Source organism: Equus quagga, chromosome 10 (assembly GCF_021613505.1).
Source record: "Equus quagga isolate Etosha38 chromosome 10, UCLA_HA_Equagga_1.0, whole genome shotgun sequence".
In the NCBI taxonomy this organism is placed as follows: domain Eukaryota; kingdom Metazoa; phylum Chordata; class Mammalia; order Perissodactyla; family Equidae; genus Equus; species Equus quagga.
In genome coordinates this window covers 28,279,481-28,423,659 of record NC_060276.1, presented here as the reverse complement: position 1 = coordinate 28,423,659, position 144,179 = coordinate 28,279,481, and the positions used below count along the sequence as shown (strand labels likewise).

At 41.2% G+C, this 144,179-nt stretch overlaps 3 protein-coding genes across 3 annotated transcripts; 2 read left to right on the top strand and 1 right to left on the bottom strand.

Annotated features, from left to right (window-relative positions):
* Positions 1-59,912: 59,912 nt before the first annotated feature.
* Positions 59,913-68,111, top strand: PGRMC1 (progesterone receptor membrane component 1). Its single transcript, XM_046673516.1, has 3 exons — positions 59,913-60,315; positions 63,657-63,812; positions 66,790-68,111. Exons 1-3 carry the CDS (start codon positions 59,988-59,990, stop codon positions 66,891-66,893), a joined length of 588 nt encoding a protein of 195 aa, XP_046529472.1. The 5' UTR covers positions 59,913-59,987; the 3' UTR covers positions 66,894-68,111.
* A 1,959-nt stretch (positions 68,112-70,070) lies between these two features.
* On the bottom strand, positions 70,071-95,135 carry LOC124245404 (A-kinase anchor protein 17B-like). Its single transcript, XM_046672791.1, has 7 exons — positions 94,823-95,135; positions 91,033-91,098; positions 88,845-88,948; positions 80,020-80,788; positions 78,451-78,581; positions 76,142-76,376; positions 70,071-74,497 (listed from the first exon to the last, which is right to left on the bottom strand). The coding sequence occupies exons 3-7, from the start codon at positions 88,895-88,897 to the stop codon at positions 72,854-72,856; spliced, it is 2,832 nt and encodes a 943-aa protein (XP_046528747.1). The 5' UTR covers positions 88,898-88,948; positions 91,033-91,098; positions 94,823-95,135; the 3' UTR covers positions 70,071-72,853.
* LOC124245948 (tetratricopeptide repeat protein 27-like) lies at positions 93,496-138,937 on the top strand. The gene is made up of 4 exons (XM_046673779.1): positions 93,496-93,544; positions 94,749-95,337; positions 136,432-136,475; positions 137,338-138,937. Exons 1-4 carry the CDS (start codon positions 93,496-93,498, stop codon positions 138,828-138,830), a joined length of 2,175 nt encoding a protein of 724 aa, XP_046529735.1. The 3' UTR covers positions 138,831-138,937.
* The last annotated feature ends 5,242 nt before the right edge of the window (positions 138,938-144,179 follow it).

The following is a 144,179-nucleotide window of genomic DNA, read 5'->3' as shown; positions in this document are numbered from 1 at the left end:
AAGGTAAGCCTCAATAAATTTAAGAAGATTGAAATCATATCAAGCACCTTTTCTGACCATAATGCTATGAAACTAGAAATCAACTACAAGAAAAAAGCTGGGAAAGTGACAAATACGTGGAGACCAAACAACATGCTACTGAACTACTGAACAACCAATGGATCATGGAAGAAATTAAAGGAAAATTCAAAATATATCTGGAGACAAATGAGAATGAAAATACACCACACCAACTCATATGGGATGCAGCAAATTGGTCCTAGGAGAGAAATTCATAGGAATACAGGCCCACCTTAACAAATAAGAAAAATCTCAAATAAGCAATCTTAAACTATACCTAACAGAACTAGAAAAAGAAGAACAAACAAATCCCAAAGTCAGCAGAAGCAGGGAAATAATAAAAATTAGAGCAGAAATAAATGAAATTAAAACAAAAACAGTAGAAAGGATCAAAGAAACAAACAGTGGGTTCTTCGAGAAGATAAACAAAATTGACAAACTCTTAGCCAGACTTGCTAAGAAGAAAAGACAGAAGGCTCAAATAAATAAAATTAGAAATGAAAGAGGAGACATTATAGTGGATACCACAGAAATACAAAGGATTATCAGAGAATACTATGCCAACAAATTGGGCAATCTAAAAGAAATGGATAAATTCTTAGACTCAGACAACCTCCCAAAACTCAACCAAGAAGAAACAAAGAATCTCAATAGACCAATCACAAGTAAAGAGATTGAAACAGTAATCAAAAACCTCCCCAAAAATAAAAGGCCAGGACCATATGGCATCTCTGGAGAATTCTACCAAACATTTTCATAAGACCTAATACCTATCCTTCTCAAACTATTCCAAAATATTGAGGAAGACAGAATACTTCCTAACACGTTCTACAAGGCAAATATCACCCTGATACCAAAGACAGACAAGGACAATGAAAAGAAGGAAAATTACAGGCCAATATTGCTGATGAAAATAGTTGCAAAAATCCTCAACAAAATATTGGCAAACGGAATACAGCAATACATTAGAAGGATCATACACCATAATCAAGTGGGATTTATACCAGGGACACAGGGATGGTTCAACATCCACAAATCAATCAATGTGATACACCACCTTAACAAAACGAGGAATAAAAAAGACATGATCATCTCAATAGACACAGAGAAAGCATTTGACAAGATCCAAGATCCATTTAGGATAAAAACTCTGAATAAAATGGGTACAGAAATAAAGTACCTCAACATAATAAAGGCCATATATGACAAACCAACAGCCAATATCATACTCAATAGGGAAAAACTGAAAGCTATCCCTCTGAGGATAGAAACAAGATAAGGGTGCCCACTCTTGCTACTCTTATTCAACATAGTACTGGAGGTTTTGGCCAGAGCAATTAGTTAAGAGAAAGGAATAAAAGGAATCCAAATAGGCAATGAAGAAGTGAAACTCTTACTATTTGCAGATGACATGATTTTATATAGAGAAAACCCTAAAGAATCCATCAGAAAACTATCAGAAATAATTAAGAACTACAGCAAAGTTGCAGGGTACATAATCAACTTACAAAAATCAGTGGCATTTCTATATTCTAATAATGAACTAACAGGAAGAGAACTCAAGAATACAATCTCATTTACAATCGCAACAAAAAGAATAAAATATCTAGGAATAAATTTAACCAAGGAAGTGAAAGAGCTATACAATGAAAACTTTAGGACGTTATTGAGAGAAATTGATGATGACATAAAGAAATGGAAAGGTATTCTATGCACATGGATTGGAAGAATAAATATAGTTAAAATGTTCATACTACCTAAAGCAATCTAAAGATTCAATGCAATCTGAATCAGAATCCCAATAACATTCTTCATAGAAATAAAACAAAGAATCCTAAAATTCATGTGGGGCAACTAAAGGCCTCAAATAGCTAAAGCAATCCTGAGAAAAAAGAACAAAGCTGGAGGCATCACAATCCCTGACATAAATATATACTACAAAGCTATAATAATCAAAACAGTATGGTACTGATACCAAAACAGACACACAGACCAATAGAACAGAATTGAAAGCCCAGAAAGAAAACCACACATCTACAGACAGCTAATCTTCAACAAAGGAGCTAAGAACATACAATGGAGAAAGGAAAGTCTCTTCAATAAATGGCGTTGGGAAAACTGGACTGCCACGTGCAAAAGAATGAAAGTAGACCAATACATTTTTCCATACACAAAAATTAACTCAAAATGGATCAAACACTTGAAGATAATACCTGAAACTATAAATCTCCTAGAAGAAAATATAGACAGTACACTCTTTGACATCAGTCTTAGAAGGATCTTTTTGAATACCATGTCTACTCAGACAAGGGAAACAAAAGAAAAAATAAACAAGTGGGACTTCATCAGACAAAAGAGCTTCTGCAAGGCAAAGAAAACCAAGAACAAATGAAAAGACAACCCACCAACTAGGAGAAAATATTTACAAATCATATGTCTGACAAGGGGTTAATCTCCAAAACATATAAAGAACTCACACAACTGATTAACAAAAAAACAAACAACCCAATCAAAAAATGGGCACAAGATAAGAACAGATATTTTTCCAAAGAAGATATACAGATGGCAAACAGGCACATGAAAAGATGTTCAACATCACTAATCATCAGGGAAATGCAAATCAACACTACACTGAGATATCACCTTATACCTGTTAGAATGGCTATAACTAACAAGACGAAAAATAACAAATGTTGGAGAGGGTGTGGAGAAAAGGAAATGCTCTTACACTGCTGGTGGGAATGCAAACTGGTACAGCCACTACGGAAAATGGCATGGAGATTTCTCAAAAAATTAAAAATATAACTACCGTATGACCCAGCTGTGCCACTACTGAGTATTTATCCAAAGAACTTGAAATCAACAGTTCAAAGAGAGTTATGCACCCCTTTGTTCATTTCAGCATTATTCACTATAGCCAAGAAGTAGAAGCAACCCAAGTGCCCATCAACTGATGAATGGATAAAGAAGATGTGGTGTATATATATATATAATGGAATACTACTCAGCCGTAAAAGAGACAAAATCTTCCCATTTGCAACAACATGGATGGACCTTGAGAGTATTACGTTATGTGAATAAACCAGAGAGAGACAAACACCGAATGATTTCACTCATATGTGGAAGATAGTTTAAACTAACACATGGACAAAGAGAACAGTTCAGTGGTTACCAGAATGGAAGGGGGTTGGGAGTTGGGCACAAGGGGTGAAAGGGCACATTTACATGGTGACCAACAAATAATCATGTACAACTGAAATTTCACAGTGTTATAAACTATTATGACCTCAATAAAATAATAATAATAATAATAATAATATTGAAACCTAAAAACAAAAAAAAACCCACAACAATTCCAGATTGGCTTTGCTCTGACTCCCAAATCTCTATTGCTAACTGCAGGGCACACAAGGAGATCACACTGGTTTTTGTTATGCCTGTCAGTCAAGAATGGTTTGAAAAGGCATAGATGTGCTGTAATAAACTCTCAGGCTGAAATATAAAAGTATTTCAACTTCCTTGGACCTAGACCTGAACCTTGCTGAATAAAACTGTCTTGACCAGTGACTTCAAACAGCCAGCAATTTTCTCCTGGCTTGCCCCAGCTCTTTATAGGGAAATGAGCCAAATCACAAGATAGAGGGGAAAATTTTGAAGAGGGGGACATTTTGAGCACATCCACATTCAGCCCACCCAGTCTCCTACTTTTTTATTTCTGGGTCTTGGCCATCGGTTGTCAAAGTTTAGTGGGCACCAGAATCACCTGGGGCAATTAACAGGTAACGTCCCAAGCTCACCTCCAGTCACCAAACTGGATAGTCAATTCATATTTAGGGAACATCTATTATGTGCCAGGCACTGTTGTAGGCACTGGCGATCCAATAGTGAACAAGCCAGAGTCCCTATCCATAAGAAGCTTACAATTTAGTGGATGAGATAGGCAAGAAAGGAAGAGGTCATTGTTATCCATGAGTGCTATAAAGCAGATATAAGATGGAAGTGGTATGGAGAGACTAGGGTGGGGTTGTGATTTTAGAGAGGGTAATCAGGCCAGGGCTTTCTGAGAAGGTGACATTTGACTGAGGCCTGAGTGAACAGAAGAAGCCAGCCATGGGAAGGGCGTTGTATCAGAAGGAAGAGCAAGTACAGAGACCCTGACCAGATAGAAAAATGCTTGGTTCATTCAAGGGCAGGAGAACAGACAGACAGAAGGCCCAGAGTCATTATTAGTAGATCTTAGATAAGGGCCAGGAAACTTCATTTTTAGCAAGAGCCCCCACCCCAGCTGCTTCTGAGGTGCAGGCCAAGCAGAGAACCCCCAGAATAGACTGTCATGCAGAACTCTGACCCCAAGGCCTGCATCACCCTAGTCAGCAGACCTGTACTAGCATTGTTCACTGAGAAGGGAAAGATTTCCAAAACTAATCCGCTAGAAAGCTCCTTGAGAGAAGGGATTTTGTCTGTTTCATATCCATAGTACCTACAATCGTGCCTGGTACATAATGATATCTGATGAATAAATAAATGGTAAATGGCATCAAAAAGCTCCTGGTGCTCCATGAGCTCATTTTCAGTGCACTAGACTTTTTCTCAAAGAAACCTTTGTAAAAACTGAAATAAAAAGCTGTTTCTTCCTGCCCACTAGTTGCCCGGGAATGCTTCATGACAACTTCCCACTTTCTGAGCAGCCATGTCCAGGGCAGCCTCTGCATTTTGGGGCAGGAGCTCAGTTTCACTGCAGGGCCTCGAGGGCTTAGAGGAATGAGGGCTGAGCTCACACTTGAGACCAACCAGCCATGGCCACGGCCACTGGGCTCCCTGGAAGGCCCACATCTGAATTCCTTGATGCCAGGTGCCACCTACAGGCTGCTGGGAGTCTGGCTGACTCACTCAGGAATCCTGGCCAAGGCTGCTATAGGGCCTGTGTAAGCCTTCTGAAGCCTCAGCACACTCCAATTGGATAACTAGGGTCTGGGCCATGTTTTGGGGCCTCTTATCTGCCCCTTTATGCATCCCTCTCAATATCTCTTACTTCAGGCGACCAGGACTATTGGGATGACTTTAACCTGGACCCATGATGGTACCCAGTCCAGAGGCAGACCCATCATGCCTAGGCAAGGTTGTAAAATCTGAATTCCAAATCTCTTCCTCTCCTTCTTGCCTCCTTTACCAAACAAAACCTTCCTGTGTAGACTTCCACTTCTGGAGAGATGGAATAGATGTACTTTTCCCCATTCCTCCTGCTAAGTATAAATAAGAACGCTGGACATTATATACTAAAAGAAGAAGAAGAAGATGATGAAGACTCAAAGGCGGAGAGGAGAAAGCGGACCAGAGACTTTAGGATGTGAGAATCAACAAAGGTGGGGGATTCCCTGGGTTTTCTTTTTGCCTCACACATCTCAGACTTTGAGCTGAAGAAGCCAACAACCAAGAAAGGATGACAGACGCAGTAAAACAAAAAGCCCCAAGCAAAGCTGCTCTCCCTACCCAAAAGACCAGGAAAGGGGGAGCCTATAAGGTAGAAAAAAGTTAAAAATAACTGCTCTACTTCAGCCAGACACCACAGAAAAACTGTGGCCCAACCCCCACTAAAGCCAGCAAAGGCCTACGGGGAGCCCACACTTCCACCCCCGTGAGGCTGTAAGAGGTACTCCTACCTCCTGCCAGGGTGGTATCAGAGGAGACCTAGCTGAAAATGACGAATTTCACTGCTGCCCAACAGTAATGAGGCTCTGCCAAATGGGAAGGCACACAGATATAAAAGAAAGAAACAAAATTATCCCTATTTGCAGGTGCATATAAAATCTCAAGTGAGCTACAAATAATCTCCTAGAACTAATAAGTGAGTTCAGCAAGTGACAGGATACAAGCTCAACATAGAAAAATCAATTATATTTTGTATATTAGCAATGCACGCATGGAAGCAAAAATTTAAAATACAATACCATTTATAATCGCTCAAAAAATTGAAAACTACAAAATGCTGGTGAAAGAGATGGAAGATCTAAATAAATGGAGAGACATATGGGTGTTCATGGATTAGAAGATTCAACATAGTAAAGATGTCAATTCTCCCCAAAATTATGTATAGGTTTAATGTAAAATCCAGCAAGCTTATTGTAAAATTTATATGGAAAGTCAGAGGAACTACCATAGATGAGAGAATTTTGAAAAAGAACAAATGGCCAGAATCAGTCTGTCTGATTTCAGAACTTACTATATAGCTACAGTAATAAAGCCAGTGTGCTATTGGCAGAGGGTTAGACACATAGATTAATGAACAAAATAGAGGACTCAGAACTAGCCCCACACAAATATGCCCAATTGATTATTGACAAAGGTGCAAACGGTGCTGGAGAGAGTAGGCACCCATGGGGGGAAAAAAAGGACTCAAAATGGATGATGGATTTAAATATAAAATGTAAAACTAAAAACCTTTTACAAAAAACTGTAGGAGAAAATCTCCGGGATGTAGGGCTGGGCAAAAGTTATTAGACATGACACAAGAAGCATGATCCATAAAAGGAAAAATTGATAAAAGGGACTTCATCAAAACAAAAACTTTTGCTCTGTGAAAGGCCCTGTTAAGAAGATGAAAAGACAAGTTATAGACTAGGAGAAAATATTTGCAAACCACATGTCCAACAAAGGACTAGTATCTAGAATATATAAAGAACTCTCAAAATCAACTACAGAAAAACAAACAGTCCAGTTAGAAGATGGCCAGCAGCCAGCCCCGTGGCTGAGTGCTTAAGTGCGTGCGCTGTGCTGCGCTGCGGTGGCCCAGGGTTTTGCTGGTTGGGATCCTGGGCGCGGACATGGCACAGCTCGTTAGGCCATGTTGAGGCGGCATCCCACATGCCACAACTAGAAAGACCCACAACTAAGTTACACAACTATGTACTGAGGGGATTTGGGGAGAAAAAGCAGGAAAAAAAAAGGAGATGGCCAAATGACGCGAACAGACATTTCACCAAAGTGTTGCAGGCTTTTAACATCAGCCCTGATATCAGTTCCCCCGCATTGAACCCAGCGTATATGGGGTTAAAACTAAAACCCACCACCCCCTTTCCTGCTTCTCTAGCTCCACTCATATGTAAATACCTGTTTCTTTAAACTTGGACTCCTTGAGCTTTACAACTAAATGGGAGTTACAAATTGTTAAAAGCCCAGGTGGCCTGGAGTTGGAGGCACACTAAAGTTTAGCTAATCATGTGTCCTTGAGTTTGCCAGGAAAGCCGCTGTCTCAAGAGTATCAAGGAGCGGAGGCTTCCCAGACCTCAACTCCTCGACTCCCGGTGCTGGAACCCGCCTCAAACAAGAAGAGGAGACAACGGCGAAGGACGCCCACCTGCCATCCTCCTATCTCACCCTCCCCCCTGCCTTGCTGCAAGCAGCCTTTCAAGGCCAAATGCAGGCTGGTGGGAAAAAGCACCGAGCTGCACAAGCTACGTGTTCCCCCCTCCCCTACCCAAACCCCAAATAAAAATCCCTACCCATTCCTCATCGGGGAGCTAGCAATTTTTGAGGCATGAGCTCCCTGTGCCTGGCATAGTAAAAACCTTTCCTCTTCCACTCAAGACTCTGTTCTCATTATTTGGATTGGCATCGGGTTCAGCGACCGAACTTTCGGTTACAAATTAGAATAAACAGATGACCAAGAAGTACATGAAAACATGTTCAATATCATTAGCCTGTAGGGAAATGAAAATTAAAACCATGATGAGCTACCTATCAGAAAGGTTAAAATGAAAACCATAGTGGCAGCACCAAACGCTGCTGAGGATTTAGAGAAACTGAATCGTTCACATGTTGCTGGTGGGGATGTAAAATGATACGGCTGCTGCAGAAAGAAGGTTGGCAGTTTCTTAAAAAGGTAAACATGCAGCTACCACATGACCCAGCAAGTACTCTCTTGGGCATCGATCCTAGAGAAAGGAAAACTTATGCTCACAAAAACGCCTGTACACAAATGTCCACAGCAGCTTTATTCACAATAGCTGAAAACTGGAATCAGCCCAGATGTCCTCCAAAAGCTGAATGGTTAAGCAAACTGTGATACCTCCATACCATGGACTACTACTCAGCAACAACAGGAATCAAGTCTTGACACATGCAACAACCTAGATGAATCTCCAGAGAATCACGTGGAGTTAAAAAAGCCAATCCCTAAAAATTGCACACTAGATGATTTTATTCAGATAACATTCTTGAAATGACAGAATCATAGAAATGGAGAACAGATTAGTGGTTGCCAGGGGTTGAGGAGGGGACTAGCAGGGAGGGAAGTGGGTGTGGCTATAAAAGGGCCACATGAGGGATGATTGTGGTCATGGAAACCTTCTGTATCTTGATTGTACTGATGTCAATACCCTGGTTGTGATAGTGTGCTGTAGTTTCGCAAGATGTTACCACTGAGAAAAACTTGGTCAAGGGTACATGGGATGTCTCTGTATTATTTCTTATGACCGCATGTGAACCTATCTCAAAATAAAAAGTTTAATTAAAAAGAAAAGACTTTTCTGTTCCTCTGTTTATTTACTCCTCTTAGGCCCTGTTGTAGCAATCCACGCTAAGGTGTTAGTGGCTATAAAGGCACTGACATGATCCCCACTTCCCACTTATATCTCAACATGGGTTTCCTGGCCATCATAGAAGGGCAGCTTTTCGTAGAAGAAACTGCCTTGAATTGAAAATCAGGATAACTCGAGGCCTGGTCTTAATACACTTTGTGACCTTGGATAAATTGCTTAGCCTCTCTGAGATTCCATTTCATCACCTGTAAAAAAATGTTGACGATTAAATGAAAATGAGAAAACACTTGGTAAATTGTAAAGCAATACACAAAAGGAAGATCTTCTTCCTCTCTTCCTCCTTTCCTGTCCTCATTACTCCAGTTGGAGGAAGGGACTTTGTCCTAGGACTTCTCGTATCCCCATGGCTTAGCCCAAGTCTCTGTCCCATGAGGTGCTTAGGAAGTGCTTGTTAATGCTGATAATGGCGGAATGCTTAAAACCCGGGGTTGGCTTTACTGGGAGAGAAGGAAGGTCCCACCCTCAGTGGGACAGAGGTCTTTGCTCAGTGAGACTTTGAAGAGCCCTTTGTAGCATCCCACGCAGACAGCTCCCTGCCTTGGGCATAACTCCACTTGGAGACATCATGGGATGGAAGCCAGGGCCTATGGAACAGGCCAGTTGCCAGTTTGGGGGACCAGAGAGGACTGGAGAGAAGAAAAGCTTCTCACTTTGATGGAGAATTTTCCTATCGAGCCAGCACTGATGACCTAGTGGTTAAAGTTCAGCGCTCTCACGGCTACAGCAGCCCAAGTTCATTTCTTGATCGTGGAACCACACCACTCATCTGTCAGTTTGCCATGCTGTGGTGGCGGCTCACATAGAAGAACTAGAAGGACCTACAACTAGGATATACAAGCATGCACTGGGGCTTTGGGGAGGGGGAAAAAATGAACTTCCCTATCCATTATCACCTTTGCTCCTCACCCCACTCCTGAGGCAGTCATAGCAGGGAGCATGTTTGTTCTACATTTGCAAAGCCTGAAGCTAGACAGGGCTGAGACCTGTCCAAGCTTCACACAGTGAATGAGTCAGCAAACAGCACTGCTTGCGCCAGACTCATGAGCCAGACGTCTTCCACAGCGTGGATGGTGTCCAAATGGAAAAGCTAAGGCAAAGAAAATGCAGCTCTTCCCTGCCCTGACCTGGAGCCTCTCCTGAGGGAATTGTGACCAGGCCTCACCATGCCTTTCCACACAATTCTTATCTGAAGGAGCTGCTGTCACAGCAGGTCTGGCGGTCTCTGCGGGGGTGCTGCCCCGGGAGACAGCCTCCCTCCCTTCCAGCTCTGAGCTTTCAGTGACCTATTTAAAGGCAGAGAAACCAGTTTGGGGTTTGGGTCTCCCAATGCCTCTCAGAGGTGACTTTCCAGGGCCTTCCCAGATACCTCTTCCAGCCTCTCCTCAGTGGCAACAACTGGGGGTGGGGTGGGGAGGGCTCTTTTTTTCTTACCTGTCCCCAAAGGCCCAGCATGTCCTTGGAGGCTCGCTCAGAGATTGAAGGGAACCAAGTCAGCACCTCTCTAGAAGGCAGGCTGAGGAGAGGGTAGCAGCACCCCCAGCCCAGGGTCTGGATGCTTTCCCCAAGGTCCCCATCTCTCCACTGCTGCCCCCACTAGGTCCCTGATAAGACTGAAATGTGAAAATGCACAAGCTGCTTGAGAGGAGGAGTTCCGGAAGCCATTTGCTTGGATTAGTTCTTCCATTTGCAGGTTGCCAACTTGGAAAGCAGAGAACAGCTCTGAGGCCAGGAAGGTTTAAAGGAGGGGGAGAGGAGGGGAGTGAGGTTGCAGCGAGAACTCTTGAGCAGTCAGCAAGTCATTCAGCAAGCCCTTACTGAGTACCTCCTCTGTGTCTGGCCCCATGCTGTGTCCCGGGGGCCACTGCTTCTGCTGTTTCGTTGCTCCCAGTCTAGATGAGGGGACAGAGCCCCCAGGGAAGATATGAGGCAAGAGGTATGAGAACAAGAGCATATGCTCAGGCTAGTCAGTTTGGGCTCCCAGCCAATTTGTGGGAGCTTCAGCAACTTGTCCAACCATTCATTTCTTCATTCATTCATTCACTCATTAACCATTCCTTCACTTAACAAATATTTATGAAGTGCCTATTGGGTACTGGGCACTGGAGATACAGTGGCGCACAGGGCAGGCTCTCTGCCCCTCTGGAGCTTACAGCCTAACAGGGGAGAAGGGGTAGGGGGGCTCCTTTAGATAGGGTTTAGACAGGGTAGTTGAAAAAGGCCTCTCATTACTGTAAGGCCACACCCAACCTCTTAAAGATCCACAGATGCTTCCCAGTTAGTGCTGCCAAACCTAAAATCTAAGTGTCCCGAAGAAACTGCCAATATTTTGCAGACATATAAGACTCAAAAATGGGTCCCTAGCACCTCATAAAAACCTTCTCCCTTCACAGGGCCTCTCACCCGTAAAGGAAAGTTTGAAGAGGGAAGAAAGAGGGGAGCGAGCTTGCAGCGAGGCCTCATGAACATACAGCTGTTTGGTCAGCGTGTTGTTCAGTAATCCCTTCCTCCCAGTGGCTCCAGAAATTTCCTCCCTATCTTTTAAAGTCACAGTAACTTATGATCAGTTGGTTCTACTTTCCTTCATTTGTGCACTCAAGAAGAATCTACTGAGCAGCCACAAAGAGCTGACACTTCTCTGGGAGCTGGAGATTCAAGGGTGAACTAGATAGTCATGGCCTCTTAGGGAGCTTATAGTCTAATGAAATGGAAGTGACAGAGATTAATTAATTTCATGAATAACTAATTAATTACAATTTTGCTTTGAAAGAGACTATAATAGGGAGGCCCTCATTCAATGGAGGGATCAGGGAAGGCTTTCCTGAGGAGGTGACATTTAAAGCTGAAAGCTGAAGGATGAGCAGGATTTGGCTAAGTGTGGAGGTGGGAGAGGGAGAAGTGTTAACTTACAGAGGATACAGCATGCGGAAGTCCAGAGGCCAGATGGTGTGCTACTTTCAAAGAACAGAAAGTAGGCCAGGGCTTGGGGCGGAGTGAAGTAAGAAGAGAGAGGCTCAATATGAGTTCTGGGAGATATGCAAGGAGGTACGAGACAGGTGGGGCCTCACAGGCCATGAGAAGGATTTAGGTTGCAGCCTGAGAACTTTGGGGAGCCATCAAAGGGCTTTTGGCAGGAGACAGAATCAGGTTTGCATTGGCTTTGGGGGGGCAGCCAAGAGTGGAAATGGGGAGACAGTCAGAAAGCTGCTGCAGTGGTTCAGGTGAGAGATGATGACAGAAGCCTTGACTTAGTGTGGCACAGTGAAGATGGAGAGCAGTGGACAGTGTTTAGACGTGTTTAGGAAGTGGAATCAACAGGACATTGTGATGAATTGGCTATGGAACTTCCAGGAAGGGAGGATTTGTTCCTATTCTCTAGAGTGGAGGGTGAGAACACAGGAGAAAATCTGCAGAACCAAGGGCTTGATAGTGTTCTTAAACGTATTACCAAAAGCACTATCCATAAAAAAAAAGAATCAAACTGTTGATACACACAATGACCTGGACGGATATCAAGGGTGTTATGCTAAGTGAAAAAAGCCAACCTCTAAAGGTTACATACCGCATGATTCCATTTATATAACATTCTCAAAGTGACAAAATTATAGAGATGGAGAACAGATTACAGTCATGTGCCACATAATGACATTTCAGTCAAAGACGGACCACATATATGACAGTGGTTCCATAAAATTAGCACCATCTAGCTTAGGGGTGTAGTAGGCTATACCATCTAGGTTTGTGTAAGTATATTCCAGGATGTTCGCACAATGACAAAATCGCTTAACGACACATTTCTCAGAATGCATCCCCAACATTAAGCAACGCATGACTGTAATTGCATTGGGGAATGTTGGGGAAGCTAGGGGAGTGAGTGGATGTGACTGTTTAGGGGTAGCTCAAGGAAGATGTTTGTGGTGGTGGAATAGTTCAATATCTTGCTTGTGGTGGTGGCTACACATGTGATAAAATGACAGAACTGCACACACACACATTGTACCAGTGTCAATTTCCTGGTTTGATATTGTACTATGGTAACATAAGATTTAACCATTGGGGCAAACTGGGTGAAGAATCCATGAGAACTCTCTGTACAGTCTTTACAACTTCCAGGGAATCTATACTAATTACAAAATTTTTTAAAATTTGGAAAAAAAAGAAACAAAACATAGCTCCTATCGTGGAAAGTATTTGACGAAACGTAGCTACTATTAAAACCAGATGTTGCCCCTGTTTTCAGGGAGCCTCTAGCATAGCCCTCTGGCAGGGAAATAAAAGGACCTGTGGCTAGGGTGTCATTCTGAGTCGGAGAGACTTAAGTTGTAAGGGAATCCAAGCTTTTCTTTTTAGGTTAAAAGTACAAGTTAGGCAAGTTAGAAGTTGAGATTACAGAAGGAGTACCCTTAAAGATCTTTAAAAGACCAACCTGCATTTATGAATTTGTTTACAGATCACTAACTCTTTAACTAAAAACTTGAGGTGTGAAAGCCAGGGAAATCTTAGGTTTGGAAGACATGGTGGCGTGTCATTGGAAATGACTGTGTCCCACTAGGGCCATGTAACTTCTTTAATACCTCCTCCTGACCAAAACACACTTTTTTCTTGTGTGTGGAGTGGGCGGGGATTTGGAGGCACTGAAGCGAATCTTTCCCATCCTGTTCTTTCCCATCCACTGGTTAGTGCTTATTTCCCCCTTAGAGTTTCAGTCCTTCAGCTTAAGGCCAGACTCCTTGTTACAACCCTAATCTTACCAAAGAGTAGATTTTGTTGGGGGGAGACTATGCCAGCTCTCAGCTGAGGGATAAGGAGACAGAGGATATGGGAAGAAGGGAAAAAAGTCTTCCTTTCATGGCCTTTGTGGACAACTCGTCTTGTCAGGGCACATGCCTCACTTTTTTTTATTCATTGCTGAGAGCTGAATTCAGCAGGGCAGAGCAAGCAGGCTGCTGTTGCTGCTGCTGATGATAATGATGATATGAGCTATCATGTTTTAAGTACATACTATGTCCCAGGAACTATGCATGCATTTTCTCTAATTTTCACAATAAATCTTACAAAGAGGGTACTATTTTCAGCACCTCTTTAAAGGTATAGAAACAGCTTCAGAGAGGCCAAGAAGCTTGGTATAGCCAGGTTAGGAACCCAGGTCTAGTCTGGCCCCAAAGAACTGGTTTGAAAGACTATAATAGGGAGGACCTCATCCAGTGGAGGGGTCAGGCAAGGCTTTCCAAAGGTGGAGTCCAAAAGACTTCTCTGGACACCCCTCCCGTTCTCAGGAGTCAGCCAGCACTTGCTCACCCGCAGCTTTTAAACTCCCATGTCCCTATTGACAGGCTGTAAGATAGGGATTAGATAAGGAGTCAAGGTATGATCAGGACCCCAATTTGATCACATAGTTTGTTTCAAACCTCCTGCTCCTTCAGTTTAGTGTAGGGGAGGAAGAAATTTTCCTCTATGCTCGTAGGTTCTTCTGGCTGGCCTACGAATTAAGTTGACATGAGACAGAATAACAGAAGACAATCAAACAAGTTTAATAACATGTATATATGGGAGAAACCCAGGAAAACCGAGAAACTCACCAAAATGGCCAAAGCCACCACTTCAAATATCATCTTCAGCTAAAGACAAAAGAGGATGTTGGGGGTAGTAGTTTGGGATTTCAAAGGGAAGGAAGGCAGTTCACATGGAGATGGAAAAGCAAATGTTTGGTAAACAAATGTTTGCCATGCCTTGCAAAGACAATGTGACATGGAAAGGACTTCGATCAAACGGGCCTTGCTATTTCTATCACACCTAGTTCACACTATACTATAGTTATCTATAGTGATAGCTCCTTCATGGAATAGGCCTTCTATCGTAAATTCTTTTAGGCAGTTAAGAGGAAGGTCAAAGTTTCTTCCTGAGTCTTTTGTTCTTAAAAATAATCAAGCCAAAGAGATACATTTTAGGGTGGCAAATTCTGCTCCCCTGCGTTGCACATCCCTCAACCCTCATCCAGAAACCCAGGTGGCCTAAAATCCAAGTGGTATAATTTCATGGTGCCTACCCCTCCCCTCATTTACTAAGCCTGAACTTTCACCCTTCCTTTAGCCTAGGGCCCCCTTTTCTCTGTGTGAGGTAGAAATCAACTAGGTCCCTTCAGCTGCCAAAACGCATGCCCTGCCCCCAGCAGCTGCCAAATGCCACACACTATGGTGTTCTCACAGTGACTCTCAAGTAAATCTCAAATTGGAAAAAACTTTTGATAGATGTGGAGACAAAGAGAGGTGGGCAAGTAGAAAGGGAGAAAGAGCATACTGGGATGAGGGCAGGGCTGGAGACTGGTGGTGATGGTGTGTTCAACGAATGTACTAATTTTGTGGAGGTGTCAGACGGGAAAATCAGTGTCTCCTAAAGTAGTCAAATAGCAGGCTTAAAGTCTTTATGCAAAGAACACCAACAAATGAAAACCTGGGCACAGAAGAAACGATTGGAAAGAAGAACACTAAGTTAATAGTAGTTGACTCTGGGTTATGGGAGTATGGATATATATACATATGTAAGATAATATGATAATGTAATATAATGTAATGTAATATAATTTAATATATTGAAAAAGAGAGAAGCATCCTCTGCCATCCAGGAACTGGCCCGGCACTATCAGTTAGGCCCTGGTGTGACTGGCAGCTGGCCCTGCACTCACTGCTAGGCCTTGGTGTTCTCCTGTTGAGCGTAAACAATTTCATGAACAGCAACATCAGACAAGGCCACTCTGTAACAGCGATGGACCAAGGCAAAAACAAGCCCACTCCTTAATCATGTCTGAACACAGACAAAACACCAACATTGTCCAAACCACAGAAATGACCAAACATCCCCCTCTCCTGGCTAATATGACTGGCTGCTGCTTCTTTACCAGTTATAGCTTTAGCCTTGCTCTAGTCTGTCCTCCTTCAATGAGATAAGATTTACTGAAATATCCAGTTGCAGAAGCGGCCCTGCTTCCTGATAGCATCCAATCTAGAGCAAACCCTGGCTTCCTTAAACCCTCCCCAAATCGCAGAACACAAGCCCAAATCCTATAAGTACTTTTTAGCACCCTCTTCTTGTGATGGCCGTGGTTCCCTACAGTATGCATTGTTCCTTGCTGCTGGGGAGTATTGAGTGTGCATATGTGTGTGTGTGAGTGTGTGATAAATAGAAATATCGAAATACACATATAGATGTATCTCACACATATAGTTTTTTCCTATGTGATTTGATTTTAGTTTTAGAGTCTTTACTTAACATTAAAATGGAACCTTGGTTGGACCTCTGGAAACACAAAATCTCATTAATTGACATAATTTACAGCACATGAGGAGTACAGGCAGCTGAAGTTTACCTTTGCTCCAACTATGAAAAAAGAGTAAGCTATGAAAATTAATCATCTGAATAAAAATGGCTGGAGACTGTTCAACTAGTTTAGAAGCAGCACCATCTGCATGCTAATTATGTGCTAACTGCTTTACCTTATCTGTTCATTAACAAAGATCAAGGGAACCTCTACTTAGTTACATCCTGTTAGGCATTAGTTGAGGTTACTGTTTTAGTTGAAAACTTATTTTTAAACAGTCTCTGAAGTGAACTTCTTACTATCATAGGGGACTTTCACTTACTAATTATTCAGAAACAATGACACCAACTACCCATCATATACCTTCAGGGTTCTCCAGTTGATTCACGGGGCAAAGGCACATGAGTCAATTCAGTTATTTAGGTTATTTTGGCAGACAAGTAATGTGATATCTCTTCACCATTCAGGGCAGTTCTGAGCCCCATCTCTCACTCCTGACTAATCTAGGGTTTCTCAGTCTCACATCATTAATATTTGGGGCTGCATCACTGTTTGGGAGTGGGGGGAATCTGTCCTGTGTATTATGGCATCCCTGCCCTCTACCAACTAGAGGCCGGTGGCACCTCTCCTCCCCACCCTATCCCCAAGTAACAATCAAAATTGTTTCCAGACATTGGCAAATGTCCCTGGGGGGCAAAATCTTCCAGCTGAGAATCACTGTTCTAAGCCCACAGTTTGTCAAGTGGCGTGTACTTCTAATCTCTTTTACCTCCCTTCCCCACTCACTTAAAACAGATAGTGCAGAGTCATCCAGAGTCTTAACCCTAGGCCTATTGCTGCCTCCACACAGGTGAAAACGCTGCACAAAACCAAGGCACAGTTGGAGGAATCAGGCTCAGAGCAAACCCCTAATCAGCCTCCTGCAGTGGAAGAAGCTTTCTGGATGTCTGTCATTGGCTCCTTGGCCTTTCAGGGATTTCCAGAGGGGCCCATTGTTTAACTCCCTTCACCCTACAATCGTAGGAAAGATCCCTTGCCTCCCAGATGTCTAGGTGCTCCCTACTGGACACCTACTCTGTCTTGGCCCTGAGTTAAAGAGATGGCTAAGATAGACAAGTAACAGACAATCCCAATGCAGTTTGACCAGAAATCTGAGAGGGGAAAGCCCAGGGAGACTGTAGGATCCCCAAGAAGAGTACCTGGCCCAGCCTGGGAGGTCAGGGAAGGAGCCCTAAATAAGGTGACATTTGAACTAAGTTATGAGAAAAGAATGGGAATTAGCAAGGCAAATACTGGGCTAGGCTGGGCTAAGGCCAGAGAGGCATTAGAACAGATGGATGAGATAGTATGGTCTGTGTGTGGAGGATAGTGGTAACCCCAAGTGGGTGAGTATTTTCCCAGCTTCAGGAGGGGAGAGATAAAAGATGGGGGAAGAGTGGTAGGCAGGGGCCTGCTCACAAAGGGCCTTGTAAGTCAATCTAAGAAGGGAATTCTTTATCCTGAAGGGTTGTGGGTCTTGAAACACCCCCAGAAACACCTGGGAGACTTGCTAACATGCAGATGTCCTGCTCCCGCTCCCAAAGATACTGATTTACCTGGTCTGAACTTGAGGCCTAGGCATCTACACTTTCTTCTTTAGACTTCTTTAGATGGTGGACTACACCGATTGATTTTCAAATACAGAATCTGACTTGCATTACATTATTGGATAACCCCACTTGGTCGCGGCGTATTGTTCTTTTTATATGTTACTGAATTCTATTTGCTAATACATTTTTGAGGATTTTTGAGTCTATATTCATGAGGGATATTGGTCTGTAGTTTGAGTGATTGATTTTTGGAACATCTTTGACTGGTTTGGTATCAGGATGATGCTGTCCTCCTAAAATGAGTTGAAAAGTGCTCCTTCCTCCTCTATTTTCTGAAAGAAATTATGTAGAACTGGTGTTACTTCTTCTTTAAATGTTTGGTAGAATTCACCAATGAAGCCATCTGGGCCTGGGCTTCTCTTTTTGGAGTGTTCTAAATTACTAATTCAGTTTCTTTAATAATTATAGAACTATTCAGATTATCTAATTCTTCTTGGGTGAGTTTTATTAGTTTGTGATTTTCAGGGAGTTAGAACATTTTATCTGAATTGTCAAATTTATGGGTAGAGTTGTTGGAAGTATTTCCTTATTATTCCATTGATGTCTTCAGTGTCTGTCCTGATGTCCCCTGTTTCATTCCTGATATTGATAATCCGTGTCTTCTTTCTTTTTTTTTTTGTCAGTCTTGCTAGAGGTCTGTCGTTTTCACTGATCTTTTCAAAGAACGTGTTTTTGGTTTCATTGTTTTTTTAATATTATTTTTCTGTTTTCAATTTCATTGATTTCTGCTCTTTATTATTTTCTTGTTTCTGCTTTCTTTGGGTTTATTTTGCTCTTCTTTTTGTATTTTCTTGAGGTAGAAGATTAGATTATTGATTTAAGACATTTCTTCTTTTCTTTTCTTTTTTTTTTGAAGATTGGCACCTGAGCTAACAACTGTTGCCAATCTTTTTTTAAATTTTTTTCTGCTTTTTTTCCTCCCCAAATCCCCCCAGTACATAGTTGTATATTTTAGTTGTGGGTCCTTCTAGTTGTGGCATGTGGGATGCTGACTCAGGGTAGCCTGATGAGTGGTGCCATTCTGCACCCAGAATCTGAACCAGTGAAACTCTGGGCCACCAAAGTGGAGCACGTGAACTTAACCACTCGGCCATGGGGCTGGCCCCCTTCTTTTCTTATATAAGCCTTTAATGCTCTAAGTTTCCCTCTCAGCATTGCTTTAGAAGCATCCCACAAATTTTGATACTTTCATTTTCATTCAGTTCAAAATATTTTCTAGTTTCCCTTGAATCTTCTTCTTTCACCCAGGGATTACTTGGAAATCTGTTGTTTAGTTTCCAAGTAGTTAGAGATTTTCCTCTTATCTTTCTGTTTTTGATTTCTAGTTTGATTCCCTTGTAGTCAGAGAACATACTATGGATGATTTCAATTCTTTTAAATTTATTGAGGTGTGTTTTATAAACATGGATATGGCCCATCTTGGTGAATGTTCTATGTACACCTGAAAAACAATGTGTATTTTTCTGGAGTGGGTGGAATGTCCTATAAATGTCAATTAGATCTAGTTGGTTGATTTTATTGTTGAGTTCTTCTATATCCTTGCTGATTTTGTCTCAGGCATCTACATTTTTAACCAGATTTGGGGAAATAAAGTGCTGCCCTCACTTGAGACCCATTGCTCTGGGGAGTGAGTAGGGGATGGCGAAAATCCAATCTAAAGGGAGCCAGGAAAAAAGAATTCCCTGACCCCAAGTCTCTCTCACACAGGTGCAGAATGTGAGAGTTTTCACTGACCTAAAAGCTCCATGTTCCTTAGGACAAAGCACTTTGGATTATACACATTTAGCTGGTTAAGTCTTTTCTACCTACAGAGCAGGATGTTGAGATTGGTTGGCCTGCAAGAGAATTTTGATTAGGGGAAGGGAGCACAAGCTGGGGAAGCATTACACTGGGGTTTCTATTACAATTGTTTCTGTTACAGCTTTGCCTAAGTTCTGCCCCCTGGCTCTGTGGCCCTGTAGGGGCCTGGTGTGAAACCCCTCAGAATGCTGACAGCTTCCATAGGGCATGTGAGAATGAAGGAAATCTTGATGATCTTCCACTGGCATGGCCTGACCTGGGTCTTTGCCCAGAGATGGTCCTGCCCAGTACAATGCCCATGCTCATACTGGCACAGTTCTCTGAGGTGCAGGTAGCCTAGAAGTTCAAAGCCAAGGGATCAGAGATGGCACCTTCCTTCTTTTCTTCCCTGGGGCAGGTAGCGCCAGTAAGGGCCATGATTTCCTCCTAGTGTTTACTCTTTGCTCCAGCCCCAAGGTGCACACTGCCCTCTCCTCCTGCTCAAGCACAGGCCCATATGTCCCCAGCCCCCCACTCCCAGCTGCAGTTTTCCCTGGGAACAGTGGGGTGGGGTCAAAAGTGTAAGGAATTGGGAGAGGGGTTGCATGGAGAATCTTACAAGTTTTAGCCAGATCCCCTCACCCTTTCTTGCCCCTCCCTCCCCCCAAAGCACGGCTAGAGCATAGATAGGGGCTCCAAAGGGGGCCAGGTGAAGGGGGGGGAGGAGGAGACCAGAAAAGAAAGCAGCTAAAAGCAGTGGTTCTTACATCAATGGGTCCCAGAGCCTTTTGGGCATTTGATAAAATTGTTTTGGACTTTCTTCCCAGAAAAAACTGCCCTTGAGTTGGACACACAGTTATGCCTTCAGTTTCAGGTAGGTTTGCAGCCCCCTGAAGAGTAGTCTTTGGGCCTCACTTGAAGAACTTCTGGACTAGAGGAAATGACAAACTATATGTCTCTCTTCTCCTTCAGAGAAAGCCTCCTTTCTTTCTGACCCCTGTCAGGGCGAGGGAAAAATCCCCTTTCTACCCTTCTTGTGTTCTATGGCTGGACTAATAACAAAATTGACACAAGACCAGATTAACAGGAGAAAAACCCAGTTTAACAGCACATTTTGGAGATCATGGAGAAATGGTGCTTGGAGAGTGAATATGACAGGCAGCATATATATCTTTTACACAAAGAAACAATAAATTTGTGAGGAATGACATGACAAAGAAACTCAGATTTGAGGTACATAATTCGTGAGGCATTTAAGCAGAGTTGAGGCTTGAGGGAGTAAATTAGCAAGGTTTGTCTCTGCAGGTTCCTCGGCCCTGACTTCCCCCTGGCTCCCGGGATCAGGATGCAGGGAGAGCACCCTTCACAGGGGAGATGGATTTCCTGCTTTCAGGGGGAACAGAGACAGGAGGGTCAGAATGCCCTTGTTGCTTCTCAAGTAACTTTAATTCAAAATAACCAATATGCTATTGTGGGATATTTTGGGGTGGGGTGGCCTGCCCTGGGCCCCAACAGTTCCCTCCTCTGAAACTTCCCTGGAAGTTTCCCATATTAAAAATCGAGTTGGTAGATTGTTCCATTATTTCATGGAATTAAACTTTTAGTCTTCAAAATGGATTGGTTCAGTTAAACAGTTGGGTCACATTGCAGGAGGCCGTAATGCAGGTGGGCTCCCAGAGTTAGGGCTACAGTATAAGCAATCAGGTATTTAATAAGAGGCATTTCTGTGGAAACAGAAAAACAATGGTTAATGGTTGGAGCAAATTATAAACCAGTTTCTGAGCCTAGGGGACAGCCAGTCAAGAAGATTTCTAGATGTCAAGGTCGAAGCATCTTTTACAGCTTGAAATGTCTCTGATGATATCATTGGGTGTTCAGGTAAACTTTCTGACTTACTCAGCAATAGCTTTGAACACAGGCTATTGTGGCGATGTCTCTTCAGTTTATATCAAGTTGTTCAGCTCCAGTTTTAGGGCTTCAGGGAGAAAGGACAGCTTTAGTTCTTAATGATTCCAAGTCAAAAGTGGGAGAAAAATTGGAAAAGGTGGTTTGGAGAGTTGTAGTCAAATATTTGAGTAAATTAGAAGAACTTAGGGTCTAGTCCAGTTTTTAGGTAAATAAAACTTCAAGGAAAATTAATAGCAGTAGAATCGAATATTTACAGATGCATATTATAGTTTTTACTGAAACATAATTTTTCTCTCTAAAATTACCCTTATTTTATCAAAGATTGTCAAATTAAGACCAATTTGCTTGCAAAATAAGTCTAGTTTCAATAAACTTGGCCCAATTATTGACATAAGTGCAGCAAGAATAGTGATTGATCATATAGACTCTTAAATTTGCTTTGCTGAGACTTTTTATAAAGAATCTCCAGATTGAGGGGCCAGGCTCATGGTGTGGTAGTTAAGTTTGCGTGCTCTGCTATGGTGGCCCAGGTTTCACAGGTTTTGATCCTGGGTGTGGACCTACACATCGCTCATCAAGCCATGCTGTGGTGGCATCCCATGTACAAAATAGAGGAAGATTGGCATAGATGTTAGCTCAAGGACAATCTTCCTCAAGCAAAAAGAAGAAGATTGGCAACAGATGTTAGCCCAGGGCCAACCTTCCTCACCAAAAAAAGAGAAAAAAACCCTCCAGATTTAACTTTTAATAGCCTCTCAAGGCTAAGGAGCCAAGCCAAATATTCTATCTCAAATGCCTATAGATTTGGGTAAATTCCTCTTCTTGAGGCTCCCAACATATCTTGAGGTTCTTACACCTGCCAGGAAGTGACCTTCTTTACTCACCTGGTTAGGCTAGCAGGAACATTGTAAGTAAGGTACCAGGCTGGTTTTTTCCCAAGGGCTTTATTGTTTTCATAGAGTCAATCTTAATATCTTAAAGCTGTTGGTCATATTTTAGTTTATGCATATCTCTTTCAAACATAACATTCCAGTCAAAGCTTTGGTAATATAACCGGTGTTTCCAACTGTGTCCTATTACAAGGAGAACAGATTCTTATCGAACTCAGGCAAATAAACAGATTGTCATGAAAATAAGAATACTTACTGAGAGTTTCTGAATTCTGGAGGGATTAGGTAGGGAGAAAAGTAATAGTTTCAATTCTGCTTACAAAGGTATAATTCATTAAATTGCTATAAGTCATAAATAGCTTAAGAGAAAAGAAAAAAAGACTTCCTTACATCTGGAAAAGCAAAGATTAAAAAACAGTAACGTTTTAGACAAAAAGTCATAAAAATTATCATCATTCTCATCAGTTCTCTCAGTCCCACGTAATTCTTGTTCTGCTTGAGTCCATTTTTTTTTTCTATTAGTTCTCTCAATTTTGCCTGATGATTGAGAGTGATATAGGCAATGATAATTGCAAAAAGTTTGCAAGATTTTCATTAAGGCTTATATCATTTTCCTGGTGAAGTGGTTGCCTCAATCACTGGAGATTGTGGAAGGTATACCGCAAGTGGGAAACACATTTTTTAACAGTTTTCTTTGCCACTGTGAGGGCATCAGCTTTGTGGCAAGGGAAGGCTTCAACCCACCCAGAAAACATACATACAATAACAAGAACATATTGATAACGCTCAATAAGTGGCAGTTGAATGAAGTCCAGGTGCAGGTGCTCAAAGGAGCCAGAGCGAGGAGTTCTGAGGCCTCTGGGGACAGAAATAGTTTCTCCTATAGTGGGTGAAGGAATGTAAAACCTAAAAATGGAGTTTTCCAGGGAGCTGGGAAGAACCAAGTAGCTGTCTTGGGTTTGTTTCCCATAGCCCCAACTGTTTCTTTGATTTGCAGCCCTTGTTTATCCATCTTAATTTCCCTGATTCAGGAGCAGACTGTTTCCATGTTACAAGGACACTGGGATGACAAAGGTCTATCAATGAGGGGTCTCTTTTTTGCAGAAGCAGAATGGACTTCATCCACATATGTCATAAGCTTTATAGATCCTGTTGTTGCTGCCTCTGCATGAAAGTCAGCTAAGGCACTTTCCTGACATTTAGTGTGAGCCTCAATTTTGATAACAGACAGCATTTTATACCAGGACATATTAGACTTCCAGGAATTTCACATAATTTCTGGAACTCTTACAACATATAATTATATAGATACAACATAAAGAAGGCTTAATGTTACTTCTTATTTGATTATGTTCCCCATGTAATTTAACATATCGAATAAGGCTAATTAGTTTAATATCCCTCTTTTTATAAGGAGAGAGAACAAATCTTTTGAGATGTTTTAGGGATCCTCTGAAAACCTCCAAAGTTAGCTAGAGGTCAAAAAGACTTCCCTTAGAATTTGACTTGGGGGAGTTCATAAAAAATATCAAAGAGGTTTTAAAACACTGGCCTGAATAGGATCACAGATCATTATGAAACAATATTTAATTATCTATTTAACCAAAGTGACAAAAAGATTTCAAAGACAAATAAAGCAGTTTACATAGCTGCAAAACCTTAGATCTTTTTAACATAATGGACTCAGCTTTTAAGATAAGGCACAGGAAATAGCTCTGATAAAACAAACAGGGTAAGGAAAAATCCTTCATAATCTCTTATCAGGGGCAGACCAATACTCCAAGAATACTTTGTTCTTTTAAGAGGCGAAAAGAAAATCAAGTTCCAGTTTTATATGAATACACTAGTGATATTAAAGCTTATTTTAAAAATTCTTAAAATAACAATCTAATTTTAGCTAATTTGACCACACACAAAGTAAGAGTTCTCTCTCTCTTCTTTAATAGGGAGAGAAAATAAAATTTTAATTTCTTACCAGATTACTTTTGATATTAAAACTTGTTTACTTAATTAAATTTGTTTTTTAAAAGATATTTTTCCTTTTTCTCCCCACAGCTCCCCAGTACATAGTTGTATATTTTCTTCGTAGGTCCTTCCAGTTGTGGCATATGGGATGCAGCCTCAGCATGGCTTGATGAGCTGTGCCATGTCCGTGCCCAGGATCTGAACCGGCGAAACCCCGGGCTGCTGAAGCGGAGTGCATGAACTTAACCACTCGGCCACAGGGCTGGCCCCTTTAATTAAATTTATTCCAATCTTAGCCAGCACCCTCACCCTGGCCACACATAAAATCCCTTTCCAAAGATTCCTTTTCTATGGAATTTCTATGCCCATCTTAGTTTGTCCCTTGTTCTTTTTTTTTTTTTTTTTAAGATTGGCACCTAGGCTAACAACTGTTGCCAATCTTCCTTTCTTTTTTTTTAAGGATTGGCACCTGGGCTAACAACTGTTGCCAATCATTTTTTTTTTCTGCTCTATTTCCCAAACCCTCCCAGTACATAGTTGTATATCTTAGTTGCAGGTCCTTCTAGTTGTGGGATGTGGGACGCTGCCTCAACGTGGCCTGATGAGCCATATCTGCGCCCAGGATCCAAACCCTGGGCCACCGCAGCAGAGTGCGCGAACTTAACCACTCGGCCATGGAGCCGGCCCCCCTTGTTCTTTTTTTATTGAGAAATAACAAGCTTTATTTTTGGAGAAAATTATTACTTTTTTCGTCAGCAAAAATATATCTCTATTCCTCATGCCATTTTTTTTAAGCAAAAACATACATCTTATTTTCCTTTCATACAGGGATTTTTTAATTGTTTTTAGAAGCTTTAATTACATATATTGATTAGAATTTTAACCCTTAGAAACCTTAATTTCTAGTGAAAACTAAGAAGTAAGCAATGGTGAACTGTATGTTATATCCATATTCTTCAGATTGGCAAATTTATGAATACATTTTTATAATTTCTAGAAACATATCTTTCCGTAGTGCAATCTTTCAATAAATCACAAAACATGTTTATTAACAGACTGAAATTTATCTTTCAGTTCCTCTGTAATAAAAAGCCAGAAGTAGATAAACCCCTGTACACTAATTAATGTTCTATTATTTTATCTTATCTGTAGATGATATAGATATTTAATGAACTTTTAATCATTTAACCTTACCTAGTAAAACTCTAAAGTTTTAAGCCACCAAAAAGACTTTAGAAAGGGGCCAGCCCTGTGGCCTAGTGGTTAAGTTTGATGTGCTCCACTTCAGAGGCCTGAGTTTGGCTCCTAGGCACGGACCTACACCACTCATCAGTGGTCATGCTGTGATAGCGACCCACATACAAAATAGAGGAAGATTCACACAGGGGTTAGCTCAGGGATAATCTTCCTTAAGCAAAAAGAGGAAGATTGGCAACAGATGTTAGCTCAGGGCCAATCTTCCTCACCAAAAAAAAAAAAAAAGACTTGGGGAAGTTATTTTTAAGTATACATATGTAGGGGAGCAGAATTTGCCACCTTAAGATGTGTCTCTTTAGCATGAGGATTATTTTAGGCTGGTTATTTTTAAAAACTGCAGACATAGGAGAAGCTCTGAAAACCAAGTAGAAGTTACCCTTTGTAAGAGACGTTTACATTTGTAAGGGAGATCTCCATCTGTAAAGGTGTCTTTCTCTCTGAACCAGGAAGAAGTAAGGATGACCTTATCTCTAGAAATGATGATCAATGAGGAAGGCAACGACTTAAATCTGCAAAATACCCTGTACTCTTGTTTACTGTGCTTTTTCTGGTAATCTCCCATAACTGACTCCCCAACATCCTCCTTTGTATTTAGCTGAAGATAGTATTAAAGGTGGCAACCTAAGCCATTCTGGTGAGTTACTCAGTTTTCCTGGGTTTCTCCCATGTATACATGTTGTTAAACTTGTTTGACTTTCTCCTGTTATTCTGTCTTATGCCAATTTAATTCTTAGACCAGCCAGAAGGACCTAGAGAGTAAAGGAATTGTCTTCCTCCCCTACACGTACCATAAAATATAATTATCACACCTAAAAATCTTCATTTTATTATCTATATAATTTATTTGTTCTTAACAATCATGCTTACATTATTCATGAAAATTTCGTGAGACATTAAAGCAGTTATCCATCATTGTTACCAGCACATTGAGTTCTCGTTGTCCCCCAGGATAGAAATCAACAGAGACAACAAGCGGGAGTAGAAAAGTAAAAGTTTATTAGCTTGTGCACAAAGGAGGCACAAGGGAGCCAGTGCAGAAAGGAAAGGGGCAGGTGACCAGCTCATTAGGGAGTGGGATGGTGGGGCTTTTTATTAGGCAAAAGCTGGGGAGGAGTGCCTTGTTATGGCATGTGGAGGTGGGGTTTTTCTTGTGCTTGCACTATTGTTCAACATCCCATCACATGTGTTGCTTGCATCATTAGCACACAAGCTCTCCACCCCGGGTGTGATTTTCACTATGGCAATGGGGCTAGGATTACCTTCAGTCAACTCCTGGGTGCTAGGGCACATGTGTAAGCCCAGAAAAATCCCAAGGCTGTGGAATGTGGATCTTGGTGGTCTCTATCTAATTCTCCTAGCTTGCCGACTGGTTAGGGGCCTGGTTGTTAGGCCAGGGGCCTTGTGGACAACCCCAACCCATTAGGCTGGTTCCTGTCTCATCATCACAAGTTATTACCAGCTTTTTTTGCTGACAAATTTTATTTTAAGTATTTTATTTTTATTTTTTCAATTATTTTATTGAGGTCACATTGGTTTATAACATTGTGTAACTTCAAGTGTACATTATTATATATCTGTTTCTGTATAGACTGAATCATGCTCACAACCAATAGTCTAGTTTTGAGCTATCACCACATGTATGTTCCCCTTTACCCCTTTCGACCACCTCCCCACCCCCTTCCCCTCTGGTAACCACTAATCTGTCCTCTTTATCCATGTGTTTGTTTATCTTCCACATGTGAGGGAAATCATGTGGAGTTTGTCGTTCTCTGTTTGTCTTATTTTGCTTAACATAATACCCTCAAAATCCATCCATGTTGTTTCAAATGGGATGATTTTGTCTTTTTTATGGCTGAGTAGTATTCCATTGTATATACATAAAAGGTCTCCTTTATCCACTCATCAGTTGATGGGCACTTGGGTTGCTTCCACGTCTTGGCTATTGTGAATAGCGCTGCAATGAACATAGGGGCATATAAGTCTCTTTGAATTGTTGATTTCAAGTTCTTTGGATAAATACCCAGTAGTGGGATAGCTGGATTATATGGTATTTCTATTTTTAATTTTTGAGAAATCTCCATACTGTTTTCCATAGTGAATGCACCAGTTTGCATTCCCACCAGCAGTATATGAGCATTCCCTTTTCTCCACACCCTCTCCAACATTTGTTATTTTTTGTCTTGGTGATTATAGCCATTCTGACAGGTGTAAGGTGGTATCTCACTGTAGCTTTGATTTGCATTTCCCTAATAATTAGTGATGTAGAACGTCTTTTCATGTGCCTGTTGGTCATCTGTATATCTTCTTTGGAAAAATGTCTCTTTGTATCCTCTTCCCATGTTTTGACTAGCTGTTTGTTTTTCTGTTGTTAAGTTATATGAGTTCCTTATATATTTTGGAAATTAACCCCTTGCTGGATATGTGATTTGGAAATATTTTCTCCCACTTGATGGGTTGTCTTTTCATTTTGTTTGTGGTTTCCTTTCCCTTGCAGAAGCTCTTGAGTCTGATGGAGTCCCATTTGTTTATTTTTCCTTTTGTTTCCCTTGTCTGAGTAGACACGGTATTCAAAAAGATGCTGCTAAGACTGATGTCAAAGAGTGTACGACCTATATTTTCTTCTAGGAGTTTTATGGTTTCAGGTCTTACATCCGAGTCTTTAATCCATTTTGAGTTAATTTTTGTGTATGGTGTAAGATAAGGGTCTACTTTCATTCTTTTGCATGTGGCTGCCCAGTTTTCCCAGCACAATTTATTGAAGGGACTTTCCTTTCTCCATTGTATGTTCTTGGCTCCTTTGTCGAATATTAGCTGTCCGTAGATGTGTGGCTTTATTTCTGGGCTTTCAATTCTGTTCCATTGATCTGTGTGTCTGTTTTTGTCCAAGTACCACGCTGTTTTGATTACTATATCTTTGTAGCATATTTTGAAATGAGGAAGTGTGATACCTCCAGCGTTGTTCTTTTTTCTCAGGATTCCTTTGGCTATTTGGGGTCTTTTGTTGTTCCATATAAATTTTAGGATTCTTTGTTCTATTTCTGTGAAAAATATCATTTGAACCTTGATAGGGATGGCATTGAATCTGTAGATCACTTCAGAAAGTATGGACATTTTAACTACGTTAATTCTTCCAATCCAGGAGCAGGGAATATCTTTCCACTTCTTTGTGTCTTCTTCTATTTCTTTCAACAAATTTTTATTGTTTTCAGTGTACAGGTCATTCACCTCCTTGGTTAAGTTTATTCCTAGGTATTTTATTCTTTTTGTTGCAAGGGTAAGTGGGATTATATTCTTAATTTCTCTTTCTGCTACTTCATTGTTAGTGTATAGAAATGCAACTGATTTTTGTATGTTGATTTTGTATCCTGAAACTTGACCACATTCATTTATTATTTCTAATAGTTTTCTGGTGGATTCCTTAGGGTTTTCTATATATAAAATCATGTCATCTGCACATAGTGACAGTTTCACTTCTTCCTTTCCAATTCAGACCCCTTTTATTTCTTTTTCTTGCCTGGTTTCTCTGGCTAGGACTTTCAATACTATGTTAAATTAGAGTGGTGAAAGTGGGCCTCCTTGTCTGGTTCCTGTTCTTAGAGGAATAGCTTTCAATTTTTCTACATTGAGAATGATATTAGCTGTGGGTTTGTCATATATGGCCTTTATTATGTTGATGTGCTATCCTTATATACCCACTTTATTCAGAGTTTTTATCATGAATGGATGCAGTATCTTCTCAAATGCTTTCTCTGCAGCTATTGAGATGATCAATAGTGGTTTTTATTCTTCATTTTGTTAATGTGGTGTATCATGTTGATTGATTTGTGGATTTTTAACCATCCCTGTATCCCTGGAATAAATCTCACTTGATCAAGGTGTATGATCTTTTTTATGTATTGTTGTATTCAATTTGCTAGTATTTTGCTGAGGATTTTTGCATCAATATTCATCAGTGATATTGGCCTGTAATTGTGTGTGTGTGTGTGTGTTGTCCTTGTGTGGTTTTGGTATCAGAGTGATGTTGGCTTCGTAGAATGAGTTAGGAAGCTTCCCCTCTTCTCCAATTTTTTGCAAGATTTTGAGAAGGATAAGTGCTGTCTTCTTTGAATGTTTGGTAGAATTCACCAGGGAAGTCATCTGGTCCTGGACTTTTATTTTTGGGGAGGCTTTTGATTACTAATTTGATCTCCTTGCTGGTGATTGGTCTATTCAAATTCTCTATTTCTTCTTGATTCAGTTTTGGAAGTTTGTTTGATTCTAAGAATTTATCCATTTCTTCTAGATTATCTAATTTGTTGGCATATAACTTTTCATAGTATTCGCTTATAATCTTTTGTTTTTTCTGAGGTGTCCATTGTAATTTCTCTTCTTTGACTTCTGATTTTATTTATTTGAGCTCTCTCTCTCTTTTTCTTAGTGAGTCTAGCTAAAGGTTTGTCGATTTTGTTTATGTTTTTAAAGAACCAGCTCTTCTTTTCATTGATTTTTTTCTATCATTTTTTTAGCCTGTATTTCATTTATTTCTGGTTTGATTTTTATTTCCTTCCTCCTACTGATTTTGGGATTTTTTGTTCTTCTTTTTCCAGCTTCTTTAGCTGTACTGTTAGATTGTTTATTTGAGATTTTTCTTGTTTGTTGAGGTAGGCCCATATTGCTATGAACTTCCCTCTTAGAACCACTTTTGCTGTATCCCATAAATTTTGGCATGTCATATTTTCATTTTCATATTTCTCCAGGTATTTTTTGATTTCTCCTTTGATTTCCTTACTGACAGAATCATTGTTCAGTAGCATTTTGTTTAACCTCCACATATTTATGGCTTTTCTAATTTTCTTCTGGTAGTTGATTTCCGGTTCCACACCATTGTGGTCAGAAAAGATGCTTGGTATGATTTCAATCTTCTTCAATTTATTGAGACTCTTTTTGTGGCCTAATATGTGATCTATCCTGGAGAATGTTCCACGTGCATTTGAAAAGAATGTGTATTCTATGATTTTTGGATGGAATGTTCTGTATATATCTATTAAGTCTGTCTATTCTAATGTGTCATTTAAGGCCAGTATTTCCTTATTGATCTTCTGTTTGGATGATCTATCCATTGGTGTAAGTGGAGTGTTACAGTCCCCTACTGTTGTATTTCTGTTCTAAATTCTGTTACTGTCTATTTCTCCTTTTATGTCTGTTAATAATTGCTTTATATATTTAGATGTTCCTATGTTGGGTGCATAGATATTTACAGGTGTTATATCCTCTTGTTGGATTGTTCCCTTTATCATTATGTAGTGCCTTTCTTTGTCTCTTGTTGCAATTTTTGTTTTAAAGTCTATTTTGTCTGATGTAAGTATTGCTACCCCAGCTTTCTTTTCATTGCTGTTTGCATGGAATATCTTTTTCCATCCTGAAGGATGCTCATTTTAATTAAACCAACAAACTTAAGCAAGCTTTTATTTACCAAAGATTATTTTATATCACACTAACTTGAAAAACGTTTGGGTTGGTTTCTATTATATTTAGAAATAATTCATATAAATGCTTACTTTAAGTTAATTAAATAGAGCTCTTCAGAAATGAACTTTGCTAATACCATCTGCAAGTAGAAAAATAACATATAGACAGACACAAAGAGAGGTCTTATAGCTTTTATTTTAAAAATTTCAGCCATGAATCAGGTAAAATATAGAAGTAATTAATTTATAAATCATTGTGTCTCTAGAAGATGGAACAAGTTAAGATTATCTCTTAAAAGTTTTTGGTTATTTATTTATTTATTTATTTATTTATTTATTTTGAGGAAGATTAGCCCTGAGCTAACTGCTGCCAATCCTCCTCTTTTTGCTGAGGAAGACTGGCCCTGAGCTAACATCCGTGCCCATTTGCCTCTACTTTATATGTGGGACGCCTACTGCAGCATGGTATGCCAAGCAGTGCCATGTCTGCACCCGGGATCCGAACTGCTGAACCCCAAGCCACCGAAGTGGAACATGCACACTTAACCACTGCACCACTGAGCTGGCCCCCGTTTTTGGTTTTTAAAATATTTGTGGGGAAGATTTTTAAGATTTATATTTGCCTTAGACAAGGAGGATGTGGATTAGATTTGGAGCAAAAGAGCCTCTCTATAAGCCTGCATTTAAAACAAAACATTTTTCCCTGTATTTCTTTAACCTTAGGTTTTATTGATTGAACTAACCAGTCTTAGTCTCAGGCAATTGTGAGCTGTTATCTCCTGGTGTGTTTACATTGTAAAGAAATGGTAAAATTTATAACTTCAAAAGATAGAGGGAAAAAATGAACTTTTTTATAGGAGTTTCAGGGTAATTGCAATTTAAAATTTTCCTTCAGTCTTAGGAATTGGGGATGATCTAAAGAGTTCTGGGAGAGGTTATAAGCCTTTTGAGACAAATAGGGAAGGTTTTGGGATTGGTGAAAGGGAATGGGTTGAATCTGACCTGCCTGTAGAGATGCATTTTCAGCTTTGCAAGGACTTGTAAGGTAAGGACAGTGGGCTCTCAATTCCTCAGAAACTGGGTTGTAACTTAAATGACATCATAGGTTGATCTACCAGTCTGGTTACATTATTCCTAATTTGCTTCTTTCCTCTGGGTACATAGTTTTATTCTAATTGAGCAAGGAAGGCCTCTAGAAAAATTTCTATCAGGCTCTGAATATCAGGTTTTAGTTTGGCCAATTTTTGACCACAGAGCTACTAAAAAAATCTCTTTAAATATCTTGTTGAGTTTTTTTGATGAGACAAACAGTAAATGTTTCTGCCAGTATTAAACAACTCTGCAGACCCAAGAGGCGTCCTCAGAGGTTACTACCTTCCCAAGATCCAGAGTCATTCCCAAAGAGAGCCAAAAGAAAGAACTGACAGCCTGCATGCATGTCCCAGGCGGGTGGAAAGTTAAGACAAGCCCTTGGGACACAAAATGAGACAAGCGAGAAGGTAGTAGCTGTCCCTGGGAGAGAAAGGGTCAATAACCAACAGGTCTGGACTTGGAAAATAAGGGACAATGTGAAATTTTGTTTCATTTTTCTGTTGACTGGGCATTACAGAAAGGCCATTGGGTAGAGGTAAAAGGGCTGTTGTCCAGGGGACATGAATTCCCTGGGAGGGGATTCTGGGATAAATCTGCAAAGAATATTGCACAGGAAGGCTTGAAGTTGGCAAAGCCTGATTATAGAGCCCAGCAAAGCAAGCTTTACTGCCTGTCCCAAGTGTTTCTACTGAATTCATATTTTGGTTTCCAGTATTTACATGAGGAACCTGTATACTCTTAGAGATTAGGCTGGAGTGCTCTCTGTAAATCTTGTAGGAAAAGGAAGCTAAAACAGGTAGATGGAGCCAGATATTAAAAAGGGGGGGTTTACGTTGGATTTTTGTGTGGTCTAAATTTTTGTTTTCTCATCTTGTTAGAGAGCCTTTAAGGCTAGCTATTGTATTCATTTTTTCCTTTTCCTTCTTAAGTGACAGAATTGTACTTTCAATGTCCTGATTTTTTTTTACACTATCTGCAAACGTCTGAAGGCAAATAAGGGGTCTGAGTGGACTTGAGTGGACTTGATTTTTGTTCTAATTTCTGCCTTTTCATCTTATTAAGGGAGTCTTTTGGTGGGGGCGGGGAGGAAGATTGGTCCTGAGCTAACATCTGTTACCAATTTTCCTCTTTTCTTCTCCCAAAGCCCCAGTAGATAGTTGTATATCCTAGTTGTAAGTCCTTCTAGTTCTTCTATGTGGGACGCCACACAACATGGCTTTATGAGAAGTGTGTAGGTCCATGGCCAGGTTCTGAACCAGTAAACCCTGGGCCACAGAAGTGGAGCGTGCAAACTTAACCACTATGCCACCAAGCCAGCCCCTAAGGGATTCTTAATGGCTAGTCATTATACCAATATGAAAGCGCTATAAAAATGTTTTCCAATTTAGAAGTTTTTCTAATTTAAAGGATCCAACATCTGGCCATTGACAAATAGGATCTTAATAGCGACTCAAACCAATAAGCCTTTTTATGGCTTAACCATGGACACAAGAGGCATCACCAAAGGAGAGTGTAAAGGATGCAGCCCTTGCAAGATCCAAAAAGTTCATTCTCAAAAATAGTCTATAAAGCAAAGACCTTCGTTGCACAGGCAGTAAGGATGGTGTAGTGAAAACGATGTCCCCGGTCTCCCACGAGAGCATGGGATGCCTCCAGTCACAGACCTGCTAATCTGTGACACGAGTCAGGCATTACTGGAATGGGATTTTTCCAGCACTAATAGGCAACGAAGGCTGAGACGACAAAGGCCCCTTATGGACTGGAGTGGCCAAGATGATTTCTTATTGTTATATGCAAAGACAAAACACAATAGGCAGAATCTTAAGGGACCTTGAATAGCCAAAACAATCTTGAAAAAGAAAAACAAAACTGGAGGACTCATACTTCCTGATTTCAAAACTTATTACAAAGCTATAATAATTAAAACAGTGTGGTGTTGGTGTAAAGACAGACATATAGACCAAAGGAATAGAATAGAGAGCTCAGAAATAAATCCGCACATATAGAGTCAAATGATTTTTGACAAGGATGTCAAAACCATTCCATATGGGAAAGGACAGCCTTTTCAACCAATGGTGCTGGGAAAACTGGATATCCACATGCAAAGGAATGAAGTTGGACCCTTACCTAACACCATATAGAAAAATTAACTCAAAACGGATCCAGGACCTAAATGTAAGACCTAAAACAATAAAATTCTTAGAAGAAAACATAGGACAAAAGCTTCACAACATTGGATTTGGAAAGGATTTCTTGGATATGAAACCAAAGGCACAGGTAACAAAACAATATAGGCAAATAGGACTCATGAAAATGAAAAATTTTGTGACTCAAAAGACACTATCAACAGAGTAAAAAGGCAACCCACAGAAGGGGAAAAAATATTTGCAAATCACATATCTGATAAGGGATTAATGTCCAGAATTAATAGAGAACTCCTAAAACGCAACAACTACAACAACAAACCCAGTTCAAAAATGGGCAAAGGATTTGAACAGCCATTTCTCCAAAGAAGATGTATATATGGCCAAAAAACACACGAAAGGATGCTTCACATCACTAATCATCAGGGAAACGCAAATCGAAATCACAATGAGATGCTACCTCATGCTCATTGGGATGACTACCATAAAAAAAAACAGAAAAGAAAACAACAAGTTTTGGTGAGGACGTGGAGAAACTGGAAGCCTTGTGCACTGTTGGTGGGAATATAAAGTGGTAAAGCCACTGTGCAAAACAGTATGGTAGTTCCTCAAAAGATTAAAAATAGAATTAGCATATGATCCGGCAATTCTACTTCTAGGTACATACCCAAAAGAATTGAAAGCAAGGTCTTGAAGAGATATTTGTACATCCATGTTCGTAGCAGCGTTATTCACAATAGTTAAAAAGTGCAAGCAACCCAGGTGTCCACAGAGGGATTACTGGATAAGCAAAATGTGGTATATACATACAATGGAATATTAGTCAGACTTAAAAAGAATGAAATTCTGTAATACGCTACAACACGGATGAACCACGAGAACATTGTGTTAAGTGAAATAAGCCAGTCATAAAAAGACAAATACTGTATGATTCCACCTACATAAGATACTTAAAGCAGTCAGAATCATAAACACAGAAAGTAGAACAGTGATTTCCAGCGGCTTGGGGGAGGGGAGAATGGAGAGTTATTGTTTAATGGATATAGAGTTTCAGTTTTACAAGATGAAAAGAGTTACGGGGATGGATGGTGGTGATCGTTGCACAAGAATGTGAATGTGTTTACTATCACTGAACTATGCACTTCAAAATGGTTGCGATGGTAAATTTGATGTTAAGTGTATTCTACCACAATTTTCTAAAAAGACAATAGGCAGGCAGTAAGGCCATAGCACTAACTATTTACCCAGCACTTGATCACCAAATAATGATTCTCCCTCTTAGTTTCATGTCCCTCAGCTCACATTCGATCTCATTGATTTGTACTTCCAGTCTCTAGCCATTTGAGCTGTTTCCAGGATGCAAAATCCATGGATTTTCTAGGTGTCACTATGTCTAGAGACAGATTATGATGACTAGGATAGCTTCTATGACTTCAGATTTGTGCAAAGAAAGATATAAGGACTAAGTCACAGGGTGAAAGGGTGCTACAAACTTGAACTTGGTTGCAACACCAAAGGAACTTAGAAAACTTACAAGTATATCAGGCTTACAGGTGAGGGGAGAAAAAGAGGGTTTGGTGGGCACTCTGAAGTCCTGTTAAAGTGACTTCTATTTACCCCACAAGGGCAATGTAGTGGGTCCCAAGATCAAAATGCATCTTGCATCATTTTATGACGTTACTTACTTTATACCCTTTAACTGATATATCTCAGGCTTTCTCAACCAGGAACATCCTTTGATTGTTTTATTAGGCAAGGGAAATTAAAAAATTGACTTAGCTCTCCTGCTCCATCTCATTCTGTCAGCCCAGTGAACATTTTCTCAGGAACATTCCAGGAACTGTGACTAAGTGAGATCAAGGGCTTGATCTGCATTTATGCCTTCCCTTTACCGTGTCCAGATCATTTGGTAACTGTTGTCCCAGACATGAGGCTCCTGCTCAGGCACAGACACATACAAATAGTTGTGCCCAAGTAGCGCTAGCTCCTGGGGCTAGGAGGTACCTCTGGAGGTGACAGAAGAATCCATCTTCCTGCAGAGTCACTGGATATTGCTTCAGATTCCTGCTGTGTGTGTATATTTCCACCACATGCTGACTTCTGTGCTCTAGGGGCCCTGAAGGATGAGCAAAGACTGAGGTCAAACTGGGGAAGCAGTTGGAGACTGTGATGCCCTGGAAAGTTTGAGACACATACGTTGCACCTTAGGGTACTGGCCCCAGACCCTGGAACCAGATAAGGCACAATGGGCTCCATTTTACAGAGTGCAGTAAATGAAACCATTTCAGGACAAGAGCTGAAAACCATACCATCCTATATCTCACTCAGCTATGCAGTTTTTCTTTTTAAAAATTTTTGTTTTCATTTATTTTTGAAATTGTGAGGTTATTTCCATGGTTCAAAACCCAAAAGGTGCAAAAAGGCATGCAGGGAAAAGCTTCTCCGCCCTGTCTATTCCCCCTAGGTCCGCCCACCTGAGGCAAGCACTATTACCAGTTCCTTCTATCCGTCCACTGATACTTTGTTTCATTTTTTATTACCTCCTCTCCAAATTTGGATTGGGATTTTTCCCCACCATTTCTAGTTTGTGCCTGCAAACACAGAAGTGCTTGCTCTTCACTTGTCATCAGAAGTCACAGAGCAAATCTTTCTTTTGCAAAGCACTGCTCTGCAAGGCTTGCTATTGCTTGGACTGCATTTTAAGCCATTCGATTCTATTCCGTAAGAACTAATGCTTTGTATCCTGCTCTAGGCCCTGTGAGGGACCCCAAGATGAGTATAGCCTTTGTCACTGCCCTGAGGGAACTTCTTTGTTAGTTGGGGACACAAGACTACCCATCCAAAAGAAATGGCTAGAGCAGACGGAGTGCACTGGGGATTCAGGAGACTGGTTTAAGGAAAGCCTTGAATGCCAGGAGAAGTTTGACCTCAATACCATTGGTCTTGAGTAACTTGGTGATTAAATGTATTTGGAGTCTGAGTAGATCTAGTCTCCAAGGCGAGCTGTGGTGCTTGATCAATTCTCTTAACCTTTCTGAGGCCCAGTCTCTTCCTCTGTAATGTAAGGATAATCATTTGCTTCCATGGGCTTGTTTCGAGGATTAGATGAGATGATGAACTTGCAGATCCTGGCATACAATGGGTGCTCAATAAGTGGGTTAATTGTAATTTTTTGCAGGAGAAACTACCCAAAAATTGGGTCCATAAGGACACTGTGTGTGTGTTTGTGTGTGTGTGTGTGTGTGTGTGTGTGTGTGTGTGTGTGTGTAGTGGAAAGAGGGGTCCTGACAGTTAGGTTCAGGAGCTCTTAGGAGTGACAGCAGGGAGGAGGGAGAGAGAGAGACAAGATGGGGGCATTACCTACATGTGGAAGCTGATGCTGAATCCATGTGGTTGAGCTTCCTAGTTTACTAGAGTAGGAAATGGAGCAGGAGATCTTTGACGGTCTATAAGCATGATCATAACATGGCAAAATTAATGTTTGACAGGACTCATATAGGAGTGCTGTGGAGGCTGGTGTGGAAAGGCTGGCAGGCTGGCAGGACTAGAGGCAGAGTCCAGTAAGGACTGTCATCAAGGTGACAGATTCTGAGATCTGGTGCTTTGTTGGATATAGAGAAAAAGGGTGAGTTAAATGTGAACATAGTAGGTCTTCCAGCCAGGGGAACTGGAGCTATGATACTGCCTTTAAGAGAATAAAGGAGGGGTGCTCAGTTTGGAGGGGAAAACAGGGTGGTATGAGGCATCTGTGCCCTTGGGACAGCAAGACACCTAAGTAAAGCAAAACATTCTACGGCAGTAGCTAGCTTGAGACTGATTCCTGTAAATGAAAGGAATGTGACCGGGAAAGTTGAATATCCTTTGGGGAATACTGAGATAGGGCAGATCACACTGGGCCAGTTCCCCAGTTTTCTGATCCTTCCATATTTTCAACAGAAGAAATCTGCCTAAAAGGAGAGAGGGAGAAGCAGAACATGGCTTTAGATGTTGACTTCAGATTAGGGACTGTCTGGATCGCCATGGTGACGAGGACGAGGAACGCGATGCCTTTGTCATCAATCATATCTTACAGTTGTGTTCCTTTGTACTGCCTGGTAACAAGGGTTCTGAGCAACCCTGTTTGCCTAATAGTCTGAACTGGGTGAGAGACAGACCTGGGGCTGCATCCTGACAGGCTGTGGGGGAAGATTTGGAAGGCCTCAGCTACACCATACTGCCTGGTAAGTGGTGGCCCTGGGGTCAGCACCATGATTCCACCATCCCAGGGTGAGATGCCCTTCGTGATACCAACTTTTTAGGTCCTCATTACTCTGGGTACATTCCTAACTCCCCTATCACGATGGCCTGAGTGGCACCTTCTCTTATGCTTGTTGCCTAAAAGATGACGTAGACAAAAGTGCTCAGAGGCTAATATAGAGGGCTCATTACAGGGACATGATGTAGAGATCAGAGAGGCCACATGCTGTCCGATTCCATTTGTATGAAATGTCCCGAATAAGCAAATCCATAGAGATGGAAAGCAGATTAGTGGTTGCCAGGGGCTGAGGGAGGAGGGAATGGACGGTGACTGCTAATGGGTACAGTGTTTCCTTTTGGAGAGATGAAATGTTCCAGAATTAGATAGTGGTGCTAGTTGAACAACTCTGTGAATATACTAAAAACCACTGAATCATACACTTTAAAGGAATGAACATTATATGTGAATTACATCTCAATAAAGCTGCTCTTTTAAAAAATGATCAGGTAGATTTCTGCATTCACGTCTCATATGAAGCCCGTAAATGTATACACACTGAGGGTAGCTGCATTATCACTGTCAAATTGCTCTTAAGAGTTGGTATTACTGGAGCCGGCCCTGTGGCCGAGTTGTTAAGTTCACACTCTGCTTTGGCAGCCCAGGGTTTTGCCTGTCCGGATCCTGGGCACGGACCTAGCACCACTCATCAAGCCATGCTGAGGAGGCGTCCCACATAGCACAACCAGAATATACAACTATGTGCTGGGGGGCTTTGGGGAGAAGAAGGAAAAATAAACTTTCTTTACAAAAAGAGTTGGTATTACTGTATTAATATTTAGCAATTGCTTTTATGTTTTCTAAATCCTCCTTTGCTAAAACTACGAAACCCTAGGGATTGCATGGGGGGAGCGAGGGGAGGGCTATTTTCTCTGATGATGAGGCTACAGGATGAAAAAAAAAGGCTTAAATGAAACCTAGCAAATGCCCAACAAACCGCATAAAAGTGATTAGTGCACACATTTCAGATAACCTAAGGCTTCATTGGCCTTGGCAGTACTGCGGAAGAATCTTGACATAAGGATGAACTGTGCTCACTTCATTTCCCCGGGATCGTAGGCATGAACATATTTTTCCTCAACATCTGGCCAACATTTGATTCACCTCCCCATTTTGACTGTGCTATCAAGGGTGTTTTCAATGCACAGCCCAGCACACATCCTCATCCACACTACAATGAATATTTTCCCTCAGAGATATATGAAATTCAGTTCAACAAATTTTTGAGTCCCATGCACAAGGCATCATAGAAGAACAAGATAGCTACTCGGGCTATCTTCCTCCCCTAGCTGCACAATCGCTCTCCAGAGCAGTGTTTACTGGGTGCCAAAATATTCCAGTGAAGGGGAAAGGCATGCTGAGCACATGCCAAAATCAGGCTTCACTCCTGTCCCAGGCTAGTTCTGCTGCTGGATCAGGCTGAGAGTCTTGAAATGCCTCTGTGCGACAGTTCAGAGTCATGCTTGTCCACTCTTATACTTGATTTTAATTTATCCCCAGGAGATGTGCCTGGCCAATCATTTTGACACTGCTGTCAACACCGGAGTCTGCCCCAAGAACCTAGAGAACCAATGCAGGGCTGGATTTGCAAAGCCTTTAGGTCCTAGGCATGGCTCTGCCACAAACTCAATGTGTGACTTTGGCTAAATCACACCCCTCCCTCTTTTCTGGTGTATTTCCTTTATAAAATGAGGGAGAGGAATGTGACTGATTACTATCTAAGGATCTTTCCAGCTTGGCCATCTCATGGTTTCTAGAACCATAGGTAGTGAGGTATGTCAACTCAGGGAGCATCCAGGAGGAGATTAATGCTGAGACCAGGATCGATATTCAGTGGGTTACTACCAGAGACCAAGGGAAAAGGGGCAGGAAACAGGCAGGTATGGCAGGTTCAGTTTCAAGTTTACATGGGCTGATTTCCACAGAGAAAGGAGCTGTTGATTTCAAGGGTATTTGTGTTTGCCCTGGATTAAGAATCAAGACAAAGGAAATGGAACTTGTTTTGGTGACTGGTTCCGAACTTTTCTTAAATTCCTAATGGCTAAAATAACCCCAAGGGGATTGACCTTAGAAGTTGTCTGTGTTTAGTATAGGCAAGAAGAAGACTCCTTTGCCCCTCAACAAATACCTCTTTTCCCAGCTTACTACTACAAAACAAAAACAAAAAGCCCACACGCAATCAACCAATCTCAATAATTATATTAACGTTAATGGGGGGAGGGTCTTACAGTGTGCCAAGCTCTGAGAACTTTGTTTCTATCCAACATCTCATTTAATCTTCCCAACAACAATATGAGGTAGGGACTATTACTGTGCCTGCCTTGAAGATGAAGAAATTATGGCACCTAGTCTGTGCTTAGCACTCTTCCAGAAACCATGGGGAAGTTTCTGGAATGGGACAGTCCCTAAAATCTGGAATGGTGATGTTAACAAAAGTTGTGTCAGTTGCCTAGCATAAAGTCACTGAAAGGATTTGCAAGAAGTGAAGGAAAGCATAGATTGTTTGCTAGTGGTAAGTTTTCATTTTCTAGCTTGAGGGCAAATTTTCAATTTTTATACTGTCCCAGAACAACGAGAACCATGACTCATCTCTGGCAATTTATGTGGGAGACTGACTGTGCCTTTAACAATTTCATTGTGCTTCCTACAATTACCATCTTTCACTCTCTGGAAAGCAGAGGGGTGGCATGTGACCTCCTGTCTCCATGCCTCCTCAGTGCCAGGCTTTGCCTCCAAAATAAAGAAATGGACATCTTCCCTGGGAAAAGAGGATATATATTTCCAAAATGGGAGGAAGAAGACAAATCAGCGCAGCACAGCCTCCCCCCTCTCCTGCCCCGGCCCAGGCCCCAAGCGAGTTCAAGAGCAGACTGTCCGTTCTTCAAACATGTCGTGTTCTTTCCATCTCTGTGCCTTTGAACAGGCTGTCCTCGAGGCCTCTCATTCTCTTCCCCCTCTCCACAGACAAATTCCAAATTCAGCCAAGATCCAGCTCAAATACTGTCACTGCACCTTGTGAACCCGTGCACTCCACTCCCTCACTTCCAGCAGATTGGATTTCTTTCCCTTTCCTCTCTGCACCAAAGAGAGGACGAGGGTATGGTCAGTGCATGAGTGGCAGACTTCTCAGCTAGGCCCATCTCTTCAACTATGTCCTCTCCCCACACGCACACAGACACACACAGCACACAGGCACACATCTTACAGAGTACAGTAGAGTATTGTGATTAAGTCGGTGAACTCAGGATCCAGAGAGCCCGACTTTTGAGTCCCAGCTTATCACTACTAAATGAATGACCTTGGGAAAGTAACTGACCCACTCTGTGACTCAGTCATCTCATCAGTACAATGGGAATGATAACAGTACTTCTCTCACAGGGTCATTTTAAGGATGAAATGATATATATATAAAATGCACAGCACACTGCTTGGCATATAGTAATCGCTCAGTCAGTGGTACTTAGTATTATTATTGCACAGGGCTTGGTACATAGAGAATGCCAAATACATATTTAGTGTGGATCTGAGGGGTCCACACAGTAAGGTATTGGGGCTTAAATTAGGGAGAGGTCAGGGACAGCTGGGCTATTCAAGGACGCCGTTTCCCCTGACCTCATTATTCTCTCTTACTGCACCCGGTTCTTTTCCTTCAGTACACATACCACAGTTTGTCATTATACATGTATTTGTCTACTTGTTTGGTGTCAGTCTTCCCGACAAACTAAGCTCCATGAGATCAGAGCCCACGTCAGTGTTCACCACCACGATGTCTCCTGTACCTGGAATAGTGCTGTGAAGATAGCAGGTGCTCAAGAAACAATTGTTGAATTAATGAATAAATGAAAGAAGAATTCAGGGGGGGAGATGTGGGATTTAGGTGGTCCCTGAGAATGGGTAAGAGTTGGGTAAGTAGGCAAAAAGGCTTCCATATGGAAGGGACTCCTGAGAACCCTGAGCATGTACGAGGCACTTAGGGGAATACAGCCCGTAGATCCATTTGGCTGGAAGAGCAAGAGGCTGTTTCCGTAGCTCAGCTTGTATAGGGAGTAGTGAGATTGAAGACTGGCCAGAGGAGGTGGAGAATGGCCTGGAATTCATTCATTCATTAAGGACTCATTCCGTTGGCTAAGGCTTTGTCCTCTGTCAACATGCAAATAATCCTAGGAAAAGTAAATATTATCAACCAAGTATGATTATGAATTCATTTACTCGCTCTTTGCCCTAGGGAAAGTTTGCCAGAGGGGAAGTTGATGATCCCAGGAGGCCACAGGAAAGAGAAAACAGTGCCCCTGAGGTGATCCAAAAACCTCTAAAGAGGGAGGTGAAGACATACCTTATCGCCTCCAGTGTTGCCTTAGTCCAGAACCTGAACCCCAAACTACTTATAGTTTGTTTCATCAAAAAAGTGACTCTTCTTCATCAAAGGTGCGGATGGGGAGTAGGAGTGGCCTGTGTGAAAAGGGCAGGTCTTTGATTACAGATTAAATCTCTTTACTTCTTACAGATCTGTTCAACTTTTCTGTTTCTTCTTGAGTCAATTTTGGTAATATGTGTGTTTCTGGGAATTTTTCCATTTCACCTAGATTATCTAATTTATTATCATACATTTTCCTGTGTCATTAAAAGTCCTATGTAGACATCACTTTTGATAGCAGCATAATATCCTATTGTAGGACTGTCCCATAATTTATTTAATCATTCTCCTAACAGGTTTCTTCAGGTTATTCACAGAGCTGAAACGAATATCTTCATACAAAAATCTCTATCTGTGTTACTATTTCCTTAAGATAAATTCCTAGGCATGGAATTTCTGGAACAAAAGGCTCAAACTTTTCTTAAGGCTCTTGATGCATCTTGCCAAATTGCCGTACAGAAAACGCAGATCAATTTGTCGTCCTCATCAGTATATGAAAGTGCTTTATAATGTTGGGGGGTTTATGATTTTGAAAATATCTTTGCTGATTTGATAGGTGAGAAATGCTATCTTACTCTTAGCTGTCATTTTAAAATTTCAAGTGAGGTCCAAGTTTGTTAATGTTTCATGACACATTTGTATTGCTTCATATGTGCTTCATCTGTTCAGTTCTTTGTCCATTTGTCTTTTGCTCTTTTAGTGTCTTTCTTATTTATTTACAGCATCTCTTTATCAATCGTCTTCAATATTTACTGCAAGAATTTTCAGGGAATTTTTGCCTTAATTTTGTTTATGCTGTTTCTTGATGTCCAGGAGGTTTGATTTTTCTGTGGGCAAACCAATCAATTTCTTCATGATCTCTTCTGTCCCATGTATGCCTAAAAAGCATTTCTCCATCCAGGAATCAGTTTAATAATCTCATTTTCTCCCTTTTAGAATTTTATCTTTTATATGTGCAGAATTTATTTCAGTGTATGATGTGATTATTTTTCGCAAATTGCAAATCATCCTAGCACTGTTTATTGAATAATCCTTCCCTTTCCCATTGATTTAGAATCTTTCCTTTACAAATTCATATACGTGTGTATACATATGTACATGCACACACATATATTTCTGGGTTTTTGGTTTTTCTAGGCTGTCTATTCTATTTCATTGATCTGTCTCTTCTTACACCACGATCACACTGCTTTAAATGCTGTGTTTTTATAATATATTTTGATAGCATTACTCCTCTGACAAACTTTTCATAGCTATTTATGCTAGTTTACTCTTCGAGATAAGTATTATAATCATTTTGTCAGGAAGACTGGCTCCTTCCCAGAGCCCATCTAAGTTACACGATTTTGGGGGCTGCCTATTTCACCTACTTGGATCATTAGACAGCATCCTCATAATGAACAATGCAAGAGCCCAAAGGAGCCAGGCTCCAATTGTGCCTGCAGCTTTCATAACTTCCTTAGCTCCTAGAGGGAGGGCTCCAAAGAGGGAGAATATTTTGGCCACACCTGTTTGAAGAGCTGAAATGAAAAGGAATAGTTCACCATGCCAACCACTTTCAAAGTCTGTCTTTCCCTCTCTCCAAAGTGGAATTACTTTCGCAAGTGACAAATATTATGTTTTATTTAATCTACTTTAATGCTATTATTGACATTATGGAATTACACTTACAAATGCTCTTGGGTTTGCCTCTCTCTGCGGAACATGAACTAGTTACTTAGCCTCTCTGAGCCTCCATTTCCTCATCTGTAAAATGGGAATAACGACCTCATTATGCGAAATGAGTGGTTCCAAATCAGTAAATGACAGCTATAGCATAATTATTGGAGGTAGTAGAGCATATAAGTCAAGACCACAGGCTCTGGGGCCAGATTTCTTGGGTTCAAATCTTATCTTCATCACTAATTAATTTTCTGATCTTGGACAAGTTACTTAACGTGAATATACTTTGGTTTCCTCTTCTGCAAAATGTGGGTAATGAAAATACCTGCTTTATTAATTGTAGGTAACGAGTTCGCTCTATTAAGCATTTAGAACAGTTTCTGGCACATATTAGGCACTCAATTCACCTTAGTTATTTCTGTTCGTGGCGCCCTTGATGGTGTTACTGACAGTCTTAAACCGATTTGGGCGCGTGCCACAATCAAGAATGTATTATCTCATAGCGCCATCTAGTGCTTATTTTGCGAAATTCCACATTTGTCTTTCAAGCATCAGTCATTTGGTTGGGAGAATATCTTAAAAAGATAAGAATATTTTTAGGAATACAAGATTTTTTGGGGAAATATCTTATCATGATTTCAATTTTTCTCTAAGTCTATCTGGGCTTTTAATTATAACAGTCAGGGTTCTTGATTGCAAACAACAGAAACTGACTCTGGCTGGATTAAGCAAATTATTGGGCATTTCACAGAATCAACAGGAAGGCAGATGAGCCAGGCTAGGGAAATGGGCAGGAAGCAAGGGAGGCTGGGCAGTGGGGACCCCAGTCAAGGTCATGCCATAGGACCAGTTGGTTAGTGTGTCACCACTGGCAACAGCTGCCTCCACCACGTCTAGGTACCGCCACAAAACACTGCTGCCTCTGGCCTCCGCTACTCCGACATTGGCTGCTGGAACCTCTGCTAGATGTAGTTTCTATGAATGAATTCAAAACTGCCACTTTTTGTATAAATCTCTTAAGATTCAAAGTCTTTGATGAGAGCCTGGATCCCCTATTGGTGCCCTACCTGCCTGGCAGTGTGAAGACTCAGTATGTGCTGCCCTTGGTTTCCATGGTGGGAGGTGAGGCCTTGCCTCCCAGATTCACAATGTGGAGTTATCTCAAAAAAGAAGAGGGTTTGAATATCCACCTTAGGGAGAGTTGCCAGACAAAATACAGGACACCCAGTTAAATTTGAATGTCAGAAAAAAAGAATGCTTTTTCCAGTATAAGGATGTAAATATTTCATGGAACATATTTATAGCAAAAACTTGAAAAGACAATCATGCCTAGTTTAGGTGAGGAAGGCACAGGAAGATGAGTACTCTATATGTTTCTGGTTGGCATATCCATTAGTATACCCAAGTATATTAGTCAAGGGTCTCCAGAGAAACAGAACCAATAGGAGATACATGTATATACATGGAGATTTATTATAGGGATTGGCTCATGTGATTATGGAGGCTGAGAAGGCCCACAATCTGCTGTCTGCAAGCTGGAGACCCAGTGTAATTCCAGTCCCAATCTAAAGGTCTCAGAACCAGGAGCACTGATGGTGTAAATCCCAGTTGAGTGACAGGAAAGACTGATGTCCCAGCTCAGGCAGGCGGGCAGCAAGTGGGAGAATCCTCTCTTCCTCTGCTTCTAGTTGTATTCAGGCCCTCAGCGGATTGGATGATGCCCATCCACACTGGGGAGGGCAATCCACTCTACTGAGTCCACCAATTCAAATGCTAATCTCATCCAGAAACACCCTCACAGTCACACCCAGAAATAGTGGGGGCACCCTATGCCCCAGTCGAGTTGACCCATAAAATCAACCGTTACACCAAGTGCAATAAAAATATTCACAACTTCTGACCCAATAATTCTATGTTTAGAAATCATCATAGCCTTTGATCCAGGAGTTGAATTTTAGGGAGTTTATCCTAAGGAAATGATCAGAAACAGGCAATAATTCGTATACATAGTGCTCATTGCAATTATTGTTCATAAAGAAAAATTGGAAATAATCCTAAATGTGCAAATAGAGGAATGGCCAAATAAATTGTGGTCAATACATATGGTAGTATCTTACGCAGTCATTAAAATTATGTCTATAAAGAATTTTAGTTACATGGAAAACTCTGACAAAGGAATGTTCAGAGATAAAAGCAGGGCAGATAATTGCATATACAACTCACTAGCTGTATAATCTTTCGCAACTTAACCTCTCTCTCAGGTTACTCAACTGTAAAATGTGGATAATGTAACAACAGAACTTAGAATAATGCCTTGCACATACAAAGTGTTATATATTAGCTGGTGTGTGCATGTGTATGTGTGCATTTGAGGAGAGAGAAAGAGAAACGGTGGTCAAGAGACAGTTGCAATAATGGCGGCAACCCAACTCAGTGTTCCTGTATCTCAGCCAAAGTTTCCTGGATGTTGGGAAGCAGTTTTTGGTGGCAGTGGTAGTGGTTCAGCTTCCCTGAATTGCAGCTATGGTGGTGTATTCTTGAAGTCAACAGTCCTAGTAGAGGCTTCCTGATTGTCCACTTTCCTGACTGGGACAGAGGTCGCAGCACCCCTGGGGGCCCTATTTAGTTTAGAATCCTGGCAGTCATTCCCACAGCCCTGTTCCTCCAGCTTTTCCAAAGATTTTGTAAGCATCGAATTTTCTGTGTTAAATCCCTTTTTCAAAATAACTAAACAGTTTCTCTTTCTTACCCATGAACACTGACTAATACAGGGATGAAATACAAAGTTCTGTTTGGGACATGCAAAGATCTTAATACTTATTCACGTCAGAATGTGCCTAATTGTATACAGGAGGCTGGAGTCTAGGAGTAAGACCAGGGTAAATAGTTTAAATATGTGAGTCATAAGTATATGAATAACATTTTAAGTCATAGGACTGGATGAAATCACCTAGGGAGAGGGCGAGAACAGATGCTGGCCCAGGACGTACCTGGGGCACTCCAACAGTGAAAAAGTCCAGCAAAAGAGGTGGAAATGGTAACAGAGGTTTAGAAGGAGTAGCCAGTAAGAAAGAAGAAAAACCATCAGGGTGATTATCCCAGAAGCCAAGTAAGGAGAACATCTCAAGGTGCAGCGATCAACCGTCAAATACTGTTGACAGACAAGGTGAGTCAAGTTCACAAAAATGTTCATGGGATTGGGAACACAGACAAGAATGGTTCTGAAGGAACCATGGGGGCAGAAGCCCAATGGAGTGGGTGGAGGAGACAATGGGAGGCAAGGATGTGGAAATAGTGTGTGCAAATAGACAACCCTTCTGAGAAGTTTGGATATGTAGAGAGCCAATAAATTGGGGCAGTTGCTAGAAGGAAGGTCTGGGATCAAGGGAGAGGGCTTTAAAAGAAAAGAAACACTGAGCATGTTTATCTGCATCATCTGTATCATCAAGCAGAGAGGAGGATATTAGCAGGCAGGAGGGGGGGGGGGATCAAGACCATGTGGGAGCCAAGGTCTTGAGAGTATATGAATCAAATGGAGGCTGAGTCCAAGGGGAAGGCCCTTGACAAGGATGCTCTGCACTGTACCAAGAAGGAAAACAGAAAATGTAGACACAGGTAGGGATTTGGGGTTTGATGGTGGGAGATGAGGGAATTTCCATCTTATTGCTTCTATTTTCTTAATGAAATAAAGTGCCAGGTCATCAGTTGAGAATGAGACTAGAGAGGGGGTATTGGAGATTTGAAAAGAGTGGAGACAGTGTAGTAGAGTGCTCCCAGAGAATGAGACTGGGAGAGAGAACGGACTGGGGCTGTGTAGTATAATTGCTGGACAGCATCATCCATTCGTGAATTATGGTCAAAAATTTTCCAGTGACCCCCTCCCCATCCCCTATCCTCAGGCAGCTGCTGATCTGCTTTCTGTCATTATAGATTGGATTGAATTTTCTGGAGATTTATATAAATGGAATCACATAATATGTATATCTTTTTGTCCCTAAGTATTTCATATTTTTGATGCTATCGTAAATGGTATCTTTTTCATTTCAATTTTCGATGGTTCATTGCTGCTATATAGAAATAAAATTGATACTTATATGTCAATCTTGCATCCTTCAACCTTGCTAAACTCACTCATTAGGCCTTGTGGCTTATTTGTAGAATCCACTGGATTTTCTATATAAGTGATCATGTGATCTGTGAATAAAAACAGTTTGACTTCTTTTTTGCCAAAAAAGATTTTTTCAAGTGAGACCAGCCAGTGGAGTGCTGTGCTGTCCGCTGCAATGTTCGGTAGATTACGTGTGGTTAGAGAATAGGGAAACAGTTGGGTTTAACCAAGGTTGGGCTTTTGGGAAGGTGTAGTGTGTGACCAAGAGAGAGGGTGGCCAAGCAGGGCAGAGGGAAAGCTGGTTGGAGATGAAGAACATCAAGGAAGTGGAAGGCCAGGGCGTGGGATGGGTCATCCATGTGGATGTTAAAGTTGCCAAGTATGATGAACCAGCATCAGCTTGAGGAGGACAACTGAGTCTGGAGGAAAAGTCTTCCTCAGTAGAATTTATACACCTCCTGCTCTGAGCTTCTGGGGAATGAAAGGGACTAGGGCATAGATCCCAGACACTCTGGGACTCTGCCTCCCTCCCCAGTATGTGCTCCTGCTCAGGGGGTCTAGTACTCTCTGAGGTTGGCCCGCCCTCCACTCCTCCCACCCTCAGAGGTCTCTGCTTTCAGACAATCCCAACTCTGAGCTTAGAGGTTACTTGATAACCTGGACGTTTTGGAAACAAAGGCTTCTTTACTGTCCTCCTGGGGCCAGCAAAGTTCAGATCTCCAGGTCACAAGCCCTGGCCACGCTTTGTGGCAAGATTGAGCAAGAGAAAGAAAAATAAGTTTTATTTGGTGATGAACCTACAGCAGAGAAAACAGGAGACGGTTAATTAGATTATCCTGCTACACAGGAAAAAAAATCAAAGAAAGAATAATTCCCACGTTTTAACCCTAGACATTTCCAGTTGGTGGGATAGTAGGATCACACCTATACACATGCAGAGGTATAGAGAGAGTGTGTGTGTGTGTCTGTGTGTGTGTGTGCGCCTGTGGACACAAACACAAGGAGATAGGGGAAATTTGTCTTTGACATCTTACCGCCTGCCACTTATTTGATGATTCCTCTCATTTTATTTAAGTTTCTTGTCCCAGGGCTACTCATGCCCCCCTATTTTCCCTAGGCTACAGAAGCTGCCCACTGTGTGCCCTATGAAGCAGAATTCTTTCCATTTCTGCCCCTACTCACCAGTTCTCTTTTAGATGACAATGGATATGAATGGGTTAATAAAATTGAAAACAACTTACTCTTGCTTTAGCAAACCACTGAGTTTCCTAGGCAACATAATGCCTGTATTTCTCCTGTTTCTTCCTGTTTCTAAAAGCCCCTACGGAGGGAATGGTGAAAATATTAACCTTGGCCAACACTCAAATCCCTGCTCTTCCCTTTCCTCTCGCCCTCTACTCCTCCAGCAGTTGACCTGTGCCTTCTACTTCATGGAAAACATTGAGGCTGTTAGGTGTGTATTCCCTCAAGCTTGAAGTCCCCACGTCTCTCTCCCTCTCCTCTTAAAGGACAAGATATTATCCCTCCACCTGCCCTTGGATCTCATCCTCTCCTATCTCACTTCCTGCCACAGGGTTGATTAATAGCCCCTCTTCCTGTATTTTCAAGCTCTAAGCATCTACTAGCTATGTCGCTGCAGCCTGAGTCTATTACAGCTTTCAGAAAAACAAATCAAACCAAGAAATCCAACTTCCTTCTGTCCTCCATCCCCCCTCCCTTTAGTCAAGCCTCCCAAGCTATTCTTTGAGAGACACATCTCCTCAACCCTCACATCCTGCTCACTCCCTAGGCCACTGGAACCAGGCTTCCACCCTTCTCATGCCACACCAAAAGGCCCCTGGCATAGGTAACCGGAACTTCCTGACGGCCTAGTCCAACTTACTGTTTGGTCTTCATCTGTCTTGATCCCTCTGCAGCACTCGACATTGTGAACTTCTCCCTTCTGGAAACTCTCTCTCCTCCCTTTGCTTCTGTCAAACCACTCTCTCCCAGTCACCTTTCTAAGCTGGGAGTTTTTATTCTCAATCTCCTTGGTGGGTTCCTCTTCCTCTACCTATCCTGACAATGTTCGTCTTCCCCCAAGATTCCATCTTGGCCCTTTTTTTCCCTCTACAACTGGCTAACAACCTATAGATACCAGGCAAGTAATATAAATGAGTAATGCGAGGATGATGGATGTGTGACAACGTAGTCTGTGCTGGAATTCACAAAGAAACATGCTCTCTCCTTTTTTTGGTGTGTGGGGGGAACAGTAACCCTCTTCGCTATCTTTTCATTTTCCACTTTCGATAGAGTCATGGGTACAAAAAACATTTGACTATCCTCTTTACTATCTACAAAATCAGAGTAAATACGATAAAAGACAAGTGATATTTGGTCTCAGCATTGGGGATACAGTCAGGAGAAGTGGCCTCTGAAGGCGGCAGCTACCCATCAGTTCTGGCCAGTTGTCGCCACGCAGGGATCTAACGCCAGATCCTCCCACTTTTTAAGAGAAGTCAGAAATACAGGTTTTATGTAAAAAGCTTTGGTTAAGTGTTTATATCTAATATTTTAAAAATTAACATAATGTGAAGGTCAAATAAACATGCATTCGAGCCAGCTCTAGTCATTAGAGCCAACAATTTTCAACCTTGGCTTAGTACATTGTGCAACTACCCTTGGCAAGACCTCTGCCCTATGTACTTCTTGGTGATATGATTCAACGTCAGTGATTTCAACTAGCACTCACGGGCTGCTATCTCCTGTCTTTCTCTCTCCAGTCCAGGCTTCTGTCCTGAGCCCCAAGGCCAAATATCTAACTGGACACGTTACTGGATATCTCCACCAGGATGCTCCTATGCCTGTGCTTTACAAACATGAAGGAGCATGTGACTCATGTGGGGGTCTTGTTAAAATGGAGATTCTGGGGCCGGCCCAGTGGCATAGTGGTTGAGTTTGTGCACTCCACTTCAGCGGCCCAGGGTTCACAGGTTCGGATCCTGGGCGCAGACCTAGCACCACTTGTCAAGCCATGCTGTAGTGGCGTCCTACATACAAAATAGGGGAAGATCGGGACAGACGTTAGCTCAGGGATGATCTTCCTCAAGCAAAAAGATGAAGATTGGCAACGGATGTTAGCTCAGGGCCAATCTTCCTCACCACAAGTAAATAAATTTTTAAAAATGGAGATTCTAATTCAGTAGGTCTGGGAGACCGCCCAAGATCATACATTTCTAACAAGCTTCCAGCTGATGCCAATGCTGCTGGTCCCTGACCTGTACTTTAAGACATAAGCCACATCTGAATACAAGGTCCTTTCTGCAAGTTTGCTCTTCCCCCTGTGTACCTCCTCTTGGTGGATGATATACCATCCACCCACTCACCCAAGCAAGGGTTTGGGGGCATAGATTGGATGTGGAGAGAATGGGAGATGTAGAGGAGGGATCTTAAGCCCTGTATCATCCAACTCCTTGCCGTATATCCTATTTGTACCTGCGTTTACGTCCACACTATCACAACCTTGATTTGAGGCCTCCTTTTCTCCCACGGTAAGGCTCCTCACTGGTGTCCCTGCCCCGATACCCACCCCTACAATGCACCCTCAGTGCTCCTATCAGCATGATGCTAAAAACAAATTGACCTCATGTAAAGCCTGGGTTCTGGATCCAGACCTCTGGGTTTAAATCCCCGCTTTGCCTTATACTAACTGTGTGACTTTGAGCAAGTAAGTTAAGCTCTCTGTGTATCAGTTTCCTCACCTATAGAAAGAGGATGATGACAGAACCTAACTCATGGTGAGAGATAAATGAGGCAGTGTATGTAAAATGTTTGCAACACTGAATAAACACACTCGTTAGCTGTGATGTTGGCCATGTCACGCCTAACTTCAAGGTGGTCGGATGTTGAGGGTAAGGAGGAAGTCGAAAGATAAAGCTGGACAGGTAGGCTGAGGCGAGATCAGGAAAGGTTAGTCTTAGGTTGGGTTCTGTGGGAAAGCAGAGTCTCTGATTGGAGGTTAGTATATAGGAAGTTTATCGGGGAGTGCTCTTGGGTTCTACACCTGAAGGGTGAGGCGAGGAAGCAGGATCTGGCAGCAGGAGAAGCTGAGCTGCGATGCAGTCACAGCACAGCCTCAGTCAATCCCACGGAGAGCTCTGAGGCTGGGATGGCCCCTCAGAGTCTGTCCCACAAACCGTCTGCCTCACGATGTTTCATGAAGAATACGTAAGTTATCTAACCACGGAAAATAAGTGACAATTATGTGACGTGATAGAGGGGCTAATTATTGCTACAATGGCAATTATATTACAGTATATAAATGTATCAAATTCACATGCTGGGGCCGGCCCAGTGGCCCCGCGGTTAAGTTCGCGTGCTCCGTTTGGCAGCCCAGGGTTCGCCGGTTTGGATCCTGGACACAGACCTAGCACCACTTGTCAAGCCACGCTGTGGTGGCATCCCAGATAGAGGAACCAGAAGGACTTACAACTAGGATATGCAACTATGTCCTGGGGCTTTGGGGAGAAAGGGAAAAGAAGAGGAAGATTGGCAACAGATGTTAGCTCAGGGCCAACCTTCCCCACCAAAAAAGAAAAAAAATCACATGTTGTACACCTTAAATTTACACAAAGTTATATGCTAAATATATTTCAATTAAAAAAAAAGAGTACGTATGTTGTTCCATACAAAGGGTTTGGAACAGTTCCTGGAACATAAGTGCTCAAGCAATGTTGTTGTTAGTGCCATCGATTTGATTCCAACTGCCAGCGACCCTGTGTACAAGAGAGCAGAACCCTGCCTGGTCTTTCTGTGCCATCCTCTCACCTTCCGGCACTAGAGCAGACGATGTTCCGCTGCTAATCATGGGTTTTCATGGCCGATTTTTTTGGAAGTGGGTAGCCAGGTCCTTCTTCCTAGTCTGTCTTAGTCTGGAAGCTCTGCTGACATTTGTTCACCATGGGTGACTCTGCTGGTATTTAAAATACCAGTGTCATAACTTTCAGCATGACAGCAACACACAGCCACCACAGTATGACAACCGACAAACAGACGGGTGGTGTGGTTTCCTGGCCGTGGCGGTGAGTGCCAAACCTTAACCACTAGACCACTGGGGCTGGTTCAGACAATGTTAGCTATTACTAAAGATGCAGATGCTCAGGCTTTATCTTACACCTACTGGATCAGAATCTTTGGGGGCTGATCCTAGGAACAGACATTTTAATAAGTTCCCTCCCCCCACCCCAGATTATTCTGATCCTCACTAAAGTTTGAGAACCACTGGTTTCCCTAGAAAATTCATTGCTTCTTTGTCCACCTGGTGACCATTTTTAAGACTCAGCTCAAATGTCACCTCCTAGACCTGAATGAATGCATGAAACCTTCCTAGACCTCCCATTGCCTCTTTGCCTACATCCCCCTTACGGTGGGCAGACCACAATCACAGCATCTATAACCTTTTGGTCGTCTGTCTCCCCTTGATAAGCAGTGAGATCCTGCCTTGAGGGCCAAAGACTTTGCATCCCTAGTATCTCCCAGAGAGCCTAGCACAGAGTAGGAGCTCAGGAGAGGATGGTCAGGTGGACGTAGACAGGCAGGCCTCTTGCTCTGTAAAATCTCAGCACCAAGCGCTGCCTATTCTACTCTCTGAAATCGAAGATGTGGAACCCATATACTTCTATTACTTAAGACATAGTTGGCAGCTTTGGAGTTTTGTTTTTTATCCTCTAAAAGTTTGGATTTTGTATTGCTCTTCAAGATAATAAAAGTAATTTATGCTCACTACATAAAAAAGAAAGCAAAAATTACCCATAATCTCACAACCCAGAGATAAGTAACTCTTATGTGTACTTCAGATTTTTTCTGTGAATGCATATTTAACATAATGAGTTTCTATATTCAAATAAATTCAAGTCCATGAATATTTATTGAGCTCCTACTATATGCCAGCCACTATTCTAAGTACAGGGGATACAGCAGTGAAGGAAATAGACAAAATCTCTGTTCTCATGTAGCTTGTATTCAAGTTGGGGGAGATAACTAAAAAAGTGAGTAAATGATATTGTATGATAGAAAGCAGGAAATGTGATGGAGAAAAATAAAGCTGAGAAGGCTGATGGAGAGTGGGGAGGGCGTTTCAAGATTTGAAAGCAATGAAGGACTGATCCATGGAGATATCCGGGGAAGAGCATCCCAGCAAAAGGAACCACAAGTACAGAGGCCTTGAGCTGGAAACATGCCTGGTTGTTCAAGGGCCAGCAAGGAGGCCACGGTGGCTGATCAGAGCCACCAGGGAAGGAAGTGGGAATTGAGGTCCTAAGGTCCTAAAGATAAAGGTAGGGTGGAGCAGCGCAAGTCCTGTAGGGCCTTATGGGTTGCTAGAAGGACACTGGGCTTTTACTCCAGGTGAGGAGGGGAGCATCTTTGGATACCTAGATGGTTTCCAGTTGTTTGCTACCATATATCATGCTTTGTGATTCTTCTGTACAACTCTCTGTGCACGTCTCTGAGTAGTTCTCTAGGAAAAATTTCTAGAAGTTAAATTCTTTAGTCACAGGTTACAAATAATTTGAGAATCTTGCTGCATATTGCCAAATGGGCTTTCTAGAAAGTCTGTAGCTTCTTACAATAAAATTTATTTGAACAAACAAATATAATTTATTGGAATAAACAAATATTTATTGAGTGCCTACTATGTGGCAGACATGGTCTAGGGGCTTGAAATACATCGGTGAACAAAACAAATCTTTTATTCTAGCAATTTCACTCTTGCCAGCATTGTGGCAGAGTGCTTGCCTTGCTGTGTGCTTGCCAACACCAAGTGTTTCCATTCTTAAAAAGCTTCAAGAAACAAAAGGGAAAAGAGAACTCTCCAGTAATTTGAATGATGAAAAATGGTACATTGTTATTATGCTCCTTTGGATTTATTTGATTACTAGCAACGTCGAATTACTTCCCACACATTGTCTAGCTAATCAGTCAATTGTCCTATTTTTCTTTAAAAGCTCTTTAAAACCTTTGGAAATAATTTAAAGGAGTCAGGAAGTTTGGAAACATTAAAAGACTTAATATATATCTTGGGAAATACAGTAAGTAGTCCTCAGGTCACGTACGTGGGCTTTAGCAATTGATTTCAAGCCAAACAGCATATATAATGCCACTCTCACGTTCTGGAGAGGGCTTTTTAGTCAAGAGCACCTTGCTTATTTCCAGAGAACTAGAGAATTGTCTTTCTGGACAAGACCTTTCCACTGAGCACTGTGACATGAGCCAGAATGGTGGGAGGTTTTTCTTCAATAACCTCAACATCCCAGTGTTACCTAAGAGCCCACTTTATTTAACGTCAAATCTGCTTTGAAAGCATTTATATTTTCAAGCTGTATCACTTCTTGAAGTTTTAAATTGCACACATTTTCTACCCTCTGTGTGAAGCAGGACTTCCTTTAATCCATTACCCTCCAAGGGGCTACAGAGATGGCGCAGGAAGGACACTGGACTGTAATAAATGAAAAATTATAAATCCCCCCAGCCCTCCATAAAAACATTTCCCGCACTTTCAAAAATTGAGATAAAAGTGACATATAGTATTGTGTAAGTTTAAAGCGAAGAACACATTTGTTTGATACATTTATACCGCATTATGATAGCCATTGTGGCGTTAGCTAGCACCTCCGCTGCATCACACGATTATCATTTCTTCTAGTGGTGGGAACAATCAAGACTTGGTCTCTTAGTAAGGTTAATGTTTAATATATAGTTTTATTGTCTATCATCGCTGTACCTGCGTTAGCTCTCCAGGGCTTATTTATTTACCAGTTGCAAGTATGTAGCCTTAAATAACATCTCTCTCATTTCCCCACTCCTCAGCCCCTGGTAACCACCACTCCACTCTCTGGTTTCTCCAGTTCAGGGTTTTTTTAGATTCCACATATAAGAAATATCATACAGTATTTGTCTTTCTCTTTCTGACATTTACCTTGCTTTTAATAGTGGTTACCTTTGAGGAGAGAGAATCAGTGGCGAGGAAAGGGCATTTAATTTATCTTTTGTATCTTTCCATAGTTTGAATTTTATAACCTTAAACAAATATGACTATAAAAAAAGTTGCAGCCGGCTGGCCGGTGGCGTAGTAGTCAAGTTGCGCACTCCACTTTGGCAACCCCGGGGTTCGCAGGTTCGGATCCTGGTGTGCACCTAGCCTCGTTCATCAAGCCACCCTGTGGCAGTATCCCACATGAAGTGGAGGAAAACTGGCACAGATGTTAGCTCAGGGACAATCTTCCTCAAGCAAAAAGAGGAAGATTGGCAATAGATGTTGGCTCAGGGCCAATCTTCCTCACCCCCTCCCAAAGAAAAAATTTCCAACAGGGTTTATCTGGGTGGGAGGTAATAGCTTGTTATTATTTTTTACTTTGTATCTCTCTTTATTAGAAAAAAATTGATGAAGCACTTATTATTTTAAAATTTCCCCAGTTTTGTAAAACAAAATCTATGTGTGCATGTGTGTTTCATACGTCCTCAAGAATATCAAGCGAACTGCTAATGTGTGGACTCAATCTAAAGATTGCTTGGGGGCTGGGAGATCGAGAAATGAGTTTCATTTTTTTACTTTATATATTTACATACTGTTTAAATTCATTATAGCGAACATGTATTACCATACTACCTTTTTTCAGAAAAGAAATAATAAACCATTTTTGTCCCTGAGGCTAAAAGTGAGATGTGCTCATTGTGGAAAATGTAGGAACATATAAAGAAAAAACCAACAGTCGCACAGTTAACATTTTAGCATGCTTCCTTTGTGCATTTTTTTACATAGTTGAGTTCATATGGTATACAGTTCTGTATTCTGTTTTTCTCTCTTAAGATGAAAACATAGGCATTTTCCCCCGTCATGATAACATTTGGATAGCTGCAGCATACACCATTTTATGGTTTTGTCACAATTCAACTGGATTAATTAGCTATTTCTGCAAGTTGAACATTTAGGTTGTTCCCAGTTTTTCCACATTACATATGATTCTCTGATGAGCAACTTAGTAATGAAATCTTTGCATTTCTAAGTGTTTCCTTGGGATGGATTCCTAGAGGTGGAATTACTGGACCAAAGAGTGGATGTCTAGCAGTGAGATTGATGGATAGAAAATATTCTTATGGATCACAAAAGGTTATACCAAGTTTTCCTCCCGTCAACAGTGTACAAGAGTCTCACCACTCTCTTGCCAGCATTGTATATCATCCTTCTTTTTTCTTTTTTTAGCTTACTTCTTTTCTTTTTTTTTTTTTTGAGGAAGATTAGCCCTGAGCGAACATCTGTTGCCAGTCTTCCTCTTTTTGTTTTTTCTCCCCAAAGTCCCAGTACATAGTTGTATATCCTAGTTGTGGGTCATTCTAGTTCTTCTACGTGGGATGCTGCCTCAGCACGGCTTGATAAGCAGGGCATAGGTCCACACCCAGGATCCGAATCCACAAACCCCAGTCCACCAAAGCCAAACATGGGAACTGAACCACTCGGCCATGGGCCGGCCCCATCATTTTTTCCCCTTTTATCTTTCCTATAGGAAAGTGGTAGGTGCCAGTGGTATCTCCGTTTTTCATTGCTAGCGAGACTGAACATTTTTCCTATGCTTATTCACCATTGGTATTCTCTTTTCTGTGAACTACCTATTTCTATTTTTGCCCATTTATTGACTAGAATTGTACAGATTTTCTTATCTGCCAAAATGAGCTCTTAAAAGATATTAACCTTTTGCCATATTAGCTGCAAATGAAAATATTTTCCCAAGTTTTTGGTTTTTAAAACTGTCTTGGCCATACATAGTGTTTGTTTGGGTTTTTTTTTTTTAAAGATAATTAGATTCGAACTACAGTGGAGTGCCCTCAGTTTGAGCCTTTTCCCCTTGATTAAATCAAAGAGGTTTGACAAAAGATCTGGAAGGGCCATATCAGTGAATCCTAAATTTAGATCTGTGAAAAACAAATGTGTGGGCCCGATTTAAAGATTGTTCAACTCATGTGCACTTTTAAATGATTTAAGAAGATGGGGTTGGGGGCAGGGATGGAAGCAGTTTATGCCAGAAATATTTAGAATTCTGAAGAAAGAAGCCAATTCTCTGGAGTCTCCTGCATGTTGGGAGGGGGAGTAAATTATGCACAAGGGAACAGAACTCTTGATGGAAAAGTACTGCTCTGCGCTGCAGATGTGTGCATGGCTTGGTTTTAATTATTTTTTCCCCTTCTCTCTATCCGTTCTTCCGCTCCCCTCTCCTGCCACAATAAAGGGGGCGGCCAGATTAGGACTCTAAAGGGTATAGACAGCTCTTCCTCGGTTAGGCCTGCTCCTGTGCAGCGGGTCAGCACATCAAAGGCCGGATGAAATATCCAGGAAAGAGAGGGAGCAAATCTAGGATCCTTCCAAACTCCTGCCTTCGTCTGGGATCCGGCAAAGGGTTACTGTGACTGCCAATGGTAGTTCGACACACTTGAAATAGAAGAACGCTGCCAAACAAAGAAACTTTGGTCATTATTCTGAGGCAAAAATGAAGCACAACAACAGAACGTTGCTTGCTGATGCCTTGGGACTGAGCAAATCAGTGATTGCAAGGGTTTAGTTTTCCGAGAACGAGCCCAAAGTAAATTGGGCGATCCGATCCGTTTTCCCCATATATGGCGAGAGTTGTCAGACGGAGGCCTGTGCATTGATTTTAGCTATCCCGGGAGTGTGGGCCCCACAGTATCTGGGGGAGGATTACAGAAGTGTCAAAGAGAGCGAATGGGTGTTCTCAAGGTGAAAATGGGTAGTCTGGGTCTCAAGGTGGAATATGGAGCTCGAGGAGTGAGTTTCCTGTCTCCCAAGAGAGCCTCCTGGTCCCTAGGAATGGCCATGGAAAGACGAGGCTTCGGGATGGAGGGCGGGGAGAAGTCTGAAATGAGAGAAATTGAGTTGGCGTTTGGCGGAGGGGGCCTCAGACAGAGCCGGGCAGAGTCAAGGTTCTCCGCGGGTCTGTGCGAGGGGAGCAAGCAGGGATGAGGAGGAGGGCTGCGTGCCGCGTCGCCGTTAGCCGGAGGATGGTGTGAGCATGGCCTGAGGCTGGGGCCCAGGCCTCGCAGGAAGAGTTGAGGGGTGGACTCGGCTCTGTCGGCGGCGGGGGAGGAAGGATAGGGCGGGGTGGGGAGGGGAGCCACGACCCCGAGGCAAGGTGGGGGCCCGAGCTGGGCGAGGCGGGATTGAGCAGGGCCAGGCGCCTCGGCGGCTTCGGAGAAGGCGGGGCTGGTAGGCCCCGCCCACTTAGGGCCCGCCTGGCCCCGCCTCCGCCCCTGGCTAGTCCTCGTCCGCCCAGCCCCGCGCGCCAGTAGCTCGCTGAGAGGGAGGAGAAAGCAGTGAGTTCCGGAGCCCTCCCTAGCGCGACCCAGCCCTTCGCTTCAGAGATCATGGCTGCCGAGGATGTGGCGGCGACAGGCGCCGACCCGAGCGAGCTGGAGGGCGGCGGGTTGCTACACGAGATTTTCACGTCGCCGCTCAACCTGCTGCTGCTCGGCCTCTGCATCTTTCTGCTCTACAAGATAGTGCGCGGGGACCAGCCGGCGGCCAGCGGCGACAGCGACGACGACGAGCCGCCCCCACTGCCCCGCCTTAAGCGGCGCGACTTCACCCCTGCGGAGCTGCGGCGCTTCGACGGCGTCCAGGACCCGCGCATACTCATGGCCATCAACGGCAAAGTGTTCGACGTGACTAAAGGCCGCAAGTTCTACGGGCCCGGTACGGGGGCCGGCCGGCGGGGCGCGGAGACAAAAGAAGGGGCCCCCGCGCGGCGCTGGATCTGGGAGAGGCGAGGGGGATCGGGGCGCCCCCGAGGGGAGGAATGGCGGCGAGCCAGGGAGGGCGGGCAGGCGGTCGTGGCAGGGCGGCTCCCCCGGTGGGCAGGGGGCAAAAGGCGCTCTCGAGGGGCTGCGGGGGGGGGGGGAAGGCCGCCAGCGCCAGGATCGGGGCGGTGGGAGAAGGCTGAAGCGCTTAAGCCGCGGGTGGGTGGGTGAGATCGCGAGGCTGGAAGGGGGGGCACAGCAGAGCACAGTATTACGGGAGTTTCGAAGGTATCCAGTTTGGGGGTTTGTGGAAGGAGGAGGGGGTGGTATCGGGCTGAAGAAAGGAAATGAAGGTGTCTCGAGGGAGGGCGGAAAGAGGGAGGCCCAGCCTTGGAGAAGACGAGAAGGCCGATGACGCCAGGAGTAGCCATGGTGGAATGAGAGGGTGCGGGGGAAAGCAAGCCGAGATGGGATTAGCAGCAGGTAGAAGCTCTGAGCGTGGTGGTGAGTGAGGTGTGTGTTCGATGTATGAGGTTTGTCAGGCGTCTGTGTGTGCGCGCGCGCGCGCGCGCTTGGAATGTGGCATGTGTCAGGTATGTGTGTGGCATGTGTTTGGTATGTGTGTGCGCGTGCTGTGTGTGGCAGACGGGGCAAAGCTGGAAGGTGAACGAGGGAGGTTCCATGGGGGGAAGGGAGCTGGTTGGGGGAGCAATGAAGGCTGAATGCAGCGGACCAAGGGAATGTGGCAAGACGAGAAGGTAGTACGGTATTTTAGTCTAGCTGGAGAGAAAGGACTAGAAGCCAAAAAAAAAAAAATTAAAAATGGAGGGAGGAATAAGTGGGAGGATCCTGAGAAACAAAAGGGGTAGGGCTATGGAGGCTGCTGGGTGTGGGGATTTCAGGAAAAGCCAACCAGAGGGGAAATGAGGGGTGGATGACTGCCGAGCTGTTGGAGGGGGCAGGCTTGAAGTGGCCTGAGAGATGAGGCTTTTCCCAGCCCGGTTGCGGATCAGAATCACCTGATGCGCTTAAGGAAAGATACAGATTCCCGGCCTAATCGCCATACCCACCGAGGAGTCTCCGTGGGGGAGGTCCAGGAATCTGCATTTTAAGACTCAGCCAGGCGAATTTGAGAAGCAGCCAGGTTTTGAAAGTCCTGCTTTCTCGAATATTTGCAGAGGAGGAGGAAGAGGTTTTAGCTCCTCTAATATGGACTCCTCTCAAAACAGGGAGCTCAGCGAGTATGTCCACAGATGGTGCTTTCCTCCCCACAGGCCTGGAGAGAGGGAAGCATATAGAAGGCAGCAAGTCTGTCGTTCCCACTCCTGCTTTCAAATTCAGACATGTTAAAGTTCTTAAGGAACTCTCCCACTTAGCAGTTTTTCCTACTTTCTGTAGGCATGTAACTATCAAAATAATTTGAAAGCCACACCTATATTGTCACTTATAATGGCACACCTAGAGGCATTATCAAGAAACATAATCATGTAAATACCTGCTATCACTGAGCTGCACCATAAAGTAGTCACGACATGTGCACAGGCCGTCCTCATAGGATTGTAGTTTGCAGAGTCATTGAGAGGAACTTAGGCCTTTGCACAGAGCACAAAGCTAGGGGTCAGGCAACCTGGATTCTAGGCCTGGTTGGATCACTGACCTGCCCTGTGACCTGGTGCAAAGCATTGTTCTCTCTGGGCCTTAATTGTCCCTCTGAAAAATGATAAGGGTGGCCCCTTGTGAGATCTCCGTCTCTACCCTGCACTGTCATCCAGTGAGCCCATGAATATGTGACATGTGGAAATGATACTTCGTGTTATAAAGGATTCCTAAAAAGTATTCCTTTGAGTGCCTGTTATTCTCTGCATGGCGCTTTTTTAGGTGCTGGGAATACATCAGTCAACAGACAGACACCAATCTCTGGTCATGGAGCTTACGTTCTAGTGAATATACATTCTGATGAAAAATATATATTCTCCGAAGATTTTTGATGCTCTCCTCAGACTGTTTAAGTGTTCTGTGACCATAATTTCTGAAATGGTGAAGTCCAAACCCGTATAAGTGGGGTTTCAAGTACTATTTTCAAGTACTAAATGCTACCATTTCCATTAACAGTGTACATTTGTGAAAACTGTGAAGGTTTTTTTTTACCTTCTTCAGTGGAAATGAGAGCATGTAATGATGACTGAAAACAACCATTTTTCTTTGGAATCTTATTTGCATTTAAAAATTGGTCATAAATTTTTACATAAATTTGTAAAAAAAAAAAAATTTCCTAGTGGATTGAAGTTTCACGTGACTAGCCCATACCGTACTAAAACTTGATCCATTCTCATACTTGGCCTAGTGGTTACCTACAAACTTTTTAATGACGGGGTTGCTACCCAATCTCCCTTTGGGGAAAGTCCACTGGCTTCTTTTCATTTACTTGTGCAATATTTAAACACATCTAAACATCTACTTTAAGTACCAACAAAATGACTCACCTTTTAGACAGAAGTTCAGTGTAAAATATATAATAGCATTGAAAAGTTTTTTAGAATTTGGGGGGAGGGTATCGATTCAGCCTTTTTTTCCATGAAAGTTTTAGTATTTTCAGTCTTCTTTTCAACCCCACCAAAAACAGTGACAGAGCTGATCTCTGTGCTCTCTCTTCTTTATTGACAGTGAAGATTATGTAACATATGGATAGATTTCTGAACCAATGATACTCTTATAAAATGATTTCTCCTGCCAAAGCCACATGTTAATATTTAATACACTCTCGCAACCAAAGATCTCTTATAATATACTTTCGACTCATTAAAACGCTTCAGAATACATTTATAAGGAAATGTTTTCATTTACTAAAGGCTTAATGTTTATTGTCTTAAAAAACCATACTTTTTAATGGTGTGGCTTAACTGCCTAGAACCGAGCCAGGCTCTGGGGTCAATGTCCTAAAGTTGAATTCTGATCCATGAACTCAGTATTATTCTGGATCATTCCCTACTACCTCCCCAGGAGATAATCATTTATGGCTTTTTGATTGGCTATTTTAAAATCACAGGAAGTGGTTGATAATGTTTAACATTTTGATTTAGTTTGAGTTATTTAAAGGTTTAATGACAACAGGTCTTTCAGTGTCCACTACATAACAATCAAAGTATCAGCATCACTTCTGGTTTCTGAATGGAATTTGATATTCCAAAAGGGGCCTTTCTTTGTGGTTGGGTAAAGAAGCCATTTTCTGTGTATGAACCACAGAGAAATTGACTGTCTAATAAAGAATCGGTGTCTGCTTTTGTTTTCTTTTTAAAGAGGGGCCGTACGGGGTCTTTGCCGGAAGAGATGCATCCAGGGGCCTTGCCACATTCTGCCTGGATAAGGAAGCACTGAAGGACGAGTATGATGACCTTTCTGACCTCACTCCTGCCCAGCAGGAGACCCTGAGTGACTGGGACTCTCAGTTCACTTGTGAGCGCTTTTTAAATTGTGCCTGGATCAAATTTCTACCAGTAACGGCACTCAAAGCCGTACAATAGTTATTACCAGCCTGAAAGCAGCCTGAAACTGGGGAGCATTTTGATAGGCTCCTGAATCTTGGACGGATCAAGTTCATGGCTTGAAGTAATCGCAGCAGTGCTGAGTCACTCGCTGTGATTGCATACCAATTTTTAGCTAGTTCTCTGGGGAAACCTGGGTTTCTGCTTTTTTAAATCTTTGAGAGGTTTGCACAGATTCCACACTAGGATTCGCCGCTTGGTGTGTAGGGGAAAGGAGAGCGGCCATCTTGGCTACAGAAAGGGATTTTCATGAGCCCTCACTTGGAGAGCTTGCCGTTTAAAAGCAGCCCACATTTCTGTTGAAGAATGGGAGGCTTGTATTCTACAAAACAGCTTCTCTTTGAATCTAATTGAGCCTAACTCTAGGCCTCGTCTACAAATGACGCTTATAATCTGCCCAGCAACGAGGGTGTCTGCATTTTTAAAAAGAAAGAAAAAAGCAGACACTTGTTTCCTGGCTTATGCTATGGGCTGAGGTCTTTGGGGGGAAGTAAGGATGGGAGTTAAGTTCAATTTTGAGAATTGAAGAATTGGCTCTTGTCAAACCTAAGTGTTTAATTATCACTTTAGCAACATTTCACTGCTAAGAATTTGAATAATAATCTTTCCCAGTTTTCAAGCAGTATATAAAGACCATGAGCATCTCTTTGAGGAAGAGTTTTCGTTTAAAATATAGTTTTCTATTTGTCGTTCTCTATAATCAGTTCCATATTAGTGGCTCTTTTGGCCAAATCCAACCATTTTCTTTGAAAATACTGCTGACTTCACAGAGAGTTCTGGGTTAATAATTAGCCAGATATGGCTCTACCTTTAGAGTTTGGATCCCAAGCAGACTAAGTAGAGCTTTCAAGTGTAGAGGCAAGTCTTTGTACATTGAAAACATAATTCAACTATCTAACATAGTCCTTTGTTTTGTTTTGTTTTGGTGAGGAAGATTGGCCCTGAGCTAACATCTCTTGCCAGTCTTCCTCTTTTTGCATGAGGAAGATTGTCCCTGAGCTAACATCTGTGCCAGTCTTCCTGTATTTTGTATGTGGGATGCTGCCACAGCATGGCTTGATGAACAGTGTGTAGGTCTGCGCCTGGGATCTGAACCCACGAACCCCCGGCTGCCAAAGTGGAGGGCACAAACTTAACCACTACACCACTGGGCTGGCCCCATAGTCCTTCATTTTTTGCATCCTAAGGATGCCTTTGTAACAATAGATTCTTCTATATGAAACCAACAAGTTGTGATTTATAACTTACAAAGCTCTATTTTCTAGGGCTTGCCTTCATCAATGGGGTAAAAAGTGTGATGTTTTTCCCCCTTAAACTAAGGCTAGCTCCAGATACTGTTGTGACACTTCCACTGCACTCAAAGCTGGTGTGAATTCCCCTTAAGGCAGGTTTCTCAGGCGTCCCCCAGCTTTTGTTTATGTTTCACAGTGCCAAGCACGCCAGGGACCTTTGTATTACATTCAAATAGGGAAGTTCCAATTGTTCCTGATGATTATTTCACACAGAAGCAGCTCTGGTTACCTGGTTTGACAGGTTGATTACTCCAATTCCTACCCATATTCTGAAAGAGGAGAGTTGGGCCTCTTGGCCTCTGCCGTTGAGATCATTAACTCTGCATTAGCTTGGCCGCAGTTATGCAGCCATTATGGTAGTGGTTTGCTGACTCCATCCCTTCTCAAGTCTTTTGCATCTGGTTTGCATTCTTAAATCTGTTTTCTCCAACATCTCCAGTGCTCTGCTTCCTCCTTTATCACTTCCTTTAACTACAGAGAGCTTTTTCCCTATGTTAGGGGAAAATTCTGTCTCCTGCTATCCTCTCCATCCACCAAACTTAACACTCCTTCCCTTCGCTGTCTAGCAATTGTCTAATAAGTAGGCATCCCTAACCCCTGCTTCATTTCCTCTCTATACCTCCTTACTCCCTACAACATGGTTTCTGTCCTCACAATTCGATTGAACTCTCTTTCTCAAAGATTTCCAGGGACTTACTTCCTGCAAATACTATCATCTCCAGTCCTTGTTGTAAGCCACCCTCCATAGTGGCTCCCTCTCCAGAGTCCCCATTTCGGTCCATGGAACCTCCAGTTTTCACTTCATTAACTCACGTTTCCAGTTTTCCTTTAAAGTATCTCATATCCTTCCCTTTCCATTCCCATAAACACCCGCCTACTCCTGGCTCTTGTTCCTTCACATGTGGATCTAACAGCTGGCCTCCTGGTCACCCTGCTCCGGGTCTCGCCTTACTATTACCTGCCCTATACACCACAATGAGACCGTTGTTGCCAAAGCACTATTTTACCATGTCATTCCTTTGTCATAATCTTCATTGCCCTTTGCCACCTATAGGATAAGTTCAAACTCCTCAGGCTGGCTTTCCACATCCTTCATATTCCCCCACGCTGCTTAGGCAACCTTACTCCTACTCCAACTCCTGCCAACGTGGTCTCCTTACTGCTCCCCAGATCCACTCATTCTCACCTGCATGCCTTTGTATGTGCTGTTTTCATTTTCTGGAAATCCCTCCCTCCCCAAATCCTTCTAGACATTTTCAAAAGCATATTCTTCCTCGACGAAGTGTTCTCCAACTCTTCTAACTTGGAATGAGCCTCTGCTCTTCTCAACACTTACACACAAACAACTCATTTTGACATTAGCTGGCACACTCGTTGTCAGACATTGCTACCCGTTTTATATTTCTGTCTTCTGACAACACTCTTAATTCCTCGTTGGCAAGGACTGTGGTACAAACCACCTTTGTATCCTTCAAGAAGCCCAACAAATACATTGCTGTGTAGATTGTAGGCCTCTAATAAATGCTTTAAAATGAAATGTAGTGATTTTCTAGAAAGCATGAGAATGACCATTTGTGTTTTCTTCTCTACCTCCAGTCAAGTACCATCATGTGGGCAAACTGCTGAAGGAGGGGGAGGAGCCCACCGTGTACTCAGATGAGGAAGAACCAAAAGACGAGAATGCTCGGAAAAATGATTAAAGCATTCAGTGGAAGCATATCTATTTTTGTATTTTTCAGAATCATTTGTAACATTCCAGTCTGTCTTTAAAACATGGTGATTTCAATATTTAGAAAAGTTTTGAACTTGCTGTAAATTTTTTTAATTAACATCACTAGTGACACTGATAAAATTAACTTCTGTCTTAGAATGCATGATATGTTTGTGTGTCACAAATCCAGAAAGTGAACTGCAGTGCTGTAATACGAATGTGATTACTGTTCTTCTTTTATCTGTAGTTAGTACGGGCTGAATTCAGACTTGTTTTTCCTGAGAGACAGGTAAGACTTGGGTGTTTCCCAAAAACAGGTAAAAATGTTAGATGTGCAAAGTCCTTCAAGTGCCAAGAACAAAGGATCAACTTTTAGTTACAATGTTCTCGAAAGACAGCAAGTCCCTTATTTCTCAATCGACTTAACTGCATGATTTCTGTTCTATCTACCTCTGAAGCAAATCTGCAGTGTTCCAAAGGTTTGGGGATTGATTACAGAGAGCTGGCCAGGAACAAAATGAGATCTCAAAGCTGGGCTCAGTTGGAAGAAATAATATATTTACTGTGTTTCTAGACTTCATCATGTCCTTTTCCTCCTTTGCACACTCAGACGCCCTCACTAACAGTAATCTAGAGTGAGGATTAAAACAGGACCTGAACATTCAAAAGAAAGCTTTGGAGAAAATCAGCTTGCTTGCCTAAAAACCTAAATATATGAAGATTGTAGGACTATCTTCCCAGTCCCCATGTTCGTGGTGGGGCAATGGTTATTTTACACAGTTCGACGGGAGAGAGGGGCGTGCAGGACGGGAACAGGTGTTTGCTCTCCTAAGAGCCTTCACACACAGCCCTGAAGAGTGAGGACACAGTACATAGCGCTAGCCAAGTGGTTTTGAAAGTAAAGTATATTCATAAGGAAAAATAATTCTCCTGTTGTTACAAAACTATAGCCACTGCAAGAGTAGTAGTCAAGTGTCTAGGTCTTTGATATTGGTCTTTTGGTTAACAGTAAACTTAGCTTAAGTAGACTCTACAGTTGTATGAATTTGTAAAAGTATTATATGAACAACTAGTGAGGTTTCAGATTCTTGTAACTGTAGCTGAATAGTCATTGTATTTTCTTGTGAACTGTGTTTAATGGTTTTACCTCAAATCAGAAAACAAAATGAAGTGCTTTGGTCAGTTAATAAAATGGTTTTACCCAGTATAGTGTGGTGGGTTGTTTTATTTTTATTTTAACCTTATTCTAAGGAACCAGATTAATCATTTTACATTAGCTTAATACTCTGAGCGATGTTGACTTTAATACTCTGACTTTTGAGGTATTTTCTGTATTCCAAAAGAAACAAGGGGCAAAACTTCATAGAGGCCTCACACCGCAAACCAAATACCAGCTTGTCCTGTTAAGAAATAGTGAATTGAATTGACTTTTTGTGACTTGTCAAATTCTGCCTCTTTAAGGCAGAACTTTCTAAACTCTCAGAGGCAGCCCTCCACCTTGAGGTCTATAGCAAGGTTACTGAGGGGTAACTTTACTGAAGGCGTTGTTAACCAAGTGCCAAGGCAAGGTTTTGTTGTTAGTGTTTCAGTAGATCATCTGGTCAGGAAAGTGTTCAGCAATCCTTATAGTAGCAAAGTGAATTCACCTCATGTCAAAAGAAGGATATCAGATTTGCATATGCAGTCAGTTGTATAAACACAGCCAACCTATTACTCTGAATATCAGTGTTTTGCCATTTTAATGTTAAAATTGGCAGGGTTTTCTCACAAGGGATGTACTCCCTGAATCAAAGACGGCTCACAGCTTTCCATGTTTGATGGTATCAAACCATATTGGCTGTTTTTGCCATTTGTAAATGTGCCCTTTTCTCCCACTAGGTTTGATTCAACAAATAATTTGAGTGGCCTATTGTGTGCCAAGCACCCTGGTATACTGTATGCTCTGGTGAAGGCAGGGGAGAGAGTTGGGCCACCTTTGCAGCCTGAAATCTCATTTAGATGTGAAGATTAGGCTACTTTTACAAAGTTAAACAGGTTTGTCTGATGCCAAGAGGAAAACATCCAGAGCCTGGTTAAAGTTTCAATCCCAAATGGCCTGATTCCTCTCCATTCAGAACTAAACCAACATTGTGTTGATTACTGTAAAGAGATATTACTATAAGGCAGGACTTTGATCTAAAAACAAATGCAGCTAACATGTTTGTAAGCGACATTATGTAAAAGGCGCCGTTCAAGAAGACCAGAGAGTGGTTGTTACAACCACCGTGCCCGTGGGGGAGATGTCAGGTGAACATCTGCTCCCCACCTGCTTTCATCCAGCGCACCCGCAGAGACACTTTGTTCTCAGTACCAGCATCTATGGGTCACAAGCAGCATTGGCTACTGTTTTCAGTACCTCTCCATATCTGTGGCTTCTCTGCATAATGTCATATTCACCTTACCTCAGAGGGCCAAACTTAAGCCAATCCTAGATCCAGAACAAGCATCCATACAACCCTTGCTGTTTCAGAAAGAGCTCTTTGAATCCAACAAGGACCCTTTCAGCTCTAAAGGGCCCAGATTGTCCTCTAAGGTCCAGTCTGCCTTTGTTAGATAATACTTAGAGGCAGTTTGTTGTACATTTCACGTGTGTGATGGGCAAGGACTGATAACTGAGGGCCCTGGCTTCTCTGACTAGACTCCCCAGCCCACACCCACACTTGGTTTTGGATACTGTATAACTTTACCACTTCCACTGAGTGCTGAAGGAATGAGATAAAATTCCAGGGAGTGCATTTTGCTACCTTTTAAGAGCACTGATAAAACCTTTGCTGAAGGGAGGACAGTCTTAAGTCCAAATGCCATGATTTCAATTTATCCAAATGAAAATAAAACTGGTTTCATGAGCTCTGACAGGGCCAATTCCTATAAACGAGCATCATAAAGGGAAAAGTTGCATAGAAACAGCATTGAAACTAGACATGTATATTTTTCTAGAAAACGTTATCATAGATGCGCAACATTCTAGCCAATACATGTGGCAAATGAACAAAGACTCTATTCACTATAACAATTTTATTTTTACTATATCTGAAAATTAAATATGTATTATTTCTCTAACAATGCAAATGAGAAAAAGGATCAGAAACAGTAGTGCAAAGCAGCATACTACAGGTAGAAACTCCCCTCCCCCCCGCCGCCGCAAAGTGGAATTATCAGCATTTATTTAAAAGTTAACATTTTTAAACAGTCTTGCAACAAATAAAAATACATTTATTTGGTTCTTATTTTCAAAATTACCAGGTTACATGGCTTTCTACCTGAGAAATTCAAACAAATTGAATTGTTTCGACATTGACAGATTTTCAGCTTGCTAAAAGCACTATCAGCACATACAAGGAAAAACATGAAAACATCTATTTAAAAAGACAAAGTCTAAAGTTCAGGCCTTTACTTAATAGGACATAGAAAAAGAGCTATGAGAAAATACTTTTGTACCACTTAAATAACAGCACAACAAAGAAAAACAACACTAATTCATAGAAAGTGACTACAATGTTTTCGGTTCTTTGCATTCCTTACTAAGCCATTCAATTGAAAAGTACAGGATGAATTGTTCTCTTCCTCATCGAAAGTCTACACAAAAAAAGAGGTTTACTCAAATGTAGAATGCATTACCACAAGTCATAAAAATCCAAGGTTGTACAGAAAGTAAACATAAAACCAGTATTTTTACTTTCTTCTAGGTCCCGGGGTGGTATTACATAAAAAAAAGATATTATATAGAAGTGACGTAGCACCAGTTTTATTATACAAAAAAAAATTGCACATGCTGTATTCTGCAATTTGTTTTTTATGTCTGGTTACTGAGCAGCAAATTGTTTTCATGCCTAAAATCTCCACAAAGAAAAATTATCAAATGACAGAAGAAATTGAGAGGTTTTTCTTTTTTTCAAAACAAGCATATCTGCTTTCCATTACAAACCCATAATGTTCTTTGCTTCAGTGGCATGAAACATGAAAAAAATAAGGAGGCAGGGTCTCATTGGAGGAGAATAATACCTAGTTACCAAAAGCTGTGTGACAAAATACAAGCTGTTAGTAGTTCAAAAGGCTACCCTGGACAACAGTGCTTTGAACGTTAATGGTCATTGCTAGTCCTCAGAGGAGAAAAGGCACTCGCCTTATGAGCGGTTTTTCAAATTTGACAGGCCAAATCTAGTTTTGATGGCAGAGTCACTGGCTTGAAAGCAGAATTGAATACAAGAGAGTCAACAAATTGTTCATTGCTTATTATCTTATTAATAATAAACATAAGCTGCTATGTGACATTCATTTCTGAACTTTTGTATGTACCAGCATACTTCTATTAAAGGTGATTAGAAGGATCAATGAAACCACTGTGGCGCTTACTTTAGATAGATTAGAAGATCAGATATCAGGCTGCTCAAGAGGCTGGTTATGGGTACACATCGTGCCTCGTCATGCTGGGCAACCACAGTGACTGGCATCCCACCTTGGCTCTACCCGCTGGCACTTTTCTACAGAATATCAAGTTAAGACTGTGTGAAATGAATCATGGCGTATGAAAATGTTGTCTTCCACAACTTCTGAGGATTAAAATCACCTTTTCTTGCTGTAGGCAGTCTAATCTCATTGAAGTCTTCAATTGCCAAGTCAGGTATAGCTTTGTTTGGAAAAAAAAAAAAGTCATCTACTGCCCCTGAGGTCCTAAATCCAATATAAGGCAGAATGAATCAGCCGAGCTTTCAACAGAACATGCACTGCATTAAGATGTAAGTCTTTACAAACCTATAAAATATCTCAATTTAAAAACATATTCAAGAAGTCCAAAACCAGTAGGTAAAAAGATAAGTTGCTTATGTTAAGAGTTTACAAATCCTGCACACATATAATCTGTTCCCAGATAGAAAACTATGGGCTTTGCCCTTGACTCTTCCTAACTCCATGGCATTATTGAGGATTGAGGAGGCACTTGTTACTGTTTTATCAAAGTCAGTTTGGGGATATTCAGTGGCTTTTTACAAAGTGATGTCACCCAACCCTGAGTGAAAGGATTACATAACCTGAAATGGAATACTGTCGTGTCCTCTCTTCCCAAGTGCCATTATTGGTGCCCCAGGAACTTTCAATATTTCCTTTTGCAAATCCCACTGGTCACATCACTTCAATCCTGTTGCTTTTCTAGGATGGAATGACATGGGGTTCTTCAAAAAGCAACTCTGCTAATGGTTCACTATCTGTTTAAGCCTCAAAGGACAATCTCAGCCCCTTTTAGATTCTTCCAAGACTTTGTTTCTCGAAGGACAACTCTTTGAGTACTATGACCATATTAATAAGATTAATTTCCTTCTGGTGGGTGCTCATGAAATCCTCTAATGTCATGAAGAAGTCTATTATATGTTCTGTTATCTCTCTTCTTTTATTTATAATTATTTCTAGGGAAAAGCCGGGAAAGTTTGTTGCTGCACATGGTGTTTCTGATCAAATCAAAGAACACGTGAAAAGATCCTTATTTGTTCACTGTTGTCCCCTTTGAAGATAAATGGTACTAAACAACATTATGACAGGTAAAGAGCCATAGAGGGCTATCTCAACTCCTCTTAATTTGCTCCTTTGCTGGCACCAAATGAAAGTTGCAATTGAACTGTAGAAACCTATAGAAACGTCTGTCCTTGGATGAAGAAGTTTTGCAAGCACATTGTTGTACGAAGCTTCAGAATCTGTATGTTTTGTATTTCCAAAGCTCGCTAAGACACCTGTAGTCATTTTTCTCTAGGCTTTATACTTTGGCAAGAGAAACAAGGTTTTGTATTTGACCTTGCTCAAGCTTTTAAATGTCACTCTCTTTCTCTGTAGTTATTAACTAATAGCTATATTTGGTTTTAAATTTTCTTCTTGCAAATTGCTTATTGTGAATAAGGGTGTTCCTGACCTCTCAAGAGACCATCAGAACATTTGAAAATATAAAGAACTAGTGTAGCTGTTTCTTAAATAACTTCCATAGTCAACATGCTCCTGACTGTAATGTCTAATATAATAAGTATCAGAATTCAGCATGAAATTTTGAGAACTCTCACGTCTTGTAAACCTTTTTGCAACCTGGTTATATCCTGACTTCCACCAAGTCTCTCTTCTTTTAGGAAAACTTCCAAAATAGAAAGTATTAGCATCTCTTGACGGCATTATTGGCACATAAGAGGGCCTATAGTTCACTTTCTGGTCAAATGCACTATCATTAAATCTCCTCCTCTTTCTTGTGATGTCATCTAATAAACCACTGGAACTGGATTGGCGGTAGTAGCCTTCATCAAATAAGTATTTGGGGGCTAGCATCGCCCTCTTTTTGTTGTTGCTCCTCCAGTCTCTAATGGAATTGTTCTCACCCTCAAGCCATGAATATCTCAGTTCATTCTTGGACCTTTGGCCTGGTTTTTGAAGCTTGTATTTAGAGTATTTTTCTTCTCCATCACGTTTCCGCTTTGAATACAAGGTTTGTTGACATGACCTATCTTCTTGATTGCAAATGATGGTTTCATTAGCATCAAGAGATCCTTTTTCTGGGGAGCTATCATATGTGGCCATAGACTTCTGTTTCTCCCCTTTGTTTACACTGGAGATTTCACTGAAGCATTCAGAATCACTACTAATATCCTCTAAGAAATCTGTCAACTCCAAATATAAGTCTGCTGACTTCTTGGGTGAAGAACCTCGGCTTTGACTTGTGGATTTGGAATCTTTGACCTGGTAAGCATGGGTCTTTTCCAACAGATGGCTTTTTCCATCGGTTGGGAGCAGCTGATCACCAGCTTCATTGGCTGTGTCCTTGCAACGATTTTTAAGTTCCTTAGTACATTCTTTGGCATAGTCTAATTTTCCTCTCTTTTGTGGTTTATGCTCAGTATCCTGAGTACAAATCTTTGTCCGGTAATCGTCTTCTCGAACCTGTTCTCTCCTTTGCAGGTTTTGCATTTGGCTCCAACTGGTTGAGTGATACTGAAGTTTTCTCAAATTGATTTGAAATCCATTTCCCTTAGCATAGACAGCCCTCTGCCACTGACATGTGCTTGTTATGTCACTTGGTTCTAAGCAGATACGGACATATTTTGGAGATTGATAATAGTTTAGTAGATAGTCAGTAAATTCATCTGTTTCATAGATTTTCAGTTTCCTGCCATGTTCTCTCTCAGATAATCTGGAAGAACAGGATTTATCAAAACTGTGGTGGTCTTCTTTCTCCAGAGACTGATCTCGTATCAATGTAATCTGCAAGGTATCCTCGTCAGAGACAAAACCATTATTGTATTCAAAGGTTAATAATTTTCTGGTTCTCGCTTTTCTAGCCGAACATCTTATTTTTCTTTCCCCAAGGTAGTAGGAAGATTTACGTAAGCGAGCCCTAGCTCTTTTCTTCATTTTTTGTTTTCGTTTACTGCCTGACTTGGCAACCTGATATTTTGGCATTTCCTCCTGATTTTGAAGATACCGAGCATTTGACCCTTCTTTCTTCAGAGTTTTCATTGTGTTCCCCAGCATGTGATTAGCTTCGGAACCTGCAATGTTTTCCTCCTGTGGATTAAACTGTGTGGATCCCTTCAAAGAAAAAGATTAAAAATCTCACATGAAAAACTAAACAGATTAAACATTTCAAAGAAAATTGGGCTTTGGGACATTGTTCTGAAGAGCTCTCTAATAACACCTAGAATAGATCCAAATTAGGAACAATATTGCACTGAGGAAACAGGAGGTGCAAAATTAAATGTCTCAGTCTAATACGAGCCCCTTTTACTAGGTCTGTGGCCATCCTTATGTTAGAAGCCACCACGGTTTACACACCTTCAAAGCACATGACCCTTTTTTCACTTGTTCACAAACTGATGGGTCTACTCACTGTTCCAGGTACTGTGCTAGAGGCTGGGGATGCGAAGAGGAATAAGAAATGATCTATAGCCCTCCCAGAAAATCCTAGAACAAGAAAAGACTTGTCCTAGTTTTTGGGTGGTAAAACGTGTCTCTAAAAGGGCCAACTGGCTTAAAAGAGAAACTGCATTTCTTTCATTCCAGCCTTTTCCTATGCATTGCAGGTGACAGTGTCTCTGAGCTGCCCTCCTCCTGCCCGCCTCAGTCAGAAACAAGACGGCAAGTGGACAATGTGGCCGTGACAATGGTTCTGTCTGCAATGCTCTCTACTCTGCACAACCGTAGGGCAGGTGAGAGGTGCTGCCCACAGGCCCCACGCTGCTGGAAGAGTTTGTACAGTGCTCCCACTGACGCGTGGCACAAATCAGGGCACAGTGCTTACGCATTAGCTGAGATTAGAACCTTCGGACTTCTGATCAGTATAAGCTATCAACGGGGCCAAGAGTTAGGTACCACGCCCATTTAAAGAGACAGATTCTTAAAAAAGGCGTCAACCTTGGCAGTCATTAAGGTAAACTAAAAAAGATCCAGCCAGCCTTATTACAGATGTAAATGTGAGATTTTTCTATGCTGATTTCATTAAGTTTGATTGTCTACACTAATGAGAAAAAGGCTGAGACTGCAAAAATTAACACCAATGCCATTCACTCTTTGTATTTAAAAACACTGAATATGGATTTTTAAATTAACACTTGGGAAGCCTTTCTGGCCTTTACTCTGGGACGTCTGCTGAGGCTGGTTATCTTTAGGAGGTCAGTAAGTGGGGGAAAAAACCCTTCCCAAACTGAAACTCTCCAAACAAAACAATTGCCCTGTGATGTGAGAAATTCCTTAGCAAATAGTTTCAGATGAGACTAACAGGAGCTTGCTGCTCAAAGGGCTCTGTTCAAGGCTCTCCCTCCTCGCCCCATCCTGCTGCAGGTGAATGATCAAGCAAAGGGAGTGGAAGACTACAAACCCAACACCCACGCCACACGTTTCTGACCCTGGCATGTTCTGCTCCATCTATTAGGAACTTAGAAAAGGAGGCAGACCAGCTACACTGCCCTGGGTAAACCCATCCTGAAGTCTAGAAACACAAAGCATTTGTGCAACACGGTAGGGGTGAGACACAACTCCTTTAGAGGATCTCGGTGCCCCTTTTGTGAATCCACAGTTGGGGTTATTGGAGACCAGCCCATTGAAAACAAACCCCAAGGAAGGCAGTGTGTCTTCCAGGGAGTCAACTTGAACCGGGCCACTGCTTAAATGTGAAAGTTGTGTCTCAGAAAGATCAGGACGTACCAAGGCTGAGGAACAATTGGGAAAGAGCCTTACTGCAATTTTCCTCAGGAGTACCCGCAGCAACCGAAGGGCCTCCGCTCGCCTCTGAGCCAGCAGATACTTCCTTGCCTCCCACTCCTCGGAAGAGTCAGGCTCCTGAGGCGCCTCAGCTTTGCCTCTGTCCTTCTGTTTCCTCTGCCGGCGTCTGTCCCTTTCCTTCAGGGCTCGCCTCCTGACCCTGGCCTTCTTCCTCTTTTCCTGGGCTTTCCTCTCCTCCTCTTTTCTTTTTCTGGACAATGATTAAGATTCAACCATTCAGAAGGTATTTATTAGGCATTTGCTCTCCTCCCTGCTCCTTCCCCCCTGCCAGGGGAGGACAGATCATTTGGTTTCCAGGAATCTCTCACTGCTGACCCCAGGGCCTGACAAGGACAGCTGATGATAAAAGACTCTGTGACACATCAGTCAAAGGGAAAAACACAGAATTGAGTGGGGCAATTAGAAGAAGGTACAGGAGACCTTATCCAGAGAGAGAGTATCAAAAAAAGGTGGCTACGGGGGCTGGCCCAGTCGCGCAGCAGTTAAGTTGGCACGTTCCGCTTCGGCGGCCCAGAGTTCGCCGTTTCGGATCCCGGGTGTGGACATGGCATTGCTTGGGAAGCCATGCTGTGGCAGGCGTCCCACATATAAAGTAGAGGAAGATGGGCACGGATGTTAGCTCAGGACCAGTCTTCCTCATCAAAAAGAGGAGGATTGGCAGCAGATGTTAGCTCAGGGCTAAACTTCCAAAAAAAAAAAAAAATGGTGGCTACAGAATTCAAAGGAGGGGCCTCTGGTCCCCACTTTCTCAAACCACAAGGAAGAACTACTGGATCCAGCTTTCACAGTGATGATTTCATTTCTCTGGTGCTCACAAGCTTCCATGACCTGGTTGCACATAGGCAAATAAAGGTAAATCAAGGCACTCAGAAAATCTTAAGGGTGAGAACTGGTCCTTGGTACACATTACTTAACACAGTACACTGTCATAAAAACATACTTGTTTAGAAAGAATATGGGCTTTATTTTTTTTTTTTTGAGGAAGAGTAGCCCTGAGCTAACATCTGCTGCCAATCCTCCTCTTTTTTTGCCGAGGAAGACTGGCTCTGAGCTAACATCCGTGCCCATCTTCCTCTATTTTATATGTGGGACTCCTGCCACAGCATGGCTTGATAAGCGGTGTGTAGGTCCACACCCGGGATCCGAACTGGCGAAACCCGGGGCCACCAAAGCTGAACATGCAAACTTAACCACTGCATCACTGGGCTGGCCCCTGGCCTTTTTGTTTTTAACTGCTGTTTTCTGAAAATTTAAACTGTTTAGCCTAACTAAAACAGTTAGGCCCTTTTGGAGATGTGGGGAAGGGGAAAGAAGGGAAAATTACCTGAGTGAGGACTTGGCCCAAAGCTGGAGGATTATCTAAACTGCAAGTTCAGTCTGGTAATTTGGGGGGAATAGTTCCCTTGACAATGCTCAACTTTCTGGCCAAGTTTCACAGATGTGACCTCAAGGAACTCCTATCACCCCACCAGCCAAAAAAGAGGGAGGCACGTGGGAGGGTACTCTTTATCTCCTTTTTTGAAGGGCTTTAATTTACATGAAAGACTGGGAGAATAAACATGCAAGGGGAGAGGCCAGGAGGTAAAACCGGTTTTCAGAGCCCCGTAGTTCTGGCCCATTTGTACCTTCTTGGCAAACCTTTGGCAATCCAATAGCCTTTTCTAGCTTCAAGCTCCTAAACCGGGAAACAATGATAAGTTCAAAGAAATAAGTATGGAGGCTCCTTAAATTCACAGAAAGAACTTAGGCTGACAAGATATATAGTTCCAACAAATCCACACCTTCTTGCCTATGGGTTAGTTTGATTATTGACCGTTTTATGGAAGAAAACCTCTTCTAGACCTACAAAGAATTTTTTAAAATTTTAAATTGGTAGGCTAGATAAAATTTGGTAAACTTCAGGTAAATTGGTTAAAGTTTTAAGTTGGTAGGCTAGGATTTTCGCTATAAAAGTTCCTGGTCCTTTTCTTTTTAATCATTTCTTCCCAGATATTTCACTCTGGCTAGTCCCATTGCTCCTCATTACTTGTTCTCCCTGACAAGTATGCCTCTCTTTAAGTCTCTTGTTTTCAACTGTCTTGTCATTTTCGCTTTTTAACAGCACAGTTGAAAGACGGTAGGCTTCCGTGGAGTGCTCCAGTCTGTACCAATTCGTCCCCTCTCCCCCACCTCAATGTCATCTATCAAATCTAGCCGCTCACCCAAACGGATACATCCATAAGTCAAAAGTAAAAAACCCGCTTCATTAAAGTTGGTCTCCTCACCTTTCAGCCTCTTCCTCTTCTCTCTTCTTTTCTTTTTTCCTTTCTTCCTCTAGCTCTTGTAATTTTAGCCTTTCTTGATTTCTCCTTCTTATAGCTCCTTCACTGAAGTGTTTGGTTGTGTCAAACATAACCTGCCCCCAAACAATTCAAAGTTTCATTAGAAAAGTTTTCCAGCTGGCTGGGTGTGTCCCAGGCCAGAGAGAGAAAATGAATACATACAGGGCAATTCAAAACCAAATGAATTAAAAATGTCCTCTCTGCGTCCCATACTGTCCACTGCTTCTCAGTCACCTGCCAGACAGTCCTTGTGGGCTCCAGAATTTTCTTTGGCAGAACCCTTGGGAAGTTCACTTTACAGTCATAGGTGACACCACAGTGCCATTATGGACACAGGCTCTCAGAGATGTGAGTATATTACCTCTGGTTTGTCATAAAGATCAACTGAGTTAATGTATTTTTTTTAATCACCAGAGGCAGAAATAGTCAAAAAATATGGTGCTTGGGGGGGAAGACGCAGGAAAACTGACCTAATGAGATACAAGATCTGACTATAGCGATTATTAAACTACTTTGCAAGTCTCAAAATAAAATGAAAGTCTGATCGAGGCACTACAAACAGATTTGCTTAAAAAATAAAAGGAAGCAGAAGTAGCTATTCAAATATGCACGAGAATGATAAACACCAAATTCACGATCATGGTTACCTTTAAGCGGAGGGAGGGAAAGGTGATGGAGGATGGGTACACAGAGGGAGGTGGTTTCCCTTCTCACTGGTAACATTTTATTTTTTAAGCTGGGCAATGGTATATGGGTGGTCGTTATGGTATTTGCTATATATTTTGTCTGAGTGAATAGCTCATAATTTTAAAATGTACATTTTAACATAAGTAGCTTCACACATACACACACACACACATACACAGGAAGCTACTTGAGTTGAAAGTCCAAATTCATGCTAAAGACTGATTTAGAGAAAAAGCAGGGTTTAGCCACATCTTTTCCTCTGCTGGATTAAGACTTCAAGAAGGAGGTGATCAAACATTCAGACATCAATGAGGAGACATGATTGGATAGACAGGCTGATTTTGAAAGGAAAGGATCCAAGTTTGTTGAGATTACATTTTAGCAATTTACCTGACGGACATCCTGAAACTACAAGTTGTGACCCCAAGAGTAACAAGCGAGTAAACTGCTATCCTTATGGTTTCAAACTGTATACATTCCTCTCTCTCTCAGCAACTTGTCAAATAGAATAGGCATACGAGATAGTTCCATAAGGGCCATGAAGAATCCTTTAACGCCCTCAAGAAGCTAGGGCAGAGCCCCAGATTCTAACCACCATCACTTTTAAAACCGCAGCTGGCAGCACGCCTGGTAGTAGAAGAATGTTCAAATCAGGATTGTTTTTCTTCCTAAATATCCATTTATTAATGACAACACAATCTTTACATTAGCTATCGATCAGAGCTCAGTAGAGTGCAAGGAAATTTATTTTAGATGCTTTCTTCTGGCTTTTACTTAGGACCACCTGAAACGTGGGAAATAAAAGAAACTCTGGCTACTTCTTACCTTAATGTTACATGCCAGAGCCTTCCCATCATCTCCTTTAAGCATCAGCTTCATTCCTCGAAGGGACTCCATGGCTTTTATGAAGTCAGTGGACTCTTGGTACTGGATAAAGGCCTCGAATGTCTGCAAGCCGAAGCTAAATCCCCCAAAGCTCCCACCAGTCATCACTTCTCTGTAGGGGTCAAGCATAGGGATATCCACATTCTTGATCTTCCCAAAACTTTCAAAGACTACCCGAAGGATCTCTTCACACGGCTTCTCTCCGCTGGAACCTTTAGGTGCAAACCACTTGCAGGGCAGGCCTTCGAAATATATGGAATCTGGGCTCTTTTCATGGTCCTGATCCTCAGCCCCGTCACTCGATGGGGCCTCCTTTTCCTTGGGGAAGTGTTCCCACTCTCCCTGGGCATCTGTAGCCACTACTTTTAAGTCTGTTTTCAAACCGTTTAGCTTGATGATCTTCCCATGTAACTTTGCCTTCAGGATCTGAACCAAACTTCGTGTTTCAGCCTCACCCTCGAATAGGATGAAGTCCTTTGTGCTCTTGGAGAGCCGAACTGTGGTGAACTGGTCAGGGCAAATCAGGCTCTTCAGCTGGTCAAGAACTTCCCAGTTAGAGAAGGGCCTCAGAGGTTCCGTACTCTCTGGGAGTAAGACGTTGATCATCAATTTTGCTATGGGCTTGAGGTAGAGGTGCTGAGCTGCACAGAGCTCTGTTGCCTCAGAATTATCATACACCACCGTGACCGTCATGGTATCTGCAGGAAAGCTTAGAGGGTGAAAGAGAGCATTTTGATACAAACGGGGCAAAACACAGATTTGGATTTTGAATGGTAGACTTATGTCAACTTGATATGGGAACACATATGGAGAGAATTAAGACAGTAGCTTACATTTGTTTAAGGTTTCAAAGAGTTTCCATATACTGCTGTGTCTCAGTTTCCTTAAGTACAAAATGGAGACAAGAGGACTGCAGAGAGGGCTAAACGAGCAAGTACATGTGAAATGCTTGGAATAGTGCCTGGCACACAGGAAGTTCTCGATAAACACAAGCCATGACTATCATTTATTAGTGGGAGTAGTCTTACTTTATCTGATTTGATTCACGAAGCAATCTGTGAGTAGGTATTTTATGCCTGTTTTACAGATGGGAAAATTCAGATAGACTCAGGAAAATTAAATGACTTGCCCATACATGGAGACCTCAAGATTCCAAATCTCCAATCTGTTGTACAATTGATCTCAAATGTAAAGTCCCATAAAAACCTGCTGGTGACGGCACAGAAACAGGACTACAGTTAAATATGTGTATTACATTCATGAACATGCACCCAGCCAGTAGTTCTAACCCATGCACCTGACTTAGCATCATTCATCCAGGCTGGTTTCTAAGTCTTACACGGACATCTCTACTCTTATTTTTCCAGTCTATTGCCTTTAACTAAGTGAAGAGGAGACAATCTCTTCTAATGAGTGACAAAGAGACTGGAAAAACCCTAAAACATGAATGCTTGCTGGCATTTCATATTAACAAACTCTTGCAAGCTGTCCCCAGGTGAATGAGATTGCTAATGTTGGAATTAGGGATCTCTGCTCCTATTTGCTGACTTCAAATAGCACTTCCCAATAGAGGACTTTTTTCTAAAAGTGGATGTATCAGTGTCTATATCTTCTGAGTTCCTCATCAATGTCAACTTCAGGGAGATTTAGATCCAAACATACATGGCCAGATGATGGAAATTCCAACACAAAGTTGACTACTAAATCTTGGTTAACTTTACAGGTAGCTATTTCTTTAATAACTGTCCCTGAAGGACAATCCAAGTGAACTCCCTTTAGGAGACAAAATCTGTACAAATTGTTTTTTTAAAAGGCCACCAAAAGCAGTATGCAAGATATTAGGTTCTAGAAGTCCTTATGATAGAAACGCTGAACTGGGATGATATGAGAATAAACATGTTCTGTTTCTCTAAAAACATTATCTAAATAGCAAAATGAAGAAAAAATCCAGTTAGTTGGCTGCAATTTGCAACATAAATAAGAAGCAACACTAAGCTCCTTCAGGAGAAAAATTAATTTCGTATTCAAGTAGGATATACTGAACCCCCAAGTTTACCTAAAGTCAATAAGTATTTATTTATACAGCCAAATCTAAAGCAACGCTTTAAAAAAATATTCCAGGAAAAATACACACAAAATAATTAATCACTGCAAAGGAATCAGGTTTGTCATGCTCTCCATTTATTCCCGTGATACAGCCTTTGTTTTGAACATTTTAGGATGCTTCTCTTGGATTGACTTCAAAGTCTGGGTTACATTCTTTTAAATAGCCTTGATGGAGGTCAATTTTGAAATTCTTTTATCGTGGATTTGCTATTTAGAAATCATGAAAAATTATCTAGAACTGAGAATGTTGGATAAAATGGGTGACTATAAAGAACAAACTGATTTTCTTTATTGGTTGATAGCTTCCCTCAGAAGGAGAGTCCAAGACAGGCTCTAATTATTATTTTTTAATTAGTGGATAATCGTCGGAATGGGTATAGAGCTTTGAAAGACGGCAACATTGAAGGATAACATTCATTTGAATGTTGCGATATAATGGTTACAAAAATGATCCTGATTTTTCACCTGTCCCTGTGTCCACACCCTTTGTAATATGACTTTGACTTATGGCTATCAAGAGATAGAGTCTATTTTTTCCCAGCCCTTGAATGTGAGCCGGCCCTTTTTTTTTTTTTTTTTGCCAATAGGATGAGGCAGAAGTGGCTGAGTGCCAGTTCTAAGCCTAGGTGTCAAGTGGCCCTTCCTCTCCTGGAACACTGCCATGCCATGAGGCCAAACCTCGGTAAATCTGTTGAAGGATGAGACGGTACATGAAGAAGAACCTACTTATGACAGATGAGCCACCCTAGACTAGCTAGCCTGCAGCCAACCCCCCAGCTGACCACTGACACCTGAGCAAGCCCAGCTGAGATTAGCTGAAGCCACTGCAGATCAGCAGAACAGTCCTGCCAACCTACAGACTGTGAGAAGTAGTAAATGGTTGCTGTTTAAGCCACTAAGATTTGCGATAGTTTGTTACACAATAGTAGCTACTGATGATACAAACATCTAAATTTTAATTAGTTCCAAGATACATAATTCCATTTAATAATTTTTACACAAACAAATAAACATTATAAAAACCCATTCTGGGGAAAGTTTGGGGAAGAAAGAAAAAACAGGCACCTTCATATCTTGCTAGAGATAATGTAAATTAGTTACATCTTTTTCTAGAATAATCTGGCAAAACAAACCAAGAATCATGTAAATGCTCATCCTCTTTGATCCAGGAACCTGCTCTAGAAATATCTTAGGGAAATAATTAAAAGTAAGAAAAGAACATGTCCAAAGCTGCTTATTGCGGTGTCATTTTGAGTACAATTTTGTTAAAATTATGTATGCATCGGAATGAAGTTCAGAAATTGCGTTATGAGTTTTTTGCAGTGGTTTTAATAAAACTTTTTACTGATTTAATAACTTTTAATAGACGCATGTTTAATCATTCCTTTAAAATTATGACCAATATAAATGGATTTTATTTAAAATTTCAATTTCCTCTTCCACTTAAGATGAAACTCACAAAGACACTAAAATCATCCACTTTTTGAGATTAAATATATGCCTCATATCCTTCACAAGGGTAATTTCTACATAATAAAACAAGTTTCTATATTTGAGCCAGGTCTCTCTGCTTTCCTGAAGTGTAATAAAGGTTCTTGTCAAATTTGGAGAGAAATGAGTCAAATATTATTTTATACTTTGATGTACTGTATTTTTGACATTTTTTTAAAAACTGGCTATCACTTCCATCCACAGCAAAGCAAAAACAAGCAGTAAATTTTACAGCAGAGGTCACAACTTGGATGACTATAGTGAACAGCAAGATGGTCTTAGGGAGCAAAGAAGATGGAGCAGAGACTGAGGAACGTGCTCAACCTAAAGGGGTGGCTGCTACTGAGCTGCAGATGCCATGAGGGGAGGAGGGCTAGGGTGGCCAGATACTCCCTTTATTTCAGAGAGGCCAGAAATCTAGGTCCTTATGTGAAACCTGATTTTCAGATGTTACAATCCATTAAAACAACTTAAAACACTGTAAAGGGCAAATAAACATACCCACAGGCCTCACTGGCTTGCCAGCCCATGACCTGTCCTCTAGAATCTGTCTTTTCACAGCTGTTTCTCTAGTGGGAGGACTTGACACCTTGATTGGGAAGCATTTAAGTTGTTTTCTGACTTTCCCAAGAAGGCCTAGTTATTTTTAAAAATTAAAAAACTGGCCTCCTTTAAAATCCTCAACTCGAATTCCTGTTTCCCAACGACAGCAACAAGGACAAATTCGACATTTGTTCCTCTCATATCTCCCCTATTGTTCACAGGCTTTAGATCTGAAACGCTTACGAAAATTTCATCTGGCAACTAGACTTTCGGTGGTGAACATGATGCAGTCTATACAGAAGTCGAAATATAGTGATGCACACCTGAAACTTATATGATGTTCGAAACCAATGCGACCTCAATAAAAAAATACTCTCCCAGAACAGAGAGCTAATCTTCCAATGTCATTTTTTAAAAAATATTGAGGACCTAGTGTGTACCAAGATCTAGGCTTTTTACATATGTCATGGCTTCAATGCTACAGCAATGTCATTGGCAACTTTTGCCGGGTCACTAAAAACTAATTAGACAGCACCCGACACGTGGGTGCACAATAACGATTAATTCCTGTTGTGATGCTTTTCCTTAAGGAGACTTCAGGCCAAAAACTAACAAAAAATGAAGAAGAAGGAGGAAGAAGAGGAGGAGGAGCCAGGGACAGGTAGGAGGGGAGAGGGAAAAGGAAGAAGAGAGGAGAAGGAAGGAAGGGAGGGAGGGAGGGAGGGAGAGAGGGAGGGTTAGGTCTGTGCCTACCGGCAGGGAAGAACACCCATGATACTTTTTAGAGGAAAAAATAAGCAATTTGAAGAATAATAATGTGCAATATGATCTTGTTTTTGTAAAAGTAATATAATAAAAGCAATATAAACACACATGCATGGGCGCACACACATGCACACACACACCCCTCCATATATAAAGTCTGGAAAGATGTACATCAAATTGTTAACAATATTTCTCCTGAGAAATGGACTGGGAGTATAGGAAGGGAATGGACTTCCTTTTTGCTTTGTGCACTTCTTACTGCTTGAATTTTTGAATGTTTACAATAAGCATGTGTTAATTTTATATATTTTTTAATTAAAAAGAGGAAACTCACATGATGATAAGAAACCATTAAAAGGAAGCAATTCGAAACTACTGATACAAACTTACCCAGAAAAGAGCCAAAACAGAGTAATACAATAGCAACTCCCTTGCCCCATCAAAGACACCCCTCTATCTGCCATCACTGTAAATGCCCATAGGAATCTGAACTCATAACCAAGGTTTGTGTGAGTCAAGACTGAAGCCTGGGGGATTAGGACTGTGGATAACAAAGGAGCCCTCGGCCACTTCAATACTAGCTATACCATAGGCTGCAGAAGTTATTTTTAAAAACTGCTCTATTGAAGCATAATTGATATACGATAAGCCACACATTCCATAACATAATAAACTGCATATGTATCAAAAGTATACATTTTGGTGAGTTTTGACATATGTATACACATCTATGAAACCATCACCACAGTCAAGATCGTGAAAATGCCCCTCATCCCCAAAAGTTTCCTTGAGCCTCTTCGTCATCCTTTCCCCGCCCCCAGCAACGACTGATCTGTCTGCAGAATGTTTAAGTCATAACTGATTTATTTTATAGCAAAAACAGACGGATGTTTCTGGAAAATACTCACAGTTACATCCAATACTCAACTTTAACAGGTGCTTTCTTTTAAATCAGGATACTTTCTCAACTCCAAGCTTAAATGTGCCAAATTCTTGAATCTAGTTAAAGTTGTATAGGGCCCTACTTTGCTCTTGAAAATAGGTCCAAAAATGCTTGTGCTTTTCTCCCCATATAATCCCTGTTTTCAACCCCATTTAAACCAAATAAACATTTTTTAAATAATCATTTTAAGTTAGATATATTATTTAGTACACATCGTTATATTATGTATATTTAAATATATTAATAAAAATATATCCACTAAAACAGGTAGAATCACTGAGATCAAGTTATTAGACTATAACTTAAAATTGGTTCTTTAGAACAACCTAATTTGCCGTCTAAATTCCCTTTTAATATGTCTGTGCTTCAAATGACAGTAATGGTAGAATTCATTAACAATTTTCCCATCATTTTCACCATCACTGTCACATGCATAGATTACTTTATTCAACAAAAATTTAAGAGCCTAGTATAAGCCAAGCCCTGCTGGCAAGTAATGCCCTAATTATGGCCTCCATAAATTATCAAAAACTTGAATTTTACTAAAGATTTTTAACTATTCCCATATTCTATCATGTTCCACCATGACCTCCCAATCCCCCCACATACAATATCTTTCTTCTAGCAACATGGCTGAACTCACTTATTCTTTAACACCTTTGCAGAGGCAAATGAGAGCTCCTCTAACCTTAAAAAATTATAGTTATTCAATAATGTTTACACAGTGGGCATTCCAGCAGTATCTTGTGTACATAGCTTTACCAAAGCATTTCACTCAACATGCTCCCAATGCCAGAACATTTCTAGCAGATTCTCAGAGAACATGGCTGCTTTCTCTAGGCATCTGTCCACCTCATCTTCGTTGCCTCTAGACCCAGTAGCAAAACTGACTGAATAACAGTAGAATAAGAGAAGAGAGAAAAGAAATGGTCTTGAGATATTCTCACAAGCCTAAAATGGTTGTTTTAACCTGCAGTGAAAATTCAAGAAACTCTGCAGGGTCTGCATCCAAAGTCACTCCAATACCTTCTTTCATTGCAGAAGATACTAGAGAGATTCCTCTGATCTATCTAAGTGTTTTTAGATCAGAAATATAACTTTAGAACTTTAAAAGCACTTGAGTCATAAGTAAAGTATCATTCATTCTCTCTCACTTTTTGTCACCCTCATAAATATTTGCTGTCAGAGTGCTGGCAAGGCCATTTGAATGCGGCACATTTTTTAAAAACTGTGAAAAAACAGGACTATCTGGACAACTCAATATCCTCTTTCAAAGTAATTCTTTGTTGCCTTTCTTTTTTCTCCAGGCTTTTGAACCTTCAAGTTAGTCATTTTAAAAACATTTAAGATGTATAAAATTATATCAACATGTTTATGGTCAGCAGGGCAGCCAAAATGTATTTGGGTCAATTCAACTAGGCAATTTTCAATTTCCTGGCTCTACAGAATAAGTCTTGACCAGACAGAAACATTCCCTGGCTCTTTAGTCAAGAGCTCATGGATGAACGCTCATGTGTTCTGACACATCATTAACCCAAACAACATTTTTAAAACTGAGGCTGACCGTGTGCTCTGATCTTGAAAAATTTTAAAACCACATCATTGGGGCTGGCCTGGTAGCATAGTGGTTAAGTTCGTGCGCTCTGCTTTGGCAGGCCGGGATTCACAGGTTTGGATCCCAGGTGCAGAGCTACACAACACTCATCAAGCCACGCTGTGGCAGTGTCCCACATACAAAGCAGAGGAAGATGGGCACAGATGTTAGCTCAGGGACAATCTTCCTCAGGCAAAAAGAGGAAGATTGGCAACAGATGTTAGCTCAGAGCCAATCTTCCTCACCAAAAAACAAAACCAAACAAACCCACGTCACTGAAATGAGCAGCACCCAGTGTTACAATAGAAATATAGCCAATACAGGATCCTCCAAATGACTACATTCCCAAATTAAGGAGGTCCTAAAGGGCTTATTGGGGCACTGGGGGCTTTCAGGACAGAAAGGACGGGACTTTTAGAGACCCACAGCCATTTAGCAATGATAAATTTGCGACCATGAAATACTAGAGTTGTACTGAAAGAGAATCTCTCCTACCACCCCTCAAAGAAAATCTGCTCTCAGGTAGAGTCTAGTATGGGAAATTTTGATCTTAAAATGAAGACAACTGGATCGATGTTCATTTGTGTCTTTGGGCAACTTAATTTCCTGTTTTGGTTTCCCTATTTTAAAAGATCACACTAATGTTTCCTTTATGTGATAATGTCTGTGAAAGCAAAGCGTTTCTAAGGCTAATAAAAACAAACTGACCTAAAAAAGGTTTGCATTAGGCCTGTCTATATAAATGCGTTACATAATGTCTGTTAGTGAGGACAGGAGTCACTGCATCATTGGGAGGGAACTATTTTTTCAAACACGCATAGAGCAGTCCGCAGACCTCTCTGACCAGTCTTTTGGTCTTTTTGGCCCTTCTCTAGCACCAGGCGCATTTTTGGTGTAGAACACCTTTTCCAGACACTTCCAGCCAGGAATTCTGCTTTACACCTTGGATTAATTTACCATACTAAAGCAGACTCATAGCTTTCTCTTCTTCACATTAAAAAAAGCTATCAGGGAGTTAAAGGAATGTGGCTGAGTATCTTCTGCACTTTTGCCTCACTCACTGAACAGTCGGAGTATTATTTATGGGAAACCCATATCATGAAGTCACCAGTGTTTTGCTTCTCAGTCTTATCACAGCCTGAAAATTACCAGCAAAATTCCTGCCCATGAGTCGCCACCTACAGGGGAAAAGCAACCCTTACAAGGGGCCCTGCTTTGCGCTACTAAACTGTTCTGAGAGCAGCAGTGTTTCCCAACCTCTTTAGAATCTCAAGGTAAATTTATTTGAGTACGAATCCTGCAGAATAGGATATTACTCAATACCTTATGGCAGAAATGTGATCAAGGGACGAAAGACATGAGAAGCCACAATTCATGTGAACTCTTCATGCCGGAGCGCTGTCTCATGGCATCCTGACCAGGGAACACTGTCAGAGAGAAAGAGATACAAAATCGCATGTGGGTGAAAAGTTAAAAAAAGAAGACAACTGCATATTTACAATATTCAACACGAGCAACATGTGAGATTTACACGGTTCACTTATGGACCATCATGATCTGGATTTTGCACCTGTTTAATAATAATTCCAGATATTGATGTGGTCAACACATTTCACATTTTTCATGCCTTTAGCAAATCTCTGTGGCAAATTCTATAGAAATTCTATAGATACTACATATTTGGTTAGATATTTCCCCTGCCTGGGGACTTGTGTTTTCCAATTATTGTGTTTTTTTTTTTTTGAAAGAGCAATACTCTATACTTCTCAGATGAGAAAGAGCATCTCTATGAAAATCTTTGTACAAATCTTTCAGAAAATGATTTCCTCAAACTATTTTACCACGTCAAAGGGTAGGAATAAGTTTATATGGCTTGTTGTATATCATCAAATTGTTCTCCTGAAGGACTGTCGATTTATTACACCATCAGCAGTATTAACATGCCTGATTTCCTTGCAGCCTGGCTCACATTGGATCATTATCATTTTTATTTCTGCTACCTTTATTAGCCTCTAATGGCAACTTAAAGTGGCTTTAATTTGCACTTAATTTTTATGTAGGCTGAAGCTCCAGCCAACCTTTACGTTGATATTCATCTAGCTATTCAACGTCTCCAAGCTGAATGTTTTATTTGCATCTCAACCTAACAACAGAGCTCTTTAATTTCCATCCCCCCAAACCTCCCCTCCACCTCAAACTTGCTACCCCCACCCAGTGATTCCCATCTCCCTAAAGAGAGCCACCCCACACCCAGGGGCTCAAGCTGAAAGCCAAGTCATATTCCTCCTTTCTTCTCAGATTCAATCCTCCAGCAAGTCCTTTGACCCCACCTTGGCCACACATTCCAAAGCCATCTCCATCTTCCCTATTACTCCCCAGCTCCAAGCTGCTACCATCTCTAAGCTCGATTACTGCAGCAGCCTCCCAACGGGTCTCTCTTCTTCCATCCTTGCCCCCAGAGAGTCAACACTGCACAACAGTCAAAACGGTTTTATTAAACCTGAAGTTAGATCATGTCACTCCTCCCTTCAAAACCTTCCGGTGGCTTCCCATCATGCTTTGAACAAAATCCAAACTGCTTACCCTCAAAATACAGCCCGTGCCCACCTCTTTCAACTCATTTTGTCTCCTTCTCCCCTCCTGCCCTTCTTCTCTCCATTCTAGTCACACTGGCCTTTTTACTGTTCCTCAAATGCACTGGGTTCACTCCTCACAGCCTTTGCAATTGTGCCTCCTCTGGCTGAAGTGCTCCCTCCTCCAGGATTCTCTCACGGCTGGCTCCTTCTCATTTTTGAGATTTGGCTCAGAGAAGCCTTCCGTGAACACTATCCTTCTTTCTTTTTTTTTTTTTTTTTTTTGCAGAGCAAGATTCACCCTAAGCTAACATCTTCCTCCTTTTTCCTTCCTTTCCCCCCCACCCAAAGATCTGGTACATAGTTCAAAATTCTTCTGGTTCTTCTGTGTGAGCCACTGTCACAGCATAGCTACTGACAGATGAGTGGTGTGGTTCTGTGCCCGGGAACCGAACCTGGGCCACCAAGATGGAGCGTGTGGAACTTTAACTGCTAGGCCATCAGGGCTGGCTCACTGAACACCATCTTAAATAGCACTGTTCCCACCCCATCATGTTGTAGCATATCAGCCCCTTTTTTTTTTTCACTGTAACACTGAAATGATCAAATTATCATGCATATTTGTCAAGCTGTTTTTTATCTGTCCCACCCCACCCCCGAGTCTGTAAGTTCCCCGAGGGCAGGGGCTGCATCTGTCTGGTTCACTGTTTTATCTTCAGAGCCTAGAACATCATAGGAACTTACTAATGCTAAATCTTACCTAAAACAGAGAATCTGCTCATCAACTACATTTAAAAAGGTGTTACTTTCATACTGAAAGTACTGAGAATAGCACCTAAAGAGGAAGAGTGAAATGCTAATGCAGACTTGCTTGTTCTTTCCAGCTCCTAGTGCCACTAACAGTACTCAGTGGATGCAGAGATCTATCAAGTACTTACCAAGCAACCACTCCGTTTATGACAGTCGGGGGGCTACAGTGACGAGTCAACTTCAAAGAACTGAGTCTAGAAAGAGAAAGAAATTAAGACAATTATCTGGAATCTGAGGAAGAAGATGGTGAAAGCCGTGAGAAGCATGGGCTACTTTGGGCCACAGAGAAGTGACAATGGTTTTAACACTCTTTCACGTGAAATGAGTGTTAGAATCCCTGGGACTATGCCTCAGTGATTCTCAAATGTGCTAGTACCGCTCCCTTCAAGAGTACTGGGACATGCACAAGAACAGTTGATTGTCGTTGTCACAGTAACTGGTGTAGGGAGGGGCACTGCTGCCATTCGTAAGTAGGGGCCAGGGTTGCTAAATGCCATGCAGTGGCTGGACAGAGCTGCACAATGAAGAACGTTCCACCCCAAATGCCAACCCAGAAATGGCTGATTCCTGTCCATCTAGAACACATGGCGTGCCTTCAGGGACTTCCAGATTAATATTTTAACATGCTACTTTTTAGGTAGTCAGTTCTGAGTTGTTTTTTTCCCCTGACCTCTTTGGATCATTTGGATCCATATCCTATATACACCAAGTATTCAGCAGAAAGAAAACCTGAGTCCAAGTGAAGGATAAAAGAGAAGAGTGAGGCCCGCCAGAGTGTTTCTTGGGGGCCCTAGCATAGCGGGCTTCAAAAGCCCAGGCCAGAGGAAAGGTAGCACCTATGGAAAATGCTCAGTCCCTGGCCATCAGCCCATCCCCAGCGATATCTACAGCATCCCTGTGTGTTAAGATTATTCACATTTCACAGAGTCAGTTCTACTGCGTGTCCAACAATTCCCTAATTACACAGTAAGACAAGAAGCTAATCCTGAATGAGAATCTTCCCGAGCGAGGGTTTATTTCTCCAGAGTAGGGGTGTGGGGCCTACAGGGTCAGGCAGGTCCCAGCATGGGGGGGGGATGGAGAGGGCAGGGGTGGACGTGGAGCACCCAGACCCCAGCTAAAGAGTCAGCACTGCACAGATTTGCCTTCCGGCGTTGGAAAAGCTGGAAATCCTGATTTTTACTGAGATCTTTTGGTTTTTCAATGTTGACCCTTAATTTTTAAAACAGAAGCCTTTTAAAATACTGTGCAGGCTGAAGCATACCCATCTCAGGCTGAATCTGACCCAGGGCCCCTCTCCTAGCTGGCTCCTTCTGCACACTGAGCCCAGGAATCTGTTTGGTTGCATGTACCTGGTGCTCCCCAAGGGTTCAGGAAATTCAAAAACAAGAGTTAAAATATGCTGACAACTGGGCAAGGTTCTCAAAAAAGAGTGAGACAGAAACAGGCTCAGGGACCCAAGTAGGGCACACCAAGTGACTGGTACTGGTTTTGCTATGGCCTTCCTTGCTCAAAAATTCTCACCATCTCCCTCTTTTTTACTGCATCAAATCACAGGTTCCTCTCAAAGCTCTCTAAAACATGACGCCGCCCCACCTCAAGAGCCTGATATTTCATCGTGACCCTGTTTCCACCCGCCATTCTAACTGGGCTAGTTTTCCTTGACTTCCTTCAAACATGTTGATCCCCTCGACCAAATGTCCTGTCTCCCTATGTAAGTTCCACCCACCCTTCAAAGCCTTGCTCACATCCTCCCCCTTTTATGAAATCTTCTCTATGACAGTAAAAAGTAACATGCTTTCAAGTTCAAGGGCTGGTGTCAAGCAGATCTGAGTTCAAACCCCACCTCTGCCATCAACCAGCTGGGTGAGTTACCCAACCTCTTTGAGCTTCAGAAGATGATAACAGCACCTACCTTACAGAATTTTTAAAAGGATTAAGGGAAATGATGCAAGTAAAGTACTTAAGCCCCAGGAAGTGCTCAATGAATGTGAGCTCTTATTATTGTTACGGCGGCCCTTCCTCTCCTCCTGTAAGCGGTCTAGCCCTCGTGCTATCTCTTCTGAGGATGCACATCACTGGCTTCCATGCGGTCAGTCCACGTTTGTTCAGACTGAGCCCCAGGCATTAGTTTACCTCAGCCCCTAGCTTGGCTTTAAAGCTTCTAAAAGCTCCGGGACCATGTTGCATATAACACAGTACTCACATAGACCCAGGTGGACACTAAATCAGAGAGTTGCACAAGTAACACCACCCTGGCTCTGAAACAACTCAGCAAAAGCCCCTCTCTCTAGCAAAGGTAGGAATGCATGCTGGGAAGATAGACATGTAGCCAGTCTCCATGGCAGAGAGCTGCTTTGACATTTGAAACAAGTCTCTTTCTCTCACACAGCTCCCCCCCACCTGCCACCACCATTACCTTCACATTCGCAAACCTCCGTGCCTACCTTTCCTTCTGAAGCTGGAGATGACACACGAAGCCAGTCAAAGGCCACGCTCTTCACATGAGTGTATGATGGGGAACCGGACAAATGGGCCACAATGCAGGTGTGATCTTTGGCTGGGACTAATGACCCACCGCAGGCGCCAAGATGGCCTCTGCAGGCCCTGTGCCCTCCCCACGATGTCTGACCACCTCAAGTCAGCCCCACCCACCCTCTGATATAGTGATAGCTGGGATCCCTGGGGCACCAGCGCCAGCAGGCCTATTCCACTTGGCACTTTTCTCTGTACTTTGCAAGAGTCCAGGTAAAAATACTTCATGCAAGTTACTCCATGCTTTGAGTGACTCCCTCCCAAACAAAAAAACAAGGCACAGAAAAATGTGACTACTGGAATGCCACATTCTTATAAAGCAAACAAAACAACCAGAATTTGAGAGGTCCCAACTATATTATCCCAGAGTGGTTTTCTCAGCATGAATACTGAGCCCTACCAATCGTGCTGCAGGAGCACACTCTTCCAACAGCATAAATTTCCAAAGTTAGAGCAGAGGCAGGCAGAAAAACAGCATAAAATGGGCATGATCCTTGGAACTTTATTCTCAACTTAGAAAAGACACAGAGAAGATGAAAAGGCCCAAAGGGTAACCAGTCCTCATGCTGAAACCCAGTTTTCTGATACAAGTCACTCCTTGGAGTGGACAGCATTCAAAAGTTATCTGGTAGTGGCTGGCTTTAAATAAAATTGCAAAAAGCGGGAGACCAAGTGTGAACAAGACGCAGGTCCCAAAGGCCAAGACGACATGATTCCCCCGCGTTCAGGGATGGCAGTTTCTCCTACTGCATGGGCCTTTCCAACTTCTTCCCCTCGCCCTGCTGCCCCCCAATCAGGACCCCGTGTCCTGTGCCTTGTGGGTGAGCCCCGCCCTCCCAGTCAGATTGGAAACGGTCTTATTCCACTCGCACTGGAAACCTCAAGTCAGACTCTAGACGAGTCTCTGAAGCCAAGGACCCAGTTATCAGGGGGAGGGGGTCGGTGGAGCCCTGCTAATGATTAATTGAATGAGTTCAGCCGGAGCAGGGAGGAAGCCCAAGCTTCACCTTCAGTTCCCATTAGCGGGATGCCATTGCCAGCGTACCCCAGGGGAGTGCCTCAAGTGACCTCGGCTGGAGCAGCGGCCAGAGCCAGCCCTTGACTGGCTGCCAGAGCGCCCCCTAGTGCGGTGTCAGGGCAGCAAGCTCTAGGGCGAAGGGAGAGAACCAGGGGAAGAGCCTAGGTGCATCTCTGGAAAAGCTGACTCTGCAAGGGCAGGTGGGGCGACCCAGGTCTCCGGCGCATCCCCTCCCCAGTCCCCACCGAGGATCCGCGTGGCCCTGTCTGCGAGGCACCACAGCCCCCGTAGGCCAGGGAGGCCAGCCGGCCGGCACGCAGCGGGACGTGGCTGCCTTCTCTGCGAGCAGAGGGAAGGGCATTTACCGGGAGCCTAAGGAGCCTCTGAGTCTCCACTCGGGTCTCCGCCGGGACAGCTGGACTAGCACCGCCGCCGCCGCCGCCGCCACCTCTTTCCAGCAGCCGCAGTCGCAACCGTTAAGGCTCCAACCGGCTCGCTGCGACTGTGGCCCGCGAGGCCAGCTGTTGAATGGCTCGCGTCGAGCGCGCGGGGTGCAGAAGCGTCTCCGCCGCATCCAAGCCGCCGACGCAGGCGCGCGCCCCAGTGCCAACGCCCCGCGCGCCCCTCGCCCCGCCGCGGCCCTGGCGCGCTCGCCGCAGCTGCCTCCTGGCTCCGGCCTTCTGGCTCCCGGCTGCGGGTTCGCCCGCCTGCCCGCCCGCTCCCCTCGGTGGGCTCTTGCCAAGCAGATTGCCTCCCCTCGCGGGCTCCGCCCCCTCGCTGCCATCCCTCAACTTGCCCGCAGGACCAATGGCAACCATGGCCTAGTCCCGCCCCTTCGATTCCCCCAGGGCCAATCGCCTTCTCCTGAGGACCCATTCAAGTAACCCCGCCCCTCTCGTGTGGCAAAGCTGGAGCCAAAGTTTATCCCACTGCGCGGTTGCTCCTGACGATTGCAGGACTTGGCCCAGGCTCCCCCCGCACAAAGTTACAGTGATTTAGAGGCTGCAGCTTACCTGGGCTGCCGACCTCTACGCGACCTATTTGCTTTGAATAAACGAGTATGAGAAAGCTAATGAGAGAGGTCCTGTTGTCCTCTTCATCCCTGAGGCAGGACTGCTGAGAAATGTGCACCCGCTTGGCCAGAACTTACACATCACAGGGTCAGCAAGAACCTCGAAGGTCATACTGACTCTATCCCCGCACTGGTTGTTTTTGTTTGGGATGTTTTTTTGGTCCCATGTACAGGGTCCCTGCCTTCTAGTCTGGACAACTTCCCGTGACCAGGACTCACTGGCTCCGCAGACCGCCACTGCTTGGGTCTCTGCCTCAGGGCTCGAGGCTGAGTGAAATTGGCCCCCTGGTAACTTCTGGCCCCTCGAGGCCAAGCAGAACCAGCTTTGCCCCTCTTCCACATAGTAGTCCAACAATTTGAAGACAAATCTTCTGGCCCCACACTTCTTCCAGACTCTATTGCTCCAAAGACCTGGGTTCAAGACTCTTCTTTGAGTTTACACCAATTCCTTTATATCTTTCGAAAGTGGAAGGGGGAAAACTGAGTCTACCCTTCCCCCCGTCCCCCAAGCCCCAGGACACAGACCCTTCTGCACAGAGCAGACCAGGACGGTCATGTCCCTTGTCTAGACACTAGACTTTTCTGCTGCAGCTCTCTAAGATGGCATTCACTTTCTCGACTGCCATATCACGTGGCTGATGCATAGTAGATTTACTGTCAGCTCACCCCTGGGCCATTTCTCACCGCTGCTGCTATCACAAGGCTCTGTTTTCTACTTGATTACTGGTAAATGTCATTGGGTTATGGGGTGGGGGGGCGGGCAGTGCTCTCTCAAGAGTTCGCTCTCTTCTTTCAATACCTCTTTGGCCGCTCATTCTGTCCTAAATATCTCTCCATCTCTGCTTGCTACCACTGCTTCGCTCAGGTCCTCATCCTGTTTGCACAACTGCCAAAGAGCCTCCTAGCCCGGCATTTTGCCTCTAGGCTTGCACCCTCCTGGCTGGCTTCCCAACGCTCCTCTCCTCATCCATTTTACACCAGAAGCCAGCGTTGTCTCTAAAACACAAATATAATCATGTCACCACACCCCAGCCTAAAAAGCCACTTCAGATTCAAATCCTTTTCTTTTTTTTTTTTTTTTTGTAAGATTTTATTTTTCCTTTTTCTCCCCAAAGCCCCCAGGTACATAGTTGTGTATTTTTAGTTGTGGGTCCTTCTAGTTGTGGCATGTGGGACACTGTCTCAGCGCGGCCTGATGAGCGGGGCCGTGTCCGCGCCCAGGATCTGAACTGGCGAAACCCTGGACCGCCAAAGCAGAGCGCATGAACTTAACCACTCGGCCACGGGGCCGGCCCCTCAAGCCCTTTTCTACTCCCTTTCTGTCCCGCTTTGCTTTCAGGATAAGATCCAAACTCCACGGCAGAGCATCTGGCCCCACCTGCCCAGCCTCATTTCTAGCGTTCCACCTCCACCACGGAGCACTCTCTACTTCAGGCAACCGAACTTCCTGTTGTTTCTCAAAGGAGCTGTGGTCTCTGACACTTCTGTGCCTTTTACACAAAGTCTGGAATAACCGGCTCCTTACCCTCCTAGTCCTGACCTACAACACGCTGATGTATTTTATTCATTCATTGAACACATGCATCCAGAGCACCTCCTATGTATCAAGTACTCGGGGTATAAAAATGTGATTTTTAAAAAAGAAGTTTCATTTGATCCCTCCATGAGGGGCTTCGGAGTAAAGCCTAATGATTCCACTTCCGTTCACGTGGCCACGCAGACATCAGGCAGCTAACTGGAATGACTGGTTGGGACTTCAGATTCATCCCAATACTGAGACTGGGATTTTCTTCCTTGCAGAGTGTCATTAAATAATACTCAAACTCAGTCTATTAACATTGGCAGTTTGAAGGCCAGAAGTTATGGCCCTTTTCCTTCATGTTCACTTTAACTTACAAAAACCCCAAATTGTTAAAGTGTTCTGTGTGTGTGTGAGTACGTGCTCATTGTGTGAGGGTGTTGGGTCCTTTTTCCTTTTTATTTTTCTTTTCGAAGATCAGGGTCAATCAAACCAACACTTTGTACACCTCAAACTTACGCAATGTTATATGTCAGTTGCATCTCAATAAAAAATATATAAACAATAAGACCAGGATAGCAATTTGTAACACATTGCAGGCACTGATGTTTCTGAATCTGAAGAGAAAGCACATGAACAGGACTGTGTATTGTAAAAATGAATCAATTGGAATCACACAATTACAGAACTTCTGTTGTCAGAAGAGAATTTTAAGTTAATTTAATCAAACCCCACTTTAGTTGCTAGAACTACTATGTGGGCAGTTTTTCAGATTCTTTACACAGTTCTTAGCTCCCTGGCCTCTGAAAGCATGCTTTGTTCTTACTGCTAAAATATATGGTTCTACTCGGTTAAGTGATTTGAGAGGAACCTAGAAAGCTTCTTTGTCCAATTTTTTCCTCCAGGGTTAGATGTGCCCTCAGGACCTCCTCTTTCAAAGCGCAAATCCCACTTGAAAGAGCCACATGCCAACATTTATTAGTTATTAACAATTAGCATATGGAAAGCAGCATATTTTAATAAAAAAAATATTTTTAAGGTACCTGCACCAAGTTGCAGTTTTCAGAGTGTTTTCACTGATTTTGTCATATTTGATCCTCATAGTAACCTGAGTAAATATCTTGATCTCCACTGTACGAGGGAGGAAGCTAAGACTCATCTCGGTATTCAAATTCCAGCTCTGCCATTAACCTTGGCCAAGTGACCATGCCACTCTAGGCCTCAGTTTCCAGATCAATAAAACCAAATGAGCCCACAGCCAACATCATACTCAATGGACAAAAACTGAAAGCCATCCCTCTGAGGACAGGAACAAGACAAGGGTGCCCACTTTCACCACTCCTGTTCAACATAGTACTGGAGGTGTTGGCCAGAGCAATTCGGCAGGAAAAAGAAATAAAAGGAATCCAAATAGGTAATGAAGAAGTAAAACTCTCGCTGTTTGCAGACGACATGATCTTATATATAGGAAACCCCAAAGAATCCATAGAAAAACTATTAGAAACAATCAACAACTACAGCAAAGTAGCAGGGTATAAAATCAACATACATAAATCAGTAGCATTTCTATACACTAACAATGAACTAACAGAAAAAGAACTCAAGAACTCAATCCCATTCACAATCGCAATGAAAAGAATAAAATACCTTGGGATAAATTTAACCAAGGAAGTGAAATATCTATACAATGAAAACTACAAGAATTTCTTGAAAGAAATTGACGACGACATAAAGAGATGGAAAGACATTCCATGCACATGGATTGGAAGAATAAACACAGTTAAAATGTCCGTACTACCTATAGCAATCTACAGATTCAATGCTATCCCAATCAGAATTCCAATGTCATTCTTTACAGAAATTGAACAAAGAATCCTAAAATTCATATGGGGCAACAAAAGACCGCAAATTGCTAAACCAATCCTGAGTAAGAAAAACAAAGCCGGAGGCATCACAATCCCCGATTTCAAAACATACTACAAAGCTACAGTGATCAAAACAGCATGGTACTGGTACAAAAACAGGTGCACAGATCAATGGAACAGAATTGAAAGCCCAGAGATAAAACCACACATCTATGGACAGCTAATCTTCAACAAAGGAGCGGAGGGCCTACATTGGAGAAAAGAAAGTCTCTTTAACAAATGGTGCCAGAAAAACTGGACAGCCACATGCAAAAGATTGAAAATTGACCATTCTTTTTCACCACACACCAAAATAAACTCAAAATGGATCAAAGACCTAAAGATTAGGCCTGAAACAATAAGTCTTCTAGAAGAGAATATAGGCAGTACACTCTTTGACATCAGTTTCAAAAGAATCTTTTCGGACACTATAACTCCTCAGTTGAGGGAAACAATAGAAAGAATAAACAAATGGGACTTCATCAGACTAAAGAGCTTCTTCAAGGCAAGGGAAAACAGGATTGAAACAAAAAAACAGCCCACTAATTGGGAAAAAATATTTACAAGCCACTTATCCGACAAAGGGTTAATCTCCATAATATACAAAGAACTCACACAGCTTAACAACAAAAATAAAACAACCCGATCAAAAAATGGGCAGAGGACATGAACAGACATTTCTCCAAAGAAGATATAAGTATGGCCAATAGACACATGAAAAGATGTTCATCATCGCTAATCATCAGGGAAATGCAAATCAAAACTACACTAAGATATCACCTTACACCCGTTAGATTGGCAAAAACATCCAAAACCAAGAGCGACAAATGTTGGAGAGGTTGTGGAGAAAGAGGAACCCTCATACACTGTTGGTGGGAATGCAAACTAGTGCAGCCACTATGGAAAACAGTATGGAGATTTCTCAAAAAGTTAAAAATAGAAATACCTTATGACCCAGCCATCCCACTACTGGGTATCTATCCTAAGAACCTGAAATCAGAAATCCCATGAGTCCCTTGCACCCCTGTGTTCATCGCAGCATTATTTACAATAGCCAAGACGTGGAAGCAACCTACATGCCCAGAAACTGATGATTGGATAAAGAAGATATGGTATATATACACAATGGAATACTACTCAGCCATAAAAAAGGACAAAATTGTTCCATTCGCATCAACGTGGATGGACCTCGAGGGTATTATGTTAAGTGAAATAAGCCAGACAGAGAAAGACGAACTCTATATGACTCCACTCATAGGTGGAAGTTAACATATAGACAAGGAGAACTGATCTGTAGTTACCAGGGAAAAGGGGGGGTGGGGGGAGGGCACAAAGGGTGAGGTGGTGTACCCACAACATGACTAACAATAATGTACAACTGAAATCTCACAAGGTTGTAATCTATCATAATCTTAATAAAAAAAAAAAAAATGAGGAGCCAGCCTGGTGGCATAGTGGTTAAGTTCACATGCTCTGCTTTGGCTGCCCAGGGTTCATGGGTTCGGATCCCAGGCACGGATCTACACACTGCTCATCAAGCCATACTGTGGCATTGTCCCACGTACAAAATAGAGGAAGATGGGCACAGATGTTAGCTCAGTGACAATCTTCCTCAAGCAAAAAGGGGAAGATTGGCAACAGATGTTAGCTCAGGGCCAATCTTCCTCACCAAAAGAAAAAAACAAATGAGATACTTTCCAAGGGTCCTTTCAGCTCTCTCTATAATCCCTCCACTACTGGCTGGCTGAGATCAGGGCACTGGGGGCCTGGGCATTTTCATTGTAGCAGGAAATAGTTTTGGTACTAGAGGTGCTTTTTGGAAAGGACAAGCTCTGGTGAAATGCCAAAGCAGACAGCATGAGAGCAGTGAATACTAGAAGGAAGAAAATCTGGAAAAGGAAAGACAAGAAGCCCTGACCTCCAGCCTTACCTACTCCCTCGGTCTATAATATAACCACTTCAATTCAACTTTTGAACTAAAAATTCCAAGTTGTTTGCTTTAAGGATTAAAGAATCTTCTATGCAAACTTTAATTAAAATCTGCTTTGGCAAACTATTTTATCATGTTCAGGTTATAATTGCCACAATAAATTACATAAAGAAATTTATTGTGTGTCCCCTGCTTATTCCATATAGCAAAAGGGCAGATGAGAAATTGCAGCCTAAGGAAGTCATTTGGAAGGAAAACCAACAGGCACATGGATGTATTCTAATAGTCTCTGCCAGCCCAGCAGTGACGCGTTCTCCATCCCCCTCGTTCATTCGCTGAGAGTCCTGGAGGAGTGCTGAGGTACAGCTAATCTAATGACTATGTATTTGCTTAATCATGCTAAGCCAATACAGGCTTTATGCCCAATATAAAAGGAATTTAAGATGCCAGGTGAGAAGTGGTGATCTTTAAACTGGTTGCACAAGAAACTGAAAAGGCTAATTCTTAAGATGATAAGCTTACTTAATAGTCTGTTCTTTTGGGAGTGATTAAAAACATGCTTAATTACAGTAGAATCCGTTTTGGCTTACAGACATTGAATCACTCTTTCAGTAAATGGCTTTAAAGTCAGAATAAGTAACACTAACCTACTTGGCTGAGTTCTTCCAAGGATTCATTAATTGATTTTAAAGGCTTTCAGAAGTTTTAGAGAACAGTGGCCTAGGAATCAGGAAGCCTAGATTTAGTCCAGACTCTGTCTTCAGTGGCTGCACGGCCTATATGATTCATTTTACTTCTCTGGGGCTCAGTTTTTCCATCTGCAAAATGAGGGGGAATTGGGCTAAATAATCTCTCTACTTTGGGTCTAACATTTTAGTAATCTAGGACTTACCATCATTATAGCCTTTTTAAAAATAGCTTAAAACAGCAATAATCTACTTTTGTTTTTCCTAAAATTGGATTCCTGGAAAAATTTCCAAAATGCCCTTCTGTTTCCCAAACCTAGTCATTTAGGCATACCGACCCCAACAAAACAGTCCAAATATCAATAGAGAAAAATATAATAAAGATGCACAACGAGGGGAAAAATGGAATTTAGACTTTCACATTCATGAACAAGCAAGTGGAAGCCATTTCTTCACCATTGCAGACCCAGATTTTCCTCTTCCCATCTTTTTTCCATGTTTTTCTTTTCCAAGGATTTTATTACTCTGCCTCTTCTCTAAAATGAATCTGGGGCTCTCATTATCAGCCCTAAAAACACTGTGACTATTTGTAAGGAGACTTGAGAAGAGATGATTTAAAAGGAAAATGGCATTATATGGAGAGGAAGAAAAGCAGAATGCAAAATTGTATGTACAATATAATCTCCACTAGGCTAGGAAAGAGCGCATATGTTAAAGGCTGGATGGCCACATACCGAAAGGTTAACAAGCTGGGCTCTGGCTGGCAGGATTGGGGGTCAGATGCTCCCCCTCACTTTAGCTTTTATTTTTTACATTAATGAGCATGCATTGTGTCTTCCCATGTGTGACCTTGGTCAAGTTATTCAGCCTCTTTAAGACTCAGTTTCCCATCTATGAGGTGTCAATAATACTAATAAAGGACCTACCTCATAGAGTTATTTTTCAGACTAAATCAGCTACTCCACATAAGTGCTTAGAATAGTGTCCGGCACATTATAAGCACTCACTATTAGCCATTATTTAAAATGTTAAACATTTATTGTAAAAATAATGTATGCATGTGGTAAAAAAAAATTACAGAAGACTTTAAAACAAAAAGTAAAATGACAGTAGAAATTGGTTTCCCCCCTTTAACCCTCAGCCTCATTCCTAGAAGTAACCACTAACAGCTTTTTATGTATCCTTCCAGAATTTTTAAGGGCAAGCACAAATATGTATCGTCTTTTAAACATACACACAAGCAGGCACACACAGAGTCATAGCATGCATGCTATTTTTCACCTGTGTTTTCACTTAATCGTCTCTCTTGGAGATCTTCCTGTAGCAGAACATCTAGATTTACTCATTTTTCTATTGTGGTAAAAACATAGAACATAAAATTTAGTCTTAACGTTTTTTAAGTGTACTGTTCAACAGTGTGAAGTATTTTCACATCGCTTGTGAAATAAATCTCCAGAAGTTTTTCATCTTGCAAATCTGAAACACTACACCCATTAAACAGCTCCTCTTTCTCCCCTCCCCTCAGTCCCTGGTTATCACCATTCTGCTTTCTGTTTCTATGAATTTGACTAGTTTGGATGTAAGTGGAATCATACAGTATTTGTCTTTTTGTGATTGGCTTATTTTACTTAGCATGATGTCTTCAAGGTTCATCCATGTTGTTGTGTGTGACAGGATTTCCTTCTGCCTTAACGCTGAATACTATGTCATTGTATGTATGGACCACATTTTGTTTACCCATGCATCCATCACTGGACATTTGGGTTGCTTCCACCTCCTGGCTATTGTGAATAGCGCTGCTATGAATATGGGTGTACGAATAGCTCTTCGAGAACTTGCTTTCAATCCTTTTCAAAGCACACTCAGAAGTAGGATTGCTGGATCACATGGTAATTCTATTTTTAATGTTTTTTGAGGAACCCTGCATACTGTTTTCCATAGCAGCTGCACCATTTTACATTCCCACCAACATCGTACAAGGGTTCCAACTTCTCCACATACTTGACAACACTTGTTATTTTCCGTTTTTTTTTTTTAAATAGTAGCCATTCTAACGGGTGTGAAGTGATTCACTCTTTATTTTCAACAGCTACATAATGTTTTATGATATGGAAAACCTCTATCAATGCACAGTATTTGAGCCCAATCTTCAGCTATTTCCAATAATACTGCAGTGGATGAACACCCACACCTCTTTACGTACATATTGGGTACTTTTTAGCAAAGGAATTGCCAGGGCAGAGTGTATGTGCTTTTTCTGTAACTTCACTATAAAATAATTTCAAACTTAAAGAAAAGTTGCAAGAACATCCCTGTTCCTTTCACCCAGTTTCCTCAATTATTAACAGTTTGTTAATTTGCTTTATCATTTCCTTTCAATATATGTGCATATTCCTTTTTTTTCTGAACAATTTGGGAGTAAATTTTAGTCATGATGTTGCTTTAGCCCTAAATACTTCAGCCTGTATCTCTCAGAACAAAATATTTCTCTTACATAAGGACAGTGCAAATATTAAAATCGGGAAATTATACTGATAAAATACCAGTATCCAACCTACAGATCATATTCAGAGTTCTCCAGTTGTGCAAATAATATTCTTTGTAACAAAACTAATTTGGCAAGGGAGTCCAGGATGTAATTCAGGATCAGACATTGCCTTTCATGACCATGACATTCTTTTTATTACTTATTATTATCTTTATTTTGAAGCAATTATAAACTTACAGAAAAGTTGGAAGTACAAAAAAGAATGTCCTGGATTTTTCTTTCTGAACCATTTGAGCCTAAGTTACCAATCCAATGTCCCATTATCCCTGAATAATTTAGTGTGTATTTTTTTTTTTGGCAACAAGGATATTTTCCTATCTAACTATGACACAGTCATCAAAATCAGGAGATTAACATTAATAGATTGCTAACATCTAATCCTCAGGTCCTGTTCCAGTTTCATCAGTTGTCTCCAAAAGGTCTATTACAGCAAAAGGATCCAGTTCAGAACCACATGGTGCCTTTAGCTGTCCCATCTCCTTCTGCTCCTTCAGTCTGGAATATTTCCTTGCTCTTTCATTGACTTTCAAGACCTTGGCACTTTTGAAGACTACAGGCCAGTTATTTTGGAAAATGTCCCTCAATTTGGGTTTGTCTGATATTTCCTCATGATTGGATTCAGGTTACCCATCATTGGCAGGACTATCACAGAAGGGACACTGTATTCTGCGTTCTGTCAGGTGGAGCACGATTTCAATGTGTCCTGTTACTGATGATGCTTACTTGGATCACCTGCCGAAAGTGGTACTTGCCAGGCTTGTCAACTGTGAAGTTACTCTTTGTACAACATTTTATGAGGAAGTGCTTTGAAACAGTGTAAATCTTCCATTTCTCATCAAACTTTCAATTTATTCATTTATTTATATCAGTATAGACTATGGTTTCCTATTTTATTCAATGGATTATAATCCATTACTATCGTTGTTCACTTTGATGCTGAAGTTGTCCTAGATTTGGCCACTGGGGGTCCCTTCAAGCTGGCTTCTGTGTCCCTTTGACGTGTCCCCATCACTCTGAGCACTTCCTTACTTTCTGGTACAAGATGATCCTGGAACATCTTGTACTTTAACATACCCAGTCCTGAAGTCAGCTATTTTTCTGAGGAGTTCTGGTTCCCTTTAGTGAAAAATAGTATTTAGAAGCCAGATCTGAGCATTAGGTGTAGATATTGCTATCGGTGTGTTGCTGCTCCCTCACCCTCTCAGAGGCTTCACTTATACATTTTCACTCACATGCTCACACACACACATTCACACATTTTCTATCTCTATCTATTTACCTACCCATCTATCTATCTATCCATGACATATCTAATCCAATACCACAGGGTTCATTCTAGTTTTCTCTCTTTCTGGATTTGTAACAATTTATGACAATGAGAAAACTAATTTGCCTTATTCTTAATGTATTTACTCATTTTATCAAGCCCCCTGTATGTAACTGTGTTGGGAGGTTTCTTTTTCTTTTTTAATAGTAACTACCATTTGTTGGTTGTTTATTATGTGCCAAGCACTGTTCTATCTGCTTTATATCCAAAATTACACTTAATTCTCAGTATGCCCTGTGAGAAGGGCATGATTATCCTCATTTTAGAGGAGAAATTGTGACATAGGATAATTTGCTCAAGGTAGGATAGCTAGTTAAAATGAAGCCTGGTTCAAACAAAGGCCTAAATGACCCCCTAAGCACTGTACCATTATTTCTTCTTTTTTCTTATTGTGGCAAGAACACTTAACACGAGATCTACTCTCAACAGATTTTTAAGTGTACAATACAGTATTGTTAACTATAAGCACAATGCTGTACAGCAGACCACTAGATTTATTCATCATCTTACATAACTGAAACTTTATACCCTTTACCCTTGAATGCCAGCTCCTCATTGCCCCCGCCCCCAAACCCCTGGCAACCATCATTCTACTCTGTGTCTCCATGAATTTGACTATTTTAGAAGCCTCATGTAAGTGGAATTATGCAGTATTTGTCCTTCGGTGACTGGCTTACTTCACTCAGTATAATGTCCTCAAGTTTCACGCTTGTTGTCACATATGGCGGGATTTCATTAATTTTTAAGGGTGAATAATAATACATTGCATATATATACCACATTTTCTTTATCCATTCATCTGTCGATGCACACTTAAGTGGTTTCCATAGCTTGGCTGTTGTGAATAATGCTGCAGTGAACGTGGGAATACAGATATCTCTTTGAGATCCTGATTTCCATTCTTTTCGGTCTATATGCAGAAGTGGAATTGCTGGATCATACGGTAGTTCTATTTTTAGCTTTTTGAGGTAACTCCATAGTGTTTTCCATAGTGGCTGCACTATTTTACATTCCCATCAATAGCGCTTGAAGATTCCAATTTCTCCACATCCCCGCCAGCATTTATCTGTTGTCTTTTTTTTATAATAGCTATCCTAACAGATGTGAGCTGATTTTGATTTGCATTTCCCTTATGATTAGTGATAATAAACACTTTTTTCATATACCCATTGGCCATTTGTATTTCTTCTTTGAAGAGATGTCTGTTCAAGTCCTTTGTCCATTTTTTCATTGGGTTATTTGACTTTTTGCTATTGAGTTGTAAGAGTTTCTTATATATTTTGGACATTAATCCCTTATCAGACACATGGTCTGCAAATATTCTCTCCCATTCTGTAGGTTGCCTTTTCACTCTATCGATTGTTTCTTTTGCTGTGCAGAAGCTTTTTAGTTTGACATAGTCTCACTTGTCTATTTTTGCTTCTGCTGCCTGTGCTTTTGGTCTCATAGCCATGAAATCATTGCCAAGATCAATGTCATGAAGCTTTTCCGCTATAGTTTCTTCTTGGAGTTCTAGTGTTTCTCGTCTTGCATTTAAATCCTTAATCCGTTTTGAGTTGTTTTTTGCGTATGCTATAAGATAAGGGTCCAATTTCATTCTTTTGTATGTGGATGTCTAGTTTTCCCAAAACCATTTGTTGAAGGGACTATCCTTTCCCCATTGTGCATTCTTGGCATCCTCATTGACTGTATATGCGTGGGTTTATTTCTGAGTTCTCTATTCCGTTCCATTGGTCTATACGTCTATTTTTATGCCAGTACCATACTGTTTTGATTACTGTAGCTTTATAACATATTTTGAAATCCAGAAGTGTGATGCCTCCAGCTTTTTTCTTCTTTCTCAAGATTGCTCTGGCTATTTGAGGTCTTTTGCGGCTCCATATGAATTTTAGGATTGTTTTTTTCTATTTCCTTAAAAAACGCCTTTGGGATTTTGCTAGGGATTGCGTTGATTCTGAAGATCACTTTGGGTAGTATGAACTCTTTTTCCAAGATGGCCCTCAACAATCCATGCCTGATGGCATCTATCCACTTGTGTAATCACCTCCCCTTGAGTGTGAGCTAGGTCTAGTGAATCAATTCTAACGATAGAATTCAGCAAAACTTATAGGATATCACTTCCAAGATTAAGTTACAGGAAGATTCTGGCTTCTGTCTAACTTACCCTCGCTTGCTCTCTTGTGCTCTCTCTCTCTCACTAGCTCTCAGGGAAGCTAGCTGCCCTATGGAGAGGCCCACGCGGCAAGGAGCTGAGGGAGGCTTCTGGCCAACAGCCATGGAGGAACTGAGGCACTAAGTCAACACCCTGTGAGGAACTAAATCCTAACAACATCACTGAACGTGCTTGGAAGCAGATCCTCCCTCAGCTGAGCCTTCAGACTGTAGCCTTGTGAGAGACTGAGCCAGAGGCACGCAGCTAGGCTGGGCCCGGATGCCTGACACACAAAAACTGAGATAAGTGCTTGTTGTTCTAAGTCACTGAGGTTTGAAGTAAATTGTTACACAGAAATAGATAACTAATACAGTAATCAATCTCCCATCTCCATTGCCATCCTCCCTCACAATATGTCTGCACTCCCTGCTTGGGGCCTCTCATTCGCCATTACCGGCTGCCCCCCCACATAGATTCCTTTCTCATCCTGCTGAGGCTCTGACACCTCATGCCATGCCAGCCCGCTCCATCATGGGATGCCCTTGTCAGCCCTCTCAGGCTCTGACTGCCCACACCAGGCTGCCCTTCCATGAGGATACCTGCATCCACCTGCTTGGACTCTGATCCCTCATACCAGGCCGCCCTCCACAGGCACACCCTCCTCACCCTGTCTCTGACATCTCAATCTGGGCCTCCTACACTCCCCACCATGAATGTCTACCTTGCTCTGCCTCACCTAATGGCTTTAGGACTGAATTTTTCAAAAAGGCAAGACAGAAGGTCAGGGTACGTGCATATTGATTTTTACCGTATATATTGCCAAATTACCCTCCAAAAATCTTACATCAATTTATACTCTAGTCTCTCTCACTCACCCCCTCCTTTCCTTGTTTCACAGGGTGCTGGTTCGTTTTTCCTGCCTAATACTGTTTCTAAGTCTCTTCCAATGAAATGTCAAATGGCCTAATTCTCTTTAAAAACACCTACTGGGTTTCTCTGTACTGGCATATCTAAATAGAGAGCATTTTCCCCTTAAAGTGCAAATCCTCTCTTTCACTCTCACTGACAGTTATGGGCTTATATCCTTGGTCGGTGAGTTGTAATGCAGAGAACTATAAAGGGGAAAAATGAAGGGATTTATTTACAAAGAAGAGCATATGCTTTCCAACAGTTTGTGACAAGGATGGACATTTAAATTGCTGACCTACAAGAACTTTTTCAAAGAGGGTTACCTTGTCTTTGGTTAGGTTCTGAATTAATGTATATCTAGTCTGCAGTTTGTACATGTATGTGTATTTAATCTCCCTGGAGCTCTAGCTAGGCTGGTTTTATGTTTCTGTCCCTTCAGGCAATACTTATAATTAACATTTGTACATCACTTTATGAAAAGCTGTTAATTCATCTAGTCCTTACAACAGCATTATGAATTTGATATTGCTGCCTCTATTTAACATATGAGGGAAAACTGAACCTCTAAGGGTGTGACTTTCCCAAAGTCACATAGCTAGTTACTGACAAAACTGGGGCTGGAACTCAAGTCGTCTGACTCCTGACCCTGAAATCTTTCCGCTCCGCTGTGCTCCCTGTCCGGGATCTCCTCCTTCAAGGAAGTGTTCTTGAAGGCTTGAGCTCCCCTTCCAAGCTGGAGCCTGAATATATAGAAACCTCTGCCCAGCCTGGTAGACTCTATTTGGCCAGGCCAAATCAGCTCTTTAGAAGTGATTTGTACTTGGATTTACCTGTAGCTCTTGACTGCACCATTGAAATACAATTAAAAAAATATTTTGGTGATACTGAGATTATTACTCTTACCAAAAAATACAAATAAAAATAAATTGATATAGCAAGCAAAAAAAAAATCCAAGACCTTCATTGGTAACACTACGTTGGGGGCTGGTTTTGCTCTTCAGTGACGTTCTTTAATTTAAGAAGATAGACCAGATGCCGCTGAAACAAATTAATGTCCTTCAAAGAGGGCAAGTTAAATAAATTGCAGTACAAGGGAACATTATATAGAAGTTAAAAAGGAATAAGGCACATTAATATAAGGAGTGATTTCCAAGCTATATTGTTAAGTGAAAACAAATACAGACAAAAAACAATGTGAATAATATCCCATCATTTATGATATACATATATACGTATATATGCGTATTTGTATATATACATATGTGTGTGTGTGTATATATATATATTTGTGGATAATAGAATATCTCTGGAGAGATACACAAAAAATTGAAATAGTGGGTGTTTCTGCAAAGGACAAATAAGTGACAAAGGTGGGAAGGAGACTTGCTTTTCGCTGTCTATCCCTTTCCACCATTTCTTTATACCATCTGAATTTTTACCAAGTGCCTGTATTGCCTGTTAAAAATATTTTTAGTTATACAGTGCTTTACAATTTTTAAAGTGTTTTTACATATATGATTTTATTTAATACACATGCAAGTCAAGGTATGAGTCTGATCCCTTTCTCACAGAGACCTTCAAACTGCTTCCAGCCTTCAACTACTTCTCAGCTTCCCCTGTCTCCACTCCCTGTAAGCTCCAGCCACACCTTAGAGAAGACTCATCTATACTTTCCCTCCTTCCTGCCAGCAAGGCCTCTAACTCCACTCTCTCACTCCCTTCTAATTAATGTAACTAGGCATTATGTTCCATAATTACAGGGTTTGTCAGTGAAATCAATAGTTGCCTCCCTTGTGACAATGACATTTTAGCTCCATCAATCTCCCCGGAGCCCGGCAGCTTCTCTGAGCCAACAAAACTCCCCGGATTATCAACATGTCCCTTTGCTCTTACTCATTTTCATGCATGCAAGTAAATGAGCAGATTCTCGATTCACATGATTTCATACAACCTATCCATGATTGTTTGGAGATAAAATGACAATTGAATGTATATCTTTAAGGCTTTGGGGTGGTATAATTTACATATTACAAAATCCACCATTGTATGCGCATGGTTTTGTGATTTTTAGTAAATGCATAGAGTTGTGCAACTTCAAATGTACTTTTTTCATGATGGCCTTAACAATCTAAATTAAAAGATCCTAGACCATAAAGTTTTCTGATATGACTCAGTTTCTCTCTTCTGATCTCAACTCCCAAATCTGTTTCCTGCCCCACTCCTTAACGGAAGACTTGTAATTCTATTGTTTCCTTAAAACCACAGCATGTCAGAGTTGGAAGGACCCTTAGAAATCAACTAGAGATGGGAAACTGAGATCCACACAGGGCACACGATTTGTCTAAAGTCATCCAGCAGACAAATGTCAGAGTCAGAACTAAAACCCAAGATTCTGGCTCCTAGCCCAGTCAACTTCCCATTATAGCAGAGAGTCTCTTTTCTTAAGTATTGCTAATGTCCTGGAAATCAATAAATCAACCACCAGCAATCAATTTGCCCAGCTAAATCTAAAGATTTGATGATAGAGAAAGGGCTTGGGTTGAGGGTGGGTCTAGAGAACAGGTAGAAAACATAAGCTCTTTCCTTCGCAATCCTTCTGGGTGAATTTCTTTCTTAGTATTTAGCACAATTAACCAAGAAGATAGGCTCTCTTCTGACCAGAGAAGGGCCTTGTGGTTACCAGTCAATAGTATGGATCATTATTATTATTGCTCTTATTGTTATTGCGTTTTCTCCAGCGTATGTTAGCAAGATGTGAAGGTGCTATGAAACAGTAGCAGATGAAACCACATAGGCACTGCTTCCTGCTTTTGCCAAAAATTGCGCTAAAATTAGTCCCTATTCCCCACAGAATTGAGCCAGGGAAAGCAATTTAGCTTCTCATCTTGTTTTTCTAGCAATCAGTCTGTAACAATTAAACTACTGGTGATAAAGAGAGGGCACTTTACTTTTTTGTGTGACCAAAACTGAAATTGTTCTCCATCATCAATTGTAGTGGCACTTGGTGTCATCATAGGAGGAGGGACCAGGCCAACAGGAGGTTTGAGGTACTGCATGTGGCACTCTGAACTTAATGGGAAAACTTGAAAATGTTCAGATTGACGTGGGATCACTGTCAACTACTTTCCTACGTTTTATTAGAAATCATACTTCCCCCTTAAAAAATCACCTTTTCCTCCAGTAATTCCCATCTGAGGATGTATCCTAAGAAAAAGCAGAGATTTATGTACAAAGATATTCATCACAATTTTTTTGAGTGAAATATTTAAAGTAATTAGAAGCAATTAGATGTGCTAAAATATGATAATCCCATAAAAGGGAATTTTATGTAGCCATTAAAATCACCTTTTCAATTTTTTTTAAATTTTTAACAGCTTTATTGATATATAATTTATATACCATAAATTTTACTGGTTTAAAGTGTAAATTCAAAGCTTTTTAGTGTATTTACAAAGTTGTGGAACTATCACTGTAATCTAATTTTAGAACATTTCATCATCCCAAAAAGAAACTTTGTACTTATTAGTAGTCACTCTCCATATCCCCAACCCATAAATTGTTAAGAAAAATACAAATGACCCAAAAGAGGATTGCACAAAGGAAAGGCACAGAAGAGGACATACAAATGAATAATATGCATATGAAAAGATGTTTAACTTTACTACCAGTGATAAAGGAAATGGAAATCAACACAATGAGATACCACTTTCCCCCATCAGATGGGCAAAAATGAAAAAGATTTGATAACATCTGGTACTAGTAAGCATGTGGGGAAGCAGGCATTCTCAGACACGGTTGGTAGGAGTATGAATTGTTATGACCTTTTTTGGAAGATAATCTGGCACCATTTACTTACTTTTTTAAAGCACATACCACTGGGGCCAGCAACCCCACTTTGGAAATCTATCCTCTAGCAATTAAAGGAGCAGTATGTGAGGATATATGTACAAAACTGATTTCTGCAGGGATTGCAAATTGCAGAGCAGTGTGCATAGTATGATCCCATCTTTGTGCCAGGCACTGCTTTTGGCATAAAAAAATACACGCCTACTTTCTGTCCTCCCAGCAGCCCCATGATTGCAGATCATATTCTCGCTCTCCAGAGGAGAAACTGGGCTGAGAGGAGTGAAGTGACTTCTTTTCCGGTCTTACACGAAGCTGCCAAGTGGCAGAGCCAGCATTCGTATCCAGGTCCGTCTGGCCCCCAAACCAACATATCTGCCCATAACACCTGGTTAGAATATCTGGTTAGAATGCTGGAAACTCCCTCAGTGGGGGCGGGTCTAATCTTTTGTGACATCGTTTTTAAGATGCAAAGTGAACTCCACTCTCAATGAAAGGGGTGGAAGTTTGTGGTGCTGGAATTGGGTGAGAGAAGAGTTAGTGGCAAACTGGGTTGTGGACAACATGTAAAATTCATTTATTCATTCATCCAACAAATATTTATTAGCACTTATTATGTGACAGGCACTGTCTAAAGCACTAAGGGGATGCATCAATGAATAAAACAGGGAAAAATCTCTGCCCTTGGGAATTTACATTTGGGGGATGAGGCAGACAGTTAACAAATCATATTATATACATAAAATTAAGCAGGGAAAGGAAATGGGGGTGTTGGAGGGGGCATTGCAATTTTAGAAATGATGGCCAGAAAAGGACTCCTTGAGAAGGAAACATTTGAGTAAGGACCTGAAGGATGTGAGAGAGGAGCCATGCAGATATCTGGTGGAAGAGCATTCTAGCAGAGAGAACAGTAAGTGCAAAGGACCTGAGGTAAGAGGACCTGGCATGTTCAAGGAGGAGCAAGAAGGCCTCTGGGGCTGGGACTGAGGGAGGAAGGGGGAGAATAGTAGATGATGAGGTCAGCCAGGGACCTGGGAGCCAGACTGTGTAGAGGCATGCCGGCCATGATTTTACTTTATCTTCAGAATAAGATAAGGAGCCATTGAAGAGTTACAAGAAGAAGCAGGACATGAACTGAAGTACATTTTAAGAGGGTCACTGTGCCTGCTGTGTTGAAAATAAACTGAAGGGAGGCAAGGATGGAAGAAGGAAAACCAAATAGGAGGCCAATGAAATGATTAAGGAGAAAGACCAGAGTTGCAGCAATGGAGGTATAAGAAGTAGTTAAGTTCTGAATATATGTTGCAGGGAGAGTCAACAGGATTTGCTGATGACTTAGATGTTGGATGTGAGAGGAAAGTTTTTCATGAGAAACTGGAAAATTGGACTTGTTCGTACTGAGATGGAGAGGCCTGCGGGAGGGTCAAGCTGAGGGTGTGGAGACCAAGGAACTGGTTGACTTGTGTGAGATCACAGTGACAGGCCACTTCAAAACACTCACCAGCTTCGTTCCTTAAATTCTATTGTGAATTGGACCTAGATGCCTCAGGACTGAAAGGAGACCTCCTGGGGTCTGCTAGTTTACATTCAGGGATGGAGAGCTCTACCAGTGAAGACTGAGACAGTCCCTTTCATCCTGAGCCGCGTCTGACTAAAAGCAAAAGAGAAAAGCAACAAGTTCAAAATTCAAAAGCCAAAAGTTTCTTATATAACTGTACAGTGAATATAAACAGAAAGCCGAGAGCCGTGCATTACGGGAGATGCCACAGGGAAAGATGTCTGTGGATGACTGAGCCTCTCCAGAGTAGAGTGGCAGGAAATCGTGGTAGGCAGAATAATGGCCCCCCAAAGATGTCCACGTCTTAATCCTCATGGCTTGCTTTCAAGCTGAGACTTAAAGGTCATGGCCTTCATCAATTTGTCCAGGAGAAGGAGGGCTCTTTTCCTTTCCCTGGCAGTTGTCTCTTTTCCTTTCTTCTTCACTCAGTGTCACTTTTCCAGCTTCCTCTGGAGACCTCCTATGATTCCTACCTTCCTATTTTCAATTTATCTTGATGCTTTTGTCATATGTGAGAACTTTTTAGAAATTCCAACACATTACACATTTGCAAAGCATTATGACTGCCTGCCTGCTAGGTGGGCACAGTCTCATGTGATGTGCTGGCTCAACTTGCCCACAAGTAGCATCCATCTAATAGGAATATAATGAATGTTACCACAGAGAAACACATGATAAGAGCCACAAGAACAAAATAGAAAATATGCTATGAATTCAGATCTGCATCACTGTCATCTTCTAGGAATCAACAGGCCAGGCAGGAGCCAAGGGCTTTACCAGAGAGCCTTTTTAAACCTCGTGCTAGCATTTGCCATCATTTCTGTATTTGTTTCATATTGCTACTCTGACAAATTACTGCAAACTAGTGGCTTAAAACAACACAGCTTTATTATCCTACAGTTCTGGAGGTCAGAATTCCTACAATCGGAGTAGCAGCAGGGCAGCGTTCCTTCCAGAGGCTCGAGGGGAGAATCTGTTTCCCTGCCTTTTCCAACTTCCAGAGGCTGCCAGCATTCCTTGGTTTATGACCCCTTACTCCGTCTTGAGAGCACATCATTGCAATCTCTGCTCCTATCTTCACATCGCTTTCTCTGACTCTGGCCCTCTTGTCTCCCTCTTATAAGGATCCCTGTGATTATACCGGGCTCGCTGGGCTAATCCAAGATAATCTTCTTATCTCAGGATCCTTAACTTAATCACATCTGCAAAGTTTCTTTTGCCAGGTAGTATAACATATTCACGGGTTCTGGGGGGGTTTTGTAGATGCGTTCTATTGAGTTGAGAAAGTTCCTCTCTATTCCTAGTGAACTTAGAGTTTTTATTCTGAATGGATGTTGCATTTTGTCAAAAAGCTTTTTCTGCGTCAATTGATATGATCATATAAGTTTTCTTTTGTAGCCTGTTAACTGATTGATTTTTGAATATTGAATTAGCCTTGCATGCCTGGAATGAATGCCACTTTGGTCATAGACTATGACTCTTTTTATACATGGCTAAAATCTAGTTGTTAATATCTTGTTAAGAATTTTTGCATCTATATTCATGAGAGTTATTGGTGTATACTTTTCTTTATTGTATGATGTCTCTGTCTGGTTTTGATATCAAGTTAATACTAGCTTCAAAAAATGAATTGGGAAGTAGTCCCGCCTCTTCTATTTTCTGGAAAAGATTGGCAGAATTGCCATGAATCCTTCTTTACACTTTTCATATAATTCTCCAGTGCAGCTATCTGGGCCTAGAGATTTCTTTTTTGGGAGTTTTTAAATTATAAATTCAACTTCTTTTCTAGTTATAGGGTTGTTCGAATAATGTATTTCATATTGATTGACTTGTGGTAGTTTGCATTTTTCAAGGAATTGGTCCATTTCATCTAAGTTGTCAAATTTACATGTGTAAAGCTGTTCCTTGTATTCTTTTATTAGCCTTTTGATGTCTGCGGGGTCTGTAGTGCTACCCCCTGTTTGATTCTGGCTGTTGGTAATTTGTGTCTTCTCTCTTTTTTTCTTTATCAGTGTTACTAGAAGTTTGTCATGGTATTAATCTTTTCAAAGAACCAGCTCTTTGTTTCATTGCTTTTCTCTATTGCTTTTCTGTTTCCAATTTCATTGATTTCTGCTTTTATCATTATTCTTTTCTTCCTTCTGCTTACTTTGAATTTATTTTACTCTTGTTTTTTTAGGTTCTTGAGGTGGGAGCTTAGATTATTGATTTGAGACTTTTCCTCTTTTCCAATGTGTGCATTTAGTGCTGTAAATTTTCCTTTTGACACTGCTTAAGCTGCATACCACAAATTTTCATATGTTGTATTTGCATTCAATTTATTTTTTTATTCTCCTTGGGACTTTCTTTTTGACCCATGGATTATTTAGAAATATGTTATTTAGTTTCTAAGTTATGGAGATTTTCCTGTTATCTTTTTGTTATTGATTTCTACTTTGAGTCCTTTGTGATCAGAGAACACAATTATTTTAAATTTTTTCAGGTTTGTTTTATGGCCAGGATATGGTTGAAAATAAAAGGATGGAGAGAGATGTATTGTGCAAAAAGTAACTAAGATAAAGCAGAAGTGGTTATATTAACATCGGATAAAATAGACTTCAGAGTAAAGAAAATGATCATGGATAGAGAAGAAAATGTGATGATAAAAGTGTCAAAATCCACTAAAAAGATAGTAATCCTGAATGTGTACGCACCAAAAAAAGAGCTACAAAAATACGTGAAGCAACAACTAGAAATAGATGCCTCCACAATTATAGTTGGACATGTCAATCACCCTTGCTCAACAATTAATAGAACAACTAGACAGAAAATCAATGAGGATATAGAAGAACTCAACAATGACATCAACCAACAAGATCTAATAGACATTTCTAGGACACCCCACCCAACAACAGCAGAATACACATTCTTTTCAAGTGCTCAACCTGGCTTATTTTCTATTTCTTGTAGACAGTGAATAATCGGCCCTGTATTTTAATCCACTCTGCCAATTTCTGTTTCTTAATAGTTGTATTTATAGTGCTTACATTTAATGCAATTATTGATATGTTAAAGCTTAAGCCTGCCAAATAATTTTTTTGTTGTCTGTTTGTTCTCTCGGTTTTTCATTTGTTGTTTCCTTTTACGGTCTTCCTGTGGGTTTGTTGGATATTTTTCAGAAATCTATTTTAATTTATCTGTAGCATTTTTTAAGTATATTCCTTTGCATAGGTTTTTTTCAGTGGCTTTTCTTGGTATTACATTATATATATATGATTTAAGACAGTCTACTGGTGTTATCAATTTGCCAGGTTAAGTGAAATATAGAAATCTTACCTCCCTTTATACTCTTTTTCCCTCCCCCATTTATAATATAATTGTCTTAAATATTTCCTCTGCATATATTTAGAACCACATCAGACAGTGTGATAATTATGGCTTCAACCATCAAACATAATTTAGAAAACACAAGCAGAGAAAGAAAGTCTATTTTATTTTCCCACATTTTTGCTTACTGTGTTACTTCTTTCTTCCTGATGTTCTAAGATTTCTTCTTTTATCATATCCTTTCTGTTTAGAGCAATTTCATTAGCTATTCTTTTGGGGTTGGTCTGATGGTGACAAATTCTTAGTTATCCCTCATCTGAGAATGTCTTGATTTTACCTTCATTCCTGAAGGATGTTTTCACTAGGTATAGGATTCTGGATTGACAGTACTTTTCTTTCAGCATTCAAAAAATATCATTACATGATATCAGCATCATGACAGAGTGAGTTCTCCCAGCAATCTCTCCCCTCCCTGATACAATGAAAAAGACATTCATACTCCAACAGAGGACATCCACACAACACAAAAGATGTCTGAGAGACCCACGCAGCCACATGTCAGAGGGTGGAGAGGCTGGAGACCCCCTCAGAGGAGGTGGAATGGGGTAAGAGAAAACGTCACTCCCTCCCCAAAAGACTGTGATCCAGGACTGTGTGCGGCCTCTGAGAGGGAAGGAAGGGGAGAGGAGACATTCGTTTGCAGGAACATCAAAGATCCCCGAGGTACCTCGCAGCCTAGGGGAAAGCCACTACCGGGGTGAAAGCTATTGTGGGGAGTGACCTTATCAAGCCAACACCCCAGCAGAGCATATAGAGACAGCACAGTGAGTAAGCCCACAAGAGCACACAGAAGAAAGTGCCCATCACCCTCACACACCCAGCACCAGCTCCAGTGCCTGGGATCCTGGGTGAATCCAGAGGGTTCAGAATATGTGGCTCTTGACCCCTACCCAGTGGCAATAGGTGGTAACTGTGACCAAATAATACCAGGATGCAAAAGGACAAAGCCACGCCTGCTAGCAGTACCAAAATTTATATTAAATCTCCATACCAGAGAGAAAATGACAAGCACCCAGAAAGCAGTCCTGAAGACACAGAAATATGTAATCTAAATGACAGAGAATTCAAAATAGCTATCATCAAAAAACTCAATGAGTTAAAAGAGAATGTAGAGAAACAATTCAATGAGTTCAGGAGCTACTTCACAAAACAGATTGAAACTATAAAGAATAATCAATCGGAAATATTGGAGAGGAAAGACAGAATCGATGAGGTAAAACAAAATATGGATTCCCTGAACGCTCAGGCAGACATCATAGAGGAGTGAATCAGCATAATCAAGGATAGACATATTGAAATGCTCCAGATAGAGAAGGTGAGAGAACTAAGACTAAAAAGAAATGAAGAAATTTTCCGAGAAATATCTGACTCAGTTAGGAAATGCAACATAAGAATTACAGGTATTCCAACAGCCAAGACATGGAAGCAACCTAAGTGCCCATCAACAGATGATTGGATAAAGAAGATGTGGTATATATATACAATGGAATACTACTCAGCCGTAAAACAGAACAAAATTGTCCCATTTGCAACAACGTGGATGGACCTTGAGGGAATTATGTTAAGTGAAATAAGCCAGTTAGAGAAGGACAATCTCTGTGTGACTCCACTCATATGAGGAATTTAAAAATGTAGACAAAGAGAACAGATTAGTGGCTACCAGGGGAAAGATGGGGTGGGGGTGGGCACAAAGGGTGGAGGGGTGCACCTACAACACGACTGACAAGCAATAATGTACAACTGAAATTTCACAAGATTGTAACCTATCATTAACTCAATAAAAATTTTTTAAAAAAAGAATTACAGGTATTCAAGAGGGAGAAGAGGAGAATGGAGCAGAAAGCTTGCTCAAAAAAATAATAGCAGAGAAGTTCCAAAACCTTGGGTAAGGAGATGGAAATTCATGTGGAAGAGGCTACCAGATTTCCTAAATATGTCAATGTTAAAGGGCCTACAGCAAGGCATATAGTGGTGAACTGGCAAAAGTGAATGACAAAGAAAGAATATTAAGGGCAGAAGGCAGAAGAAAATAACTTACAAAGAAACCCTTATCAGGCTTTCAGTGGATTTCTCTGCAGAAACCTTACAGGCTAGGAGAGACTGGAATGATATATTCAAATCTTTGAAGGACAAAAACTTTCAGCCAAGAATACTCTATCCAGTGAAAATATCATTCAGATATGATGGAGAAATAAAAACCTTCACAGATAAACAAAGCTAAGGGAGTTTATAGCTACAAGACACCCCCCCCCTCCCCGGTAAGAAATCGTCAAGAAGGCCTTCAGACCTGAAGAAAAAGGGAGAAAGGGGTTACAAAGCATGGAGTAAGGAGATAAATAGGTAGACAAAATCAGAAAATTGTATCTATACATCAGAACCAGTTAGTGAATACTCAAGTATAACATTAAAGATAAAGGGAAGGAAAATACCAAAAACAAAGATAATCCTGTCATTTTAACCACAAACTCACAACACAGGATGGAGTAAGATGTGAGAAAAACAATTTAGAAGGGAAAGAGGAAAGGGACTGAATTGGTTTAGTCTAAGGAAATAAGAGGCCATCAGAAAATGGACTATCTTATCTACAAGATTTTGAATACAAACTTCATGGTAATCGCTAAACAGAAAAGCAGAATGAGACAAAGAAACACAACATAAAAAACTACATAACTCAATTGGTAGACTGAAAAACATGGGAGGAGAAACAAAGGAAATGCAGGAGAACTAGAAACAAGTGATAAAATGGCAGCATTAAGCCCTCATATATCAATAATCACTCTAAATGTAAAGGGATTGAATTCTCCAATAAAAAGACACAGAGCACTGAGATGGATTAAAGAACAAGACCCAACAATATGCTGCCTGCAAGAAACACATCTCAGCTCCAATGACAAACACAGGCTCAGAGTGAAGGGATGGAAGATGATACTCCAAGCTAATGGCAGACAAAAGAAACCAGGTGTCACAATTCTTATATAAGACAAAGTAGACGTCAAGATAAGACAGGTAAAGAGAGACAAAGAAGGGCAGTATATAATGATCAAAGGGACACTCCACCAAGAAGGCATAACACTTATAAATATCTATGCACTCAACACAGGAGTACCAAAGTATATAAAGTAACTATTAACGAACCTAAAAGGAGATATTAATAATACACAATCATAGTAGGGGACATCAACAGATAGATCATTCCTATAGAAAGACAACAAGGAAGCAATGGAATTAAATGAAAAACTAGACCAGATGGACTTAATAGACATATATGGAACACTTCATCCAAAAACAGCAGAATACACATTCTTCTCAAGTGTGCATGGAACATTCTCCAGGATAGACCAAATGTTGGGAAACAAGGCAAGCCTCAATAAGTTTAAGAAGATTGAAATAATAACAAGCATCTTTTCCAATCACAATGCTATGAAGCTAGAAATTAATTACAAGAAAAAAGCTAACGAAAGTACAAAGATGTGGAGACAAAAGGAACCCTCATACACTGTTGGTGGGAATGCAAACTGATACAGCCACTATGGAAAACAGTATGGAGATTTCTCAAAAAGTTAAAAATAGAAATACCCTATGGCCCAGCCATCCCATTACTGGGTATCTATCCTAAGAACCTGATATCAGAAATCTCAAGAGTCCGTTGCACCCCTATGTTCATCGCAGCATTATTTACAATAGCCAAGACGTGGAACCAGCCTACATGCCCAGAAACTGATGATTGGATAAAGAAGATGTGGTATATATACACAATGGAATACTACTCAGCCATAAAAAAAGACAAAATCGGCCCATTCACAACAATGTGGATGGACCTCGAGGGTATTATGTTAAGCGAAATAAGCCAGTCAGAGAAAGACGAACTCTATATGACTCCACTCATAGGTGGAAATTAGCATATTGATAAGGAGATCTGATCGGTGGTTACCAGGGAAAAGGGGGGGTGGGGGGAGGGCACAGAGGGGGAAGTGGTGTACCCACAACATGACTAACAAAAATGTACAACTGAAATCTCACAAGGTTGTAATCTATCATAACATTAATAATAAAAAAAAAAAAGATGTGGAGACAAACAACATGCTATTGAATAAGCAATGGATTGTAGAAGAAATTAAAGGAGAAATCAAAAATATATCTGGAGACAAATGAAAATGAAAACATACCAACTCATATGGAATGCAGCAAAAGCCATATTAAGAGGGAAATTCATTGTAATACTGGCCCACCTTAACAAACAAGAAAAATCCTTAATAAGCAACCTCAAACTACACCTAACTGAATTAAAAAAGAAGAGCAAACAAAGCCCAAAGTCAGCAGAAGGAGAGAAATAATAAAAATCAGAGCAGAAATAAATGCAATTCAAACAAAAAAGGTAGTACAAAGGATCAATGAAACAAAGAGCTGGTTCTTTGAGAAGATTAAAAAAATTGACAAACTGCTCGCCAGACTTACAAAGAAAAAAAGAGAGAAAGCTCAGATAAATAAAATTAGAAATGAAAGAAGAGAAATAACAATGGATACCACAGAAATACAAAGGATTATAAGAGCATACTATGAAAAGCTATATGCCAATGAAATGGACAATCTAGAAGAAATGGATAAATTCTTAGCCTCTTATAACCTCCCAAAACTGAATCAACAAGGAATAGAGAATCTGAATAGACCAATCACAAGTAAAGAGATTGAAACTGTAATCAAAAGCATCCCCCAAAATAAAAGCCCAGGACCAGACAGCTTCCCTCGGGAATTCTACCAAACTTTCAGAGAGGATTTAATACTTATCCTTCTCAAGCTATTCCAAAAAATTAGGGAAGCTAGAACACTTCCTAACACATTCTATGAGGCCAACATCACTCTGATACCAAAGCCTGACAAGGACAACACAAAGAAGGAAAACTACAGGCCAATGTCGCTGATGAACATAGATAGAAAAATCTTCAACAAAATATTGGCAACCTGAATACAGCAATACTTCGAAAAGATCAATATCTCACTGTTGGCACCTGTTATGGGTTGAATTGTGTCCCCCCAAACACAAAGATATGTTGATGTCCTATTCCCCTGGTACCTGTGAATGTGGATTTATTTGGAAATAGGGTCTTTGCAGATGTAATTAAGTTAAGATGAGGTCATTAGTGTGGGCTCTGATCAAATATGACAGGTATCCTTATAAGAAGAGGTAAATTTGGACACTGTTCTGTCCAGGGGAAAAGGAGATGCTGCCACGCTACTGCCAGATGGTAGTGAACTTCCAGGTTACCCCCTGGGCCTCCTTTCACACCTGAGGAAGGGCTGCTGAGTGGGGCTGGGAGTTCCAGCTTTTCACTCAGGCTCCACTGATACCTCCCAGGTTGAGAGGTGTAGATGCCTTGTTACTGACATATCTTCTGCTGACACCATGAGGGAAGGTGACCTTGTTACTGCTGGGCAGTGTTGAAAGACTTGACTCTACTCCAAGCCTCCTCTGACACTACCCTAGTTTGGGTACCACATTACAGCCTTGTGACGGTAGAAATCTAGCCTCCCCACTTGGCCTTTGCGGGTGTGGGTGGGGATGGGGCCACATTTTTTCTGTAGTGCTTGGCTGAAGTAAAGCAATTATGGTCTAAACATTTCCTGTCATTCTAGGCTGTCCCTTTTCTGGTCCTTGGCTAAAGAGAGCAGGCTTTTCTTGGGGCTTTTTTTGTCTACATTCATTGGCGGTTCCAGGCTGCTGGACGCTGCAGTTCTGGGTTGTCACCTTCTTCAGCTCCAAGACTAGGAAAAATGAGGCAAAAAGGAAACCCAAGGAACTCACCACCATATCATTCCTTGGGTCCTAAGATCCCTAAATGGTCTTCCCTCTTCACTCCACTTTTCAGAGTCTCCATATGTTTGCTTTATGTACAATGTCAAGGGTTTTTAGTTGTATTTCATTGGAGAAATAGCAAAAAGTATGTGTACTCCATCTTCTAGAAAGCAGAAATCCTGGGCTTCTTTTTAAAATAATTAACGCAAACAATATAAACCAAAGGTAAAAATACTTTTCCACTCTCAGTCTCATTTAGAATCAAGAAAATGGGCATCCTCAGGGCCTGGGAATCTCTCTCTAAGGAAATATTACCTTTGGCTTTACTATCCCTTAGTCAATTGGAAAACTTGAAATACATACTTTTTTAAAAGAGTGCTTTAAGCTGCTTGTGTTCATTCCTATTCATCAGTTTCATTCAAATTGAGCTCCACAGAGCAACTTCCTCAGAATCACCTTGAGATGCTTATTAAAAAGGCATTCAGACCTGCTGAATCAGAGCCCAGGATTGGAGACTTGGAATCTGCATTTTAACAAGCATCCCCTACCCCTAAGAGATTCTGAGGTACCCTAACATTTGAGAGCCGCTGATCTAAACCAGTGATAAAATTGCTGAAACAGACCAGGCTACAGAAGAAGCCTTTTAACAGGCCTGGAGACTATCCTTTGGGAGCTATTAATCATTAATCAGGGCCCTCTGGGCAGACTTGGATCAACCAGTTACTAATCCCCCTCATTGTCTTCACAGCCAGTCAACTATTGTGCTGCTCTGCACAAATAAAATCTTGAAAAGTCCTCAGTTACTGCTTTGTTAAATTTAATTTGCTCTCTATCTACTTCACTGCCCTGATATATCATTCTACTAAACCTACCAAAGATGATGAAACTAGTCTGACAGGTTTTGTTCTTAGTGAAATCACACTTGGTCCAGTGAATAGAAACCATCCTGTTAAAATAATCCATTTTAGATTGTCTCCTGGAATTAATATCAAGCTTACTGATCTGGCCGCTTGCACTTCCTATTTCTTTTTTTGAAACCTAGCATCACATTTGCCTGTCTTCAGGCTCCTAGCACCTCTCCCAGTCTCCACAATGATGAGAATCAAAGTATCCTCAAGAGTGGTTTAGAAGTCTCATTTGCCAGCACTCCCAATGCTCTGAGAGATGTAATTTGTCCAGACCAGAGACTGGAATCAGGTTAAAGCAATGAGATTACTCGTAACACCCATTTTACCCATCCTGGACTTTTTTTTCTTTACCAACGTTTGGTCCAGACTCCTGCTATTCGAAGTGTGCTTGGAGGACCAGCTGCATCAGCATCACTTGGGAGCTTGTTAGAAACGCAGATTCTTGGGGCTCACCCAGACCTACAAATCAGAATCTCCATTTTAACAAAATCCCCAAGGTGATGCATATACACAGTGAAGTTTGAAAAGCACTGGGCTAGACTTCCCAGGATGAAAATTTCTCCTTGACAGAAAATATAGGTACAAAGTGAGAGCAGAGGGGGTCTGTCCTATCTTTATTACTCACTAGTGCATCATTGTCAGTTGTATCCCTTTCCTAAGTGTCTTCTTGCTCTTAACTTTTAAAAAGCTCTTTGTGTTGCCCTAACCATTCCTTGAAGGCCTCAGGTCTACATCTGGTGTTTAGCCTTTATTTTTTCCGATTATTTTACTGAGGTCATATTGGTTTATAACATTGTGTAATTTCAGGTGTACATTATTATATATCAGTTTCTGTATAGATTGCAGCACGCCCACCACCAATAGACTAATTTTTATCCATCACCATACATATGTGCCCCTCTAACCCTTCTGCCCAGCCCCCACCCCTTTCCCCTCTGGTAACCGCTAATCTGTTCTCCTTATCCATGTGTTTGCTTATCTTTCACATATGAGTGAAATCATGCAGTGGTTGTCTTTCTTTGTCTGGCTTACTACATCTGGTGTTTAGCCTTTTGAACACTGTTTATGCAGGTCTATACCAGCCTCCTCTCTCCTGCACTTACCTTTGGGCTTGTGGAGCTCCTTTACAAACTTTTTTTTCATTGGCGTATAATTGACATATAACATTGTATTAGTTTCAGGTGAACAACATAATGATTTGATATTTCTATACACTGCAAAATGATCACCACACTAAGTCTAACTAACATCCATCACTAAGTTACAAAAAATTTTTCTTCTTGTGACGAGAACTTTTAATATCTACTCTCTAAGCAACTTTCAAATATGCAATTAGAGTATTATTAACTATAGTCACCATGCTGTACATTACATCCCCATGAAATTTATTTTATAAGTGGAAGTTTGTACCTTTTGATCCCCTTCACCCGTTTCACCCACTCCCCACCCCCCACCTCTAGCAACCACCATTCTGTTTTCTGTATCTATGAGCTTGGTTTGGGGGTTTTTAGATTCCACACATAAATGAGAACATACAGTGTTTGTCTTTCTCTGATTTATTTCACTTAGCATAATACCCTCAAGGTCCTTCCACATTGTTGCGAATGGTAAGATTTCATTCTTTTTTATGGCTGAATAATATTCCATTGTAAAAATATAGTGCACATTTTTATCCATTCATCCATCGATGGACACTTGGGTTGTTTCTATATCTTGGCTATTGCAAATAATGCTGCGATGAACATGGGGGTGCATATGAATATCTGTTTGAGTTAATGTTTCCATTTTCCGTTTCCAAATTTAAACCGCTAAGAGCTGGAGGTAAGGGACAGTTCTTCATCAACAATCAACCAGGCGCAATAATCCTCTGTACAGGGAAATCTATTGGAGTCAAGGGAACAAACCACTCAGAAGGAGTAATCATATCTCTCTCCATCTGCATAGATCCTCAAACAACTCTAGATTAGCAAGAGGGTCCCTAAGACTGGCCCCTGGAGCACCTTGCTACTTATTCCAGAAAAGTGGACTATTCCACCTTTTGCTCTCAGTAAGTTATACGCGCTTACTAAGTAACAATCTGTGTAACAATAAGACCACACATCACTTTAGAGTGCCCCACAATATACCATCTATTTCTGGGAGTCCCACCTTATTTTTCTGATACCATTCCAGCTTCCACTTCTCCATGTCTTCTCCTTGCAAACCTACTTATAGAAATCTAACTGCTTACTGTTCAGAATGTGATACCAGTGTCCATGCTAACAGTGCTTTCTGTAGCTCCTCCTAAACCTTGCAATCCTTGAGGTGCCCAAATGGTTCTGGATTAGAAGGGTATCCTCCCCAACCCTGTGTCATACTCTGTCATCTGGGACTTGAAACAGCTATGATTTTGCTCACTCTCTCAAAGTTTCCCTTAGGCAGGTCCAGCAACTGATGATTCTCCTTTGCTTAACCATAGAAGTTGCAGGTCCGGAAAAGGAATCCACTCCATATTATCCTCTTAGAGCTGCTCTTATCTTTTTCTAGCCCTTCTCACTACCAAAAACTCTTTTCTTCTCTCATGGCTACAAAGCAAATGACCCCCTATATGTGAATGTGTGCAAATAGACACTGATGTGTGTTTCGGGGAGAGGGAGGAGGAGGAGAGATTGTATACTTTAGTAGTGACTGACCTCCAGTTAAATCAGTCAAAAGTGCCCAGTTATCATGGCATTCGATTAGTTTCCAAACATTTAGGGAATTTCTCAGATATCTTTCTAATTTTTTATTTCTAATTTAATTCTTTTATGGTCAGCGAAGGTACGTATTATTTTCATCCTTTTAAATTTATGACACTTTCTTTACAGTCCACCACGGTTTCTCACGGTGAATGTTCCTCATGCACTTGAAAAGAATATGTATTCTGCTGTTGCTGGGGGAAAGAGCTATAAATGTTAATGAGGACAAGTTGATTGACGGTATCTTAATGCTTGTCTACTTGTTCAATTGGTTACTGAGAGAGGAGCGTTAAAGTCTCCAAATATAATTGTGGATTTATCTATTTCTCCTTTAAATTCTACAAATTTTTTCTTCACATATTTTGCAACTCTGTTACTAGGTACATACATGTTGAGAGTTATGTCTTCTTATGATTTGACCCTTTCATCATTACGAAATATCCCTACATATATATCTCTGGTGATACTCCTTGTCTTAAAGTCTATTATATAATGTTAATATGGTCACTAGATTTCTTATGATTACTGTTTGTGTATATATATTTTTCTGTCCTTTTACTTTAACCTAAGTATTTAAACAGGGTTTATTACGGGAAGCCTTTTTTTTTCTAGTCTGATGAATTCTGCCTTTTATTTGGAGCATTTACTGTAATTATTGATATGGTTGTTTCTAAGTCTCCCATCTTGGTATTTTTTTCTATTTGTCTCATCTTTTCTTTGTTCTTCTTTTCCTCCTTTTCTCCTTTCCTTGACATTTCTTGAGTATTTTTAGCATCCTATTTTGGCTTTTTAGCCATATTTATTGTTTTATTTTTTAGTAGCTGATCTGGGGGTTACAAAATGTATCCATAACTTATCACAGTGTACTTTGAATTGATGTTGTACCAATTCACATATAATGTGAGAACTTTATAGACAGTACACTTCCTTCCTCTTACTGTTCTCCTTCCCATTCTACTATTGTTTTCATGCATTTTTACTTCTATTTAGGTTATAGACCCTACAGTACACTGTTATTCTTTTTGCTTTAAATAGTCTATTGTCTTTTCAGTATATTAAGAAATGTAAAAACAAATCTTTTATATTTACACAGATATTTACCATTTCCAATGCTTTTCATTTCTTCATGTAGCTCTGAATTTCCAGTTGGTATAATTTCCCTTAAGCCTGAAGAATTTCCCTTAATATTTCTTGTAGAGCAAGTCTACTGGATATGAATTACAGTTGATTCTCATTATTTGAGGTAGTTAGGTTCTGTAAAGCCACTATGCACACTGAGTTAACAAATACTGAACCACTGCTCCTAGGGGAAATACAGGGTTAGGTTCCTATGAGCCTCTGGCCAAAATATTTTCATCAACTGATCAATAAGAAACAGTTTTATGTTTCTATTTAAAGACACCTTATTTCTTATACAGTCATGTGTTGCTTAACAACGGAGATAGATTCCGAGAAATACGTCGTTAGGAGATTTTGTCATTGTGTGAACATCACAGACTGTACTTACACAAACCCAGATGGTGTAGCCTACTACACACCTAGGCTACGTGGTCCTAATCTTATGGGACCACTGTCATATGTGTGATCCGTCATTGACTGAAACGTCCTTATGTGGTGCTTGACTGTATATTGTTGATTCACTAACATTGAATTCATGGCCAACAGCACCATAACTCATGCCTAAAGGAAACTTATCTAACACATGTATTTTCTCTGTAAGGCATATCACAGCTTTCTTGCACTTAGGAACGCTAGAAAGAACTTCAGCACTTACCCTTGGGGGTCATTTTAAACAGCAAAACTACCGATAAAATTGTGAAAAATGTGGCACTAAATAGGCCATGGAAATGACATTTGTTTACAGCTCGAGAGTTCAAACAAGACAGCATTGCTTTGTTTGATTTGAGAGTTACAGATAAATTTTAGCAAGTAGGTGAATTTGCAAATATGGCATCTATGAATAATGAGATTATCTTATTATTTTATCTTCTCTGTATCTTATCTTTCTAGAATTTGTTGCCACCCTTTAAAGAATGTTGAACTTTTTTCTGGCAGGCTATCTCTTGTCTAATGCCTGAAAATAGTTGTTCCACATATATATTTTTTTTCATCTAGCATTTGGATTTATTATGATTTTCAGCAGGTGAGCTATGGGCAAGTTGGAGGCATGTGTCCCCCTCCCTCCTTCCCCGTCATTGGCACAGCCTGCAAACCCAGGACTTTTAATGAGCCTGCCTTGCTCCTTCTTTTTTTCATTTTTTTAATTGTGGTCAAAATAGCTTATAACATTGTGAAATTTCAGTTGTACATTATTATTTGTCATATACCATATAAGTATGCCCCTTCACCCCTTGTGCCCACCCTCCACCCCTTTTCCTCCTGGTAACCACTAAATTGTTTTCTTTGTCCATAAGTTTGTTTATATTCCACATATGAGTGAAATCGTATGGTGTTTGTCTTTCCCTGTCTGGCTTATTTAGCTTAACATGATATGCACTCAAGGTCCATCCATGTGGTTGCGAATGGGACGATTTCGTCTTGTTTTGTGGCTGAATAGTATTTCCATTGTATATACACACCATATCTTCTTTATCCAATCATCAGTCGATGGGCACTTGGGTTGCTTCCACGTCTTGGCTATTGTGAATAGTGTTGCAATGCACATAGGGGTGCATAAGTCTCTTTGAATTATTGATTTCAAGTTCTTTGGATAAATACCCAGTAGTGGGATAGCTGGGTCATATGGTATTGCTATTTTTAATTTTTGAGAAATCTCCATACTGTTTTACACATTGGCTGCACCACTTTGCATTCCCACCAGGAGTGGATAAGGGTTCCCTTTTCTCCACAACCTCTTCAACGTTTGTTGTTTTTTGTCTTGGTGATTATAGCCATTTTAACGGGTGTAAGATGATATCTAAGTATAGTTTTGATTTGCATTTCCCTGATGATTAGTGATGTTGAGCATCTTTTCATGTGCCTATTGGCCTCTGCATATCTTCTTTGGGAAAATGTCTGTTCGTGTCCTCTGCCCACTTTATGATTGGGTTGTTTGGTTTTTGTAGTTCATTTGTGCGAGCTCTTTATATATTATGGTGATTAACCCCTTATCGGATATATAATTTGCAAATATTTTCTCCCATTTTGTAGGTTGTTTTTTCATTTTGATCTTGGTTTCCTTTGCCTTCCAGAAGCTCCTTAGTCTGATGAAGTCCCACTTGTTTATTTTTTCTTTTGTTTCCTTTGTCTGAGTAGACATGGTATTTGAAAAGATCCTTTTAAGTCTGATGTCAAAGAGTGTACTGCCTATCTTTTATTCCAGAAGTTTTATGATTTCAGGTCTTACTTTCAAGTCTTTGGTCCATTTTGAGTGTATTTTTGTGTATGGAGAAAGATAATGGTCTACATTCATTCTTTTGCATGTGGCTGTCCAGTTTTCCCAGCACCATTTATTGAAGAGACTTTCCTTTTTCCATTGTATGTTCTTGGCTCCTTTGTCAAAGACTAGCTGTCCACAGATGTGTGGTTTTATTTCTGGGCTTTCAATTCTGTTCCATTGATCAGTGTGTCTGTTCTTGTACCAGTTCCATGCTGTTTTGATTACTATAGCTTCGAAATATATTTTGAAGTCAGGGATTTCGATGTCACCAGCTTTGTTCTTTTTTCTCAGGATTGCTTTGGCTATTTGGGATCTTTTGTTGCCCCAGATGAATTTTAAGATTCTTTGTTCTATTTCTGTGAAGAATGTCATTGGGATTCTGATTGGGATTGCGTTGACGCTGTAGATTGCTTTAGGTAGGATGGACATTTTAACTATGTTTATTCTTCCAATCCATGTGCATGGAATATCTTTCCATTACTTTATGTAATTATCAATTTCTTTCAGTAATGTCTTATAGTTTTCCTTGTATAGGTCTTTCACCTCCTTGGTTAAATTTATTCCTAGATATTTCCTTCTTTTTGTTGCAATTGTAAATGGGATTGTATTCTTGAGTTCTCTTTCTGTAAGTTCATTATTAGAGCATAGAAATGCTACTGATTTTTATAAGTTGACTTTGTACCCTGCAACTTTGCTGTAGTTGTTGATTATTTCTAATAGTTTTCCAATGGATTCTTTAGGGTTTTCTCTATATAAAATCATGTCATCTGCAAACAGCAAGAGTTTCACTTCCTCAGTGCCTATTTGGATTCCTTTTATTTATTTTTCTTGCCCAATTGCTCTGGCCAAAATCTCTAGTACTGTGAATAAGAGTGGTGAGTGTGGGTACCCTTGTCTTGTTCCTGTTCTCAGAGGGTGGCTTTCAGTTTTTCCACATCGAGTATGATGTTGGCTGTGGGTTTGTCATATGTGGGCTTTATCATGTTGAGGTACTTTCCTTCTATCCCCATTTTATTGAGAGTTTTTATCATGAATGGATGTTGGATCTTGTCAAATGCTTTCTCTGAATCTATGGAGATTATCATGTGGTTTTTGTTCCTCATTTTGTTAGTGTGGTGTATCACATTGATTGATCTGTGGATGTTGAACTATCCCTGTGTCCCTGGTATGAATTCCACTTGATCATGGTATATGATCTTTTTAATGTATTGTTGTATTCGGTTTGCTGATATTTTGTTGAGGACTTCTGTATCTATGTTCATCAGCAATATTGGCCTATATTTTCCTTCTTTGTGTTGTCCTTCTCTGGCTTTGGTATCAGGTGATGTTGGCCTCGTAGAATGTGTTAGGAATATTTCTGTCTTCCCCAATTTTTTGGAATATTTTGAGGATAGGTAATAAATCTTTGAATGTTTGGTAGAATTCTCCAGAGAAGCCATCTGGTCCTGGGCTTTTATTTGGGGGGAGGTTTTTGATCACTGTTTCAATCTCTTTACTTGTGATTGGTCTATTCAGATAGATGCACCACTATGTTCATTGCAGCATTATTCACAATAGCCTAGACTTGGAAGCAACCTAGGTTCCCATCAAGGGACAAATGGATAAAGAAGATGTGGTATATATACACAATAGAATACTACTCAGCTACAAAAAAAGGATGAAATATTGCCATTTAGGACAAAATGGATGGACCATGAGGGTGTATGCGAAGCAAAATAAGTCAGAGGGAAAAAGTCAAATGCCATATGATTTCACTCACAAATAGAAGATAAAAACAACAAACAAACACATAGAGACAGAGATTGGATTGGTGTTTACCAAAGGGGAAAGGGGGAGGGAGGAGGGCAAAAGAGGTTATTAGGCACATGTGCATGGCAATGGATTGTAATTAGTCTCCAGGTGGTGAACATGATGTAATCTACACAAAAATAAAAATATCATGATGTACACCTGAAATTTATATAATGTGATAAACCAATGTTACTGCAATGAAAAAAATTTAAAAAATAAAAACCTAGATGGTATAGCCTACTACACACCTAGGCTGTATGGTATAACCTATTGCTCCTAGGCTGCAAACCTTTACAGCATGTTACTGTACTGGATACTGCAGGCAATTGTAACATAATGGTAAGCGTTTGTGTATCTAAACATAGAAAGTGTACAGTAAAAATACAGTATAAAAGATAAAAAGTGGTACGCCTATATAGGGCACTTACCACGAAAGGAGCTTGGAGAACTGGAAGTTGCGCTGGGTGAGTCTGTGAGTGGTGAGTGAATATGAAGTCCTAGGACATTACTGCACACTGCTGTAGACTTTATAAACACTGTACACTTAGGCTACACCAAATTCATAAAATAATATTTTTCTTTCTTCAATAATAAATTCACTTTAGCTTACTGTAACTTTTTTACTTTATAAATTTTTAATTTTTTTAACTTTTTGACTCTTTCGTAATAACACTTATCTTAATACACCAACACATTGCACAGCAGTACAAAAATATTTTCTTTCTTTATATCCTTATTCTATAAGCTTTCTTCTATTTTCAAAATTTTTAATTATTTTTACTTTTGAAACTTTTTTGTTACAAATCAAGACACAAACACACATATTAGCCTAGGCCTACAGAGGGTCAGGATCATCAATATCACTGTCTTCCACCTCCAGATCTTGTCCCACTAGAAAGGGATAATAACACGTATGGAGCTGTTATCTCCTATGATAACAATGCCTTTCTCTGGAATACCTCCTGAAGGACCCACCTGAGGCTCTTCTTCAGGAGGTGTCACTCTTTTCAGAAATATGTCCACTTTGGTTTGCTTAGTTTGTTTCTTTTTTTCATCATAGATTTGCTTGTAAGTAGATAATTCACCACGAACATTCCTCTCTATTAATGCAAACGTTTTGGTATTGGGGTCCAAGTTTTAAGGAGTTTGTTGAGGTCTGCAAAATCTTCTGCTAAACCCTTCACTGAATTTTCTCGAAGGTTCTTCTTCCTTTTCTTCTCCTGTGGTTTCCTTTACTCTCACCTCTTCTTCAGCTCTGAGTTCCTGTTCCAATAACTCCTCATTAGTCAATTCCTCAGGAACCACCCATGTTAAAGTTGTTTGCCATCTCAACCACAACCTTGTTGATTTTTGCAACCTCTTCATCCTTGGAAAATCCTTTGAAGTCATGGATGAATTTCCTGGGTGTCTTCTTCCAGATGCCATGCATACACTCCTTGGTGACATCATCCCAAGTCAAAGCATGGTTCTTTTGGGTTGGGGTAGCTGGCTTAAGAAACAGAAAGTTGTTTCTCACAGTTCTGGGAGATGGAAGTCTGAGATCAAGATGTCAGCAGAGTTGGTTTCTCCCTAGGCCTCTCTCCTTGGTGTGTAGATGGCTGTCTTCTCCCTGCGTCCTCACATAGTCTTCTCTCTGTGCATGTCTGTTTCCTAATCTCTTCTTCTTATAAGGACACTAGTCCCATTGGATTAGAACCCACCCTAGTGACCTCATTTTACCTTAATTACCTCCTTAAAGGCTCTATCTCTAAATTCAGTCATATTCTGAGGTAGTGAGGGTTAGGGCCTCAACATGTGAATTTGGAGGGGGACACAATTCAGTCCATAACACATTCTCTTCTGGTGTGGGGGTGTGTGTGTGGCTTTCCAACAGTTCTTTCTGTCTCCGGATACAAGAACCAGTTCCTCCTCCCACCTCTCCAAGCCTAAAGGTATAACAAGTAAGCCCCTGACCTTGTTACAGCCTCAAGCACACTCTCAAATTATCCAGTCCCAAGTGACTGATGGAGAAATTCCAGCCTCCAAGAAAAGAGGCTGTTCAAAGCCTTCAACCAAAGCCAAATCCATCTCTGACTAATGTGCAAGCAAGGTTCTTGATGCAGTCATAGATGTTGTAGTCCTTCTAGAATTACGTCAGTGTCTTCCTCAGTTGCAGCAATAGCCTGGGCAAAGGTCCTCCTTGGGTAGTAGGCCTTAACAGCTACTATAACTCCTTGATCCATTGGTTGAATCAAAGAGGTGGCATTTGGAGGGAGAAACATCACTTTGATATTGTGATGAAGATTACCAATAAAAGGAGGATGTCCACAAGCATTATCAACAATAAGCAAAATCTTGAAAGGCATGTTGTTCTCCAAACAGTACTTCTCCATTTTGCTGGCATAGCAAATCAGGAGGGCATCTTGAAAAAGGAGCTTGGTCACCTATGACTTCTTATTGCTCCTGTAGTACACTGACAGTGTGTGCTTACTGATATGCCTGAAGGCCCTGGGGTTCTCACTGTGCCAGAACACAAAGGGTTTCAATTTGTAGCCTAAAACATTGCCCCAAGCAAGATTGTTATCCTGTCCTTAAAAGCCTTGAAACCTGGCATTGACTTGGCCTCCTTATGGATGAAAGTCCTTCCAGGCATCCATTTCCAGAATAGGGAGGTTTCATCCATTTTGAATATTTGCTCTGGCAAGTAATTTTCCTCCACAATCAGCTCATTTAGAGTTTCCAAAACTTCTTCAGTTGCCTTAACATCAGCACTCGCACACTCACCACTCACTTTCACCATATGTAATGAATAACAATTCTTGAATCATTTAAAACACTCAGAGCTAGCAGTAAATTCAACATCATAGTAGTGTCCAGCTTTTTCTTTCAACATCACAAACTTTTTGCTTTGGTTGTATTCACCATTGTGTAAAGACGGATACACTTCTGTGTCTGGTCTTCGATCCAGGTCATTAGAAAGTTTCTCCATGTCTGATATAGGCCCTTCTCGAATTTTTGTTAGTCTCATTGCCTTCAATGAAGTGGATCTTTTAACAGTTTCCACTACTTTGTTCTTCTTCAAGTTCATAGCTATGGTGGGATGGGACATGCCTGACTGGTGAGCAATAACCATCACTGATTTTTCAGCTTCGTAGTATTTAATCATTTTTAATTTCATTTCTAGGTCAATCATTTGACATGGCTTCTTACTGGAAATATTAGCAGTGGATTTTGTATGCTTAAGGGTCACGATGAACAAAACAACGTGAGATTAAATCAAGCACAAAAGAAAATTATGCAAGCAAGAGACACAGTAAACATGAGATGTATGAGGCTGCTGTCAGCATAACATGGCATACTGTTTTATAGTAAACTTTTTTTTGTAAGTTGAAAGAGTACACTCTAAAATAACAATAAAAAGTATATATAGTAAATACATAAAACTGTAACATAGTCATTTATTATCATTAAGTATTATGTACTGTACATAATTGTATGTGCTATACTGTCATCAACTAATTGCCACAAGTAACTCAAAGGAGGTTTCAAAAGCACTTAACTGTTTCTCAAAGTTGTTTTTCAGTTATGTTAAGAGATGCAATCACCAACCACCCTGAACTTGTCCAAACTCCACTGTAAGAGTGACACCTGTGCAGACGGGCTGAGAAGTATCCAAAAGTTACCTTTGCTTCATTTTAATGTTAAGATCTCTACTCTAGGAGAAGCTTAGGCCTGATTACCATAACATGTGATGTATGTGGAAGCATGTTTTCAAACTGTGTCTGTGCGAGTGAATACTCACATGTACGTGTAACGGTGAAACTTCCCTTTTGCATATTCACTCCCTACCAAAAATAAAAGACATCTGCTTTCTCTTGTTTGGGGAGCCACAGCTTCGGAAGTGATTCCCCATGGTCTCCTTATTTGCTGCAAAGAAAATTTACTTTGTGTAACAACTACTTCTGGTGAAGGCTTTGATTTCAGCTCACCAAGAAGGAAACTCATATTGGTTTGGTAAAAATATTTTTATATGACTGGAAACACAGTAGGTTTGTTTACACCAGAATCACTACAAACACATCAGTAATGCATCGTGCTATGATGCTACAACATCACTAGGCAATAGGAATTTTCCAGCTCCATTATAATCTTATGGGACCACTGTCACATATGCAGTCCATTGTTGACCAAAACATTGTTATGCTGCGCATGACTGCACAAAAATAGAGTGATGGATTAAAACGGCGGAGCAAAATGGCAGGGTGAGCTGACCTGGGACCCACTCCCCTCCAAACTTCAACAAAGGACTGGAAAAAACCCCTGAATTTTAGCTAATAAACCTAATGCCAGGACTCAGAGACCTACAGTATCAAAAGAAGGAGGACGGAGACCCTGCTGCCAGCCTCGGAGGAGCTGGAACAGGGTAGGAGAGAACTTCGTTCCCTCCCCTAGAGTCTGGGATCGACGCCGCGGGTGTGGGAAGGAGCAGGGGAGGGGCCATGCGACTGGGGGATCGTCTAGGACTCCCGCCACTGGTACAATGGAAACCCGCTGACAGGGGAAAGCTTCTGTGTGTGGGGACTCCATAAACCCAGGGCCCCGGGAGACCAGAGAACAGAACTGATCCGAATCCAGATCGGTGAGTCAGAAAAACCACCCCTCCCCCGGCAAAGAGCGCTAGGCGCCGCCATCTTGCCAGAAGGCGGAGAGCTCAGAACGCATGGCTCTCGACCCCCATCTAGTGGTGACAGGCTGTAACTGCAAGCAAATTCTACCACCATGCGAAAAAATCGCTCCTCTATGATCCAGCAATTTATAAAAGCCCCAGACCAGAAGGAAAACAATAAAAACACAGAATTAAGTCCTGAGGACTTGGAAATAGGTAAACTAAGTGAAAATGAGTTCAGAGTAGCTATCATCAAAAAACTCAATGAGGTAGAGAGAAAGATAGAGAAACAAGCCAACGAGTTCTGGAGTTACTTCACAAAAGAGATTGAAATTATAAAGAAGAATCAAACAGAATTACTAAAGATGAAAAACGCAATGGACCAGATAAAACAGAATACGGATTCCCTGAATGCCCAGGTGGACACCATAGAAGAGCAAATTAGCATAATCGAAGATAGACAGGCTGATTGGCTCCAGACAGAGGAAGAAAGAGAACTAAGGATTAAAAGGAATGAGGAAAGTATTAGAGAGATAGCAGATTCAATGAGGAGAAAGAATTTAAGGATCATAGGAATTCCCGAGAACTGGAAAAGGAAAACGGAGCAGAAAGTGTGCTTAATGAAATTATAGAAAAGAACTTCCCAAATCTAGGGATTGAGGGAGAAATGTGTTTAGAGGAAGCTTTCAGATCTCCTAGATTTGTCAATGTAAAAAGACCTACTGCAAGGCATATAGTAGTACACATGGCAAAAATGAAAGACAAAGAAAGAATACTCAGGGACAGCGATCGCAGACTCTAGGGGAGGGAGCGATGTTCTCTCCTACCGTTCCAGCGCCTCCGAAGGGCACAAATTTCCAAAAGAATAATCCGGTGCATAAGTTAACTGAGGAGGAGCTGTTGGCATTTACAACATGTTTGCTTTCACAACCAAAGTTCTGGGCCATTCAGACATCAGCCTTGCTCCTCCGGACAAAACTTGAAAGAGGAAGCACACGCCGAGTGGAACGGGCAATGAGGCAGACACAGGCTCTTGCAGATCAATTTGAAGATAAGACTACATCTGTATTGGAACGTCTGAAGATGTTCTATTGCTGTCGAGTACCACCTCACTGGGCCATTCAGCACCAACTTGCAAGTTTACTCTTTGAGCTTGGATGTACCAGTTCAGCTCTTCAGATATTTGAGAAGCTAGAAATGTGGGAAGATGTTGTCATTTGTTATGAAAGAGCCGGGCAGCATGGGAAGGCAGAAGAAATCCTTAGGCAAGAGCTGGAGAAAAAAGAAACACCAAGTTTATACTGCTTGCTTGGAGATGTCCTTCGCGACCACTCCTACTACGACAAGGCCTGGGAGCTGTCCCGGCACCGCAGTGCCCGTGCGCAGCGCTCCAAAGGCCTCCTTCATCTGCGGAGCAGGGAGTTTAAGGAATGTGTGGAGTGCTTTGAACGCTCGGTGAAGATCAATCCCATGCAGCTCGGTGTGTGGTTTTCTCTCGGCTGTGCCTGTTTGGCCTTGGAAGACTACGGAGGGTCAGCGAAGGCATTTCAGCGTTGTGTGGCTCTAGAACCTGACAATGCTGAAGCTTGGAACAATTTATCAACATCTTATATCCGATTAAAACAAAAAGAAAAAGCTTTTAGAACTTTACAAGAAGCCCTCAAGTGCAACTATGAACACTGGCAGATCTGGGAAAACTACATTCTCACTAGCACCGATGTTGGGGAATTTTCAGAAGCCATTAAAGCTTATCACCGGCTCTTGGACTTACAAGACAAATACAAAGATGTTCAGGTCCTTAAAATTCTGGTCAAGGCAGTGATTGATGGGATGACTGATCGAAGTGGAGATATTGCAACTGGCCTCAAAGGAAAGCTGCAGGAGTTATTTGGCAGAGTAACTTCAAGAGTGACAAATGATGGAGAAATCTGGAGGCTATATGCCCAGATATATGGAAATGGGCAAAGTGAAAAGCCTGATGAAAACGAAAAGGCGTTCCAGTATCTATCTAAGGCATACAAGTGTGACACACAGTCCAGTTGTTGGGAGAAAGATATTACATCATTTAAGGAAGTGGTTCAGAGAGCCTTAGGACTCGCACATGTGGCTATAAAATGCAGTAAAGGCAAATCCAGTCCTCAGGAGGCTGTACAAGTGCTTTCTTCGGTTCGACTCAATTTACGGGGCTTGTTATCTAAAGCAAAGCAACTTTTTACAGATGTGGCAAGTGGAGAAATTTCCGGGGAGTTAGCTGATGAAATAGCAGCTATGGACGCCTTGGTAGTAGAGCTCCAAGACCTAAGCAACCAATTTCGAAATCAGTATTGACCATTCTGGGAACAATTTCTGGAAAAGGCACTTTCACCTTCTGGAAGTTCTCTTATACCTGTGTATCTGAAACACAAGATATTGATTTTTTAAATAAATTTCTTTTTTATGGCTAAAAAAAAAAAAAAAAAAAAAGAAAGAATACTCAGGGCAGCAAGACAGAAGAAAATACCCTACAAAGGAATTCCTATCAGACTTTCAGCGGATTTCTCTACAGAAACCCTGCAAGCTAGGAGAGAATGGAGTGACATATTCAAAACTTTAAAAGGTAAAAATCTTCAGCCAAGAATACTCTATCCAGCAAGAACATCCTTCAGATATGAGGAAGAAATTAAATCTTTTCCAGACAAACAAAAGTTAAGGGAATTTGTAATCAAAAGTCCTCCACTACAAGAAATCGTCAAGAAAGCTCTCATACCTGAAAAAAGAAAAAAGGGAGAAAGGGGTCACAAACCACAGAGTAGGGAGACAGATAAATAGAACCAGAATAGGATAGCAAATATTCAACTATAGCATTAGGATAAAGGTAAGGAAACTACCAAAGCAAAGACGATCTTATCACTCTAACTACAAACTCATAAGATGAGTTGGAATAAGAGATGAAAATAATAATTTAGGAGGGAAAGAGGAAAGGGACTAAATCAGTCTAGGCCAAGTAAGTAAGAGACCACCAGAGAATAGACTATATTATACACGAGATTCTAAAAACAAACTTCAGGGTAGCCACTAAAGTAAAAAACAGAACAGAGACACAAAACATAAATAAGACAAAATCTAAGAAACCCAGCATAAGAAATTGCAGTATCAAATGGGTAGGCTAAAGCACACAGGAAAAGAAAAGCAGGAAAGCCAGATAACGAGCAACAGATTGACATCATTAAGTCCACATGCATCAATAATCACTGTCAATGTAAACGGATTGAACTCTCCAATAAAAAGACACAGAGTGGCAAAATGGATTAAAGAACAAGATCCAACAATTTCTTGCCTCCAGGAAACACACCTCAGCCCCAAGGACAAACACAGGCTAAGAGTGAAGGTGTGGAGGAACATACTTCAAGCTAATAGCAAGGAAGAAAAAGCAGGTGTTGCAATTCTTATATCAGACAAAGTGGATTTCAAAATAAGACGGGTAAGAGAGACACAGAGGGACAACATATAACGATCAAAGGGACACTTCATCAAGAAGAAATAACGCTTATAAATATCTATGCACCCAACACAGGAGCACCAAGGTTCATAAAGCAACTATTAACAGACCTAAAGGAAGATGTTAAAAACAACACAATAATAGTAGGGGACCTCAACACCCCACTCACATCAATGGACAGATCATCCAGACAGAAAATCAACAAGGAAATAGTGGAGCTAAATGAAAAACTAAAACAATTGGACTTAATAGACATATATAGATCACTTCATCCTAAAACAGCAGATTACACATTCTTCTCAAGTGCACACGGAACATTCTCAAGGATAGGCCATATGTTGGGAAACAAGGCAAGCCTCTACAAATTTTTTAAAAATTGAAATAATAACAAGCATCTTCTCCAATCATAATGCTATAAGGCTAGAAATTAATTACAAGAAAAAAGCTGAGAAAGGCACAAAGATGTGGAGACTAAACAATACACTACTGAACAAGCAATGGATCATTGAATAAATTAAAGAAGAAATAAAAAAATACCTGGAAACAAATGAAAATGATAACATGCCATACCAACTCATATGGGATACCGCAAAAGCTGTATTAAGAGGAAAATTCATCACAATACAGGCACATCTTAACAAATAAGAAAAATCCCAAATAAGCAATCTTGAACTACACCTAACTGAACTAGAGAAAGAAGAACAAATAAAGCCCAAAGTCAGCAGAAGGAGAGAAATAATAAAAATCAGAGCAGAAATAAATACTATTGAAACAAAAAAGGCAGTAGAAAGGATCAATGAAACAAAAAGCTGGTTCCTTGAGAAGATAAATAAAATTGACAAACCCCTAGCCAGACTTACAAAGAAAAAAAGGAGAAAGCTCAAATAAACAAAATCAGAAATGAAAGAGGAGAAATAACAACAGACTCTGCAGAAATACAACAGATTATAAGAGGATACTACGAAAAACTCTATGCTAACAGAATGGATAACCTAGAGGAAATGGATAAATTCTTGGACTCCTACAATCTCCCAAAGCTCACTCAAGAAGAGGCAGACAATTTGAAGAGACCAATCACAAGGAAAGAGATTGAAACAGCAATCAAAAACATCCCAAAGAATAAAACCCCAGGACCAGATGGCTTTCCTGGGGAATTCTACCAAACTTTCAGAGAGGAATTAATAGCTATCCTTTTCAAGCTATTCCAAAAAATTAAGGAGGATGGAACACTTCCTAACACATTCTATGAGGCCAGCATCACGCTGATACCAAAGCCTGACAAGGACACCACAAAAAAAGAGAACTACAGGCCAATATCACTGATGAACATAGATGCAAAATTTCTAAACAAAATTTTGGCAACCAGAATTCAGCAATTCATCAAAAGGATCATACATCATGATCAAGTGGGATTCATACCAGGGACACAGGGATGGTTCAACATCCGCAAATCAATCAACGTGATACACCACATCAACAAACTGAGGAATAAAAACCACATGATCATCTCAATAGATGCAGAGAAAACATTTGACAAGATCCAACAGCCATTTATGATAAAAACTCTGAACAAAATGGGCATAGAAGGGAACTACCTCAACATAATAAAGGCCATATACGACAAACCCACAGCCAACATCATACTCAATGGGCAAAAACTGAGCACCATCCCCCTGAAAACAGGAACGAGACAAGGATGCCCTCTATCACCACTCTTATTTAACATAGTACTGGAAGTCCTGGCCAGAGCAATCAGGCAAGAAAAAGGAATAAAAGGAATCCAAATAGGGAGGAAAGAAGTGAAACTCTCGCTGTTTGCAAACGACATGATCTTATATATAGAAAACCCCAAAGAATCCAATAGAAAATTCTTAGAAGTAATCAACAACTACAGCAAAGTTGCAGGGTACAAAATCAATTTGCATAAATCAGTAGCATTTCTATGTTCTAATAACAAACTAACAGAAAAAGAACTCAAGAATACAATACCATTCACAATCGCAATGAAAAGAATAAAATACCTTGGGGTAAATTTAACTAAGGAAGTGAAGGACCTATATAATGAAAATTACAAGGCCTTTCTGAAAGAATTGGATGACGACATAAGGAGATGGAAAGACATTCCATGTACATGGATTGGAAGAATAAACATAGTTAAAATGTCCATTCTACCTAAAGCAATCTACAGATTCAACGCTATCCCAACCAGAACCCCAATGACATTCTTTACAGAATTAGAACAAAGAATCCTAAAATTCATATGGGGCAACAAAAGACCCAGAATTGCTAAAGCAATCCTGAGAAAAAAGAACAAAACGGGAGGCATCACAATCCCTGACTTCAAAACATACTACAAAGCTACAGTAATCAAAACAGCATGGTACTGGTACAAAAACAGGCGCACAGATCAATGGAACAGAATTGAAAGCCCAGAAATAAAACCACACATCTATGGACAGCTTATCTTCGACTAAGGAGCTGAGGGCATACAATGGAGAAAAGAAAGTCTTTACAACAAATGGTGCTGGGAAAACTGGAAAGCCATATGTGAAAGAATGAAAATTGACCATTCTTTTTCACCATTCACCAAAATAAACTCAAAATGGATCAAAGACCTAAAGGTGAGACCTGAAACCATAAGGCTTCTGGAAGAAAACGTAGGCAGTACACTCTTTGACATCAGTATTAAAAGGATCTTTTCGGACACCATGCCTTCTCAGAGAAGGGAAACAATAGAAAGAATAAACAAATGGGACTTCATCAGACTAATGAGCTTCTTCAAGGCAAATGAAAACAGGATTGAAACAAAAAAAAAACAGCCCACTAACTGGGAAAAAATATCTGCAAGTCATATATCTGACAAAGGCTTAATATCCATAATATATAAAGAACTCACACAACTCAACAACAAAAAATCAAACAACCCTATCAAAAAATGGCCTGGAGACATGAACAGACATTTCTCCAAAGAAGATATATGGATGGCCAATAGGCACATTAGAAGATGTTCGTCATCGCTGATCATCAGGGAAGTGCAAATCAAAACTACACTAAGATATCACCTTACGCCAATTAGAATGACAAAAAATATCTAAATCTAATAGTAACAAATGTTGGAGAGATTGTGGAGAAAAAGGAACCCTCATACACCGCTGGTGGGAATGCAAACTGGTGCAGCCACTATGGAAAACAGTATGGAGATTCCTCAAAAAATTAAAAATAGAACTACCATACGATCCAGCCATTCCACTACTGGGTATCTATCCAAAGAGCTTGAAGTCAGCAATTCCAAAAGTCCTATGCACCCCAATGTTTATTGCAGCATTATTTACAATAGCCAAGACATGGAAGCAACCTAAGTGCCCATCAACAGATGATTGGATAAAGAAGATGTGGTACATATATACAATGGAATACTATTCAGCTGCAAAACAGGACAAAATCATTCCGTTTGCAATAACATGGAGGGACCTTGAGGGAATTATGCTAAGTGAAATAAGCCAGTTAGAGAAGGATAATCTCTGTATGACTCCACTCATATGAGGAATTTAAAATTATGGACTAAGGACAGTTTCATGGATACCAGGGGAAAGGTGGAGTCGGGGGTGGGCACAAAGGGTGAAGTGGTGCACCTACAACACGAATGACAAACATTAATGTACAACTGAAATTTCACAAGATTGTAATCTATCATTAACTCAATAAAAAAAAGAAGCAGAAAAAATCAATAAAATAAAACAAAATAGATTAAAGAGCTCAGTCTTTAGAACAAAAAAAAAAAAATAGAGCGATGGTCTCAAGAACCCCCAAGTACTAGTCCCCCAGCTTGAACAACTATCAATTCAGGGTCAATCTAGTTGCATCTATATCCACACTCATTTCTCCTCCACTGGATATTTTGAAGCAAATGCTACATATGATATTATTTTATCCATAAATATTTCAGTACATTTCTCTAAAAGGACTCATTTTTAAAGCATAACCACAATATTATCATACCTAAAATATTAACAATAATTCCTTAATATCATCAAAGATTCAGTTAGTATTCAAATATCCCTGATGGTTTTATAAATCTTTACAAATATTTTTTGTTCATATAAGCATCCAGATAAGAGCCACATATTGCAATCGGTTGATATATCTTTTAAGCCTCTTTTAATCTATACGTCCTTCCATCATTTCTTTTTTTCCATTGG

Bases quoted from the DNA above. Each gene is read 5' to 3' on its own strand.
- PGRMC1 (XM_046673516.1), top strand. From the start codon at position 59,988: ATGGCTGCCGAGGATGTGGCGGCGACAGGCGCCGACCCGAGCGAGCTG. The intron at 60,316-63,656 runs GTACGGGGGCCG...TTCTTTTTAAAG, and splicing joins CCGCAAGTTCTACGGGCCCG to AGGGGCCGTACGGGGTCTTT. The intron at 63,813-66,789 runs GTGAGCGCTTTT...CTCTACCTCCAG, and splicing joins CTGGGACTCTCAGTTCACTT to TCAAGTACCATCATGTGGGC.
- LOC124245404 (XM_046672791.1), bottom strand. From the start codon at position 88,897: ATGAATTGTGGCTTCTCATGTCTTTCGTCCCTTGATCACATTTCTGCC. The intron at 78,582-80,019 runs GTAAGAAGTAGC...GTTTGGGGGCAG, and splicing joins CTCTGGCATGTAACATTAAG to GTTATGTTTGACACAACCAA. The intron at 74,498-76,141 runs GTAAGGCTCTTT...TTTTCTTTGAAG, and splicing joins TACTCCTGAGGAAAATTGCA to GGATCCACACAGTTTAATCC.
- LOC124245948 (XM_046673779.1), top strand. From the start codon at position 93,496: ATGGCCTCTGCAGGCCCTGTGCCCTCCCCACGATGTCTGACCACCTCA. The intron at 95,338-136,431 runs GTAACCCCGCCC...CCATAAACCCAG, and splicing joins TCTCCTGAGGACCCATTCAA to GGCCCCGGGAGACCAGAGAA. The intron at 136,476-137,337 runs GTGAGTCAGAAA...CTACCGTTCCAG, and splicing joins ACTGATCCGAATCCAGATCG to CGCCTCCGAAGGGCACAAAT.